This window comes from Stegodyphus dumicola, chromosome X1, assembly GCF_044657685.1.
Source record: "Stegodyphus dumicola isolate Sdum_Otavi_A_Nest chromosome X1, ASM4465768v1".
Classification (NCBI taxonomy): Eukaryota; Metazoa; Arthropoda; class Arachnida; order Araneae; family Eresidae; genus Stegodyphus; species Stegodyphus dumicola.
Genome location: NC_140780.1, coordinates 24,303,743 through 24,425,638, shown reverse-complemented (window position 1 = coordinate 24,425,638; position 121,896 = coordinate 24,303,743). Strand labels below are relative to the sequence as shown.

General features: G+C 33.4%; 1 protein-coding gene and 1 non-coding gene across 2 annotated transcripts; one reads left to right on the top strand and one right to left on the bottom strand.

Moving 5' to 3' along the window:
- Positions 1-1,703: 1,703 nt before the first annotated feature.
- Positions 1,704-108,198, bottom strand: LOC118185722 (glycine dehydrogenase (decarboxylating), mitochondrial). The gene is made up of 25 exons (XM_035355625.2): positions 107,877-108,198; positions 87,889-87,967; positions 69,783-69,918; positions 67,103-67,267; positions 63,824-63,901; positions 60,183-60,330; positions 59,835-60,031; positions 56,606-56,702; positions 53,294-53,399; positions 49,770-49,909; positions 47,803-47,883; positions 43,406-43,509; positions 40,575-40,659; positions 37,546-37,587; positions 37,143-37,285; positions 33,845-33,920; positions 30,760-30,885; positions 21,957-22,036; positions 16,026-16,208; positions 13,998-14,257; positions 12,414-12,509; positions 9,270-9,377; positions 6,597-6,661; positions 3,000-3,080; positions 1,704-1,940 (listed from the first exon to the last, which is right to left on the bottom strand). The coding sequence occupies exons 1-25, from the start codon at positions 108,108-108,110 to the stop codon at positions 1,824-1,826; spliced, it is 3,027 nt and encodes a 1,008-aa protein (XP_035211516.2). The 5' UTR covers positions 108,111-108,198; the 3' UTR covers positions 1,704-1,823.
- LOC118185724 (U6 spliceosomal RNA) lies at positions 84,981-85,087 on the top strand. Its single transcript, XR_004757634.1, has one exon. It is a non-coding gene; the product is annotated as a U6 spliceosomal RNA (small nuclear RNA).
- Positions 108,199-121,896: the final 13,698 nt, after the last annotated feature.

The window sequence follows — 121,896 nt, the reverse complement described above, 5'->3', positions numbered from 1 at the left end:
CTACTTCAGTGATTAAATAATTAATCAGGGAAGACTACTACAAGATATTTGGAGTTTTACTTGTTAATTTATATTATTATTAAAAAGATTTTTCTCAGCCAATGAAAGTAATATTTAAAACTTCATCCTTGAGATTTCTACACTACTTTTCCTATTTAAAGCGCTTGGCAATTTTTAAGTTTTCTAAAGTTTTACGATTTAAACAAAATTTAAGATTCTTAAATAAATTTAAGAAATTTTTCCTTCATTTAAAATTTTTTTTTAAATACTTGTCTGCTATGGTATTCAGCATTACTTATACTGCAGAAAGATAGTCCCAAACATTGCATTAATTGCAACAAGTCATTCGCAGGTCGCTACCTAAAGAATGGGAAAGTTAACTGAGAAATTTGAAAATTTATTGTAGTCTTAATTTGCGAAAATCTTTGTTAAACTAAAATTAAACTACATAAAGAAAAATGTTAATGACAGACATTTTATTTATTGAACAACGTTGATAGACCATGTACATAGTTTTCAGTTTCTGTACAGCTATCATGAAGCACAGTGAACGATGTTATTGATTGCATATTAGTCTTAAAAAAACTAACTTTTCGTCATGCTTTGCATTACCATGTCTTTAAAATCAGTTTTGCCGTTCTTTGAAAAGTTTTTTTTTTTTTCTGCAAAAATTTTGTTTTCTTTAAATCATACGGGAACTGAGAATAACTGTTACTTCCGCTATCACTAAAGTAGCGTCTCTTCTCTTACGATGTTTTTCGGTGTTCTTCGAAGAAAAAGACATTTCTTGAGCTACGTAATCTCATTAACTTCCTCTGGTTGACCTTCTTGCTTCCTGTCTTCTCTTTTGGACCAAGAAGTCTTACTGACGCTTATTAAAGATAATTAAAATACACAAATATTTAAAGAGAACAAATCATTTTTATGATAATTAATTCGCTTTAAATTTATTTTCTACTTTAAAGTTTGGTATTCTACGAACAGTTAGAAGTTTTGGCCAGTTTAGCTTTCAGATGATCGTGGGAAATTAAACTTATTAAAATACATCTTGGTTTTTTTTTATTATTGATTATGTTAGAATTTTAATGTTGTTTTTCTCATCTTTTATCATTTTAAAGCATCTGAATTTTTAAAATCGACTCCGCAAACCATCTTCGAGCGAAATTAAAAACTGATTCGTTAATTTGCTTAAGTGACTAATGTATTATTCAGTATTTCTAGTTAAAAAAAAAAAAAAAAAAAAAAAAAAAAAAAAAAAAAACGATATATACACAAAATTACAAAGAGAATACTGACTCCGTATGATGGTGCATATTAGCCATTTTATTAATAAAGTCGAGAAAGAAATGAGGATAATCTATAAGCTTTCATTAAGACGACAAAAATGTTATGGAATGCGAAGAAGAAAAAGAAATTAATCAGGAAAAGTGATTCTATTTTGTGAGCTAAATAATTTCTTTCAGAAATTTGTAAAAGGATCAAATAATATTAATTTTCGTTTGAACTCCCAGATTCGAAAAGTCGTATAAAAATTTTTCTTATTTGGACATTTTAAGTCCTATTTTGGGTTAATACGGGAAAACCTTTTTTTTTAAGATTTTTCTGTTCCTCTGAGATAAGTACAGTCGCTGCTTTTGTTCATTTACTTTCTAAATATTTTCTTGTTGTAATATATGTTTCTAGTACTGAAAATTAAAACAAAATACCATTTCTAATTTTTTACTGAGTATGGCAAACTTATTAAATAAAATTGTACTACAAAAAGTACAATAACACAGAAGATTATTTATGAATGTTTATTCGACAAGTTGAGCACTCCCTTTTTATTCAGTAGTATATGCTTCTACAGGTGGGCAAAAACACATGAGATTAGTATCCCCATAAACGTCATCAATGCGTCCTACCGTCGGCCAGAGTTTCAGTTCAGGAGAAACAAATTTCTGGAAAAAGAACATAGGTATCAGTCAAAAGTAGATTTTATACATTCAAATTTAGAAAACTGAAATATCGGAAAAAATCAAAACATGCAAAAAGAGAGCTGTAGAAATAAAAGCATCTTTCAGTGACAGTAAATGAATGATGCATAGTAAAATACGAACGGAAAAACTGTGTAATAATTTGATACCGAAATATTAATACACTTGCATAGCTCTTTCATAATGAAGTCCACCATTAAGAAAAACTAAATGCAATCAAATATGGCAAAGTTAATAAAAGAGTACTATATAGAGAAAGATCTTCATGTGCTTCACAAAAACGACATATTCCCGAGAAAAAATTTATGAATCTATGAAATGAGTAAATTTTCTGATTTCTATTAAGTTCAGTTTCATTAGGAGTTCGAAGACATCCTACTAAGGTCGATCAAGAACTGCCATATCAGATAATGGCATTTATTACCAACAAAAGAATTTCGAAACGGATGTAAACATCCTGCTCAAAAGTAGCTTTTGACGGCAATTAAAAGCAGAGTATCAACGGTTCTCAGACACCCTCACACACGTGATTATGCGCATATAGGCCACTTGAGTTTGTCTCACCGGAGGACTCGAAGAAATTGAAGAATAATTATGATTTAGGACTTGCTGAATGGAAAGAAGTTTTCTTTTGCGACAAGTCCATATTTAGTTTCAGATTGTAATAGGAAACAAATGAAACACTGAACGCTGGAGTAGATTTTTAAATTCTTTCAAATGTTTTACTGCATAAATTATAATAGGAAGAAAAATAACAAAAATGTGATTTTAGGTAAAATATTCATATAAGTATGAACTTATACACCTATGTGATCTGTAAACAGGAAAAGGAAGAAATGGAAGATTTCAATCTGTTTTGCTTCAAATAAAAAAAAAAATCTGTTAGGGGCTCAAATTTTTAGTGAGAGATTAACTGTATACTGCATTAAAAACTGCTGTTCGTGACACACACACACACATATATATATATATGTTACTCAAACTAAATAAATCAAACATTTTATTTTGAAGGAACATATTTACTGAAGGAAAAGCTGCTTTCTCTCTAGAATACGGTCTGTCCCAGTTTGAAGAGCAGACAATACGCTGAGTGTGAGGTGCCATCTATGGGGAGAAAATAATAAAAAAATGTGAGAAGTCACTAAATTTATATTATTTTGCATACAGTTTATCAGTAATAACATATATGGCAAAATGTATCGTTTACCTTTTCAAATCTATAATATTTCAGTGGCCCACATCAAATAGGCCTATTAAGGTACCTACGAAATTTACACTCATGTCCATAAATTAAGGATAAATCGGAGTCACGCGGAAATCGAACTCTAAAATAAATATATCACATGTAAAATCACTACACACATCTTCAAGAATCATATGCAAATTTCAGGAAGTAACCAGATGACACGGATGGTACGTCACAGTGACGAGAGTGTAAGAGAGTATAAGGAATACAGGTAAAGAAGTAAAATTGTTCGCAGGCGCTTTATAAGCATTTCAGTGCAATAACCGAATAGTTATGACACAAAGGACGCATTTGGATGATTTTTTACGTGGTAGAATTATCGGCCGTCTGGAATGTGGGCGTATCCAACTGGAAGTATCAGACGAACTTGGAATTGCCCAGAGTGTCATCTCCAGGCTTTGGCAACGATTCCAAGATGATGGTAATGTGAGTAAACGTTACAGCACAGGTCGCCCCAGAGTTACAACGCCAAATGAGGACCGGTATTTGGCAGTTACTGCCAAAAGAAACAGGCGGAGCACATTCTCAGACCTGTCTCGTCAGCTCTTTTCAGCCACTGGTACGACAACTTCAAGGCAGACCGTGTACAGACGCTTAGGGCAAATTGGTCTATATGCTCGTAGACCTGTCAGATGCGTTCCACTTACTGCAACTCACTGTCGCCTGCGGTTAGCCTGGAGTAGAGAGCATGCATTGTGGACACCGCAACAGTGGGCTTGTGTGATGTTTTCCGACGAGTCCAGGTTTTAGCTTGCAGTCTGATTCTCGCCGGACGTTCATATGGAGAGCTCCAGGGACCCGTTACCACCAAGAAAACATCCGTTACAAACAACATTGAATGACACCGTTACGGTGGTGCAGGAGTGCTCGTTTGGGGTGGAATTATTCTAGATTCCAGAACTGACCTGCATGTTCAAATTGGAACCATGACAAGCCAAATCTATCGGGACGTCATTCTGGAACAACATGTACGTTTGTTTTGGGGCGCCATGGGCGCACAATTTGTGTTTATGGATGACAACGCCCGTCCTCACCGTGTAAACATCGTAAGCGAATGCCTTCAATCGGAGGATATCACCCGTATGTACTCGCCAGCATTCTCACCGGACTTGAATCTAGTAGAGCACGTGTGGGACATGCTTGGCCGACGAGTTGCAGCCCGTCAACCTCCTCCTACATGTCTATCGGAACTTCGGAGAGCATTGCTTTTTGAGTGGTGAAATATCCCCCAAGATCAGGTTGATAATTTGATACTCAGCATGCCTAGGCGTTGTACGGACTGTATTGCATCGTCTGGGAGATATACAATGTATTAACAATCATATCAACCATGTAATATTGGTTTTTTGTAAATAGGTTTTTTTTTTGTAATTTGCTCCAGGGAGAAAAATTCGCTAATTTTTTTAATAATATCAAACATATAGCATCTTTTTTTGCTCTTTACCTTTTGTTTAATAAATAAGCTTTACAAATAAGTCAAATTTGTTTTGCTTCTAACTCTTCCTTTGCCTGATTTTGCATTATCCTTAATTTATAGACATGAGTGTAATATACCCATTATAGGAAAGTAAAGACTGTAATTTTTTACATAATTTTGAGCATTTTCTTTACGAGAATCAAAGGGAAGCTATGGGAGGAATTCGGTGGAATCATACAAATAGCTACATCGAGCTGCATATCTTTCAAGAAGGTTCTGTAACCGCTCGGAGATATGTGGACGAAATATTGGAATCCCAAGTTAGACTGTCTAGAGGTGCTGTTGGTCCACAGTTTTTGTTAATGTATGACAATACTCAGCCTCATCGAGCACATGTAGTGTCAGAATACTTGCAAATAGAAGATATTACTCGAATAGATTGGCCACCTTACTTACTTGAACGCGACTGAACATGTGTGAAATACTTTAGAGCGCCGAATTTCAGCCTGCCAAATTCCTCCCCTAACCTCCAGGAGCTGAAAAGTGCACTGCCACAAGATCTGATCAATGCTTTGGTAAAGCCTATGAATTCAAGATGTGAGGTATGCATATTTGTCCGAGGTAACCATGTACCATATTAAATCTTTTTTTTTCACATGAGGTGACTTAATATTTCCATCATTTTCCGATTTCCATAAACCTGGTTTTAATTTCAATATTTTGTAAATAATCAACTGCCAAACATTGTAATTTTATGTTAAATAATGCTTATGTACAAATTTCTATTAACAATTTTTCATTAAGTATCAATTAAGTTTTATTTCTGTCATTATCCTTTAATTTTGGTCACCAGTGTATTTTACATAGCGCCTTTTCTTTGCAGCTTTTGAAAATTTTGCAGGCTTAACAGACTGCATTTACTTGATATTTAAGGAATTCCTAATGAATGTAGATTGAAATATTATATGAAGTAAACCACTGAGCATTGAAATTAAAAATTATTAAGCACCTCCGTAAAAAAACAAGAGAAGGAAAAAAAAGCAAGGCTACTTATTTTCCGTTATTGAATAAAAACATAACTATCAGTTTTCGAATGCGGCAGTTTTCCTCACAAATTTCTTCTCATTCACAAGTATTTTTGCCATAGAAACTGTCCTGTATATGATTCAGCCATTTTTTCATTTTATAGGGAGGGAGGAAAGATAGATTTACGTGATATTAAGGAATTCCTAGGGAATGTAGATTTAAATACACTGGGTAAAACAGTGAGCATTAAAATTCAGAATTAATGAGTACATCTGATTTGTAAAACAGAAACAAGTAAACATTTACACAAAACGATAGATATGATTCTTTGATTAGGCTGAAACAACTTGTAAAGAAGCTTCGGTCAGCATGAAGGTTTTATTAACAATATGCGTTACTTTTGTGTAGTCTTTATTTATTCGTCTGTTATAATTAGTTGGTTATTTTTAGCACAACAAGATCTTATTATCAAACAGTGATAAAACTGGTTAACAATCGACATTATAAATTAAAATATTTTCTCCATTATTTCTGACTACACTCTAAACTTAGAACCCTTTCTTAAAACAATGTGCGAGTATTATATTCCAAAAAATACAAGCAGTGAATGAGTAGTAAAACAGTCATATGTTTTTGACACAAGTCAGAGCATGAGAAGTACGTAACTCCTTTAATACATCAAACTACCTGCAGCAACAGAAAAAATGTTTTTAATGAAAGACAGCTGCGTCCAAAAGCCATCGCATTATAGCGTGACTTTCTTTCACTTCTGAACTACTATATGTGACACTAGTCAGGTTGACAGACTTTTCATACTGATCAGTATCACATATATTTCAGAACAAATTGCTTATTTATCCATGCATGATAGTTCAGTGTTCATAACATGAAATCAGATCTCTCCTGCTAATAGCAAAAATAATTTTCTTACCTTAAGAACATTTATTTCCGCATGAGAAATGCCTTTTTCAATTTCTTCAATTTCTTTCCTGATACCTGTAAATTAGTATAATTTGAGTATTAAATTTATGAATACATAGCATATGACTATAAAATTTATGAATATCAACAGAAACATGATTTTATGAACGTATAGCATATGAATGCAAAAAATGTGAAATTATGACTGCATAATCTATGAATTAATAAATACCAAGAAATTTTTTACCTTTTTAAATCTATAATATTTCCGTGGCCCACATCAAATAGGCCTATTAAGGTACCTACGAAATTTAATATAGGAAAATAAAGACTGTAATTTTTTACATAGTTTTGAGCATTTTCTTTACGAGAAACATTCAGTGGAGTTTTTTTGTATTTTTCAAGTTTTACAAATAAATGAAATGGACCGTAGCTGTACAAAAATTTGCTAATTGTAAATAAACTAATGTCCGAAATTTTCTTTACAGGTAAAAAGAAAAAAAAAAAACAAAAAAACAAAAAAAACAAAAAAAACAAAAAAAAAAAAAAAAACTGATTTATCCAAACTAGTTAAAGGAATTTATTTGAAGTGATGCGTAGTACTGCAACACATTAATGTGCAGTGAAAACTCGAATATGAAGGCTTAAAGTGAAATAACATATGCCCACGAAATTTTAGAGAGACATTAAGAACTCGGGATACAAGTACAAATTTTTGATGTTAGTTGAATATGTTGTTGTTGTTTACAAATGGCCAATACTCATCGATCATTTAGACATCTCATCACTAAGAACATTGTCGAAAGTGCACCACTGGGGAGCGGTGCGACCGACTTTACACCCACCAGAACAGACATAAGTCTACTCCTAAAACTTACATAAGTCCCTATTACAGACACCTTTCAAATAATGTACAATCAAATATATTAAACATTTCCTCTTCTGTATATGCATAATACTTAATTTTTTATTTTTATTTATTTATTTATTTTATTTTTATTTTTATTTTTATTTCCTATGAGCCTGTATTTTAATCCTATTATTTTGTAACTGTATTTTTGTATCTGTATATTTAATTTGTATTTTTATTTGAATTTTATTGTGAATGTGCAAAATTACCATAGCAAATTGCAACAACAAATGTCAAAACGGTAAAACGAATGCAATCTGCCCTTGTATGGCCATGTAAATGCTCTTGTTAACATCCTAAAAAGCTCCCGAGGCGGCCTCTTGAGGCCCCAGGGAGTTGTTCCTGGTTAGTGGAGGGCACGGGACACATGCCTGTTTACCTCTGTTAGACATCAGGCGTCCCCGTCCTCCGTTACCAACCAACCAACCAGAATGTTCTGTCCCACTTTTGATGGAAAACATCCCGAGGGACGTATTCTAGGGTGTTTCACCCCTCCTCCCCTACCACCAACCCTCTAAAGAAAGCTTTCAGCTTAGCAATAATTTAAGTGCGCGCATGCCGCACAGACAGCATATCCTTACAGACATGCTTTCTCCGGGAATTCGAACTCTAATCCAACAATACGACAGCCAGCAACTTTTAACTCCTATAAACGATCAAGGCGACTATTAGTAGAAAATATATATCTACTAACTCGTTACTATACTTATTAAAGTAATTTCGCGCTGTTAAAAGAGGATTAGTTAAAGCTGGGGAAAGTAAATTCCATTCAAGCGCTGAGATTTGTAGGATGAAAGTTTCTCCGTAAAACTACTCTTCGGAGATTTCTCATAATTTTTCTATGGGCTTTAAATTGGAAGGTATGCTTTGCTAGTATATTCTTATTCGGTTTTAAAAAAATATCATCCTGGTTTAGCCATTGTAGTTACAGGTTATAATGCATAAAAAGAAAACCAGATCCACGTGCATCCCTATAAAGCTTTGATGTAGTTTCGAACGGCTGCATCTAGATGTCTCTTGATAGGCATAAATCTTTCTTCAAAAACGTGCAAGGGAATGCACCCATTGACTGACCATTCTACCCATACTATCACATTTACTCCACTTCTACTGTCATAGCCCCTAATATTGGAGGGAATTTTTACTAGCTTTATTTGCTCCTTTGATGCAAATACGCTTAGAACGAGAAGTTAAACTGAACCTCAGCTCGTTACTACAACACATTCCTTGTTGTAGACTTTAAGATATATGTTCTGTACACATGTAGGAAAGCTTCTTGATATGATGTTGTAAGGATTTTAAGTTTTACTAACGTTTATTTTATTTTGAAACTTTACTAACCTCTCTTATTTTCCATTTCCGTCCAGAATAAACGCGAACAGATTTAGTTATGCAAATTGAGCTTGCAAACTGTTAAGTATTTAAGTTGTAGCTTTTAGCCAAGAAGGAGTTAGAGAGAGAGACTTTTCGTTACCTTACCTCGCGCGCGCTTTTCAGTCATTCTTGTCTGAGGCCAGAACTTAGTTCTCTTTGATAACTTGCAGACGTATTGTAGTTTCCCGCATTTTACTTACTGTATACGTAAAGTTTAAAAGGCCAGTCTTCGCGTTACTAGCCTTTGTAAAGTATTTGAGTTTAGTTCTTAGTTAATTTAGTTAGTTTGTAGTTTTTATATTTTAATGTAATATCTTATTTCAGTATATATTATTTTGGAACCTTTAATAGTATACAATTTCATACAGATTGCATTTATAAAACTTAAATGCGAATTACTGATCATTGCTTCACAGAATCGATCAAGTTCTTCTTTATCTTCCGATTCAGTTGGTTCAATCATCAGGGATCCTGCTACAGGCCATGATACGGTAGGCGCGTGAAATCCTTTAGAGAAAAGAAAAAAAGCAAATTTTAATCAAGAAAGCAATGGGCAAAAGAAGTAAATGGTATAATAATATATAATGAGAAGAATTAAAATAAAGCTGAACTGACTGTAAATTTTTTCCAAGATACTTTTGTAACGCTACATCATGTCCATAAAAGCTCTTACGTGATCTTCGTTTTTGTGATCTTTCTTCGTAGGCACATACTCCCAGTTAAAAAAAATGTTTCAAAATATTAAAATATTCATGATTTCCCGTTTTCAAATTTAAAATAATTATTTTGTATAAATTACGAAATCTAACTTTTTATACTTTTCCCGGTTCCTACCTATAGGTGAATTTTATATTTATTATAAAAATATAAAATGCAAAAATTTTCCCTTCTCTGCAATAAAAATTGACAGAGTTATTTAATTTAAAATGTGGATTTTAATATCATTATAGATTTGCTTTGAGGGGTCATTTAATAAATTAGAAAAATGCGAAGTTGATTCTTTTTTACCTTAAATGTACTTCAGTGACATTATTTTATGATTTACTAGTGTGCAACATAATTTATAATTTTGTTAAAAATAACATGGCGAAAGAATTTTCGTACGATTTTAAGTAAATTATGCGTTTCTAAACGCTAAAAATACGTTCATATTCTTATGAAGTTTTATTACTTTAGAATCATTATAAAAAATACATATTAAACCAGAAAAAATTTTAATTTTAAGTTTCTGGAAACAATGTTATGAATTGACAATCTGCCAATTCTGAAGCCTGCTTGTTTTTACTATAATGCAAACTCTAAGATTCCGTAAATAAGATCTGCTCTTTGAAAAACTTTATATTGATCAATATTTTTCACGATAATCTGCACAGATATGCTCATCTCTTAATCTATCAACATCAAAAACTCTTTTCTAAACTGACGTTTTATTTTTAGTTACATAAAAATGCAACACTTCGCTCTTTAATTTGTGTACGTTCCCTGAATATAATCTCAAACTTTAAAATTAAACATTTCGATCAATTTGTGCAGTGCTAGAGTCACATGTTTTGTGTTTTTTCTTACAATGAGAATAAAAGTTTTGCTAAATTCAACTACAAAGACCGGAGATAACGTATAAAATTTTAAATTTTGTATTTTTAAACAAAATGGAATTTTTTAAAACTTGCTAAAATAGGAATATATGCATTGTTTAAAACACGTTATTGTCTGTAAGAATATGTCTTTGACAAACGATTGAGAAAATAAAGACCGAAAAAGAAGTTTTGGGGATACGATGTTCATAAATGTAAAGTATTGGTATGATAGAGTAATAACAAAGTATTCTACGTATGCAAATGTTAAAGTTCTTACTGAAGGTAATAAAAATATAAAAAATTATCATAATTCTTTAACTCTTTGACAAAAGTATTTGTTCTAAAATAGGATGCATTGTTTTCTTCAAAATCGAAGCTCCCCTTCAAATGGTATCATCAAAAACTGCAGATCCGCAAATTAAATTAACAGTTATGAATTTTGACTTGCTTTGGTAGCATAAACTAAGCACAACTCTTAACAGACTGCGAGCGAATTATCTCTGTATCTGAAGTTAACTATTTAAGATTTTTAAGATAAGAGATTTTAGAAGGTTTTTATTGATAACTATAACGCAAAGTCGAATAAAACAATCTTATCTAGCTAGTTAACTTAGTAACGTGGCCTCGAGAGGCAGAACGCGTTCTGAATTAAACTCCCGGAACCTTCTTTTAAATACTCTCTCATTCTACCTCATTTACCTTCCAGTAGAGAAAGGGAAATGAGAACTGACAGTAAAGATCCAAAACATAAAATAACTAGTCAGTAAAAAATAATAAATAGTAATAACCCTACAGACACTATATAATGGCGATAATTCTTCATCCTACCATTCTTATGGAGGCGATAATTCTTCCTCCTACCATTCTTATGGAGGCGATAATTCTTCATCCTACCATTCTTACGGAGGCGATAATTCTTCATCCTACCATTCTTACGGAGGCGATAATTCTCCCACTTGCTCCACGATACTTATTATGCAGGCCCATGAAATATCAAGAGGAGAGCAGGGAAGTGCATTTATCGCTGGTCATATATCTACGACACCAATATTCATAGATCCATTCCAGTTTCGGTTTCTAAATTGGTAGAATCTAAATGCCGTGCAATATTCTTCCAAACAACCTCTCTAAAGGACTTTCTTGCAAAGAGCTTTTTAGGGGCCCTTACTCCACATAGAAATTAAAAAAAAAAAAAAAAAAAGTATTTAAATTTGTGTTCGAAAAGTTCTTTCATGCCATATACGGGGGATTTTAAAGGCTTGAAACTGGCTGTCAGAGGGCGTTATAGTACACCTTGCAGAAGAAATATACAATGAAACATCAAACAGGGCTGCATAATTGCTGTTGTAGAGTAAGCGGAGTTAAAGCATCTGTTGGCCATTCAGCCAGATATCATAATTTGAACGAACGAAAATGAGCAAAGAAGTTTACATTTTCGCTTACGATTTGATGAAAGCCAAATTTTCAACATGACATACACTAATATTTTGAAACTAAAAAGAGCCCGAATCAACAAACTGAAAGTTTAAATCATGTCGATTGTTTTCTTTAATAACCAGAAAAACGTCCATTATTAATTTGTGCAACGGGGTCACTGTAGAGGCTGTGCATCTTTTACAAATATTTGTATGTTTTGAAAACAAAATCAGAAGAAAATAAAGTACAGAATTGGAGAACTAGATAGATTTTACAGCGTAACAAACTTTCATTCACACTGCCACGTTAATTAGATATTTCAAGGCGCAGAAATAAATCCCTGTAATCTAACAAGTACCTAAATCTGTCAGATGTAACACTTCTGACTTCTGGCTGTTATCTGTTATTAAGAAGAAAGGGGAAGAAAATTTTTTGACAAACTTTTTTTGTGTCTAAACAACACACATACGCAGTTTTTTGTCACATTCAGTTTTAGATGGGCAGCCCATATAGCGTTACAGGGATTAAGAAAAGCAGCGAAGTGACGTACCATAATCTTGAAGTCGTTTTGCAATGTCCATAGCTTCAATGTTAGAAGTTTTCTTCAAGTCTCGAACGTCCACTATGAATTCATGTGCGACAGTGCCTGTAGAAATAGTCAGAATGGTATGTCAAAGTAATGTGATCCCAATTTAAACATGTAAGTAAACATTAAAAGTTCAGGTATTTAAAATTCGTTCTCATTATTTAAAAATTTGCATGTTCGCATTATTTAAAAGTTCAGGTAGCTCAAAGTTATCTTAGAAACAACGCACACAATAAGTTAAACTTTAATTGCACGCTTAATACAATTTTAGCTCCATATTCAATATTTATTTGATCTGGCAACTCGATTTTTCTTGCCAGTAAATACATTGCCTTTTGATGAAAAATGATCTAAAAAGGAAGCAAAAACTATCTTGGGGCATTAAGTGAAACTTCAGTTAATTAGTGAAAAAAATGCTATGCAAATTTATGAAAGAAATGAAAAAAGAAGGTTGTCATTTGACAGTTCTTTTCTTTTAGTTTGACATTATTTCAAAGAAAGTTGTCATCTGATAGTTCTTTTCTTTTAGTTTAACATTATTTCAGTCACTTTTTACCTTATTTTGTGAGAGCGACTATAAAAATCTTTTTGACTGTCACACCAATTTGATTTACTTCTAATATTTTAGTCAACGAGAGCTGGAATTTTTTAATTTGCTCTAAATTTCGTCTTTATTTACTTTTCAACGTTCATAGATATACACTATTGACAGCATGCAAGTGAAATAATTTGTTTAAAATTTTATATACTGAAGTTTGACACTTAAACATCTCTATCATAAAAGTTTTAAAGCAGACAACATTTAACGAAATTTCGTATGCTATTCATAACAGACTCAAGCTAATTATCAAAACTAAAGCTTTCATAACGCATTATAAATAGCCATTTTTCTTCGCAATATAGTAAGCCAGAAAGATATATTCTAAAGCTATAATTTATTAAAGACGAACCTAGAAAACTTCTTTATAATAAAGGAAAAACAGCGATTTTTTTATAAAAAGATGAGTTCCAAATGCATTTGGGTTTATAGATAAATTACCACTTATATTGATTTCATTGATGAAGATTGTAAGAGCATTTTCATTCGAAAGTTACATCAGTATTTTCGTTCACTGATGAGTAATAGAGTCTCTTATTTACAGTTTATACGCTTACGTAGGCTAAATAAAATGCTTCTGGATCAATGAAATTTTAATATAATTCTTTTAACTGTTTTACTTTGTTACTCACAACCGGTTCAGCTTTTAATGTTCAGTAATTACTAAAAACCACAGTTCTGTTTTTCATTAAGACTCTCGGCCGTCGTATACGCCATTTGCACTCAGTCAGTTGAAACGTTTACAGTTGTGCTGTTTCACAATCATTCCTTATCAGCATTAAAATATTCAACAGGAATTTTAAAAATATTTAAATAGTCAGAAGTGTTGCGGTTTCTACTGCTAACAGATGATGATTTCTGTTTACACCTAAATGTAATTTGAATTGATATTATTTTTATGCAATCTGTAAAGATTAAAATAATATGCTCAGAATATTTTATAATATTACCATTTTTTCCGTAGTATAGAATTTTGTAATGATCTTTAAGCTTTTTCAGCATGTAGTTAGCGTTTAGGATTGCTACTTCGGTGGCTTGTTTTAATCCACTAGGTCCCATCATTTTAATATATGCCCAAGAAATAGGCAAAATTGCTGAAGAACCCCACGGTGCAGCACTTACGACTCCAAATGACTTTGCTGTTGATCCAAGAGCAGCCAATGGGTTGATTATAGGATGGGATGGTAAGAACGGAGCCAAATGAGATTTCCTGTAATTAAAAAATCACTTATAACAGTGCTTGTAATTTTGCCTTAAATTTATTTTTATAAGTTCTATTCTTTCAAAATTCATAAGACATATGAGAAAAATTACCGTAAGAACAATCTATGTACTTAAAAAACTTGGACTGTTATAATTTAATTTTTCAAAAGCTTTTGGAACCTGCAAATAAGACGTTATCATTAAAGGTCTGAATTAATACCTACTGAGTTCGTCTCTCATGAAGATAAAGGTTATTATTTGTACAGACTTTACGGAGTTATATTTTATTCTAATGACACACACACACACACACATATATATATATATATATATATATGAATATAGATGAATAAACAGCTTTCCCTTTCCATTTCAACTATTTGTTTTTTTAATCGGTTTAAAAGTTAAATGATAAAAATCGCTCGTGGGGAAGCTTTCAGAATGTCAAAGGTAAGCTTTCATCACTGGATTCCTTCCCACTGTAGAATTTCTGGTAACAAAGTCGCAGAAATTCTTGGTAAAAGAGACCAATTGGTTTAGCTTAATTGATTATGACAAAGTAGGCTAGGACTATTTGCCTAAAGGGAGGGATGCCATCATGGATGACGCACGGGGAAATAATTTCAAATAATATGACGATGCAGATAGTTCTGCCATAGTTACACATATGGAAAATAAGCACAAGTAAAGAAATTTGATCAATAACAGTGAACTGTTATAACAGCGAACTGTTATTAATCTAGTCACGAGCTACAGTGGTCATCACCGATTGAATAGATCAGACTAAATGAACCGATATAAAATGCTGTTTAGCAGTTAACAAAATAGCTCAGTCTTATGGTAAATTTATATGTAAATCGCGTTGTTCTAGACAGAGAATTCTAAAATATAAATATCGTAAAACTTCTTCATATTTAATTCCAGTGCTCGTTTTCTCGAATGTGTGCTGTTTTCCGTCGCTGTTTACTTAACAGAAACCATATTCTGCTGAGAGTGAGAATTTACATATTTTAAAATCTTATAAAACTTTAAATCTTCTCAGTAAAATTAATCAATTTATCATTTCGAATTTTACAAGTTAAAGCATTAATTTAGATTAAAAAAATACACAATTTTTAAAAAAATGTTAATTTTATGCGCATCTAAGAAATATCAGTGGCTTAATAAAATGCTTATAACTTCAATAAACATTCCTAAAGTGGAAAAAACAAAAACTAAATACGGTAAGCCACAGAATTGTTTATATAGATTATATATGAATGAAAATATTCTGAAAATAACTGCGATTTTATAGCAAAGTCAAAAATGTTTTAAAATTTAGATATCTCAACAATTCTGTTTGTAAGTTGTCAAGACATTAGGTATTTTTTTGGAAGCAGGAGACTTAAAAATCGAGCAACGCCTTTGCCGGAAATCGAACCGCGGACCTCTGGAATACGCGCCCAGCGTGCAGATCACTACACTACGAAGGCATGCTAAGAAGGTGGGAGAAATACCTTACATACTCTCCCTTTTAAAGGGCGACTGGGGTTTTAGGGGACCCAGTAGCCAAATCTTGGGTGTGGAGAATCATCATCCACCCCCCTTTTAGTTCGGGAGCCACTGTAGAAAGTAATTTTGAACTTTCCAAAAATATGAACTAATATACTAGTTATTAGTAAACTTATGATTCCATAACTATAACATAATTTTTGAAATGTAAATTTATTTTTGACTTACAGTTTAACGAAATACAAAAACAAGTAATAAATAATTAAAATATATTTGAGACTTACACACCAATAGGACCCATGCCTGGGCCGCCACCTCCATGTGGAATGCAAAATGTTTTATGCAAATTTATATGTGAGACGTCAGATCCATAATCTCCTGGCCGACAAAGGCCGACTTGGGCGTTCATATTAGCTCCATCTAAATACACTTGGCCTCCGTAGGAGTGGACTAGCTCGCAAATCTCTCTAAATATATAAAAAATGCATAATATTTATCAAACTCTCTATATTACAGCTTTGAAATAATTCTGCTCAGTTATAAAAATAATAAAATGTACTGTTATTATCTATTATCTTTAGCTTTTTCTATTATTACTATTATCTTGAGTTTATTTGCGCATTTTGTAATCTTTAATTTGCTGTCACTCGTATTCATGTGCATTTATTGCTTTGTTTTTTTATAAATTGCTTTACTGTTTACACATAAATTATTTTATTGCTATGTAATACTCATAAACTCAAATATAGATGTTGGAATTATAAAAGTAGCTTAAGGTAATTACTCAGGACATAGGCTGTTGTCGTTTAACGTGTCTTAGCGGTAGATTTTTGTCATTAAGCCGGCTACATTTGGTGGATTTTGACTCGGTGACTCGGTATGTCCTTTTGACTCGGTGTATCCTGTAACGCACATTTCATTCCATGCTGCGCAAGTCATTCGCACTTCTTAAGTTATATTTTACTGTATATCTACAGTACAATCGTCCCTCGCCACATCGCGCTTCGACTTTCGTGGCTTCCCTCTATCGTATTTTTTTTTTTTTTTTTTTTTTCAAATGCATTCATTAAAATGTTGATCCAGACAATGAAAATTGTACAGTGCGCGCTCTGTTGTATGAGTCCATTATACACTTCTGCATTAAAATGAAAATTAAAATTACTGTACCTAAGGATTGTAGGCCTATGTATTCGAGCATCCCCTCAAATCCTTCAACGCCAGGTGCAGTCGCTATTTTCAGAAAAAATCGGGTGTGGGTAAACCAAACCAATCAGAGCTTGTTATTCACTTATTGGCTACTTTATCATCTTCCTATCATTGGCTCACTCTCATGCAAGTTCGTTTCTCTCATACACGCTTCTACATCGCTACGCATTGGAAGCACTTTTGCTCCTGTGAAGTGTTTGCTATTTCTGAGAAATTTAACTTAAGCCCCCACCATGGCTCTTAAATGTGTTACTTCTTTTAAGCCTTCTGACGATGAAATTAAGCGCTGTAGGTATTCAGGAGAAGGTGAAACTCTTGGATGTGATTAAAAATGGCAAGAAAATTGTGAAGGTTGCCCAACATTACGATCTGAATGAGTCAAACTTTCAGTCCATCTATAAAGATGAAAAGAACATCCGGGAAATGGCTAACTCTTTTTCAAAAAGGAAGCAACGCGCATTGTGATAAGTCGTTATAAATTCATAGGGAAAATGGAGTCTGCCTTAGCCCTTCTGATAAGCGGCAGCCGCAAGAAAACATTTCGTTGGATTCTTTGGTCATCCAGGAGAATGCGAGGCAGCTGTATCAGCGCTTTACGGACGACGATCCTCAACCATTATACTCTTCCGAAACGTTCACGGATTGGTTTGAGAAGGTCCAAAATCATCTGAAGAGTGTCGTTTTCCACCCAGAAGCTGCCTCTGCTGATCAGCCTGCAGCAGAGGGCTTAGATGAACAACACGTCTTAGAAGATCCTTGAGGAAGCTGACAATCATCCAGAACAGGTGTTCACTGTGACTTGATTTTCTTTTTAAGAAGGATAATCCACGATCGCTATATGCCACAATTCTTCCTCTGCCAAACTAGAAAATTTGCTCGAATGACTACTTCCTACCGACGAGGTCTTCTAAAGCCTTCTGCGCAAAAGAAAAAACACAATTCCCAGTAGTTTAAATTAAAATAACTATTGGTATTGTACGTTTACTGGAATAATGTCTACTCTTCTCTCTTTTTATACCGCTTCTGGGTGGTGTTATTGGCGCATTATTTGCATATATGCTGCAATTCTTATCATTTGAATCTTCTGTCGCCTATAATTGATTCGAATTTCAAGCCTTTTGGGTGCTGTCTCTATGATGTTGAAACAATTTCAAGTATGAAAAGTTAATTTAAAACTAACCATAAAAAGATTAATATATAAGTTTAAAATAAAGTGAAGAACTTTTTTTTTCAATATATTTTCCAGCATTTAATGTTTGAATATGAAATCTGTTTAAATGTGGCTTCGCTCTTTCAGACGTTCTACTAAGCTGTATTGAAAGCTCTCCCTTACTTTTGTCAGGAATATTGGACAAAACTCTGATGCGGATTTTCAGTTCTAACATAGTAGCACAATGTGTTTGGAAAACTTCTTGTTTTCGGTAATCCCAGAAGAAACTAGAGAATGGCTATACATGAGCTAAGGAGTTATTATTCTTGAAATAATTTTCAAAAAAGAAATCACGATGCTCAGCATTCCACAGTTCCAAGCTGATCAAAAAAAAAAAAAAAAATGGCAGCTTATTTGCATGTCACCTGGTGCCAATTGATTCGTATCATGCTCTGCGCTACGGGAGTCAAAACTCCAAAACTGTCGCATTCTACACATATAACTTTCTTTCCAGGCCTATCTGCCCCCCCCCTTCTTGCATCTTATAGTATAGTTATTTTACCTATTAACGGGATATTTGGGTTGATGTGCGTGGCCAGTGGTACACCTGCATATCAGATGGTGAAAAAGAGAAAGTCCTACCTGTTAAACAACTATATGATAAAACACTAACAATCCTAAGAACAAGGTTCAAATTTTAAGACATCTGTAAGAATACAGAATGTTTCTTCAGCTCATCCATAACTCAACCTTTTTTGTAACTTCTCACCTGAAAAGTTATTTGAATCTTCTTACATTACTTGGCTCTTAATTGTTAATAAATTTGAATTTGGTTTAGATTCCTTCATACGTTCGTCATGAATAATTCTATCTAGATTATTCTTATTCTAACTTCTTACTGTTTTCATCACATTACTTAGCAGATCAACACAGGCATTTTATGTTACGTTTTATTGAAGACTATTTAAATTCATTTCCTTAAACAATTTAACTATTGTATAATATATTTTTTAATTAAATCTTTACAATTGCTGTGATACTATGAAACCTTCGGTCGCCAAGAAACTCTTTGTAAAAATATACAGAAATAGAATTCTGATTCGGGTTCCAAAGAAAAAAATATCAATGATAAAAGTATTCTCCATAGTCATATTAGACCCTCCCAAAGTATAAGGCCCTTACACGATAGAAGGCATCCAAAACAAATCCAAACTTATCATTACCAAACAATTATCACTAATTAAAATTTTAGGAAACTGCATACAAATAATGCTACGCAACTAAAGGTAATTGCACTCATAAAGTTTTAAATGTACATTTCCTTAAGATAACTTTTAAGCCAGGAGAACGTATATTGAGACTATAGAAATTGGAAAATGTTTTTCAACCGATAGTTTTAACATGCATAATATCACCAAAACTGTTGTAATCTGAAATTAGTTGATTTATTTGTAAACTGAACCAGATAATTAGACGTGCATTTTTTTGAAAACCTGCGTAAATAACTACTGACTATTAATTATTCAGTCATTATTACGACTGAGATGATACGATTTTTTAAACACATATAATACCCATACTATAATAACTATAAACTTCTTTCTCTCTTAAAGCCTCTTTCACATTCAGTTGCGTGCAAAGAAATAATTTGCCTGCAACAGAAAGCTAATGAATGTGCTAACATCAAACTTAAAATGCAATTCGATTATAGTAATGCTGAAAATGGAAGTTCGAAGTACGAAAAAGAATTGCTGTTGAATAAAACGTTTGTTTGAATTGCATTGAATACAGGGTGTACATTAAAATAAGTTTCTCTGCTCGAAGCATGTAGCATCTTTACCTAAGTTCCAAATCATAACCAAACTTTTGTTTTAATTAACGCAAAAGAAAAATTTCCGCCTGCGTAAAATAGAAATTAGTTCCAGAAGTCACTGAAGAGCAGAATAAGCCTGCGTTCAAAGGATCGAGAAAAATGCTTATCCGGCAGTTATGTTTGAAGTGTTAAAAATTATTTCATAGCGACCTTTTAAGTAATAATCATTGGAAAACTTTGACAGTTTGAACTGTCTGGAAATTTTAAGTAGAATCATGTTGATAACAGAGAATAATGAAATCATAGGATGAAAAATTTTGCAAGTAAAGATGTTTAGGCTTGATGAGGAGGTTTTTATCAAGCTAGTCCGCATTTCTTTCCTCAAAATGCGACATCGGTCCGAAAGGTCGAAATACGATTAACTCAGCTTGTATTACAGCATGCACTACTCTGTGCTAGAAGATGCACTTCATACATTTGTTTGCAGAAAGTAAGTTAACATTTTCGAAAAGCCAAGTTCAAATACTGCAAGTTCCAAGCATATGATATTTTACCTTAAACTTTTTTAAAACAGTAAAATGGCGTTGCGGAAAATGGAACAGCATTTCAGTTCACAAGAAAAAACAAATCAAAAAATGAACTGAAGTTAGTTTAAGTTACATAAGAGTAAAACAATTTAATATTTTGTATATGTGCAAAATTTTTGCAGCTCGAAAAAAACGGAGCCATCTATTTTGAAACTGAAACTGGGCACAAAATTGATTTTCAGAGGAAGAGTTAGCCTTTTTAGGATTGCTAGACGGTAACTGCTAACTGCTGCCTATTTCGCAGCAATTTAACAAATCATTGGGGTACATGGAAATGGATAAAATACTTTGAAAAAAATGAAACACATATAACTTACAGATAGTAGCACCTGGCGTGAATTATTAAGCACCAGACTCCCGAGAGATGTTCGAGCAGACAGAAGCTACTTTCAAAGTTGGTCAGACTACATGTTAAGTTTGCTTACAACTGGTTACGTACCAATAATGTACTACTAAATTTCGAAGTTGAAAAATAAGCTTAATTGTCATATGTTTAACATAATAGAGTAGCATTTGATTGCTTGACACTTTCACACATCTTAGAAAGTCGCATCGTTAGTAGCATGCTAGTTATGAGATGGAAAGGCATTTTTCAGAAGTGTTAAAACAAAGGGGTTTTTTGGGGGGGGAAGGGAATGTCTATTCTTATTACTTTGTTTAAGACGTTAATCTACATTCAGTACCCTTTTTTCTCAAATAATACATGACATATATTTATAATAATACATGCCTATTTAACTGCATACTTACCTTATGCTGCAAAGACACTATATCCAACACTTCTGCGGGATTTGAATCCTAGTCCAACGATACGGGAGCTAATAACGCTGAACACTATACAGATCAGGGTATGGAAATCAAAAGCGAAAGTGGCCCATATCTGTCACTGTTTCTACATTAATGATCTATTAGTAGGACAATAAAGATTTACCTTTGCTGATACTAATCATGAGATATGCATGAAAGAAAGAAAATTTATATACAGCACTTTTGCTTGTACAAAGAAATAAAACATTTTTAACTTCAAGGCTGTCTTCATTATTCATTTTTTTCCTTACGAATTATGTTATTTCTTTATGCGTCGTAGTGCCGTACGTTCCCCTACAGGTGATCTTTTGGAAATTTTTTCCAACAATGCTTTTTTTTTTTATTCTTTTATTAGTACACCTTCCAAGTTTGGTTCAATTATGGTAATTACAGAATGTCCGAGTAGGGAAGCTTATTTTATGATTACACCCGTGTCAGTATTAATGATTTTGTAAAATCTGTGCGGATGAATTTTGGATTAAGTTTGAACTCACAAGCCTCACAAGGAAAACATTATCTGGGATTATTTATGAACTCTTGTTTTTATCTAATAAATATTCTTATACACTTTGAGTCAGTTTTAAATATATTTATTACTATTTTACACCCTAGATTTGTTGATTTAAATTAAAACTAAGTATCCTTACACTACCTGACACTTTCTTCAAATATTCCGTTCGTTGATGGATAAGTTATCATCATACAGCCCACTGTGTCTTTGAAATCTTCAAGCTGGAAAATAATGAATCAATGCAAATTTTAAAAATAATCAGTGAAAAATATGATTAATTTTTTGAGTAATTATTCATGTAATTTATCTTTTTTATCAACTCACATTTATTCAAGGCAAGTGCTATTCCATTTCGATAAAATGCATGCTGTTTCCTCTAATTACCTTTTTATTTATTTCTTCATTACAGTTATAAGATCTATCTCTTCTTTTCCACATAAACTAATCCAGATCCTACAAATTAACCTGTCGAAATCTAGCACAAGTGTGAAGTAAATACCAGAGCAGAAGAAGAGTGAAAATAACCCTTTATTATTTCTAACTAATAACAGAAAGGCACGTACTTCATGCTTTACAGTAACTCCGACAACTTGCAGTGGAACTTAAACGTTATAGAACAGTGCTGGATTAGCACGTTAAATTACAGTTGAGGTTGACTCAACAAACCTAACAGGCGTAACAATTATTCGATATGGCGAAGGAACGTATTAGCGTAACAGCAGGATCAGCAACGAAACGTGAGCTGGCTAGCGAAAACACTCTTTGAATAAACTCCAAGATTCACCCGTTTAAATACTCATTTCACTTCACTTTAAATTTACATCCTGGAAAGAAAATGCGAGAGGAAGTTGAGGAGTTCAGGAAAGATAACAAAAATTTGAATAAAAGGTTATTTAGCTAAGAGAAACCCTACTAAACTCTTTTCACATAAAAAAAAATTAAACATCTAACAAGAAAGGTCCTTTGACAAGAAATGGCTTCTATGGGTAGCTTTTGAAGAGGATGTACCTCATGTATAGGACACTCATCGAAAAATCAGCAAAAATTTGATCACAACTAGTTTATTTGCCAAAGAACACAATTTGAAATAAAACTACCTGTTACCAATGATTAGTCCTCTTCAGAAATCGAGTGTATTTAAGCGAAAATGTCATATTAAATAATTTTCCTCTTGTTAATTAATAATAATTGTTAATTAATTAATTAATTAACAATTATCATTCTTACTGAAATAATGTTAAACGAAGGCTTGATTTTGAAATCTGTTGGCTTGTCAAACATTTGATATATAATTAAATGTTCCTTTAACTGAAGTCCAGATTGCATTCTGTTCTAATTACACATTTAAAAATTAGATTTAAGACTAATTTGTGTATTTCAACATAGTGAAGTAAAAGCTTCACTGAGAGAGACAACTAAAGTTTTAAATAGTGACTAATAAATTGAAATTTGCATTTAGTAATTACGCACTTTTAATTAATTAGTCACTTTTTAGTATGTAATTAAATAGGATACAGTATGCAGTATAATTGATAGAGCATTTAATTACAATCAGATGCATGCCAAAGCAATACATTTCAAGATTACCTTCTACGCTATTTCAACAATAATAATAAACGTAGTAGTTTGTGATAATGATATTAAAATACACCTTGATTCAAAAATAATGCATAGAATATATATATATATATATATATTGTTTAATTTATATATTGTTTAATTATTTTGATGAAGAGAGAATATGCTGTCTTTGTTTCTTGCTGAAAGTAGTGTTAAAGAAAGACTAAGTATTGCAATTTATGAAAACAAGCAATAATTTTAAATGAAACAAAATCTATGATTGTTTTTAATTCCTTTACTTAAATAGTAATATACTAGTGTTAATTATTATTCTAGGGATTAAAAAAGTTCCGTCAACTTGTAACAATTGCGTGGTGCTATTTCTGCTTGATAACTATTCCCAATCTAACACTCACACCTCAAGTGTTACTTAAAAGCTAATAGGGTATTTCTCCCACCTTCTTAGCTTGCCTTCATGGTGTAGTGGTCAGCATACACGGCGCGTATTCTAGAGGTCCGAGGTTCGAGTCCTGGCTAGGGCATTGCTCATTTTTCATGTCTCCTGCTTCGAAATAACCTAATGTCTCTACAAGCTACCAAGAATAACTCACACAGTAGGTTTTAAATAACATTTGAGAGGGAAAAGTTAGACTGGAAATAGTTAATACGCAGACCCACACAATTTTTCCAAACAGATTGCACAAGCTTTTAAAAGAAGGAATAAGATCTCAGAATTATTATAAGTGTTACCACTAACTTTCCATTTCATAAGTAATGACTGCGATCCATTCCCGCAGCCACGCCTTTGTAGTGTATACCCTTTTTTCCTTTAATTTTAATTTTATGGGAGTTAATTTTTGGCGTTCCTTTCATAGGATCAAGAATTCAAATTCATTTTCTATTGTGTGGGGCAGCTGTATAAAGTTCATTATCACCAGCACTTGAATTAACTCTTTTCGATTCAGAGAATGAATAATCAAATGAACAATACCTAATCATCTAAATATTCCTTAAATATTAAATAAAAAATATTTTGTATGAAATATGGATTTGTAGAGATAGGTGATTATACTGATTCTAAAAAAAAATACTCCAGCCTTTTATTTGCCACCCACCTGTTATACTGATACTTGCTCCTTCATTCAAAGAAGTAGTCATTAGCATATTTTGGCAAAATATTCAAAAGAGTACAACGAAAATATGAATAAAATGGGAGCCTGAATTGCATTTAAGCACAACCATAATGTCATCTTCTCTTTCATAAAACACCTGTAATCCCACCTGTTCTCGTTGTAGATTGGTAAGCAGTTTTCCATCCAGGGAAATTCTCTGAATAATACTTATAAAAGAACAGCTGATTAAATTAACGCTTTTGCAGTCGAACGTCAGTTATATATATGCATGGGTACTAACTCTCAAATGCATTCTAAACCTGTGCTATATTTACCTACCCTTGCATGTGTATAAATCCTCAATAAAATGCCTGATCTCCACACACAGGTTTCCATTAATATCTAAATTTATGTTATATTATCAAGATAATTTATTTATTTTCAATAATATTTTCAAATGTGGGTGAATTTGGGCATCAATACTACTTTTTTAAATATTTTTAAAATCATCAATTGAAGTAACTGTTCTAACAAGGAATGTATCCTAGACATTAAATTTTTCTAAAAAATATATATGAACATTTTCATCTGCTTATTTTAAAATTTAATTATTAATACAGAATTTATCATTTTCCAGGCAACTTTTCAAACCCTTTTTTGGATTTTTAGCACAAAATTTTCATTTAATAAATTTTCGAGCTCCCATTTATTGCTGAAGTTTATGCCAATAAGAAAATGCTGAGGAGATCAAATTAGGTTGTGACTGAAGAAAACAATGTTTGCGCTCTCAGACGGATGAATAAGAATTTCTCATTACTAAACTTTTGTTGAGTCTTACTTTCAAAATATGATTTAATGTTATTTTACTGAAGAATCACTTCAAGTTTTAAGTAATACAGGTCGCTTGGTAGTTAAAGTCTATTTCAGATTATCTGACTGATAACAACAAATATCTATACATTAAATGTTAACTTATTTTTGACAGTTCAAAATTATAAACTACGCTTTCCATATCCTACCACATGCATATCAAAACATTCTTTGGATACATCCCAAGATTTTTGGGAAGCTTGGCTTCTCTTCTGGACCTATCTTCTGTATTTTTTTATAATAGTTAACATGAAATATTCTTATTTCATCTCCAGTCATAACGCGAGGGTTTTATCCATTTCATGTGAACGGATAAATGCAAATCAATATTCGCTGCTAACAGCTCCCATTTATTTCCTTCCATTTCAGTGCAACTGTGATATGATGAAGAACCTAAACGCGAAGAGGAGAAACAATACAATTAATTTCATGTGACCTACATGGGTTCACTGTGCGCAGTGAAGCTTTAGAGGCATTAGATTATTTTGATGATGGAGACTTAAAAAATGAGCAATGCCTTCGACGGGACTCGAATCTGCACCTCTCGATACGCGTCGAGTGTGTTACCGTTACACCACTAAGACTTGCAGAAAGGAGGGAGAAAATGCCTTATAAGGCCTCTCCGCTATTTCTCTACGGTGATACTCGGACCTGATTTTATCATTAAATTTAATTCTTCTCTTCCATCTCCTGTCGTTGCGCACAAGATTAAAATTTCCACTACAGAAAGTCTTTAACCATGACTGGCGTTGACACTCAGTGACAGCACATACATATATTGGGGAAAACGTCTTCTGATAGGCTTCTGCAGCATTTCAGCGCAAGTGGAAGTCCATAACGGATGATATAGAGAACATGAAACTTATATGACAGCATTAATATACAAATAAAATTAATGGAATGTTAATTTAATGGCATCCTCCCTACCCGAAGAACAAGCATGATATCCGAATTTTAATAACCTGTAAAAATTTCGGTTGCAGCTTAGCCTTTATATACTTTTGTGCATTTGAGTTTTGGTAAACTAAAATCACATTTGGCATATAAACCTGATACTGATAATTTTCTACCATCTGATATATAAATAATATTTGGCATAAGATTTAGAAAACTGATTATGTTATAAACTGCATCAAAATTCAGTTGTGTGATTCTTTGAGTCGTTTCCATCATGCCTGAATTTTTGAAATATTCACTTCCTTTTCAACATCCATTTTTCGTGGTATCCCATTTTTACATACGTTGCACTGCATGAGTCCCCGTTAAGCCTTGCTATTATTTGTTTATTTACTGTAATTATGAACCCATTTTAATCAAAATGAACCAGAACTGTTTTGCATTTGCCTCCACCTGACTGACCGCACTCTCTTTTACATGTCCTTTATGTGTCGATACAACTTGTCTAGCGCCTTATTTGGATTGCGAATTCTTGATTGATTTGGATTCTTGATTTATTTGCATTGCGAATTCTTGATTTTCATTCTCCTATAATTGGAAGCATATTTATTCTCTGTAGTTACCAATCATAAATCTAAAAGGGGTGGTGTAAAAATATCATATTTCACTTTTTTTTGTTTGAAAGAAATAGAAATACTTTGTACCTTTTCCCTGCTCACCAAATTAATTTTTAAAATAATTTTACATTATTTATTCAGCACCTCAAGCGCTTAAGTTGAGTCAGAATTTTGCTTTTGAGTCAATGCTAGAAGATATCTCTAAAACATTGCACTGCAAAATTTTTGTTTATTTCATGCAATACAAGTTGAGAGCACTGCATTAGATATGAGTTTCTAATTCAGATGTTATAAGGTTCAGCTTTCTTAATATCTATCTTACGAATTACCTTTACCTTAATGAATGGAAAGTGATTAACTTCGCATATTGCTAGTAATTTGAAAAATCTAAATACGAACTGATTAAAATACTTTTTGAAATGTATAATACAAAATGCTCGCTTTAAGGCAAAGAAAATAAATAATCGAGAGCAGTCTGAGATGAACGCCTTCAGGCCATGCGTACCAACCTCCCCCCCCCCGTTTGCCTGTTGAAAGCGTCACTGCTTAATACATTCTGAAATCGCGAGCTCTTAATGAGGAAGTAATTATTTGTCCTCGAAGTAGCGTATTGTCCATTCACTGAGCCAGATACTTCGTGCTTCGGAAGTCTTTTGACTGCTTAGTAGACTCGGCAAGGAAAAGAAGCAAAAGAGAGTTTTGAAAACTGATCTTGCTCTAGAAACTGACTTTTTTTTTTTTTTAATTTTGATTTCAGAGAGCAGCTGTTATAAAACAATAAAAGTTCCTTTTGTATTCCACGACTCAAGGTTCTCCTCTCTATTTATTTCCTTCTCCCGTATGCGCTGCCCCGAAATCCCCATTTAATACTATTGAATGGCTTAAATTGTTTACTCAAATTATTCAGTGCCGCATTTAATTTATTTGTTCTGTATTCAAATGCATAATATTTAAAAAAAGGTAGATTCGCATTTTTAGAAATAAGTGTTAAAAACTCACTAGATTTCCTGCGATTACAGATTTGCAAAAGACATCAGCAGAGCTACGTAAGATCTTAGGCGAAAGCAAATTTGAAAAGCAGTTAAAATGAGGAAAAGTTTTGCGAACAGCTTTAATTTTGATTTCTGTGAAAAGAGTTGATAATGTTTAAAGTCTAAACTCTAACAGTTTCACGAAATACCTTATCGGCTGCTCAGTAAAGAAAACAATAGAAATTATACACGCATTTTGATTTCAAACTGCTCTTCATCTCTTATTTAGAGTTACTTAAAAATTCATTTTACTATAATTCGCGTGGCATTAAAAATAAATAATAATAATAAATAAAACTTGCGTTTGGAGCTGAATTGTCATTTAGCAGTTTTTTTTCGTTGCCAACTTAAATTTTGCATTCTTATTCATTTGTCAAAGAATCCAAAACAAATCGCAGCGATAAGTGTTAAATAATCATGATATTGTTTTGTTGATTTAATATATTTGCAATTAGAGAAGAAGATAATGAATGAATACAGTTCCATTTGCAAGCAAATATGTTTGACAAGGCTGGCCTCCGAACCTGTGTGACGTCATCAGACGCATTTTTAGTGATTTTCAATTAGGCTTTTTTTTCTTTTTTTTTTTTTTTTTTTTTTTTTTCGTGTGTTTTCCTGCACTCAGAGGTTTCATCAACTAACTGGTGCGTATCGCTCTCACAGACGAGAGAATATAAAAAAAAAAATTGATAAATAAAGGCTCAAAGTAGTAATCTGTTTTGCAGCTGCAAATTAGTGAAATAAACTGAATTACGAGTACAAGCTACAAAAATGCAACCCCTATAAGCTGTGAAACCACTGAATACACTGTTTTACAGCTGCAAATTAGTGAAATAAACTGAATTACAAGTTTCAAAAATGCAACCCCTACAAGCTGTGAAACCACTAAATACAGATAGTTCAATGCGATTTGAAATCCCGGCGAACTGGATGGCAGAGTATGAGTTTTTATGGTTTTCCTATGGATATCGTGAATACGAGTCCGACTGCAATTTCTCTCGGATTTCAGTACGATTTTATAGTCTCAGAAATCAACTTAATATCTTCATGCGTAAAGTATGTTCAGGGTGTATCTATTATTTTATTACTTCATGTTTTCATTTTACGAATCGATCATCTTGGGGACTCGAGGAAGAATAATTTAAAATTCTGAAGAATCGCAAAGTAACAGTGCATCGCCAATGTAGCTATATATATTTTATTTGCTTTCATCTATAGCGTTTTAGCAGCCATTTTCAGTTGTTATACGTTTTTTTTTTATGAGCAGCATCATGCTTACTTTTCCTCTAAACGTTAAATGTTCAAGGTGGACAAAGTTTCCTCGAAAGTATGATCAAATGTCAATACTGAATAAACAAGTGAAAATCTTTCTCATCGCTTTTTTTTGATAGATTTATCTGTTTTCAGGTTTTATTTCAAGTGCCATAAGAAATCAGCATGTGGGATAAAACCATACTAAATACCTAGAATATAGTTTTCCTGTGAAAAGTTAATACCACCCTTCTAAGCCCATCAATAACAGTGAACTGAAACTAAATGGCAGTCTCCTAATTGACTCGTTCTTGAACTCTCTGGTTCCACTAATAACGGTGTCCAAAATAAAACCTTGGTAAGAAACTAAATCTTTCAAGTTAGGTTACATTAGATTATTGGAATAAGACAAAGCACACGAAGGCTACCTATCTGCATAAGGGATGCCTTTATGGAGCACTTTCTAAATGAAACTAGCTTGTTTTCATCTTAAACATGGCAAAAACCACTCTGCAGCCAGCCCGTTCTCCTGTAATGGAAACCGGGTCGCACCAGCATTCAGAAGCATTACTCACTGGACTACTGAGTAAGGCTCCTTGGCTTTCAGAAACAACAAAAATATCTTTGAATGCATATAGGGAAACAAAACAGAATAGTTATTCCTAAAACACTCAAATTAAATGTTTCCAATTAGTCGAAACATTAACGTCGATTCCTCACTTTCTTTTTGTATGCCGCTTGCAGTTAAAATGAGCCGAAACTGAAAAGTAGAAAAACTTTTCGAATAATAAAAAATTCTGCGTATACAAAAAAAAAGTTAACATTAATTTCAAATATACTTCGATGGGCATTTAGACTTATAAAAATTCAACTAATCAATATTCTATTATACTTGATGCAACCTCTTTATTCGATATAATTCGTGGCTGAATTGCCGAACTAATTGCTTGATGTTACAAGGTATACAGCAGTAACATTAAGATTTTTCGAAATTATTCTTTCACTTTGAATGCGGTTACGTAACTGTAAAGAAATGGAACCTAAATATTTAAAAGATTAGAGAAGATTTAGAAAGTAACGTCATGTAATTTCTTTAGTTCACTTTTATTTTGTCATATAAACTATATTTATTCGGACGTTACTTACCACTATAAATTCAAACACGAATCTACACCTATCACTTATACATTGATTGTTTGTTGACGTAAAATAAAACTGCAGTTGTATCTGAAACGTCATCTTTTAGAGCATTATTAGAAATTGTTTACAGTAATTAATTTCCTATTGACTTTTGATCTATTAAGATGTTCAAATGCACCCTGGCTGTTTGCATTGGAGAATATTTCCTCACTTTTTCTGTAATTAGTAATGATGTTTATTTCTTGTGTATAAGCTTTTACTTCCCACTGAAGTAACTGTGTAATTAGAAAAGTATAAATATTGATAAAGACTGGCAAATCGTTTTGGAAATGCATCATCACCCTTTAAGAACTATTGAATTTTCTAAATAATTTAAGCATTTTATGACACCCAATTATAACGTCTTAACTGATATTTACTTATAATTTACTTTTAATTTTTAAGGGACATTATTCAAATAATTTACCTTTGATTTTAAATGATCCATGTCTATATCTCCAGATGACAGCACACTGATAGGCTGAACAGACATTCCAGCCATTTGAGCACTGGCTGGATTTGTACCGTGGGCAGACACAGGGATCAGGCATACCTAAAAATATCTTAGCTAATATATATATATATATATATAGTAGTTTATTACATATATATATATATTATATACTGTATATCATATTTATATATACATATATTTAATTATAATAAACAACAATGGAAATTGAATTATCCGACTATAGTACGGATAAAAATTAAGATTAGAATTGAAAACTTGTCATTTCATAACATTTTGTAGCAAGTTTGTTCTTTTACTCATCCGAAGTGTGATCGTAACAGCGCGAAGTTCTTGGCTTAGCCACATGAAAATCGCAGGATGTATACAGGTGTTAGAAATATACAAAGGATATAAAAACCACAGAAATATGTGCAATTCTTGTTTATTTGCCATTTACTATGGCCAGCTATGGGTAGGGATACATTATTGTCAATGAGGTGATTAATAGTCTCTTGAAGGCGTTGTTAACTGTTTACACGACGAGGAAGCTTTCCAAAATAATTCCTTTTTTATTGATTATCGCGACTCATACAATAGTATCCGCTAAAGGATGAGAAGCCTTTGGAGGACTTTTAAGAGAAACTGACTCTATGCATGCTACTCGTAGAAACACCACGAAAACGTACATGTAGCCTGTCCGTTCGTTGGGATTCGAACTCCAGACAGAGCTCCCAGTGTTCAGCGACTTCGCCGCTCGGCCGCTGAGGAGCTTTCCATTGGGTAACTGACTGTGAATCTTTGTGCACGTCATATCCAAAGTGACACTTCAGATTTACAAGGGGAAGACAGGTTGATACTTACTGCGACAATCCCATTTTAAAAGACTTACAAGTCTCCAGTATTGTCGGAGTTCTAGCCAGATCCCTAACTCAGCAACATTAATAGACAAGCGTTCAACCCATACTCTCCGATTAAAGGTGCCCTCTGGAAAACGCAAAATCTTACAACAAATATGCAAGAACTGGAGGACTTTGCCAGAAAACAGGACTTCAATATTTGCCTCATAACAAAAACTCACGCAGTTTCTCACTAACACCTCAAGACTGCAAATTATTGCTCACTCAAATGCGATACATGCCACACCGCGGAGCAGGATTTCTCAATTACGTAAAGAGTATTTACGAGTCGTATCTTGAGTCTACGGATAATTAAGGCTTACTATGCTCTATATACCATCCTCTGGACAACATCTTGAGCGAAGGGTTTCTATTGGTCAAAAGAAACTGTCCCATAATTGGACTGGATTGTTCTACGTGGAGACCCAACCTCTTCATACGTTTTTAACAGAGGAGTCAACTTTCCTAAGTGGCGGCCCAACATTCCTAAGTGGCGTCACAATATGTTAGACATCTTCCTCTCTTCCATCAGCACTCCCATGTCACTAGAGGGTATTACTGATTTATCAACCGATCACATTCCGGTTATAGCAAGAATTAGAGGATCGGTTTAGAAAGACCTCTTCCCCCAAAACAGGGTAGACTGAAAACTTTTCAACGATATCGTCTTCACCTCCTGATTTAATATGGGCTACTTAAAAACTGTAAATTATATTGATACAGTTATTCTTAACTTCACCTCTCGGCTCCAAGACTTCCAGTCTCAAGCCACGACTTTTCCCAGTCAAAAATGCGTTCAAGGACAATTACTTGAAAATATTAGGGAAGTAATAGCAGATTGAAATAAACTCCGGAAATATTATTGCAAAATATGGAATCCTGCCCTCAAATCTGATGTAAAGTTTCACAAGAAAGATTAATTCCCTCATCAGTGAGCATGAAAATGTGAAAATGGTGTACAAAAACTGATAGTCTTAACCATCAAGACGGCTCATTTTGGAATTTCGCTAGAAACTTGAAGCGCGAGTTCAGCGTCCCTCGTCTAATTAAAGCTCCCCAGGTCTTGCCAATTCAGGATGAAGCTGCTGCTTCTGCATTCATCTGACGGAACAATTCAAGCCGAATGATTCGCCGGGAACTATAGACACTGATCAGCACATCGAGAAATAAGTTAAAAATTGGGAAAATTTTCTTTCTTCTCAAAACCTGATAAAATTGACTACACCTAGGGAAGTTTTAAATGTAATTAATTACACCAGCTTAAAAAAGGCTCCTGGAAGCGACTGCATTACAAACAGACTTAACACTTCACACTTCATCGGGAATTCTAAACACATGCTACTGGTAAAATTTTTGTGATTTTTCTGTTGAATTGTATATGGTGTAAGTGCGAAGAAAATGATGCTTAATAATAAAGCTAAAAAGACAAAAAGAAATGGGTTAGCAGAAGTAAGTGCATCAGCAGATTGGTGTAGAGTGCGAACTCAGCGACAGCGTAGAAAAACTTCAGCAAACCTTTTCGGATGACCTTTAAAATCTGAGCCCTTTCAGATTTTCCTCTTCTTCTTTAATATATCTTTTCGAGGAATTCAATCTATGACCTGGACTTACTCAGTGGGTGTTAATTAATAGAAACTGATAGTTAAAAGAGGGGTGAATTGTTGAGTTTCCAACATATAAATATTTTTACGATTTTTTGAAAAGTTAGAATGCTTCAGGAAAATTTTAAATAATATCGTCCTAACTTTGTGTACAGAACATTACTTAATTTATGAATATTTACTCCATCCAAACTGACGTAAGCAAATTCTTTTAAACAGCAAGAAATCTTTATCTTCGACAAATAAGATTTTATTTATCGTGTGAATATCTGTTTAACAAGAACAGGTTTATTAATCAAGTGATAAGCTTGATTGATTAAAACAATCTTCTAAAAGAAGAAATAGTTTCACGGAGTAATTTCTAAAGAAAACTGGCTTATATTTACGTTAGACATGCAAATGATAAGGAGACAAGGAAAAGGGATCCATAATAGTTTAATACAATCATTGAGTTTCACAAGAGGGAATCTTTACCAGAATGCCAAAAATCAAATATTTCGCTACGGTAGTTTTTAACATAAAGTTCATCAAGGAACAAGAGAAAAAGAAGAAAATACTTACTCTTCTTTTTTCTTGTCCTATGGCTCTTAAATATGACATTATAGTTCTTAGACCAGCGTATTCCCCTTGTGCTCCACTTAAACAAAAAAGTAAAGAGTAAACAAAAAATGCTACTAAAACATTTTTCTTATATTATCGCTATTTGCTTAGAGTGATTAACAGATTAATTAAGACTTTCGCAAATAGAAAAATTTTAGTTTTATAGAGGTATTACTTTGCGTTTGTTCTATGCATTTCAAAAGAATACAACTCAAGTCTCTCTTCACATTCTTCTGAACAATGTGGCAAAATTTCGTCCGCTTAAATAAATAACGCGAAAATAAATAAAAAAATATAAATAAACAAGAAATGGGAAGAATCATCTAGTTAGCAAAACATGCGACGGAGGACGTGGGCACCACCCCTCTACCAATACGGTTAATCGGAATAGCGCCACATCCACCTTTATCTAGATAACCATATGTGTTCATTATGCTAATATACTAATACATAAACATACATACAAATTTGGTACTTAAAGTAAAACAGAAAGGAGAGGGGAAAATGTTTGGAATAAAGTCTCCAAATGCTTTTGGAATAATGGGAAGTCTATGATTTGATGCATGTAGGAGGCCCCCAAAAATATAATTTCCCTGCCAAAGAACTGGAGAATAAGTTTAAAAAGTTTTATCAGAAGAATGGTTAGAGATAGGTTATAAAGACAAAAACGATTGAAGATGGAAGATTTATTTAATTTTTTCCTCCTCTTAAGATTCAAGTCCTTCAAAACAAGATTTTAGAAGCGGGTTGATATGAATGTTGTGCATCAAGTCACACTGACAACATTAAAATTTCTCGAAAGCTAAAATCTTGCATATGTTCTTTAAGTACAGAACAGCAAATTGTATTACTAGAAGAGAATATAATTTGGAAGCTGAACTTATAGAGAAGCCCATCAATATTTTTAATTAATTGATGGCAAAATAGAATGAAAATAAAATTGCTGTGATTATTCCTAAAGGAAGAATGTTGTTATTGGTAAAAAGAAAACTTTATAAATGTATGGTAACAATTAAAGGAGCTAAAACTATCTCAGTTGAAAAACACGCAATTTCAGATATCCGAGTTCTTCAGAAATTGTATCATAAAAAAAAAAAAAAAAAAAAAAAAAAAATAGTGCTAGATAGATTTTTGGGGAGGGGGTTAACTAGAACGGTAAAATTTGGCATTGGAAAGAAGATATATAGTTTTGGAGGTATTAAAATTAAGAGGAAGTGCTGGTTAAGAATATTTAATTCAAATAATCAATGTGCTATAAAAGTGCGACAAAGAAAAATTTTTATAATTTAATCAATCATCATGGTATAGTCTACCTCCGTCGTGACCCTAAAGTGAACATTTGAAACATAAACAAAATTAACATTAAAAGAAGAATACTCGAATAAGAAACCAGAAGGACATACAAACTAAACATACAAACTAAACGTAATGCGCTAAAACAAATTTCTAACCAAAGAATAAGCAGAATTACTAAGCATTTTTTCTGAAACAAAACAAAAAAATAAAAAAAAAAAATTCAACTAGATATAATATTTCAAGTCAAAATTTTAAGGAAATTTATTAAAAATAAAAAATTTTTAAACAAAAATGTAGTATTTTCCAAATTGAGGGCATAGGAAAAACTGTATTAGAACGAGTGAATTCTTGTATTAGAATTCTTAAAAACTGCGAAAATTTATAATAAAACGGCGTCAATTAATTCAAATAAATTAATTTTAATGGAAAATTGAAAATAAATAAAAATTTGAATGAAGAGTAAAGTCCACATAGTAATTTTTGCAATTTCTGAGAATTCTGCTAAAAAAAAATCAAGTTGAGTGGGTTATGAGTGTAAATTTAGTGTAAAATTGAAAAGAAATAAATCTCGTTTTATTGAATTAAATCCAAAACATTAATAGAAATAAATTTTGTTAAAATTACTAAGATAACAGTTTAAAAATTACGAGAAAGAAATCAATTTTTTAAAAGTTTTTAATTATTTAAATTAATAAAAGTAAAAAGATTTTAAGAAATAAAGTCTATGTTCTGTTTATAATTTTTGGTACCATTGGCAATAAATGTGAATTTAATTGGCAATTTACAAAATTTTGGGAAGGCATAAAGTTTGGGAAATTTGCTAAAAAATGTCTTATTAAAAATCTTTAATTTTTTTGGAAGACGTTAAGTTGTTTTATAATGGATTTTTTATTTTAATTGGATGTTTTGTATGTAATATTATTATTAAGTTCTCTTTCAATTAGTTCACAATAGAAAGAATTTCAGCTGATGCCAAAATTATTATTTGCTTTATTTACCAGTGGCAATGATAAATTGATTTTTAAGTACCCAGATGTCACTAAAATGTTCTGGGTATTTACTTTGAAGTTTCGAAAATTTGATATTGAAAAATTTCTTTTTCATCGTTTTAATAATGCTGTTTCTTCGTTCTAAAAAGTTACTGGTAATAAGACCAAATTTATAACTTATTTTAAGAAAGTATTGATTGATATTGTAGATTAATGTGTTCCAAACAAGTTTTATTATTGATTTTGAATGTAAGACGAAATTTAGTACACTGTTGCATAAGATTTCAGAATTAAAAAAATTATCAGTAATTTCTAAGATTCCTGTAATAACATGACTATGATTTTAAGTTAATAAATTCAAAATAAATTATTTAACTCAATAAACTTAGAACCAACAAATTTTAATAAATTAAAAAATTTTGCTGTATCACACATTATTGTCATAAATTTAGTTATGGTATTTAATCATTGAAGCTAAGATTTTTGCATGATTGAAACAAATTCTAGTATGGGCATTTGAAATTAGAAGCAAGTAATTTTGTAGAAGAGTTTAGAAAAATTAATTTGGTAGTTTTATATATTAGTTTCAACTATATTTATATATATTAAGCGTTACTGTTTGAACAGAAACATTAAATTTTCACTCGTTAATTGGTTTCACTTAGTACTCGTACATCGGTAAGAATATAAATTATGAATACTTGATACAACTAGTAAACAGTAACATACATTTCAAAATTAGAAATGTTCTCAGATAATCCATTATTAACTTGAAACATCAAAATATTTTAATTTAAATAGAATTAAAAAATTTAATATGAATAATAATAGTTTTAATAAGTTTGAATTTTTAAAATTAGTATATAATTGGCTTTATGGAAATTTTTAAAGCAAAAAACATGAACTAATTTTTTATGAAAATGCAGCCGCCATATATTACAAAAAATGAGGGAAAAAAAAACCCTCATGGTTACCTGTTAGGCTGAAATGAGATCTTGTCATAGCCTGTTATTTCGCACAGATCTTTCTCTAATTCTTTAAACAAAATCTGATAACCTTCAGCTTGCTCTAAAGGAACAAATGGGTGAATATTTGCAAGTTGTGGCCAGGAACAGGGCTGAAATATTTAAATATCAGTGTATGCGTAAGTATTTAATTTTCTTATCAAATCATATTGACAAATGTAATTATAAAAAGAAAATCATTAATTTTTTCAAGTGACATGGTAATAAATAATATGAGAGCTAAACGTATTTTATTAAGCACGCTATATAAACAGAAATAAATTTCAATTTGAATTTCAACTATTTTATAATTGATATAGCAGATTTGATACATATCTACTAAATACTGTGAAAAGATAACTTCATATCTTACCATCATTTCTGTCGTGCTATTCAGTTTCATTGTGCAAGAACCCTGCATAATATTAAAATAAAGATTGTTTTTCAATATATTTTATAATGTTAATTGCATATTAACATGATGTTAATAATAGTTAGTCATACATGATTAGAAAATAGTTTTACAGTTAAGACACAATAACACGCCGAATAAATATTAATTCAGAAGTCAAACAACAAAATTCAGCGTTATATTTTTGTAAATATAACGCTGAATTTTGTTGTTTGACTTCTGAATTAATAAGTTTTACAGTTACTCAGAAGTACGAAATAGAGAAGAAAATACATATTCGAAATCATTTTTTACAGCCCATATATTATCTGCTTTTCAAAAGTACATCTTTCAAATTCAGCAAGATTTATAATTACATTTTCAGGTAGTGACTTGTGTGACTGAAGTTCCTTTGTTTTAAAATGTGTTCAAGACACTCAAACTCCGCTCACTGGTTTCTGGTTTAAAAAAAAGAAATTGAATACAGGGCTTAGAGAGCTTCAGGGATTTAAATGAGAAATGAACACACATATTTAATATATACCGAAACAGAAAAAAAATTTCAGTCATTTTTAGAATGCTCGTTAAATTCTATGTAAGTCTGTGAAGTAATAATGATCACTTATAATTCATAGATGTTAATATACAGAGAAATAGGTAAGGTAATACTGGAAGGAGCTTGAGATAGTATTTCCAACTTTCGAATACATCAAGCTGTCATGTAGCAAGAGAAGCAAAACGGCGAAAGAACGGGTATTTGAACGATGAAAGAGGAATTTCTTAGAACATTCCATTATGAAAAACTCGTAAAAGGGGGAAAACCGACAAAAGTGAACGACTAAAAACAAACAAGGACAACCCACTTGGATACAATGCAGGAAAATTAACTGACAAAACAGACTCATGTCATGAAGCAGAAGCACTGGATTAATTTATTTTGGCAAAGCAAGCCAAGGCTATCAGCCTAAAGGGAGGATGTCTTCGGAAAAGTTAGGCCAGGTTATTTTATTTAATTATGGCAAAGCACTTAAGGACTGTCTGCTTGAGAAGTATGCCTAAGTACTTTCTAAGGGTTGCCTAGTTATTTGAATATGGCAAAACACTTTTGAGCTACCTGCCAAAGAAGAGGCATGTCTTCATGAAGGATTTTCTGAGGAAAACTGTCTCGTATTCACCCTTCACCATGCAACCATCCCATTCGCCTGGGTTCGAACCCGGGTCGAACTAGCAATATTCAGCAACCTTAATTGCCACTGGTGAGGCCGCATTTGTGAAGAACTTTCTAAGAATGATACAAAGAAATTTGAATATATTTTGGACGCTATGCAATATAAACTTGACATTTCATCTGTATGATTACAGCTTACTCCATGTATAATTTCGATGACAGAAGAAATAAAAGTTTACGACATTTACCTCGGATTTTGGAGAATGGAAAATTTGAGAAGTTTTTGTTTTTCAGTACAGGATTTTTTAGCGAAACATTTTGTTTGTCCCTGGCCAGTGGAAGATAAGTGATAGGAACTGTGACAAGAAGTTTCCAAATTAATGATTGAAATCGCGCCTTTTAGAAGGGAGAAACGAATTTCATTAATAAAATCAAAAAGTGAACGTAAATCAAACTATTTCAGACAGGCACAGGGAAAACAAAATGGTACTAAAATTGAACCTTTTAGAAGAGAGAAATGGATTCCATTAATAAAATCAAAAACTGGATATAAATCGAAATATTTAAGACAGGCACAGCGAAAACAAAATGGTAGTCTAAGTTAGGTTTCTCTGCTGTACTTACAGGTTTCAAAAATTGCTTATAGATTCTTCTACTGTCCTTCCGTTTCTTCACTGAGTGCTAATCGTGTGGGTTTATTTCCTTTTTATACTGAAAACATCTCTTAATGTCTTCAAAACAGGTATCGTTTTCTCTGATTTCTTCTATCAAAAGTTTGTTCACTTTGTGGTACCTAAGTTCTCAAGTTATACAAAAATTAGCAGTCTTTCTTTTAAGTTGTTTATTCCAAAAAGACTAATTGATAATAATCTAATGAAAATAAAGATATAAAGTGCCTTAAAAACTGCATTTCTTACACAGGCATTTCCAGTTTTTCCCCCTGGTACATCCCAACAAATATCAATTTCACTGTAAATTAAGCTAGAAACTGAGGCACTCTAGCGAGAAAGAATGAATGTAGATTCAAATCGTTTTGTGATTGGAAATTGTTTTGACTTTACTTTAAATTCTTTTTTCCGTACATAGTAAACAGTATGCTAAATAACTATAATGTGACATATTTTTTATCCTAATTTTAATTTTTAATCATAACAACGCATTGTTATAAAAACGGATCTTTGTCATTGATTGTCCGTAGATGATCGCGGCTATAGAAGGAATTTCTGTTATCTCTCATAATGAAGATCTAGAGACAACCGGATAATCGAAAATCTATTTTGTTATAACATAATAATAAGTAAATATGACATTTTATATTTGCGTAAAACGTAAAACTGTAACGTAAAACTTAATTTATAAATGTAAAATTTAATTTTTACAATAATCAAAAATATCGTTCTACAGAGTGCTTCTGTAATGCTGAATTTCAGCGTTTACACCAGATCGTTCGATTGATTAATTAATTACGGTAAAGCGTTTTACAGCTATCTAAGGAAGAAATGCTTTCATGGAATTATCGCTAAACGGAATTTGCTCGTATTTGAATTACACTTATACACATAAGAAAAGCAATGAAATGCTATGTGAATTAACACTACTTTGCAGAACTCACACACTGATGAGCTCCTAAATTTCCGGTTAAAAATAATATGTGTCAATGGCATCGCATTAAAAGATACTATTCTGTAAATACAAACTATTGTATGCAAGTTTATTACAATTACAGTTTTATTACTATATACAGATTCGCTTTTAAAACATATGATTAATGTCATGTAGGCGTATAAAGTGCATTTTTTAAAAGCTTATTCAATTGGTTGAGTGATTAATAATACATACGTACCAAAGGTATCATTGAATGGACTAGAGAAATATCTTTGTTTTCCAGAGTCTTCATATAGCGGATCAACCTTGCTTCGGAGCGATGTCTATGATAAAATAAAAGTACTTCTTGAGGAGTTCACAATTTTCTGTTCAAAAGTTATTACACATTGAAAAAAGATCTGAATGTGTAGCTGAACTCTGCATATACTCAAAATATATGTATAAAATACTTTTATTTTATATTACACTGTTGGAATTAAATTTGCAACACGAAAAACGCATCCGATCGATCTGAAACTTAACTGATGCGTATATTACGGAAGAACATGTAAATACTTAGTAATATATCACACATGATAAAAATATTAGCAAATTACCCCTCTTTGAATTTGCATAAAAAAGGAGAATAGAAATCTATTTTTAAGTATTAGAAATGTATTTACCCACCGCTCTTGCTAGTGCCTCCGAAATACAAACAAGGAAAAGTATTATAAAGTACATTCCGAGCACAAATAAATGTCATACAAAAAAGGAGTAGATTACCCTATAATGCACAATACTCCCATCAAATACGATTCCCATTCTCTTCATATACACAGAGAGATTCTCCTCTTTCTATGAAACAGCAAATCACAAACTCGAAAATATAAAAAATTACCCAAGATATGCAAGAAAATTCGCACAACCATCCAAAAACCAAAATAAATATGCAGTGGATTAAAGCACACATGGGCACAGAAAAATTATTCTTGAAGAAGGTACAGTGCAAGACATGAATCCAATTATCATGCCATATGGAAGCGAATGTGTTAAGATGATTGGATTAATAGCTTGTCATGAAGAGACAGGGCAAAATATGAATCCAATTATCTTAACACATTCGCTGCCAAGGTATACGAAACTTCACCAGAAGCCACTCTAATTTAAGGAAAGAACTTCACTAATGCTGAGTCGTCTTCCCAAATTACGTTTCCAGACGTAAAGGATTCTTGTTGTGTTGAAATGTCTACGTTATTTTCTTCATGTATACGAATACGATTATTCAGACATTCAGACTCGTCAATCCAAGAGACAAATTCTTCACCAGAGGATCTGAATTCACTCGTACTCACATCTTGGTTGTTTAAGAAAAGAAGGCCCTCGTAAAGTGTCATTTACGTCACTCATGTTATGGAAACATTTTGAAAAAAAATTCTTGAAAATCGTAAAACCAAATACAAAAAAGGCGAATTTATTGCATATACTACAACGCCTATAAAGCTGCAAACACCTAAGGCGCAGCATCGACTAAAGTTAAAACAAAGTGTTAACATACACCTGATCATGCCCTGGGGCGAGATATCTTTTAGATGATACGACGATCTTCTGTGCCAACGCAGGATCGTGTTAAAAGCAAGGATCGGCAGGGAACGAGTTAAAATATCGATTACGTATTTTAGCACTCGATATCTAGCAAAAAGAACGGCCAGCAGACAATAGTGGTCGGACCACCTATATACCTTCCTCGAAAATCGATAATGAAGAACTTCATTTGTATTATTCAACAAAATCCTTTACCGAACAAAATTAACAAAAAGCATGACCAACAACAATAGTTTTAAGCTTGTGCCATACATGAACCATAATTCTCCAATTATTATCTCCAATCTCCTTTATTCTCCAATATGGACTTGCGTTAGACCCTAAACCAGGGGTTAACAAAAAGCATGACCAACAACAATAGTTTTAAGCTTGTGCCATACATGAACCATAATTCTCTAATTATTATCTCCAATCTCCTTTATTCTCCAATATGGACTTGCGTTAGACCCTAAACCAGGGGTTCTCAACCGGTGTTACGCAAGAGAAAAATAGGTGGTACGCAAAGAAGCAATATATTTTTAACTATTAAATTCAAAAATTAAAACCTAACATCCTGATTGAGGTTTTTTCTCTAACACTCGTAAATTTATGCGATCTGAAAAGCTTTGCTCAAAAGTGGTGGTGGTAGTAGTACTTGTAGTCGTGGTACTAAAGATTTTCAATTTTTGTTTAGATGGCACGCGTTAGTCAAAAGGTTGAGAACCGCTGCTCTAGACCTTTAGGCACAAACTCCCTTCGCGTTTCATAATCAATCCCAAATATTCGATTTAGTAGATAATCTCATTCTTACTAATGCAATTGGTATATAAATTTCTCCATACTTCGAGTGGGGGCCAATCTTGCCTTTCGTGGGAATTTACTGTCTTAAGTAGTTGTTATGCGGTAAATGTTATCGATAACTAGGGCAGAAACTTTATCGTTTTCCGAATTTCCTCAACTAATTCGTGAATTTCAGGGTATTTTTTATGATTTCGCAAAGTTCACGTTTTTTCGCGATCGTCAAGTACATAGACGAGCTTCAATTCTTCCTGCTGTTTTATAAATTCTTTTTAAATTGCCAGATTACTTTTGTATTTAAATAACTTTAAAACTAACTGTCATAATAACCTATGAGAAATGCTACCTGAAAAACATCGTATTACAAAATCAAAACCAAAACTTTGAACTTTAAGTTCCTATCCTCCAATTTTGGGTATACATAAATAAGATTTGAGTTAAATATGACAGATTTAAAAATATAAGTCGGAGTATACACACATACAGTTGGTATAAATAACACACTATATACACGTGGTCTTATAATGAAGTACGAAGGCTATATTGAAAGATCTACAGAAAAATTAAATAGTGAATTTGGAAATATAATTTAAACACAACTTTTAATTCAGCGATTTAAATTACAAGTTAAATCTATCAAACCAATGCAGACAGAAAATATGAAATCATGAACATAATACCGCATATTGATATCTGAATGTCATTCATTACCTATTAAAAACAGGATGTGTAAGAATTTTTTGTTTGCGCTCAAACTGTGATTCCTTCCAAAATGGCTTGTTATCAGCCCTTGCAATTTTTTCAGCCAACTCCTCCTGAAAAAAAAAAACAAATTTTTTATTGTGAAAATATATAGTATCTAGAAGTTTCTCAGATTAATAACCCCTATTTTCGCAACATATTTTTGGCTTACTAACCCCTTTTCAAAGTTTATACTCTTGCAACAATGACATGTTAGATATCTTTCGAATATAATCTGTAGGCGCTGATTAAAATGGTGGTAAAATGCATAAGAAATTTTTGGTGTTTATTGCACTTTCTCTGCATTAAATTGTTTATTTAAGCCTATCCCTCATTACAGAAACGAAATAGCAATGATTAACGATTTCTCAAACCACTTAGAATAATGAATCTGTAAAGTATGCTCAGTTTACTCTCCTCCGACAGGTGCAGTGGTATGTACTGAAATAATACACTGTTTGGAAGTACTGAATATCACTATAAGTACTTTTCTGGCCATATTTTTTAAATATGATATGAAGAATTTACAAGTTAAGATTCCTTAAAATAGAAAAATGAAACTACACGTAGCTCAGATGTAACCAAACATGTTTGAAAGGTCAAATAGCGTAATTTTGATTATTCTTTTAAAGGTGCGAGATTATAATATTTACACTATAAAGTGAAGGCTTTTAGCGAGTTTATTATTTTAACTGAAGTTTTAACCTTGTTTCTGAAGTTTTTAAGCAACCAAACTTTCTAAGTATATTCTTACTACCCACTTGCTTTTCAGTACTACCTCATTTATCTTCAGATGTCTCCCTAGATCTTCTCAGCACCCATCGGTGGGCTTTACCGAGTATCATTATTATACATGGCTTCATCTTCAAGGCAGATTCTATTTGCAATGTAATTTTTCTGTTAGTTGATTATTTAATTCACTTATTGCGTGCAGGGCTACGTTAGATTTAAAAAAAGTTCCAGTATGATGATGGCTTAGTGGTAAAATTGACGGTAGCATGGCTTAGCTTTTCTTTCTTATCGATCTCTTTCTTAGCCCATCGGCTCTCTTTCCTTTTAACCTAGCGTATGCTCTATCTGAACCGTTTCATTTCTAATAACGAAGATGTGGAGGTTATTGCATTAATTTGAAAAGGTACTTCGTAACATAACGCCGTGGTCTTTGATCCCATCGGTGGAGGCTACAGACGTTTTGAACATTTAGAAGTTTCGGATGGAATAGAAAAAGTAATTTTTCAAAAAGGGTACATTCTTGGAAATATTAGATTATTCTTTTGCCTTATCGGAATAAATGTGTTAAGCATCAAATTCAGGTAATATAATTTAATTATTTGTGATGAATTAAAATAGTTTCAAAGGCATTTAAAACTCAGATTGCTATATGAGACATATAAAGTTGCCTGAAAATTTACACGAAGCATTATGGTTATGGTGTGAGTCAAATAACATCTTTTTATTATATTGTATTTATTTAGTAAAACCCTTCGTTTTCTCACATGAATTGCCAAGATTGCATGTTAGAAGCAAACGAAAAGAAATATAATGTTAAGATAATGAAAGAATGTTATTTATCAATTAACATACAGTATAACGCTGTTCTAGTTTACACATGATTGCACTAATTATAAAAAAAGGCTTGAAAAGTATGGATTTATTCCTCCCTTATTACTATACGTTGAATGTATTGTACATGCGCTTTAGGTCCTGTTTTTCAATGTTTCCTTAACGTACTACTACTAAAACATAAAACATTAGACTACTATGTACTGTGCGAATTTATTGTGAAAAGCATACATGTTTTTTTTTCTTAAAAAGTTACAGGGAAAGGAACAATAATATTCACTACCATTTCTTGAAGAAAAAGGATTTTTTGTGATTTATTATGATACATTCATGTCTAAAATATTATTTTAGAACTCTGGTTAAGATTAATGTAATCGTGCAGCATAATTGGCAATTTTACATCATGAGCTGAAACATAGTGTCCTTAATTAAGACACAATAACACGCCGAACAAATACTAACTCAGAAGTCAAACAACAAAAACATGTCCTGTGAAAATTTTGAAAACATAACGCTGATTTTTGTTGCTTGACTTCTGAATTAGTATAGTGTCGTTAGTTTGGTCAGTCTCCGAATAGAACTCCAGAAGTTGATACCTGACTTCATGCCCTTGGTTTCAACAAAATGGTATATACCGAAGGGATAGAGTCTTCAAAAGGTGTTCTCCGACCATCTGATTATGCGGTTTGGCAATATGAAGTGGCCAACTCATTCTTCCATGTTAACAGCCATGGATTCTTTTTTGTCAATGATATCTCATGTCTGAAGTTATGATCCGATAGTGCTGCATCCAGATGTTGAAATGTTGCATTTTTTCGGAATTTCACCAACTTATGTCACTACGTTGCGCCACCTTAAGCGAAACTTTCGTTCTTGGCTGCAAGATCGCATTAATTTCAATGGTAACCACCTTTCCAATGTAACTTTTACGATGTGACTATGACTCAGTAAATTGTAATAAACTGTTTTAATGTTTCTAATAGTGCTTGAGTGTATTTTTCCTCTATCATTACCCATTCATGATATTGTCATGGAAAAGATCCTCATTCCCACTCCATAAAAAAAGTGTTGCTTTGCAGTATTTGAAGGTGCCTACTGATTCGCGATATTATGCAAATATTATTTGAATATTTTAAAATATTTATATGCATTTGTCTTAGTTATTGTAAATTTAATAGATAAATGTTTTGGTATCGTAAATTTAATAACCCAGAAGTTATGGTTATAAAGAGAATGTAATTTATTTGCGCCCCCTTTTTTATGTGAGGAGGAAGCATTTTTGGCTGAAGTGAGAATACTTTTCCTTTTGGCTAAGGCGAATAGCTGAACGGGTGGAAGCCGTCAGATGACCTAAACTCGATGATGATGCAGCAGTGAAATAATATTTAGTTCTCCGATGAGATTTGATTCATGAGTAGTTCAGGTTCCAGACGTCAATTTGTCTGGTGTAAAGTGATACCAGAAGGAAAGTAGGCAAAATCGCTGTTAATCGTTATGGGGATATCAAGAGCAGCATCGTGATTGTTGCACGTACTGAGCTGCATTTTCTGTGTAATAGCAACACTTTATTAAATTAGGCGACCTCTACTGCAAAGAGGTTACTAAACGCCATGTTCACTTGTCATATTGTATCTCTGGAGCAGCATTATGGATGTTAATAGAACATATCCTCGAATCACAAAAGCATAAAATCTTCCGAAGAGAGAGGATATCCGTCGAATTGAATAGCTTGGTATGTTCACGAGATCGTAACACCACTGGGCATATATGGGATATTATGGGAAGAAAAAGTGCAGTTAGCAGTCCTTTCCCGGAAACCAGACAGGATCTAATCTGTATTCTAGATAAGGAATGGGAAATTCTACTCCCAAAGCTCTGAAGTCACTTGATAATGAGCTTGCCACGATAATGATCGCAGCATCATAGTTCGAGATGGAAATATTTTCTATTACAATTGTTTGGTCAAATCATTTAGCAGTGGTAAGTAATATTAATCCCTCTTTCAACTCGTAAGTAATTTTAGTCCTTCCTTAATAATCATATTATTGCTGCAATTGCTTTCATTTCTTATTTCGAATAGTTTATTGGTTATTATCTTTTGTTAGGTGTAGGGAAACATGCATGCGGTCTGCCATATACGTCTCCATTCAAATGCAGCTTTAGGTATACTTACAAAACTTTTGCTCATTTTTTTAGTTTTGGAATATGTGTGTGAAATTTTATTTGTATTATAATAAAATAATTTAAATTTGCTTGTTATTGATAAATTTGTTGACAGTTAATTTAATTTACTTGCTATTGAGAAGAAAAGTCCTAGATTTTTGCCTTTTGTTTCTAAGACTTTATTTTTTCTTCTATATTTCCAATGATACCAAAATTAGGAGTATCATTTTAGTCCCAAAAACTACTTACAAAACCATGTGGGTTTGCCACTGAAATCACCATGGATTCATTGTAATTAAATATACTAAGAGCAAGTCTACTGATTATGTGACTGTGAAGCATCATACTAGCACAAAACAATTATTTTACTTTGATTCTTGTCTAAAAACTTTTTATTCTTAGCTAAAAGTACTTTTCTATGGTTTTCAAATATCTGCTACAGTTTACTATAAAAAAAGTGAATTAAAATAAAATAAAGCGCAAATAAAATTATTTTCCAGCGAGAGAAAAAAAATATGTTTTCTTTATTTTAGAACTATGAACTAAAATTAGATTGTAAAAGGAAACTTGTAAACAAGAACCTTTTTTTTTGTTTTGTTAACTAAATATTGCTAGACGTAAAGAAATTATAATAAACTTACAACTGTTTGTTTGCATTCGAAAATCCAAAGTAAGTCCTCAAGATCACGTTGTTCTATGGTTTCATCCAACGAAATACCTACCTAGAAAAGGTATCATAATATGAAATCATACAGAAATCGAAACATTCAGTAGGATGCAGAAAATATTAAGAAAAACTGAGCAAAGCGAAATACTTAAAATATTTGTAAATAAATTTAGCGTGATAAACAAAATGTAAAATTGTGAAGCGGAAAATAAACAGAAAGAGACATGGCTTTATACTGTAATGAAAATATTTTGAAGTAACTGACTTTATACAAAGTAAATATATAAATTCAATTTCTCTTAATTTCTTTAAATATTTTTTCCTAATTGATAAGATCACGTTACAATACACGAACCTTTTCATTGACACGAATTAGGATTTTTGCTGAATCGTACACAGGGTCTTTTGTTCTCAACACAAATGCTGTAATTATTAAGTTATCGATCAAAATCTTCACAATAGCGTCTAACTGAAGTGCAGCTCTTGGAGAGTGAATTTCTCATTAACGTTGTACGTGGTCCGATCGATATGTGCTCTTCAAAAGGTGAGAAAGATTTAAAAGGAAGAATAGTCAATGGTTTGAAAACTATTGTAATAAAACAGTTGTGTTCCAATCAGAGAGAATTCAATATTCATCTGAATCATCGAAATGTATCGAATTCACCAGTTATAAGACTGTAAATTTAATACGAAATGTGTTTACTTGAAGTACGTTTTAATACAAATAAGAGAAAGATAAAACGTTTAGAAAATCATGTCATAGTCTAAAAAGCATCCTGTCTTGAGTTACACTTTTCTTAAAAATAATAATAATGTATTTTAGAAGCAATGTAACGCAGTTAAATGCTGCTTTTACCTGTCAACTGCATTTTCGTTGAAAGCAGTTATGGCTTTGATTGTGATAATGATTGAAGGAAACTGCCCGACTCGAGAAATAATGAAGCGTTATATCAGGGTTTTATCGCGGGTTACCCATTAATTTTTATACTGTCTCTTAATTTCCTAATTTATTTCTTAAATAAATAATATTAAAATACTTGCAGTCTGAAAACTTCGGAGGATAATCTCATACTTAAAATAAAATTTACCATTAAAATCTTAAGAAATAAAAAAGAAATTTAAATAAGAAAAATATTTCGCTTTTTTACTCAACTATAAATATCTACTGCTGCCAAATTACAAAATCAACTTCACGATTGAATAAATTTAAAATCTTCTCAAGACGAATCTCGGTTTTAAAAGTCCCATTGCTTTTTGCATTGCTTTTTAACGTAAAATGGTATAAACAGAAAAAATAGTAAAATATTTAAAACATTGTACTACCATTTAAACAAAATTTTAGAAAATAAATGTAAAGAGAAGTTTGAATTATATATATTATTAAACTTTCATCATAAACATTAGATTTTATTTTGGACGTAGAAGATAATGAACCCAAAGTAAAAACAAAAATAATAAAATAAAAAAATTTAAAAATTTAAGATATTTTGCAGCTGACCTATTACAAGGTACTAGAAACATATTTAAGCATATTTCATTGATGGAGTTCATTATCCAAAATAATATTTATTGCAAAATGTTGTAAAAATTTCCAAATTAAACGACGTTTTAAATTATTAACATTGCTTCATTGTTGAGAATGTTTTGTTGTATTATCAGATAAATGAAAGGTTCCATGCATCATAGACATTCAGTAAAGTCCATTTATAATGTCAGGAATTTATTGCTAACTACAAACAATGACATTTTTTGAAAGTGTTCATAATCTGAGTATGAATTTAGATTGACTAATAAAACCTACGCAGAGAACTTTAAAGACACATATTACCAAAGAAAAGAGGGGTAGAAGAGGATTATAAGAAAGTATTGAAACTTTAAGGCATTAAACTTCGATTAAAGAATTAAGATTTAATTACGAGAATACAAAAATTTTATGCTTACCGATTGATCGTCAAAATAACGGAGATTTATTTTTTTCTCTTCAGCTCTTCTCTTTACGTTGCTTACATTTGATTTGGGAATGACTTTTATCGTGTCGAAAAATCGTATATGCTCTAATTTATGTCCTGCCGCTTTGATACCTAAAAGGAATATGACAGACAACTCATCAAGCTGGAATAGCTCCTTTCTAGTTTATACATTCAACATTCAGTGGTTTATCATATATTCAGATCTTCATATTCATCCGTAAAATATGACCAACATAATATTTGCTTCTCAGTTTTTGAAATTTAATGTGATTCTAACTCATGTTCAATGGATTAAATTTTATTACTTCAATCAATTTTTAATTTCTTAAAATATTCGTTGATTTAAAATCGTATAAAAATTAATGGGTAACTATGACACTGTAATTTTGCACTAATATGTTTTAGACAAAATTGATCACAGAGATAGTTAAGGCTTAGTGAAAAATACGTAATTTCAAAACAAGACGAAAGAAACTTTAAATCACAAAGGCAAAGGATGGTTTACTTAAATTAAATTACAACCATAATAGTTTACTAAAGGAAATGATCCTTTATCACCAAAGCTTTGACGGTTGAATGCTGGTAGTTTGCAGCGAGGCATGGTTCGTTTACCGACGAAAGTGCTGCCTGTACGGGATTTTCATTGTCGTCCTCCTGTGCAGCGTGAGTATAAAATAATATCCCTTAAAAAGACCTCTGCGGAAACATTCCCTCCTTCGGCAGATAGCCTTTATGTGCTGTGCTATAATCGAATAAACAAGCGAATGAACATCCATCCGGATTATTCACTTCTTTCCAATGGAATTTTGGTCGAAATCTCGGTCATTTAGCACCAAGAAGGTTACCGAGGGTGCATCACATGGGGCGACCAAACTACACAAGTGAGAAAGGGAAGGTCTTTCACAATTTTGATGAAGAAAACCCCCGAGCAATGAATCAGCCCTCAAACCTCCTGCCCCTTTTCTTCTACCATAAACCTCTCCAGAGGATTTTCGGCTCGAGGTATTTTGAATGCCCATGCTACAAAAACATATCACACTTACAAACGTCTATATCTTCTCCAGGATTCGATCCCAGACCCAAGGTTTGTGGCAGTAGACTCCTCTACCCCCAAACCGACAGGACTGCCTAATATGAGATAGTAATACTATTAAATGCTTTAAAGAAAGTGAAACAAAAGCAAACACAGATTTAGTAGGTTTTATGTATATATATAAACATAGCAATTTGTTTGCCTAAGCTGTACGGATATTTTTGTTGGATGATCATGCTGATCCTCGCTCCCCATGAAAGCAACTTCTGTTTTGATTCAAAAAGGCGTGGCATTATCATCCGCCATGAGTAATGCTTTTTCAGTGGCACAAAGGAAGTGAACGTGGCGTTCAATAACATCCTTACAATAGATGTGGTGCTATTTTTAAGCACCTCAGTAGCTCAAAGCGTCTATCAATCATAATACTGATCCACACTATCAGTGCAACACCATAACGATACCTTTCTTGTACACATTGCTGGTGTCCCGTTTTATTCCTTTAATGCCAACTGAACAGACGTCTGGAATCTAACTACCCACTGAATTGAATCTCATCGGAGAACAAGCTATTAGCCCATTTCTACATCCGTCCAATTTGAGTTTTATGTTTACTAGCGTAAACGTTACGCACCTGTTACCATTAAAAACGTCCGCTTACAAAAGCAAATATCGCTGTATAATTCAAGCACCAAACTACAGTTTGATGGGCTATCTTGCTCAGGTACTCACAGAGCAAAGATGATCTCCTGCAGAGCTTCTGCAACACACTCCAGTTACTTGAAAAATTAACCTATAACTTGAAGAAAACATTTCGTTTTTAGATTCCGACCCTATCGCAACTGTGATTTCTCTTCCTTATAATCTTTCCGCCTGTAAAATCACAGATATGGTGTTCTTGACACAACTGGTCCTGTATAGTGGATGGGGATCTTGGTTGGTCTGCCGTTGGGCTCGGGGTCAAATCATGGAAAAGGCATGGATGGCTGTAAGTGTATGTTGTCTGTGTGGCAAGGTGTCACTCAAAATACACGGTGAACTGAAAATTTTCTCGAATGGTTGGTGATAAGGAAAGAGGTGGGGAAGAATATCGGACTGTATCGGAGCTGTAATAAAGGTGATAGGGTAAGAGCTGTAATCGCTTAGAACTATAGCAGAGCATAATAGTTAGTGAGACGGGATTACACCTGTACTTCCAACCATGAATAATTGGTGTTTCGTCCAACCTGTTCTTGAGACATTTAGAAAATTTCATGCCTGTAGATTAAATCTTACGTACTCAGAATTTTTAACGAAAGTAATTCGTCAGTAATGCTGATTTCCTTTTCATCTGCTTTCGAGAGTTACCAAGTAATCACTAGACGTAAGAACTGGAAATGTGTATATTCAGCGACTCTCTACTGCGCATATTTTATAAGTTGATTCGCTAGAATTCTACGACAACTACTTTGCATAATAATGATGTTCCACCTAAGTTTTGGACGCATGTGTATTTTATATCAATAAATTATATGTCAGAAGGTAAAAATAAGATAAAAATTGTTAAACAGCTCTGTGATAATTATCATCTATTAGAAGTAATAAAGGTTTAATGTAATCATATCTAATGATGTTGAATGCTTTCTCCCCTTCTGTGATCAGATTATTATGTTTATATTTATTAGAAAGAATGATATTCTCTTGGTTTAACATCATCTAGTTTTGATTTTATTAATATATAAATGATTAAAATATGACATGCAAGCACCGATGTTAATAAGCTTTTCCTTCTACACTAGGCAGTCTGTCCGCACAAAGACTAACAAAATGGTGTTCTGTATAATCTTTTTCCATATAAAGGGAACTCAATGATTACTTCATGCATTATTGTAGAATATATTTTCTTAAAGACTCTTCAAATACTTTGAAGTCAATCTGTAGAGACATTAATTATTTTTGGGGGAACAGGAGAAATGAAAAATGAGCAACTCCGTCGTCGGAATTCGAACCACGGACCTCTGGAATACGCGCCCAGCATGCAGACCGCTACACCACGAAGGCCCTCTAAGAAGGTGGGAGAAATACTTTATATACTCCCCCTTTTAAAGGGCGACTGGGGGCGCCACTGTAGTGACATTAGGTATTTTTTGAAAGCAGGAGTGATAAAAAATGAGCAACGCCTTCGCCGGGAATCGAACTACGGATCTCTGGAATACGCGCCCAGCGTGCAGACCACCACACCACGAATGCACGCTAAGAAGGCGAGAGAAATAACTTATAAGTCTTCCAAAACTTTCTCGGAATAATAGCTTTTTTTTAATTCGTTTGCAAGGAGTGAGTGATAAAATCATGCTTGCATATAAGAGAATAATTTCTAAAGATTACTTTCGAACTCCAATTCTAAACTTAAATGCAAAAAAATAAATATTTATAAACAAAGGTATTTTTAATTCGTAATTTAGGTGTTTTATTTATTTAAATTTTACCTTCAGCCAGCAGGAGAGTTGCATTGTTTACTTTAGTTGCAATGTTTATTAAACCTTCAGCTCCATGATAGACAGCATACATAGCCGAAATGTTTGCCAGAAGTGCCTGGAAATAATAATAAATACAAATACAAAATATTTCTCTTAGGTGTTGTTTAAAATAACATTTCTTTTCCCCCCTCCCCTCTCCTCTCAAAACACAATTCTATCGCTCTTGATTGTTAAAACTTTAAACTTTCACTTCGATGTATTTTATTTAACTTTTAAGCACAGAAAATAAATTTTGTTATTTTTGTATCAATAGGAAAAATAGGAATGATTCAAGCTTTCATTCAACATTGTGTTTCTAAAGGAATGCTCTTTTTTATCACATGATGAAGAGAAGCTTATTTAAAACAAATGTTTCGTTACGGTAAGAGTTGCATTTATATCTAGAAGCGAGTTCATTTTCGAAATCTAGTATAAAAATACTATTTTTGAAAATGAATGATAAAGAACTTTAATAAATTAATTTTTTATTCGGATTTGGATGAGAGTCGAATGAACAGGTTAATTGTAAAAGAGTTAATTATAGCAGTACTTGCAGAGATAACAATATAACCTTCATCAAAAATGCTTTAACTATAAAGGAGACCCTGAGGCTAAGGACTTGAGAGAAGGGAGGTGATAATTGGATTTTATGGCATTTAATTTGAAACAAGATACACTCGAATGTAAAAAAGGTTCTTTAATTGCACATAAAAATCTTCAAAATACTAAATAAAAAAGTGAAAGAACATTTCAAAGAAATTCCTCTAACAACTAGAATATTTCATCTAAAAGTATTACGAGCCTAACAGAGTGTTTTTCCCCCCTTTCCTTCTTTCCTGCTTTTTTTTGTTTTATTTGTTTGTTTGCTTGTTTCTTTTGTTGTTTATTTGATAGGGCAAAGCACACAGGCTGCTACAGAAAGAAAGCACAAAATCTACAATTATGTGCATAAAATGCTGTAAAACCATTATATTATATAACTGTTGAGAAACATTATTGAGTCCGCGAAATAGGTATTTAATATGCAACAGCAAAATGGGCTCTTTCTTCACCCCTTTCTTAAGTAGCCAAGCTAACAGCAATATTTTGTAAGTTTGGCACAAAGTAAGAAAGTGCAAACGTTTCTTGGGGTAAAACGTAAATTCAAAAGGGATCGAAATTTATGATCACTACGGTTGAAAAGCACGCTGAAAACCTTTGTATACTTTTTGCACTAAACCTTGTGGTACGCAACTTTTGCAGGGGGCATAATGAACTACGAAGATTCTTAATCTTCACAAACACGGCAATTCGTTATTAAAACCGCACGTGCTTTGAGTCTGTACTCCGATAGGCCATTCGGAATTGATTGATGTTCCAATTTGAGTTTTGTTTTTCGGCGGGGGGGGGCTGTTACAGCTTGTATTATGAGCATTCTGAAAGATTATGTTATGGTTCGTTTTCCGATTAAGTGCTAAATTTCGAGGAAATACTATACCATACAACCATTACTTATTTTGGAAATAAAATCTTTTCAAAGATTTTACTCTTCGCGATGGCACTATGGAGGTATTTATGCTGGTGTAGTAAAACCGTTGAACATGCATATCAGACCATCTGTTCAAGTTAATATGTATGGAGGAAGTCAATTCATTTTACTAACTTCTGTACAAGTTTGCTATTTATATTTTTTCGCTATCTTTTATAGTTTTCGCGACGGGAGTTCGAACTTCCTAAATTTGCCTCTAGGGGCGCTATTATCAGTCTCATACAAGGAGGTTAGAATAGAAGGAGGGAAGGTTCAACACAAACGCTGAAGCTTGGCGGCCATGTTACTGTTATCACTGTGACTTGTGCAAGGAAGTCTGTAATTGTAACATTTTTTTCCACTTTTTTTTTTTTTTTTTTTTTTGAAGCATGTCAGCTTATATTGCATATGGATGCACAAATAGATTTTCAAAAAATATTCCTGGGATTACTGTTCACTCGTAAGTATTGATTTTCTTTGTGTGTGTGTGTGTGTGTAATTTCATAAATATATTGAAAAATATCACAATGTCATGTTGTTTTCTTTCCAGATGTGAAAAATAAGACTTAATAATAATAATCGAAACATGTTAAATACATTTTAATGTTTTTGCTTACAGCTGGTATCTTCGTTCCTTAACATACAATGATATGTGCTAGTAATTAAACTGTATGATTTGAACGCTTAGGTAAATAGTTTTATAATTTTCATGAAAAGTAAGAAATCAATTGTTACTATTTTTATGAATTGTAAAAGTGTTAAATAAAGCAACGCTTTCTTTATGCATTAATTATTATTCATTTTTAAGTTTTGTGAACTGTTACGAATATAATTTGTGCATTTGATCGAGATAAACTGTTCAGTTGTTAAAATGTTTTTGCATAAGCTTACAAATTTCTGGTCAATATTGCGATAAACGTAAGTAAAATATTTACACAATTGAACATGTGAAAAGATATATCCAAAAATTTATATAGGTACATTTCTGTAATTCAGCTTAATTCAAGGTAATTTCTTTGAGATTTATAAATATGAAACGCGCACAAACTGAAATCATTGAATTCACATAAATCTGGTTTATTTTTTTAATATTTATTTGCTTGTTGATATAAGGTTGTTGGTTATGAAAAAAATCTATTTAAAACATTCATTTAAAAAAAGCAACGTGTTACCATTTTTTTAGATAATTATCTGCTATTAATTTCAGGTAAAAATTATTCTAAGTGATTCTTTAATAAATTGTAATAATATTGCGAATAAATCAGAAATATCACTTCTTAAAGAAACAATTGGAAAGTATACCCAACAAGTTGATAATAAAACCTATACAAATTCTTGAAGTTATGCAGAAACATCATTTAGATTTCGAACTATTTCTTAATGATTTTCTGTACTTAGTAAATTACGGATATCATCTTTATAACTTTAAAACAAAAAACTAACAATAGCGAAGCATTTCATTATAAATTTAAGCTATTTTTACTGGAAAATCCCTGCATTTAACAGATGAGAAACACGTACGTTTCACTACCGTATGGCAAATGTTTTGAAGTTACAAACATGGACGCCGCTTGTTCCATGGAGCTTCATTCCCCGATAGTGGAGGAAACTGTGAACCCTCCCTCCTTCTATTCTAACCTCCTTGGTCTCATATGATACAGCCTAGTCACTTAACTGTGGAAAGAAACGATTCCCACAACTCTAGCTTTATAAGTTCAAACATTATTTAAGTGTTTAAGTACTTTTTGTACACATGAAAAGAAACCTTCTCTTACCTGAGCCGTGCAAATATTGCTTGTAGCTTTATCTCTTCGAATATGCTGTTCTCGAGTTTGTAGAGCTAGTCGATAAGCCAAATTACCCGCTGAATCTCTGTAAAAAGTAAGATTAATTTTCAGAAGCTTCTTTAGCAAACTAAAATGTTAATCATGTCTAAATGTGTATGACTTATATATGTATATGGGTATGTGTGTGTAATAATCCCGCAGATGACTTTAAGATTACAAGATAGCTGGGAACGATGAGATATTATCTGTAATTATTTGGAAAGGCTTTGATGCGTAGATTCACAAAATGACATAAAGGAAACAGACTTGACTAAAACACATTTATTTATTCATGGGCATTCATGTTGAGCATAAACATGTTCACATATCACTGCATATCATTTTCATGGAGACACTTTTATATAATGGATTACATTTTTAGAACAATGCACAAAGCGGAGCGATTAGAATACTCATGTTGTCAGCAGCAAACAAGGCGAAGCAGGGGCGAAAACTGGCACAGAGTAACTCAGCTATTTATTAGCTTCGGATCTATTGCTTACATTTGAATTTTGATTGGCTACGAGATAGCCGCACTGCAGAAAAATTTTTATGCGTTACCTAAGAGGAGAATATATCGATATAAAAACCTAAAAAGTAAATTCAAAGGTATATTTTCCAATTGTTAGTAATTTTCTCAATGATTTAGTTTCATATTTTATATTTTACATATGCGTTCATAATATATATTTCTAAGAAATCATTCTTCAGAAAATAAATTTATGCCTCAGAAAAATTTATCTTCTGATTCTTTAAAAGTGTAGTCATCTACAATGGAGCATAATTGTCATCCATCACCACCCTACTACAGCTACTAGCAATCATCCATCACCACCCTGTTAACTGCAAGATAGCTGATACCCTTTCTTTCTCCAGAGAAAATGTTGTTTCATTTCCACAGCCTAAATATATTCCCAAGTCTAAATTCATTACACATATATATAATATAACCTAAAGAGATGCCTAAAACCTTTCAGTTTATAAAACTGAAGGAAGAGTAAATAACAGAAAATACAAAAACACTTAAATAAAGAAAATTAGGAAATCTTTTCTGAATGGAACACAAGTCTGGTGAAGGTGAAAGAAGTTTCCGGCATATTGCAAGAAATATACAGGAAATATTTTCTGACTCATCACCGCTTATTAGAAAGGGAACATTTACAGCCTATAGAGACTCAACTGTGAAGGTACATTTACAGCTCAGTACCTAAATTTTCACTATATTAGATAATCAGATAATATAGATTCCTAAGACTTTGATATTAATTTTAATGCATGATCAGTATGCATATTGATTATAGAGCAGAAGAAAAGGTAAATATTTTTATTGTGTTTTATTACAGTTGTTGATCAAATTTGTCTTATTTAATCAGAACAAGGCTACGATTTGATCGTGGCAAGGAAACCAAGATTGCGTCTTGTCAATGGCATAAGCCTTGATCACCACACAGGTGACAGTCCGACTCTGCCCTGTTCTGCTCAGAAAGTTCCTCCCGAATTTTGAAGGAGAGCATCTCGGGTTACAGGTCCGAGAGTCTCCCATTCCTCTTACCCTACCTCGAGAGGTCTTTCATCTCGCCCTGTATTATGAGTGCCCTCATGCCGCACAGGCACTGTACATTTATAAACATCCATTCCTTCTTCGGGATTCAAAAACCGGGCTTTCGTCACTAATCTCTATCTCTTCTGGGTGACTACATGCCTTTAAAACATGGATACGTTGTTACTATAAAAAATAATATAAAGCATTCGAGAGTATAGAAAAGGGCTCTCAATCAATATTGAAGTAGAACTTAAGCAAAATTATCTTTGCCATAATTAATTAAAGCCAGTAATATGGGAAACAATAAAATTCCCCATTTTCCAAGGATGCTCATTTTATGGTGACCACTGTTGCACCGAATTTCTCCTTCCTTATAGCTGGATTTTCCACGGCACTGTGAATTTTAGGTTCTCATGGTGAACGACGAAAGCTACTTTTCATCTTACAATGTCTGACACTGAGCTATTTGAGAAAGAAGATACTCGCCACATTGTTTGGCTCGAACAGTCCTTGGACCTAACTCCATTTGAACATGCGCAAGGCCTTCTCGAGACATATCTGACAGCAGGACGCCAGCTGCTAGATATGATTCTGCATTTGCTATCGGAGATACAAACGAGTGGGCCGTGATATCTCAAGAACTCATCGACAACCTCTAACTCAGCATGAGCAGATAGTACCAAATGGACTGCAAACAGGAGTGGTCGTATTATCTGCTGATTGCATTTTTCGTGCCTGCAGGCTGTCACATGGGAGTTTTTGTTTTGTATCCTAGTGTACTCTAACACATTTTTGAATGAAGATATTTTGCATCTATCAGATTCCTTTCTTGGTAGTCGTTCTTCATTTGTTTCAGTTTTATATTTCAATGAAGTTATGTTAACTTTGTACAGATTTAAAATACTGCTGCGCAACGTTATATGTGAAAACTTGCCCCCTTCTTAATGTTTTCAAATTAGTGTGTCAACGCAAAATTTAGTAATATAACGAATTGTTTTATGAGGTGCTTTTTATCATTGTTCTATCCAAATAAGAAGTTCCCTAGAATGGTATGCAATTTCTTTCTTTCCGCACTCCCAGCCATTTCCAATTCATCTGCACTACACATACCAGCTTTCTTCGCATTCAGACATTTTTCTCTTTTCCACAAATTGCGTCTTTCTTGGAAAGAATATAAATAGAATGTAAAATTCTTATTTTGATTATAGTAGGTTTTCTAGAGCATTATTTTTAATTAAATACTCATAGAAAGCTTTACAAAAGCTATACCACGAGGAAAATTTTATTTCAATTTTGAATTTTTATATAACAAAACCTGTAAGAAAACTCAATGTGTTTCTGTTAGAATGTTTCCTCTGTTACACACATACGCGCGCGAGAGCTCATGCACAAACGCATATACACGTACACACATACATATATATATATATATATATATATATATATATATATTACTGCGGAAATTTATAAGTTCTTAATAGAAAAAAGAGTTATTCATATAGATAAGAACAAATTACAAATTTTATCAACCAGCATTTAAAATTTTATTATATATCCGAATTCGAAACTCCAAAACCACAAGATAATACAACCTTCAATAAAAATTTTAATTTAATTACAAGTAAATTATTTTACTTTGTTACGCCAACCATTCTTCCTGGTACAAGACGTGTGAATTTGCTCTTGACTGCGAAAAAACCGGCATGTGGCCCACCGTAGTTCAGATGAACACCAAACCTTTGACTCGTACCAACTGCTACATCGACTCCAAATTCTCCTGGAGGTCTCAAAACCGTAAGGGCAAGAAGATCTGTTGCGCACACTGTAATGCCCTAAGAATGAATGATACAAATTAAATCTGAGTATCAGTTAATTATATCAACTTCAAGAATATGTATTACTTGCTCGAATTATGAATTTTATAAAATACGAAACACAGTTTTTGTCTGGAAGTAAATGCACAACATAAATATGGATACTTACACCACCTTTGTGACATTGAGTAGTTAAGTCAGTAAAATCTAAGACATTCCCCTCAGTATCTGGATATTGAAAAAGCACACCAGAGTGATCCTTCTTCGTCAGATCAACATTTTTAAAGTCAGTAACGATTATTCTCACACCCATCGCACTGAAAAATAATCATGAATAAAGCTTTTTTTTATTTATTATTGATACTTCAATATTTTATTTATGATAAATTTATACATTCATTTATGATAGGCAACTAATCGGTTTCATGCAATATAAGCTAAAATTCTTCAATACATAATTACATGCCTTTGATTCTTTTATGGCGTATAACCTAACTAGATTATAATGCGCCATATGCAAGTTTACTTTTGTTTCGAAATACAGCCTCCTCCCCACTTAAGGGAATTTGTCAAACAAACCAAGATAAAAATTATTACACGTAAAGAATTGTAATTTGCATTAAATATTATAGTTAACTGTATGAACTTGACCGGTACTGACTCAAATTAAAAAGCTTTTAGAACGAATATAACTAATACAAAGAGAAAAACTACAAAAAGTGCTTTACGAGCTTAGACCTATTTTGAACTTTTCTGACACTTGGATTACACACTAAGTCGCCACTTTATTATGACCACACTGCCGATATTTCCCTTGGTCAGCTTTTGCCCTTAATACACTTTTAATTCTTCTTTGCAGGGAGTCTGGAAGATGTTAACAGGGGGTGTGTAAAATTGAGACCATGCTTGACGAATGAATCTAGACATCTCATGGCTTTTTCAACCTCATCCGATAAATGCTCAATTGAAATGAGATATGGGAACTGTGGGGGGCACATAAGCAAAGTAAACTTTCGTTCATAATCCTCAAATCAATCCTGTATGAAAACAGCACTATGACAGGACGCATTTTCTTGCTGAAAGCAGCAATCACCAGTGATATAAACCATCAAAATAACAGGATGTACTTGGTCACCAAAGACGTTTATAAATGATAGCTTATTCAGACGTTAGAAGGTACAAAGCATGGCAGAAAACCATTTCCGAAACTATCATATTGCCTCCATCAGCCATATGGCTGCAGCAATTCGCTTAGAAAGAGACCATGCTTTCGTGATGTTTATGTCAAATTCTCACTCGTCCATCTATTTTTATAGTGTAACTTAACGGAATTCATTGGAACATATGCTTCAACTATCCAATGTGCAATCTCTGTTTTCCTGAATGACTTTGAAGCATTTTATCTTTCAGTCGTACACCTTAACGGTGTTGGAACTGATCTTCGGCCTGCATATACCATGTATGACAAATAGTGCATTAGGAGTAATTATGATCATCCTTAATTAATATCTGCTGCAATTTGCTTCACTATTACCCTTTTGTTGTCTTTTATAAGTCTGGAGACTATCCTTTCCGCCCGATCATTTGCCAGTCGGTAATCACCTCAGGTTGCAGGTTGAGACCCAGTTTTTTGCCTGATAGACCAGTCTTTAACTACAGCTGCTCTTGAACATATAAAAAGTGCTGCAGTTTAGCTGATACTTGATCCTTCAATTCATCTGAGCTCCTTCAATCATCCCATGTTTAAAGTCCGTCAAATCATGTTTTTCCCATATGTTCGCAAACAATTCATATATACTTCTGCCTCAGGAGCTAAACTTTACGTTTAATTACTTGCGTAGCTCTCTAGAGACAGCTTTATGACGCAGTAGCTAATTTGCTTAAAACTGTCATGTGGTCATAACAAAGCGGCTACTCATTGTAATTGAATTATAAGGAAGATAAGCAATTTTGCCCGACTTCTATTAAATAGATTAATATTGTTACATTTCAGTTAGAGAGATTAATATTTCTAAACCTGATAAAAGGGAATTTTACTTTCTTATTATTCAGGGGAAAGCAAGGCTCGAATATATTGCTAAGACTTCAATTTTAACGCTTTTTTTAAGATAACGTGTTTTAATATACATTTAGGAAACACAAAATCGTAATTCGTAGAATGTGCCCAGCAGTTGTCGAGCGAATAGGACTGCTGAACACTGGTAATTCGATACGAATTCGAGTCCCGGGGAAAAAGTTGACTGGTTTCTTACATATATAACGTGAATACTACCCAGTTTTCCTCAGAAATCTCTTCATGAAATCCTCCCTCCCGTTAGGCAAATAGCCATAGTGGGCTTTGCCATAATCTAATAAATCCAAATCCAATTAATAAAATGAACATGCATCATGAGCATTATTTTAATATTAAACAGAATGATTCAAAGTTCTTGTGTAAAATTTTATTTGGCGATCTAACACATCTGAAAAAAAATTTTTTTCAGTATAAAATACATAGGCATAACTCAAGCAGCGAACTTTTGTGACCTGATTTTTGCACTCGTCATTTTTACTCTGGACTCCAGGAAGAATGCTGCATTTTAATTTTGAATCAGCAGTAAGCGAACCTGCATTTTATGAGCGGAGCTGCGGATGGTAATGCAAAGAAAGCCAAGAGAGTGCGCTAGAATGCTTTGTTACAAAAAAAAAGGTGCCAGATCGTAAAGCCCTAGAGCATTTTCGAATATCTGGGCGAAAGGAGCTTCTTTGTCAGCTATTTGCATCCAAGGAATGTGAGAAAATGACGTGTGACAAAAGAAATTCGCCGTAGGGTTAGAGATATTCCAAAATTTAGCACTATAAATTTCCCAAACCGTAAGTGTACCTTACAGTAAGTTCACAGTCTGGTGATCTTCAAGTCTTCAAGATGAATGATTACTCATTTACCATGGACAGAGAGTGCAAGCTTTGACACATGCTGATTATGAATCTCGCATTTATTTTGCCATAATTTGCTGTATAAATATCATTCAATGACGAAAGTATATGAAAGAATTTTTAATTACCATAATTCTCACGGCTGGACAACCTGTAATCTTCACGCTGTACATTCACATTTGGACTAGAAGTGTTTGTCAATACTCCCATGCCCATTTGACAGATCCATATCTTTTGCCAGGGCAATCGGACGGGAGATCATACCTACTATTTTTTAACTATAAATATTTACTAGATTACTGAACTCCATTCCAGCACACATTAAAGCACTTTTCTGGTTCCAAAATTACGGAGCGCCAACACGTTTTAATGCGGATGAGCTGAATGCCTAGGATGCAACTTTCCTGTGATAATAGACTAATTGACTTGAGCCTTGGCCGGAATGATCACCCAATGTCTCAAGCCTGGGCTTATTATTATGGGTGCGTTTGAAAACCTCATGTATGAAAACCTCATGTATGCTGCTGTTCCAAGTGCTTTTGCTTTCACCAATGTATGCCAATAACTATGAAACTAAGAAATTTTTATTTGCGTTAGCATTTGCTTTTCTGAACAGCTTATGTAATTTATTCAATAAAAGTTTTACTGTAATCTGCTAAATCTTTCCTTTGTCATTCTTATGTCTGCTAACCCCTATAGTTTCACCCCATGTGTTATGCTTATGCACTGTATGATGGAGTGCTTGTTAGGTGTGTTTTATCACTCCTGAAAAGTTTTGCCAAAGAGGTTTGAATCAGCCTGTATTGTATTTCATAATTTCTTCAGTTGATGTTTTTGTAAAACAACTTTGGGAAAAAATATGCTAATAGTTTAGCTACAGTGAATGTTTCTTACCTAGCACGAGTTTCCACGACAGCAATAGTCTGAGGATGCACTTTATCAGAACAATAAAATTTCTTTCTTTTCGCGTATCTATAAAAGAAAAAATATGCCTCATTATTACAATAATGAATTCTTTACAATCTTAAGCTCTCAGGATTGTTATATCTTATTTCATGTATTTCAAAGGAAGATTCTTAAATGTCTGAAATGAGACAGCATTTACAGACTAGATCTGTCATGCAGAAATTTACTAATGTTGCCTTTTCCGAAGTCAATATATTTTAAGAGTGCATTGATTTCCGTACTTGGGCGGCGGAAGTGACGGCACAGAAAAGGGGCATAACCTACGACATGTTGAGATCACGCGACAACCGGAAGTGACGTAGCTATGTTTGAATGGCTTCATATTTAATAATTTTATTTTTTATGGTAAAGACAATATTTTTTAAAAGTTTTTATTTTTTGGCAACGATGATATTTTCGCTTTCTGGCAACGACTTATTGTGCTTCGAACCGTGTGCTTCGAATGACATCAGCTTTAATTTTTTCTTTTATTATTTTTAATTATTTAATCTACCATTATTTTTATTTATCTGAGCTTTTTTAATTATCAGTCATTATTTTAAATGATTCCATTATTTAATTTAATACAGTAGTTTTTAATGAATAAATTTTATATAATTGCACGCATTTTAAAAAGCTGGGGTCGAACCAGCCACCTCTGGTATGGGATACGCGGATGTTACCGTGACGCCAAGTTTTTATTCTTTGAATCCTGTTATTGGACCTTTCACCTAATTGTATTTTTTCCTGCCTTTAATTAGAAGACGAATGGAATAAATGCAAGCTATGCAGATATAAATTAAAAACTTGGAAGTAAAAGCTCTTCAGACCTAAAAAAGTTAGATTATTCAGAATATTATTCAAGTTAATATTATTCAGATTCTTGAGTGTGCATTTGATCATAGCTGTTAGGTAGAATTTACAATTCTTCTAACATTTTTGTAATAATTTAACATTTTTGTAAGAAAGAAGATCAGGTACCACTTAGTTTCAGGAGAATGCCTGCATGTTTTCTTTTTTTTTAATTATCTTTTATTGAGAACTGCAATATAATTAATTTTGGATAATTACAGTCCACATTTTGTAGAAACTTTGTTCTTCATTATTTTTCTACCTGTAAATTTGCATCTCATATGCTACGTAATTCCAAAATAAGCTTAATTTGAAGAATATTTACACATCATACTCAATAATCTATCATTCCTAGATCTGAATAGCTTCATTTTTTACCTGAAGATTTTTAATTTTCATGTCTGCATATCCTGCATTTATTACTGATAGGAAAAATTGAAAGATATGAAATACTGAAATTCATATGTATGCCGAAAAATGAGAATAAATCTGGCATTCTGTCATAATTTACTAATACTCAGAATAATAAAATTTTAAGAAAATATCAGTTTCATTCGCGCAATAAAATAAATACTTTTTTCAAAAACACTCAAGAAATTTATCACAAATATCAACATAAACGATCTACAAATATATTAAGCATTTAAATAACTCATAAGCTGAAAATAAACAGAACATTTATCGAGAATTTATTGACGTATACCAATAGCAAAGATAAAATAGTTTCGAAGTGTCTAAAGACGTACCGAGAAGCACTCTCAAAAAATTTGCGAATAGACAATGACATCACAAATACGTAAACTTCGTGCAGCATGAAATTATTTAAGAAATTACGTTCGAAATTTTATTTGTGATATAGGAAAATACACGCTAAAGAATTAAATGTGGGTTTTCATGTACATGTCTGTAAAGAAACAAATGCAGTTAAAAGTGAATCAATTTCCCTGTGGCTCGTTAAGAAAGTCGGGGCTCTGATAAGTTTAAATATAGTAATGTTTAGAGCCCACCAGCGGCCGAGCGGTAAAGTCGCTGAACGCTGGTAGTTCGGTGCGAGGTTCGAATCCCGCGAACGGGCTGGCTACATAGGCGTTTTCGTGGTTTTCCCCATGTGTAACGTGCATACGAGCCAGTTTCCCCTAGAAAGTCCTCCACGAAGGCATCCCTCCTATTAGGCATATAGCCCTCGAGGCTTTGCCATAATCACACACTCACTCACCAGTAATGTTTAGAGGCTCTGTTAAGAGTGTTGGCATTATGTTGGGAATCCGTGTGATGTTTTCATAAAATGAAAATCAAGTTTTCTCGCATGTTTAATGGTTGGAAGTGTATGTACAAGAAAATCCAAGAACTTTTTTTGTAAACTATTTGAAAGATTGCAGAATCTGTGTTAGTAAATAAATAAATCCTTCTGATGAATAAAAAAGTGTATTCTCACTAATGTCTGTAACATAATAAGAAATGAAATATTTTTTCGTATGTATTTAAACTGAACTGGGCGAAAATGGAAATGTATTGGTTTAAGAAGCCTTTGTGATATGAAAATTTGTTATTCCTGAATTTGATTCAGTTGAAATCTTACAAAAAAAGAAACTTGTGTAAGTCTGTTTTTGCTTTTTGGAAAAGAGAAATTAGAAATGTAACATGAATATGCTTTAAAAGTAGGACATAAAATTAAATATAAGAGAAAATGTTTAAATGGAAAGTAGAAAATGTAAAATTTATATTTGCTGGACATAGTTTGGTGGAATGCTTGGAATAAACGTGTAAGGATTATGTTAATTTTATTAAGAGTTAAATTTTAAATTAAAGTTCCTTTCCTGTCAAATTCTTAACTTCAACTTACTACTTCCGGCAAGAACGTAGTTTTGGAATTTGCTGAATATTTAATGAGAAGGAGCGGTATTTAAACCACGAAGTTACTTACCGAGACAGAGAGAGAAACAGAGTTTCTGAACTACGCGCGTCTGCCTTTTTGGCCGCTCTCTCAAAGCTGTTATCCGCTCGGCCGTACTCAGGCCCTTGCTAAGCTTCATAGTAAAATAGGTTAAGGGGCCAACTCTCATTGTACCTTGATAGCTTTGGCTATATTTCTTTAGTTAATCTTAGTTTTAGTTTAATTCTTAGTCTTTTAAGTTCAAGTCCAAGTGCGGGCTTTGTGTGTACACTCCCAGGCGGAGTTTTGTTAAATCTTATTGGAATAATAAAGGGTTAGTTAGCTTTCTGTCTTGTTGTTTCTTGTCACCGAACTCTAGCGATTATTCGCTTATCAGTTCCTAGGTTCCTCACTTCCAACATTAACTTAGAATTTCAAGTTTATTATTAAAACATATTAACAAACTTGATTGAATATAAACTCTTACTTAAAAATTAACAAACCTAATGCTCAAAGCCATTGCTTCTGCTGCAGCTGTTCCCTCATCAAGTAAGGATGCATTTGCAATATCCAATCCTGTAAGGTCTGCTACCATTGTCTGATAATTCAGAAGGCTTTCTAAACGCCCTTGAGCAATTTCGGCTTGGTATGGTGTGTATTGTGTTGTCCTGAACACAAAATAAAAGCAGAATTCTTTTTAAGATATTACCTCTGAATACATATGTGAGATAATTTTCTATACATTTTAGATACTGAATCCAAAATTGTGTTTACTCTAAATTATATTTTCTGAAAAATATGAAATTGAGTAAATGTTCTTAGCAGGCAATAAGATAAACTAAAAACGATAAATATTATCCACAGACATTTGAAAATTAAACTTAGAAATGAATAAGCTTGATAAGCAGCAAAATTCAATATTAAACTGGCGATAATTTCAGCTTTAACTGGCTACTTGCGTTTCAAGGAAAAGCGCTGGCTTCCTGTTCAGTTGTAGAAATTATTATCATTCTCGAACATAATAAGCTAATTTAACGCACTACAATATTATTTTATTCGTCAAGCAAAACAAAATCAGTTTCTCTTCATATCTAGCAAAATAACGTTAATGTTTTAGTAAACTAAACTAAACTAATTTCAGTGGCGCAAACAGCCCTAATGGGCGAAGGCAATGCAGTGCCCGAAATCTGCTTTCTTGACCGTGGACCCCGGGGTGCGTAAGCATATGGGCTGAACAAGTGGTCAGCTTGGTCGCAAGTTTAGTCGCCAAGCAAACTTGGTACTCATTTTATCGACCCAAGGGATGAAAGGTTGAGTCGATCTTGCCCAGCCCGGGGTTCGAACCCCGGACCTGTGGTGCTGCTGCGCGATGCGCTAGCTACTGCGCCGCCTAGCCTCTAATGTTTTAGTATTCAGACGAAAAAACAATTCGATTACTTATATCTAAAGTTTAAATACACACAAATATACTTATATCTAAAGTTTAAATAAAGATGTTGAAAAAGCGGATTAAAAGACGTTTATTTGAGGTCATTAAAACTTTCACGGATAATAAGGTTAAAAAAAGACACTAGCGTCAAAAAAAAAAAAAACATACGATTTTGAACAGCAAAACGTTTCACTGGTCGAATTCTGTCAATACACAGTGAGATCGCCTGCGCTGAATCTATACTTTTGATAGCTTCGATTTAGGCCACTCCGAGAATAAGATTATCAATAGTAGTGTGGTACATTTCTGCTCGTTCACGAATCATACGTATTCTTATCTCGTAAAGATCCCCAGGGCGAGATCTGGGAGAGAAATTAAAAGTCCTTGAAATATATCTCATGCATGCGGATGGGAATCAAGTCAGGTACCGCAAATTCCATTCCATACGAAGCAGTGTTTCCTATTTTGTGTATTGGATAAAAATACGAGTCCTGCGAAATCGTGCGTTATCGCTTACAGCAAAGGCATAGTTGAAAGAAATATGACAACATATTCAACAAGGATCTGGCCTCTAACCCTTATTGCAGCCACAGTATCGTAAGAATAAGTGCTAAAATCAATCAGTCTGCCTACAGCAATCTCGCCAAAGTATCCAGTTACCGTTTCTTAATGCCTGCATTTCGAGGATATTACTGGTATAAAAACGTGTGTCAGGCATTCTCCAGAGCAATAACTGATACAGTCTGTAGACAGAGCCGTGACTCGACCGTAGAGAGCACAACATTCAACTGCTGTGGATTACAGTTGAGATGATCTCGAATTCAGTTTAAACCAAAAGAAAGCTGTGTAGAATTGTCCAGTGGTTAACCGACTGTTTGACTTGTGGTTTTACATGATAAATTCCCTCTTCCTTTGGATTTAGACTGACAGTGTGTCAAAGCCGAAGAAAAAATAAGACATTTAGAATCAAATCCAGATGGATGGCTGGCTGGATAGATGGATAGACGCGGGCGTGCGAACAAATTTAACTTTTTATAAAAAAAGGGTTAGGTATAGTTCACATTAAGAAAGTATGTGTAATTTATACAAATCTAAATATACCATTCAGATTACACTCCCATGGACGAAAGCTATATTAAACTAATAACTAATCCTTCGTTCGTTTAACTGGAAGAAAAGAAAGTGTACGAAATCCATTCCAAGGAATTTAATTTTGAATACAATGTTAAGATCCATTTCTCAAATCTGAAAGCGATTTAATAGCAACGGAACCAAAGTAACAGCAGTTTTTTTGTTCTCCATTAAACTGCTGGCGTATTTTTACCAACTTTTACAATATATGATACACACTTTTATTACAGCTTTAAGGGAAAATTTTTAACACTTTTATACAGAAAATCCGAATTATGCATTAAAATTTTCATGTATTCCAAGCTCAAATTTATTACTGTATATAACTATGATTACTCTTACATAAAGGAAGTTAAAGTTTTCGGATTTGCTTTCTAAAGCTAAACTAATGCCTAAATTTTAGCCATCATCATTTTATATTGCTTTGCTACATGTTACAGAAACAGTTAAATATTTTTATTCATTTTTTATTTTTTTTTTATTATTTTTATTTATTCAAAAATATCAACTTGTGTATTAATATTAAAAAACGAAAAATGTAGGAATATTAGTGATTAATATATTTCAGAGTTAATGCATTTCAACAGTTAATAAAAAAAAAAAATAAAAAAAAAGAATCTTACCATCCTGGATTTTCAAATATATTTCTCAAAATGCAATGTGGTACAAGACAGTTATAATATCCCAGTCCAATATAGGATCTCCAAAGGTGGTTTTTGTCCGCAATCTCCTTTAAGTACTGAAGCAATTCATGTTCACCTGAAAAATAGTTTCATTTAAATACTTTAATTCAGTATCTTGAAACTCTCATTTCTCAATACTTTTATGATTGATTTCTCAATTTTTTGCTTGTAACAACGACTAGATTTTAAAGCCCTTGTTTGATATATTCTAATTTAAAGATATTTTTTATATTCATTAAAATGTATTATATTCATCAAAATTATAGGCTCCGAACACTTGAGTTTGTTTCATATAAAACCTCATGTGCGTTGCCTCTTTCTTGCAGCATATAGTGCATTCAAGTCACTTTTACAAGTTCAGATCAAAAGCTCATTTATCCAAATTAAGGAAAGGAACGAGGTTGGCTACACAAATCTTATTTAGATCATTTGAAATAGATTTCTGCATTTATTTAATCAACACATTTAAAATATAAAAACAGAATTCTTCATAATTAAATTACTGTTTCACTACTTATTAGCTACTAATAAATAGATGAAAACACTATTTAATTGGCTCTTATAAACAATTTAAAGGTTAATTTCTGATTATTCGCCACGGGCAGTGGCGACTTCGTGAATTAGTGAAAAATGTTCATTTGTCTATCTTTATGCATCACAGGAATTGTTTCATTGGTAAATAATAATAAAAAAACAAGAAATTTATAGACAAGAAAAAAAAATACGCCGGAACAAAAATTTATAGGGCCGATATTTACATATAACGGCCAAATATAAAACGTGTAAATCAACAGATATTCACCTACACTACGCATACGTGAGTTGCTTATTGGCGCCTGCGTACTGGAAAATTAACCAAAAATGGAAGTTCGACTGAATGTTAAATTCAAAGCTGCGAATAGTTCGCAAATATAGAAATTTATTATTTTTCATATAAAAATGCAAAGAAGCCCGAAGCGCTGTCTACGTGTCTATAGAGTTTAGTCCCTAAGTTTCAAGACTAAGTCCAGGTCAAATTTTGTTCCTAGAGCTATCTCTTGTACTGAAAGGATCAGCGACCGAATGGAGCCAGGTCTTCAGATACTCAGAATTAACGGTAGCATCTTAAAATATATAAAAAGAACAATGGCAACAAAATTGCCCTCAACATATGTAATAAATAAGTCCGCAGCTATCCTAAAATGAGAGGACATGGAGATAAAGAACATTCTCTTTTACATCATCTAAAAAAAAAAAAAAGGAAAGATAAGTAAATATACCTCGAATGAAGATCAATTTCAATTTTGATAAAATTGCCTCCCACATAAATAGGTCGAGTTACTGACAATGGGTGAAGTGTTGCATTTATTTTCGGCATTATAAAAGTGCGTTCCTGAACACAATGTTGAGCTAATAATTTGACATATAATTTTATCTAAGCTGCTTAACAACATTTTGCTTCAACAGTTATGTTACATTATAAATATTGTAAATTGGTTTTTAGCATTAGGCAGCCTGCAAAATGTTTAACTTGCTTACTATAAGGATTTATGTAGTTCTACTAACTAGTTATTTTATGTTAATTTGCTTTCCTGTCTTTCTCGCTTTCCATTTCCCTGCCAGAATGCAAATTTCTAGTTCGCGCGTATTCAAAGAGGTAGAAAGGAGATAGTATTTAAAGAAAGGTCTTAGAGGGTAGAATCAGAGAATGTTCCGCCTGCTGAAGGCCACGTTTGCTAATTGATTCTCTTGAAAACAGTATTCTGTGGCGTTGCGTTATTCTTGCCACCAGGGTTGTCACGCCTTTAGGTCAGAACCAGCTTACGCATTTGTGTCTGTGTGGCCTTCCGGACAACTTAAGTTAATTTAGTCATAACTGAAAACCCATTACTCTTTTTATTTAAGCCTTAAATCCTGGATAATTGTGTAAGCACGAGCAGTACCTTCAGTAAACTTTTATCCGAGTTAAATAAAAGAGTCGTTTACAAACTTCATACATTTCTGCCATAACTACAAGACTTAATGGTAAGCCACTTTGGTTAGAGTTCCCGTCTATGCTACCAAAGAAGACGAGAATTTATAATACATTAAAAATAAAATAAAATGACTATGGCACTGTTGTGAAGTGGTATAGTTAAACATAGATTGAAACCTTTCTTTCCTGCCCTCATATAATTTCGTTCAAATGATAATACATTTTGTTTGCTATCTAGGTATTTTTACACCAGTGGTCAAACTGGAGGCCCGCAAGCCACATCCTGGCCCCAATCAATTTTATAGGGCCGCAAATACATTTCAATGATGTATTTGTTTTGAACACTGTGCATATATGGTATTAGAGACATACAGCTATGGACTGAGTATATGTGCGCGAATACTACTGAAGGAAAGAGCGCGAAAACGTTACGGCTTTGTCACTCTGTGTTTATATGCGAGGGCAGGTTGTAAGGATCTTAAGTTTTACTAACGTTTATTTTATTTTAAATCTTTACTATCACTTCTTATTTTCTACTTCCGGCCAGAATTATAAGCGGGAAGGTTTTTATGCAAAGTTTGTCTGGCGAACGCCAAGTATTTAAGTTGTGGCCTTTTGCCAAGCGAGAGAGAGGAAGCAGTGAGTCAAAGCAGGCCGCTTACCTTAGAAGTTACGCAGTTGCTGTTTGCCTTCCAGGCCAGAGGTTTTAATCCTCTTGATAAATTCAAACGTATTGTAGTGTTCACAGTCTCTGTGCTACATACGCTTCCTGTTATTATAAGGCCAATCTTCCACGTGTATTATTCCAAAGTTAAATTAGAGTTTAGTTTTATTTTTATACTTTTACGTTAGACCCCGAGTAGCGGGTCGGTGTATTCCGAAGTACGGAAGTTATTGTATATAGAGAAAAATAAAGGGTTTTGTATACCCTTCGTCTGTATCCTGTCTACTTACCACAATTAGTGAACATAGCTTTAGTAAGCTCTCTGTTCCGAGTCAGGTCCTTGTATGTTTCCGAAGAAGGTAAGAAGGAACATTGAACCTGATAGTGGCGCCCAACGAAGAAGAATAACCATGGCCAAATTTCAAGAAGAACCTGTGCTGCCTGCAGAAACGGCTCAGAATCCAGAAATGCCAGCTGCCGCCCTGGAAGGATTCGGTTACATCGTCCAGACCATGCGCGCTTCGATGAAACCAGAAGCAACGTTTAATGGAAACTCACCGGTAACCAGTTTTTTGGAAAAACTGGACGACCACTTCATGCTCTACCCCGTGCACGAGTTTCAAAAAGTTACCTTAGCTACCAGCGCTTTGAGGGGCCAAGCACTTAACTGGTTCAAATGTATAGGCAGAAGTCTCTTGGGTCAAGCAGGAAGTCCCACCTATACTTACGAAAATTTCAAGACTGCCCTACTAAAAGCCTTCCCTGTTGTAAGGGATCGTGCGAAATTAGAAACGGAACTTTTCAGTACATATCAACAAAGAATCGAAAACCTCTCGAGCTTTATTTTAAGAAAAATTCACGTTTTCAAACTCTTGTATGGAAACCGTCCGGATCCTGAAATAATTCAAGTGATTTTGCCGAGGTTACTACCCCAAGTGCAAGACTTTATTGAATTAAGAAACCTGACTACACTGGAAAAGTTATTTGAGCTAGCAATTCAGTTTGAAAGTAGAAGAACGGCGGACGTCGAAAGAAGACGCCAGTATCAACAGCGAAACCAATTTGGTACGCCAAGACTACAGCAAACTCAAGCACATGGCTACAGAGAAAAAGCGAATCAGTGGGCAAGGAAACCCGAGCATTCAAAAACAGCCGGCGAACGTCGACAGTTCAATAGCAACCCAGGAAAAAAGTCTCAAGGCCAGGGAAAAAAGAAGGAAAGCACGGAAAGGAAAAATAATTTAAACTAAAACGGATTTCTGCTGACGAGAGGGTGCGGAAATCCGAAGGCCACGAAAACCCCTCTTCCTACAAGTTAAATACAGTAATGGTGAAAAATTTGACTCTTCCGAAGATTGAAGTCTTGGTGAATAATATCCCAGCCACCGCACTCCTGGATACCGGCGCGCAGTGTTCCTGTGTGGCAGAAGAGTTTTTTAGGAAGTATTTTCGCAAATACCGCATATATAATGCGGATAATACGACAGTGTTAGCGGAGCAGACTGTCGTAAAAATGTAAGACTGTCGTTAGAAAAATGTAAGTGCGTAGGTAAAGTACCTTTGTATATCCGTATCAAGGACGAACAAATAAAGGTGATGTTTTTTATAGTAAAGAATATGCAAGCACATTTCATTTTAGGAATAGATTTTCTTTCAGAAGCCCAAGCTACGCTGGATTTTAATGAAGCGTCCCTTAAGCTGACAATGAAACCAGTTCGTACTGAAAACGCTGAACCGCCGATGTTAAAACTTGACCACCTGCCTAATGACGAGCAAGATAGAATCCGACAAGTGGTAAGTGAATTTGCTTCGTTATTTAGTGATATTCCAGGATTTACTGAGGTTACTAACCATAGTATTGACACCGGAGATGCAATGCCAGTTCGCCAAAAACCATACCGGTATGATAAGAATAAGGAAAAAATTATAGAATGGCATATTACCGATATGCTACGTAAAAAGATCATAACGCCCATCTCAAGTAGTTATGCTAGCCCGGTGGTTTTATGTAAGAAAAATAATGACTATCCTTTGGAGCATCCAAAAAGGTGGATATTCGCTATTGATTACCGTAAATTAAATTCCATAACGAAATATCCGGTATATCCGTTACCGATCATAGAAGAAATTTTAAGGAACATAAAATCAACCAAATTTATGACGACTTTAGACTTAACGGCTGGTTATTTTCAAATAGGGGTGAGGCCTGAGGACGTGCCTAAGACTGCTTTTATAACCAAGTCTGGCACTTATGCATTTTTGCGTATGCCGTTTGGCCTTTCAGGGGCCCCGGCAACATTTCAGCGATGCATGGACATTCTGTTAAGACCTGTTCTTGGAAAGTCCACATTTATCTATTTAGACGATATCATTATTACTAGTGATAATCTCGACCAACATGTACAGGATTTAAGACAGGTGTTTTCTTTATTAAATGAGGCCGGTCTAAAAGTTAATGTCGAAAAGTGCAAATTTGCAGCCCCTGAATTAAAATATTTAGGTTACAAAATATCTCAAAAAGGGATCGAGACAGATGAATCAAAAATAATCGCTGTACAAAAGTATCCGACTCCAAACACGGCAAAGAAGCTCTCTTCTTTTCTAGGACTTTGTTCATATTATAGGTCCTTTATAAAAAAAATTTGCAGCTATTGCTGAACCATTGTTAAAATTAAAAAGGAAAAAGGCAAGATTCTCGTGGACGGCCGAAGCCAATAGTGCTTTCGAAAAATTAAAACAAGCATTAACGCAAGCCCCTGTGTTGAAATTTCCTGAAAAGAATGAGAATTTAGAAATTTCAGCGGATGCTTCGGTTTATGCGGTAGGAGCGGTACTTTCGCAAAATCAGCAGCCCGTGGCATTTTTTAGCCGAACTGGTGAAAAAAGGAAGCTTCCAGAGGAAAGCACTGAAGGGCGAGCCCGTACAAGAAGGAGGATAAATCAAACTACTATCTGCAGTACCTTTAAAGACTGGGCCCAGAAAAGATGTCCGAATATTACAAAGATAAGTAAAATTTTATGTTACTTTGCAAACTTAAGTTAATCTTTCATTCTTACTGCAAGTGGCAGATTTCAAGAAGTTTTACCTCATGCGAGGTCTACCTTTATCGCCAAAAGGGCGAGAAATGAGTTGTGACCGATTTTCGTATTATGTTTTTCAATTACTCGCGCGTAAAACTAAAGTTGATGTATAATAGCGTTGTGTAAAGACTTAAATATTGTAAAAAGTTATTGTATAAATTTTATTTAAAACATTCTAGCAAGAGAGAAGTTTTAGTCTGAAAGACTTTTTGAAATGTAGTATTTCAATGTAGAAAGAATTGGCACTTGCTTTGAAAAGAATAGAAGTTAACAATGTACTACTAATGTATGTTTTCAAATGTGTAAAATTAACGGTATGTTGATATGTTCTTATATACATGTGAACTGTTATTTTAAATGTTAAGAAATACCGTGATATGGTAAAAGTGAAAGTAATGTTAAAAATTTTGTTATTCGTGTGACTGTAAAGACTAAATCATGGCGAATATGTGTTAAAGGTTGAATGATGTAGTTAGGCTCTCTGACGCTACACTTTAGAGTTAGCCACTTTTAGAATAGTACCTCAGGGTTTAGAGTTGAAATTAGGGTGTGTTAAGAGGTCTCGTTATGTTGAATTTTAACACGTTAGTGTTTTGATTGTAGGAGGAAGTGTGGCACACGTAGACAGAAACACATTCGTGTTTGGTGTTCTTTTACAACACATGTCAGAGAGCACGGGGAGAGATATTTAAAATAGTCATGAATGAAATAAGAATGTTAAGAGAAGTATAATTGTATATGTTACTTCCCATTTCATTGTGTAACATTTCATTAAACTAGTTTTCCTTCCAGATCTCTGGAAGGAACCAGAATTGAATAAAAGCTCCTGTTTAGATGCAGTACAGATGAAAAAAAATTGTTGTATATCCTGGGAGCTGCTATTGTAACAAATTTCTTTCTTTTAAATTTCTAGTTTCTAGCGAAGTATGTTTGTAAAAGTTTGGCCTCGCGTTAGATTCTAGAGCTAAAAGTTTTCAACAAGGTCGTTTTAGACCTCAGTTTCAAACTAATTAACTCTGGCGGGAAGTATGTAAGGATCTTAAGTTTTACTAACGTTTATTTTATTTTAAATCTTTACTATCACTTCTTATTTTCTACTTCCGGCCAGAATTATAAGCGCGAAGGTTTTTATGCAAAGTTTGTCTGGCGAACGCCAAGTATTTAAGTTGTGGCCTTTTGCCAAGCGAGAGAGAGGAAGCAGTGAGTCAAAGCAGGCCGCTTACCTTAGAAGTTACGCAGTTGCTGTTTGCCTTCTAGGCCAGAGGTTTTAATCCTCTTGATAAATTCAAACGTATTGTAGTGTTCACAGTCTCTGTGCTACATACGCTTCCTGTTATTATAAGGCCAATCTTCCACGTGTATTATTCCAAAGTTAAATTAGAGTTTAGTTTTATTTTTATACTTTTACGTTAGACCCCGAGTAGCGGGTCGGTGTATTCCGAAGTACGGAAGTTATTGTATATAGAAAAAAATAAAGGGTTTTGTATACCCTTCGTCTGTATCCTGTCTACTTACTACAATTAGTGAACATAGCTTTAGTAAGCTACTCTGTTCCGAGTCAGGTCCTTGTATGTTTCCGAAGAAGGTAAGAAGGAACATTGAACCTGATAAGGTGACTGGGAAAAGGTGGACTTCCCACATTAGTACAATCAGTAAAATTAGTTCCCTAGCCGAGAGTTGGTGGTGCTTCAATATTCTAATATTTCTAGTTTTTTTCCCTTCTTTTGAGTTGATGCTTCTGATATATCTTTTCCTTGAGTCAGTCAGTGGTTGGTTAAGTGTATGTACACCTGAAGAATTCATATTGCTATACAGCTGGCGACAAACTAACATACTTATAAATCCAGTTTATTCGTACTTGTTGTTAGATTTATATTATATCAATACTTATCATTTAGAATTGTGCATAAATTTTTAAGTCTTGCTATCATACGAAAATGGATCTTGTTGAATTCAAGCTGTTAAATAAAATTAGCATAGTGATTTTAAATAAGAAATTAAACCGCAAGTCATATCTTTAACAAAGAATAAAAGAAAAGTGGATGAAAAATGATTTATTTTTCAAAATAAATGGAAAATTATCTACTTCTGTGGTGCTGCGAGCATAACCATTATATGTTTTATTTTTAACAACAGAGTATCAGTTCCCACCGAATACAGTTTACGTTGCCATTGGGAAATGAACCTTAAAAACACAATTGGAAATGTTGGATGGCAAAGTGAGAGAAGTGAAGTTGCAGATTTTGAAATCTAACTTGCAGTGAAATTTTATTTTAACTGAAGCAAATGAGGCAACAGTTAACGCAAGTTTTGCTTTGGCGCATATCACTGCAAAACGTTCAAAACCATTTGCTTATGGCATTTGCTTATGGCAAAACCATTTCCTTTAAGGATTATTGGACCTACAAAGACCAATTATTCAAAAGTATTAGTGTGTCAGCTAACAGGCTATCAGAAAGTGCATTAACGAAATCGCTGGCAATTTACAGTATCAATTAAAAGAGAAAAATGTAGATTTTGCAGCATTTTCAGTAATGCTGCAAAATATAGATTCTGAAGCATTAGTTGGTGAGAGTACTAACTTCGCAGATGCAGAGCAGCTTGCCATTTTGTAGTGTTATTGACGAATTCGAAATAACTGAGGAAGAATTCCTAGGAAGGGATAAATTGGTGAGCAGAATATTTTTTCCTAAGATAAGAACTGTAAATAGATAAATATAAATTGAGATAAAATTTCTGGATTTCAGTTGGTTCTGTAACTACTATGGTTGGCAAAAAAAAAAAGAATGTCGGTAAAATTAAGAAATATAGTAAAACAAGAAAAATCTATATAAATAAAGTAGAAAGTTCGTGCGTTTGTATTTCATACAGCTCTACAGTTTTATTTCAATTTTGGTGAAACTTGGCTCACTTGATCTTCAAAACAAGAGTAAGATCACTATCTACATAAGATCTCACAAAAATCACCACCACTCTTTATTTACATATATTTTACGTTAATTTAACGAACTTTTGATTGAAAACTCGGCGATTTAAAAACTTTTCGTTGCCACTTTGCAAAGAGGAATATGTTTATATTTCAAATTTGGTCAGAAAACTAATCTATATAAAGGAAGTGTCTTGCCACTCGAGAAAGCGCAATATATTTTTTTGTCTTTCGAATTTAATAAACAAACTCAGGGATTTAAGAGCAATGTGTTGTCACTGCCTAACTTAAAATATTTCTAAGTGTGTTATCGTTCATCAAAGCGTAAGATTTTTCCCAAATGTATTGTTATTAATTTAAAAAAAGATACGATTTAAAAAAAATAAACGCAAATTTATCTTAGTTGCTATTAATTACTAGCTAAAACTGTGAAATTACACTAGCAGGATTCATTGAAATCGTGTATATATGTTGCAGTTTTATTCCGATCTTCATGAAAATGTTCCCATTTGACCACCAAAACAAGAGAAATTTCACTATATGTATAAAATTACCGCTCCACGGGGTCCACACTTGAAGAGTTTATGTTAGAACGGTGCACCCACGACACCCGTCTCGCATGAACATTACCCATCTGAGGTTCCCATCGCCATTGTTGCGTTTCCGCTATCGGTAGAAATGATAATAAGCAAGGAATTCATAATTGGTTTTCTAAAAATATAAATATTAATATTCCTACATAGTTTTAATTTTGAAATCATGTCATCCATCTTAGGTGCACGTCACCTTTGTTGCGGTCCCGCTATCAGGTCTTATTAAAATCGCTAGATGGCGCCATGTTCGTTTATTCTTCAGAAAGGTGTAGAACTTTCCAGAAGAGTTAGCAGAATAAGTCGCTCTCTATCAGTTTTACGCGAATGTATCGAAAACGGTGAAGAAATCGGCCAAAGCATTAAATGGCACCATGATAGTTATCTCTTTAGAACATTGTAGAACTTACCAGAAAAGTGTAGAACCTTTAGAGCAAGATTTAAACGCGCTCTCTATCAGCTTCGGAAGTATTTCGAAAACGGGATTTAAAAGAAACTGCCTCCATCCCCCTAAGTGAAGTCCCTTCACTTTACGTAAAGCCTGGACAAGCTGGGTACTTCAGCTAGTTTCAGGATTATTTTTCCTACATTGCATCATTCCTCAAGAAGCACTCTGTGCCAAAAACTTGCAGATGGGTAATATTATGGAAATAGTAATTGAAACAATAATTTTATCCACAGACGAGCTCAAAATTGGCAAGAATTTGTTGTTGTTGAAGAAATTGATAGTGAATACGGAGAAATGATTTGTTATAAACACGTAACGTGTCAAAAGTCGAGAATTCGCATCAAAATGATTTTCATATTTAATAAATCAAAATTTCCATAATGAAAAAAAGTGGGAGGCGGTCTATATAATGATACATGGATAATAAATTTAGCTTTTTTTATATTTATTTATTTAACAAGCTAGCTATCCTTAATAAAGAATTATATAAGGAAAGGTTTGGTTTATTAGATTACAGCAAAGCACTCGATGGCTAGCTGCCTCAAGGGAGGGATACCTTCGTGGAGGACTTTTTAAGGGAAACTGGCTCGTATACACGTTACACGAAAACGCCCATGTAGCCAGCCCGTTCACGGAATTCGAACCTCGGACCAAACTACCAGTGTTCAGCTCGGCCGCTGGTGGGCCGAATTATAAGGAAAGGATACACGTGTAACTGGCATGTATGCTTGTATTGAAACTTACTTTTGAAGTTAATCTGCACCTACGGGAAATACAATTGGAATAAAAAAAATTCTTATATTTCCTACATCTTAAATCCTGCTGCATCATTTCATATAGAAATATCGAGAATATGGAAAAAAAATTAACGTTATTACGACAATTATTTCAAGATTTAACGATTTTGAGTTCGATTTGATATTATTTTCATTTCAATTAAAACCAACGTGAACAACGGACCAAAATACCCACAAATGGAGCTAATTAATTTACAGTGTAATACAAAACTTATTCAAATATTTTGAAGATACAGATTTTCTTAAGATTACTCGCACATGTCAAAGGATAAATACGCTTAGTTATGAACTTTTGAAGTAAGAATAATCGTTTTTTAGGAATACATTTATATGCAAACAGCTTTCGCGGTTGAAATTTAATAAATCAAAGAAAGGGTCGATTGACCGAAGAGCATCTGTGAAGCAGGTAGTTTACAGTAATCTTTCTCGAAGGCTAAAAAGTTTATCAGAATCGAAATGACATCATACGTCGAGTTGTAGTAAAAAATAAACAAGTTTATAATTATTCACATGTAGACATACTTGTATACACACTGGTGTGCAAAAATTAAGGACGAGACGTTTTTTTTTCAATATAACTTTGTACAAAAGCTTTCCAAATCAACACATTTAATACCGTAAGATCTCCAATACGTAGGGACATGAGTAATGTAAGCAACACTTTCTAAAAGAGAAATCAGAGGGATAAAAAGAAGCTTTATTGAAAAAGTAGCATGAAGCGCAATGCGACTGAAGGCCGAAACATCCCTGTGATGGGTGTCCAGCAAGAAACATCCGGTCTTTAATAGGGGATATGATCTCCCCTGACTGCTAGGCAGGTTTCACAGCGTCTGCCCATGCTGAGAATGAGGTTGTCAATGAGTTGTTGAGGCATTGCTGCCCATTTGTCTTGCAGCGCCAATCGAAGCTCCGGAATCGTTACTGGTGGTAAGGTACGAGCTGCCAAGCGTCTGTCTAGAAAATCCCATACATGCTCGATGGGATTGAGATCCGGAGATCGTGCCGGCCAATCCATACGTTCAATATCCTCACTCTCTAAGAGCTGTTCGGCAGCTACTGTGCGATGACATGGTGCATTGTCGTCCATGAAAAGGAACTGCGGACCCATAGCGCCGCTAAAAAGACGCACATATGGAAGAAGAATCTCGTTACAATAACGGGTCCCGTTGACTGAACCTGCATCGAAGATGTGAAGGTCTGTACGACTACCAAGCATGACGCCTCCCCAAACGAGAACACCGCTACCTCCATACCTGTCCCTTTCAATGATGTTCGAGGGATGATTGCGGCTTCCCCGCTCTATCCAGATGAGTATGCGATGAGAATCGCTACTCAGACTGAATCTGCTCTCATCTGTAAAGAGTACTCGTCCCCATTCATTGTCTCTCCAATTCCGGTGTTCCCGGCACCACAGAGAACGCCTTCTCCGATGGGCAGGCGTTAGAGGTACACACCGTACAGGGCGTCGTGCAAACAGACCACCATCGTGCAGTCTTCTGGCCACGGTAAAACGCGATATCGGTCGTCCAGTCGCCTGTGTCGTGTGTCTAGAGATTTCTCCCGCTGTCTGCCGCCTGTTTCTTCTGGCCTGTAAGGCAATATACCGGTCATCTTGCGGGTGGGTTCCTCGTGGACGACCACTACTAAACCCCCGGATAGCTGTTCCTGTAGTTTGAAATTGTCTCCAAAGTCGTGAAACGATGCTGTGAGCAATTCCGAACTCTGCAGCCACACTTGTCACACTGCGGCCTTCCTCCAACTTCCCAATGATTCGACCTCGGGTAAAAGCATCCAGATGTCGTCTAACAGATTGATTATTCGCCATTTCTCGCTGAGGCAGCAACTCAGTGTGATTTTAACTGCTATACGGCGTGCAATCTCTTTGCCAGAAATACTGATCTTACACCGACAACATGCTTTATACTACTCAGACACTCCCCGATTACGTCTACCTGCATATCTGCGCATGTGCTACCGCACATCACCTTACTTAATCTCCTGATTGGTCTTTCTGTCCGCTCTGCCTCTTCGTTCAGCTGATATACTAATTTTTCGACTTCGTCCTTAATTTTTGCACACCAGTGTATTTCTTCTGCATGTGTCGAAGAAAAATTGAATAAAACGAAAGAGGGAAGATTATCATTGTTTATTCTCAAGTTTTTTTCCCACTTCGGACGTTTTTTCTGAAAACTTGGAAAGTTTTCCTAATTCATTTATTTTTAGTGCAAGATAAATGTAAGTTATTTCGTGGTTAATTCTATATACTAGAATTATTCGAAATAAATATCAGTCTGAAAATTCAATATTTAGCTATCAATAGGTTTGAATTACAAAATGTATCCAGCAGAAAATTCCTTGGATGTACAAATATTTAGATTTCAGATATAAAAGAAACTAGATTTTCTTCCTTGTTGTTTTATCCATATTATATGGAAGAACGGTTTCCAGAGCCTAGCCGCCTCCAAAGAGAGTCTATTTTCCACCCCAATTTTGAAAGCTCCCCTCTCGCCTTTCATCAAGCCGCACAGGAGAACTTACGACTCGCCGCATATTTGGGGTGTCGCCATACTGCATTACATTTAGAAACATCCATGTCTTCTCAGAGATTCGGACCCAGGCCCTTCGGTACCGCAGTAGGCTTTCCTAACCACTATACCGTCTGAGCAACTTTCCTTGTTATCATTGTTTAGGTATATTTAAATTAATAAATAATTCAGATATGCATAAACAATGATAACAAGGAAAGTCGTAAGTAACAGTAAGTGAAATTTAAAATTTAGTGGAAAGACTTTTTTTTTTTACTTTGCTTAAAACCTTTTCATTACAAAAATATAAAAAATTCCGGCTATAAGCTGCTTTCAGATCGTAAATTTGGTCCGCAAATATTTTTAATTTGGGACCACTCTGTATAAAATTTTCTATTCAGAGGGGAAAAAAAAAAAAAAAAGGCCAAAAAATTTTAAATATATGAAACTATTTTTAGTAGTACTGTTTTTAGTTTAGTAGATACTGTTTTTATTTATGAAGCGAAACGGACGTAAAATTTTATATATTTTAATTTTTTTAAGTAAATTCTTGTTTAGGTTGATATTCTGTAATCAGATGTTTCCAGGCTGCGTTTTTAGTGTTCGGCTGACTCCTTTGTCAAATCTAGCGTTGGATTTAAGGCTCGCTATATGAACAGGCGCCAGAGAGCACAGGGAGGCAGCAAATTTGTTACGCAGAAGAATGGATTTAAATACACGTTAAGTAGACATTTTTCTTGATATAATTATACCAAAGGGGACCTCCGAAGCTTTTCGTACATAAATATCTTAGTCCGTTGCTGGCAAATCGTGATCATTTTGGCACAGAAGGGCCAGCGCATCTAAGTGTAGCTGCTCCAGGTGGCAGAACTTAGGAGTAGCAAAGAAATAAAAAAAAAAAAATAAATAAAATAAAATAATAAAAAAAAAAAAAAAAGCTAATTCAGCTCATTCAAATGTATAACACATCACAGAGTTTCTTAAACTGTGGGTCCCGAGGTCCCCTTTTGAGGTCATGGGACCTGCAGTAGGGGATAGCCCAAAATTTTAGCAATTTTGATACTTCTTTGACAACTTAATCAGGGCTTAATTCTAAAAGTAGAAGTGCCGGGGCCCTATGGAAGATCGTCAGGAAAGAACAACAAGAGTAAATAAATAAATAAATAAAATGACTATTAAAATCATTAATAATTTAAAAATTAAATAGTTAATGGGTATCAAATTAATGAATAATCATTTAATTGATATTAAAAATTAATATTTATTCATTATTATCTAGTTTATAATTATTATTTAATTTACATTAAAAATCAATATTTATTAATTATTATTCAATTTATAATTATTATTTAATTGATTCGTAATTACTTTATTATTATTTAATAAAGTGATTAAATATTAAAGCAATTGAATCATTAAAATTAAATAAAATATAAAGAGATAAATTAAAATTTAGTAAGCGATTTTTTATATAATATTATTGTTAAAAATAAAATTTTCTAGATAAAATTTTAATGAAATAATTGTTTAGTTACATATAAAAAGTGCCGAGGGCTCCGGTGGGCTCCGGCGCAATTTAAGTTCTGACTATAACAATTTTACAATAACCCAGTATTTTTACATAATTATATGAAAATCGATAAAGATTACAGACAAGGAAATACGAATAATACAGACAGAGAAAAAAGGAAAACGTTTCAAAGCGCTTTGTTTTAATAGAAACGTTCATTTTACCTTAAAAAAATTAAAGTTAATGACCCAAAACTGCAATAGTGAAAAATAACCGCAATAGTAATTTCACATTACAAGTGAAAAAAACTGACAGTTTCACGCATGCGTGTGTCGCATTTGCGCAATTCGCGCTTATGGAGTTCGTAAATATTATGGGGTCCCCACAAGAAAAAGTTTAAGAAACCCTTAATATATCCGAATAAAATTTCCTTCAAAACACTGTACCGTTTCCATAAATATTTCCTTATAACAATCCTGAACTGTATTTAATTAATTCTTATGTGTTATATATAATAAAAATATGCTGAGCTGTAAAAGAATTATTTTACTAATATGTACAGCAGATGGCGCCACATTATACGCGTTAAAAGACAAGATGAGCTTAAGGGAGATAAAAGAAGTAAACCAATTTCTTTGGTTTAGTACTCGCTTCGGCAGTACATATACTAAAATTGGAACGATACAGAGAAGATTAGCGTGGCCCCTGCGCAAGGATGACACGCAAAATCGTGAAGCGTTTCACATTTTTTTCTTAACTGAAGATTGTACTACTGCGAAGTGCCTTCATGGCAATTTATGGAGCCGGACAAGCGAGCATGTGCTGCATTCTGGCAATATACAAACAGTCAGTCAGTCTTTGGTTTAATCTTCAGCCTCAACACTAGAAGCGCCAAGCTTTCTCCCTAACTAGAAGCGCCAACGCAGTCAAATTGACTGCTCAACGAATTAATGTATATATTCAAATGTAAATGCTTTATAATGCTTTTAAGAATATTAATTACAGTTGTTGAAGAACTTTAAAGAATAACAGATTATTTTAATAAAAAATAGAGGATATTTTATTATAAATATCAGCCTACCCTTAATAAAACACATTTTAAAGCTTTTCGCAATTTTTACAAAACACAACCTTTTTCAATATTGGAAGTGCATTTTCCACACACATAATATGAACATTTTTTACATGCATCACTTGTTTTGTTGTTGTTACAAAGTCCAATCGGGCATTGATGTCTTTTCTTCGAGAGTCTATTGCTAGATTTGGAAATTTCCTGGGGCAATTTTGCGGTTTTTCTTCTGTTTAAATAAAGCTGTCTTAATTCCTCTGCTAATTGAAATAGGAAGTCGTGCCTTGTAATATTTTTATCACTCAATTTATGGTAGATAGTGTAGGCATTCGTCCCTGCTAAATCCAGCATATTATAGAAAACATGCACAGGCCATCTACGTGAAGCAGCGCGAACAGAATATTTATGTGTCATCTTGTCAACAATATCAACTCCACATTTGGTTTTGTTGTAGAACTCTACTGTTTCTGGAAGCTTTTTCTTATTTTGTGAGCCTATAGTTACACTTTTTGGATGTAAGTTACTTAGTAGTAGGACATTTTTATTCCTTTTTCCTTGATAGACGGTGAGCGTAGTTTCACCATTTTTTAGCAAAACTGTTTCAAATAGCCGGGTTTTTGATTTCCTTACTTCATGCGGAATTTCTTGTCGATGTCTTCTTAGTGTGCCGACAAAACTTGTGTTTTTCATTTTAAGTCTTCTAGCTAATGATAGTGAGGAAAAATAATTGTCCGTTGTCAAATTTCGACCTGAATTCAGATAATGGCTTAGAAGACGCATTACTACATTTTCAGGAAGACTTTCAGTTTCACTTCTCGATGTATTTTTTCCAAAATATGGAAAAGTATTGACATATACTTCGAGTCTACATCGTCTAATATCCAAAATTTGATACCGAATTTATCCGGTTTATTCGGCATACACTGTATAAATGCTCATCCAACAACTAGATTTTCTCCTGGTTTATAGGAAATCGCACAGTTCCGTATAAATTTATTCCAAATATCGGAAAAAAAGTGCAAACTTATCACTTTCTAAACGCTGAGTCCTAGTTGACTTCAAGTCAAATCTTAGATATTTCATAAAGTCTCGAAAACGATTGCGAGACATTGTTTCTCGGAAAATAATGTAATTCTTCTGTAAAATAATGTAATTCCTTCTGTAAATAATCAGTGAATGAAAGGAATGTATATGTACGCCAGATGGTTTTCCAAGAAAAATATTTTCTGAGCGAGAATACCATATAAATCTACCCAGTATTAATAGCAGTCATTATGACTGTTCGTGGCGCTTTTAGGTATAACTAATAATATCTCCGTTAATTTTAATTTCATTCGATTTATATTCGATACCAATAATTTTCGACATATTTTAGGAAAATACCAAAATTTGTGACTTCTTAAGATAAAGGGTTTTTAAGGAAACCGAGGTCAAATGACGAAAGCAGTCAAAATGACTGCTCTGGCGCTTCTAGTGTTTTAAGAGGTCAAATGCATTTCAAATAACAAAATATTCCAAAAATGCAATACATTTTAAAGCTCATTATCTTTATAACTATTTGATTCCTGATCCTGAAATTTTCTACACGTATTTCTATATTCTTGATACTGCACTTGCTAATTTTACTTTATTTTCATGATGTTAAAATATTTAAAGTAAAATAAAAGTAACATACTCTTTTCGTCAACGACAAAAAATCAGCAGTATTTACTGAGCACAGTATTATGACAAACAAATAACTGTTTTTTTATTAGAAAAATAATGTGCAATTAAAATTATCTACTTTTAACAGAAGTATATTTTCTTATAACACGTAACTTTCGAGACTCCAAAACAAACTGTTTTTTTTTTTTTAACACAAACTTAAAAATAACTTCTGAAATTTTCATGTGAGAAATGTAATAGTTGGCCGTTGGCCATCTTATATAAGGTTTACACAATTGGTCAAAACTTTCTTTTTTTTTTCTCGAAGCAACAACTCTGCAGCTCAATATATAGTATAAACAGTAGTTTAATATCACTTCCCGCAATAGAACCACGCACCAAAGTTATACAGTTATAACACAAATCCACAGCATTTATGCAGTCAGCCTTTATTTGTTCAATACCGGATTCTGTGGCGCAAGTTCTTTGTAATACGACTCAAATTTAGCATTTAAATTAAGAATTCTAAAACTCATTTAGTTATCACAAGCATTAAATTTACGTTTTAATTCGACAGTCTGTCAGCATATATCTAATTAAGTAGCTGAAAAAACTTCCAAATTTCCCCCCTTTTGCCTTTTGTACAATCATGCAAAAAGAAACTCAGTCAACCTATTTCCACTTGACGCACACTGTGTGATAAAAAGTCACGTGTGGTTCCATGGCTATGTGACATGGCCAGATTTGGTAAAAGTGGAAGATTAAGTTAGAGGTAAACAAGCATTTGAGAAGTGATTCATTCTGGAAGTCAAATTTAATAGAAATCGTATATGCTTACCTTTTGGAGGGTCGAGATCAAGAAGTCTGTTAAATCTTATGTTTGATGGCACAGTGCAATTTATGAGATCATCGATTTTCTGAAAAGATGTTATAATATTACAAATTAGTGGAATGTATTGCATATTTTAAACAACATTGAAGTATACTATATATTATATATTGCAATAAAATCTGTAGTTTATATGAATCTAGCTAAATAACCACCATAGCATAAATTAACCACCACAATGTAGTAGCCGATAGCTTATGAAATTGCCAGCTTCTTCCTGTTTACAATAAATTTGTAGATCCTTTTCACCAATATATTATCACAGGAGATCTTAATATCACTGAAGATGTGCAACTGCGAGAACTCATGCAACTAGGTACCAAATTTTGACCAACTTTCAGTCTTAATAAACACTATTGCTTAAAACAGTTCAGCAATGATGTTGATAGATTCATTATTTTGGCTACTAATAACATCAACTTGCCCACGACAAGATTTCTTGAATGGAAAGCAACTCTTATTAAAGATTTTAAACTTAAGCTTTTTAGGCTACCTAGTTTCAGTCACATCCACAATCAAAGGCATCTAGAATCTCATATTAATAAACTGCAAGAAAGCTTTATCATCACCAAAATCGACAAAGCTAGTAACAATTTCAAAGTCATTTGAAAAAAAAAAAAAAAAAAATTACAACATTCTGCATAAAGAATTATATAGCACTTGCACCTATCAAAAAGTCTCTACCAGCACTAAAATACTTTTCAATAAATTTAATGCACTTCATAAAAGACTTAAAATCCGTCCCAACAAATTTAGTAACAGGTTTTCAAATCTCTATGCACTTCCAAAATTTCATAAGACTCCTGTTAAATTCAGATACATAGCCAACAGTACCACAAGTTATTTAAAGGAAATAGATTATCTCTTTGCGTAAAAACTTCATCTCATTCGAGATGTTATCAATAATTTTGATTTTAAAGATCAACATTGCAACTGGATGATTTTCAAGCAAGGAACAAATTCTTAAGACCTTAAATTTACTTAAAATAGAACATATCTAATGCTACGATTTTGAGAACTTTTATACTACTTTACCAGTTGAAGAAATTCATAGTAGCTTGCTCTCCCTAATTTATTTCTTAAGATAACTACAATATTATCTACTGAAGATTGGCAACTTTTTCTTTCAAGCGTTCTTTTTAGCAATTATATTCAATTTAATAACAACATCTTTAAACAAATACAGTTAATACCTATTGGCGGCAACTTTTTCAACCGCAATCTGTGAACTATTCCTTTTCACACAAGAATTTACTTTTATACGTTCACTAAAAATTGAAGATAAAAAATATTACCAACACATCTTTCGTTATATGGATGATGTAATTGCCTTCAACAACTTCAACAAAATTGAAAAAGCTAATATCTACCCTTCTTGCCTCAAACTTAATACTACTAATACTGTTCAAAATGATACAGTTTACCTTGATTTGCATATTCTAGATTACAATCTTTTAGATCGCAGAGATTTCAACTTTCCAACACTTAAATTAACTAACTGGAATTCTAATATTTCTAAAAGGGTCATTGTCAATACAATTAATGCACAACTTAGAATTAAAAGAATCTGTAATAATACAAAACACCTCCAAGAAGAAGTACTCTACTTTGTTACTGTCTTAAAGAACAACCTTATTCCAACAACAGTCATTAATAAAAACCTGGCATTTACCTGTTCTTTTAGATTTTTTGAGTTAGATAATGAAATTTTTTACTTAAATCCCTTTGGGAAGGTGTTAAGTGGATGGCTGATTCAAATGATCTAACGCAAAAATGTACAATTTATTCCTCTCACAGCTTCTGTTTTACTCTACAAATTTGGAATAAGAATGCATTGGATTGGAATAACTAAAAACGCTAAATACAATGAAAACAAGAATAGAAACTATTAGTCCATTTGGGGATCATCTTCAGAACAGCAGCAGCAAGAGTAAATCAATTACCATTTTATAAACTTGCAAAGTCATGTTTCTGGTCATGTTTCACATCACTTTGCAAGGAATAAAACAGTAAAATATGGTATCAAAAATTGGCCAGTTAAGAATTATTTCTAACAAATAGTTATTCATTGCGAGTCTACCTTTTCTTTAAAATTTCAAAGGAAGAGCACAGCTTGTTAACATTTATAAAGATCTGCCATCTTTCACCAGTCTTGATGCAAACTTCGCATACTTCAACGGTTGTTTGAAAATAAGAAAAGCACTCTGTGTATAATGTAATCTTGGCTGTATATTCAGGTGAGAAAATTTCACTGTTTTATGCAATCATAGAATTAATGTTCTGTCATTTTTACTTTTGTATGGGAATGTGAACAAGACTAGCATACCAGAAGAATGGAAATCGCAGTACGCCATTTTTATCCACTAAGCCCTGGTAAATAAGTTTCATTTATCCCTTCATTCGTTAGAAAATGATTTTATGACTAAATTTCCTTTAGAAAACAAAATAAAATAACGTAATAGCTGAGATTTTAAGCGAAAGTTCTGCTTCTGAAATGCCTGCAAGTTATTACTAAGCTAGAGTAAGTGAGTTAGGTTCGATTAGGTTCGATTTTCTTGCTTATTTTGGAAAAGTGGGAGATAAGCTTTTATAAATATATTGGATATGAGTCTCATCTGTAGTTCAATTTCTATAAGCCGAAATGCAGAAACTTTTGAGTTTTTCGGTAGACTGCGCCTATAAATATATAGGTTCCTGCTCATATCTGCGTAGGATACTAGGTATTTTACTACATATCCCAGCACAGAAAGATATAAATTAGTGCTTGCACTAATGATAAAAATGAATTCCTTACATAAAAAATGTTTAAATATAATTAAAGCAAATAATTTTTTTAGTCTCACATGCATCAAAAATAAACCTATGTAAAGTTATATTGGCATGAAATCACATAATAATCTGATGAAAATTTGACAGCATTTTCCTCACCTGAAAAAAGATCATGGCAGTTAATAAAAGGAGGTTTTCTTTGCCACAGGCAATGATTTTTTCTTTCAAGAGCAGAATTAAGTGGAAATACTAACGTAAACAGTGTAAAATGTTCTGAAATATAGACTAGAATAAGTAAGATGTCTAAGAAATCAAACAAGTTCCAAATTAACAAATAATGATTAGATATTCCCTTAGCTGATTCGCTAATGCACAATAAATTCGGCTTGGAAAACGTTGTATTCATGGTGAATTATAAAGAGTTTCTTTTCCAGTTCAGAGCCTCAATGAAAAATGGTATAAATTAGTCCAATTCAATTAGTAAATTTTAGTGCCACCTCCGTAACACACAACTGAAAACTTATCTTCAACAGAATTATTGAAATTATACTATTTTGAATTGGAAAATGATCAGCAGGTTGAGGGACACCTTGGTATCGAATATAAGTCTGTTGATATTATCTTCGACTTTTGTGTCGTGTAAAACAAGAAGATCAAATAAGATCATGCGGGAGAAACCCCGTATTTACGAGACAGGCTTCATAGCTATTAATTCTGTAACCACGCTCAGCTCTTGGTAAAATTCTTTTTGAATTCCGTGACGAATATATGAATTAATCTTTTTTCTTAAAGCTGTTCTCCACACTCTAGAATCACAGCAAACAAAAGTAACTACACACTGTTACTAAATTTAGAACTTGAACAAAATCGTCTAAGAATATTCTTCTACTCTTTGAGAGGAACTTTTCCTTACGGAAAGACAAAGTCATCGTAAAATTTTCAGTTTTGACTGAGTAATAAAGAATTGGTCCATCTTGACAGTTCTGTTGTACATAAGGCAGTCACTGAATACATTCCATTTATAATGCTACCTAAAAATATTAGTATGCGTTATTATTTACATACACCTGTCTTTTACATCTGGCGTAATATCGTTTGCGTACTTGAAGGAAACTTAAAAAAATGAAAGGCAGTTTTATAGATTCTTTGGAAACTAATCATGGATTTTCTTTATTAATTCTTAACTTTAGCCTTTCTACTACAATTTTGCAATTTTGAATCATTTGAAAGAAATATTCTTTATCTGAGCTTATTTTCTAAGTTAGTTTTAGTTTCTAATGCTTTAATTCTTCAGATAATTTGACTTAACTGCTATGTATGATATTAGATCGGTTGTACTCAGTGAGCAATTTCGCCAGTTTCTGTACCAGTAAAATGTTGATTAATTTCAAGAACAAATGCATCCAAATCAATGGAATGATAATAATTGATAGCAGACATAGAGTCCATGGTTATCATCCATAACGTTTATAACGTCGTCTTGTAGCAGTCTGAGTACGAAAATATAGGCACATATAAAAAGAGAGCTGGCACTTTTTAATTAAAAATATTAAAATAAAAGCAGAGAAATAAGCAAAATAATGTGTTCCTTGGAAGTCTATACAATGTTAAATACCTGTCAAGTCCAGCCTCGTGTTTCATACGGAGACCTAGCATACGTTTTAAAGAATATTTTCTGAATGAACCCTTAAAAGATAAGTATGATTCGACTGCAGTCAAAATCTAGTTATCATAATAGCAGAAACTCTTTAAAAAAGACTTAAAATAACATTTAAAATTAGAAACCATAACCAACATTTAGTAATAGTTGTCCAAGCATTAACTTAATTCAAATATTTTGTCATTTTGTAAACAAATGCAGAACTGGTGTCAATCTATAAGAGCTTGTATGTGATATTCTAAACATTCTTTAATCCTTTTCACTCGTACTATGTCCCTATCCTACTTTTTACCAGACTCTCGCATGAAGTATTTTTGTTTCCGCCTGCTGATGGTGTGTATTTTGAAGTGGTAGGGAAGGGATAGCAGCTACAGTAAACAACAGAAGCTTCAGGATCAGGATCATTACTTTGCAAAACTCGCCTTAGCTACTCAGAACCCTTTGCCAACACATTTAAGGTGATGCCCTAGAGCCAACTGCGTATGTAATAAATAAGGGTGATACACCTCGTGAATAACAATAGGTGATAAAGTCAAGGCGAATAATAGAGGCGAAATAATAGGTAACAAAGTCAAGTGAGAAAATTGAGGTAATGAAAGTGAGACAGTTTTGGTAATGAAGAAAATTTTGTTAAAGGCCTAGCTGCAATATATTTTTTGTAAAATAATAATAACTAAGACATAATCTTTCAGTGAATTCCAAGAACTTACAAATACATTTGTTTTGACAATCCTTTATGGAGGAAGTTTAAGTAATAGCTACAGAAGCCTGATCGCAGTGTCCCAGGTGTCTTTCGCCACTTGCCCCGCCGGCTGAATTTTGAAACATCTACAGACGTGAACTAGACTGCCCAAGGGTAGAAATAATTTTTTTTTAAAATATTACTACACTTGTAAGTTGAGCTGTAATGTGTTTCCATCTTGATAGAATATGAAAAAAAATTCCGAGTGTATTGAAAGTGTTCATAAATAAAAATATGAGTGCAAAAGATTAAAAAGTGTGCCTGAATCTGAATGAAGAAAATTGCCTATACTTGTAATGAGAACGAAACTATAAATAACCAGTCTATTGAATGTGGAGCTGCAGCAGGTTAAATATTAATTAATGTTATGGTCTACGCATCTTTTGTCCTTTACCATAGCTTTATTTTGATTTCAATTATTGTACTTTACTTTTGAACACCAGTATATTGCATCTGTTGTGGTATTAACTATTTTAGAGGAGAAGACTAAAATATGCTCATATACTGTTCAGGAATTCATCAAATATTCCGCAACTTAGGAAAGCAAATGGAATAAAATTTGGGGTTCAACAAATCAGCTGACACGAAGTAATTGATGTTTACATAACCGTATTCACCAATTCATAAAATATTAAAAACGTTGTTTTCCTGTCCTGTCATCGGTAGAACGTCTCATTTATTGCTTTATGCTTACTTCCTTTCGTCGAAATTATTTTATTATTATATATATGTTATTAATTAAATTAGTAATTATTTATTAATCACATAATTTGTTAATATATTAATTTATTCTGTTACAGGTTCTGTAAGCAGCTTCGAAACTGGAGGACCTAAATTCAAAGACCGGATAAAGGAGATGGTGTTTAAAGTATGCGTTCCTACTTTCGGTACTGCAACATTGGTTTAATTCTCTGGTACATATTAAGCAACCTTTCTCGTCTTGAGAAAATAAAATGATTGAAGGATTCGATCATCTGCTGGAGGATACTTAAGGCAATATGCCTCTGGTTTTCCGGGAAAACATTTATTTATTTATTTATTTTGTTCTATTTTTTTCTTTTTCCAATGGTAGATTGTGAATAGTTACAAATGTAACCCAGTCCATTAATCTATACAAGGTCAGATGTGGTGGTCTCCTTATTATGGGGGCATCTAATAGGTGGGCTACCATTGCCTTTCCTATGAATGGACGAGCAGTTGCAACCATGCCTTCTCCGGGATTCGAACCCAGGCCCTTCGGCATCGCAGTCAGCTTCCCTGACCACTATACCAACTGGGAGGCTTTTGTGTTCTATTTGTTTCTCTTGTTTTCTTTCATTAAGCCTCTTTCACTTTCCCTTTCAGTCATTAAAACTTTTTAGAAATTTCAGGAGTTTACTGCAATATTAATTTTTTAAACAATTTTAAGAATCTAGTGCCCTAAAATAAAGTAACTGAAGCGTTATTCATATAAAAAGAGAAGAGAAATACGCCAAAGTAAAACATAAAATCAGCAGAGCAACAACCTTATGTTTGGCGTAGATTTTACTCAAGACTCAATCAATTTCGTGGGCAAACAGGTACAGATCCCTTTTCATCAAGAAGTAAATGAAGGGAATTCCTGATGAAGAAGGACCTGTACCTGTTTACCCTTGAAATCGATAGAGTCTTGACTAAAATCTACGCCACGCATGAGGTTATTGCTTTGTTAATCTCTATTCATTATTTTCCAAAATGCGAAGAACAAAAACAGATTTCAGATCTTCATTAATCTGAATTCTAAATGAAGGAAAAAGTAAAATTTCTCTTGGGGAAGTAAAAAGGAATACGAAATATATTTATCTTAATGCTAAAAACTTAAAAATATCTGCAGTGCATACTAATGAAGAATGAATATTATTTAAATTGACGAAACACGGGTAAATCATCACGTTACTTTGTCCGAATTTTAATTATCCAGACACTGCAATTCGCGAAATGCATTCAAAAGTAGCCATAGATTTTATAATGGCTCACCATGGTGATTTAAGATGCAGTGAAACTGAAGTGTTTCAAAGTACTTTTTTTTTAATTCAGTGTGTATAGAAGTTTCTGTTTTCAATAGTATTTTTATTTACTTCCCGTGCAGATACTCGTTTTGCAAGTGTTGGTACAAAAATTTTCTACTCTGGAATCATTTCAAAAGTATATTAGCTAGTAAAGTAAACAAAAAGGAATATTTTCCCCCGCTGTGTTTTGTGTGTATTGAATTAAATTACATTTCCCCTTCAAGTTATATCGCTTATAATTGATAAGTTCCTTGCTTTAGATATGAGGAATTAAAGATAAGCTTGTCTTCATAAGTTATGCATATTTGATAGTCTAATTGCTAAAAATAATTTAGATTTATGTAGACTTTTTTACAAATTTTCATTCAAAGAATAAAGAAATCTGTAATTTTGGTTTGGTTTAATTATGACAAAGCACGCGTGGGTTATCTGCGAAAGGGGGGAGATGCCTTCGTAAGACTTTCTAAAGGAACTTGGCTCCTATCTAAGTTACACATGGTAAAAACCACAAAACACCTATGCAATCAACACGTTCGCAAGGAATCACATCCAGCTCGAACTACAAGCCTTTAGCGACTTCAGCCTTCAGCGTTTTGTTTTGCCTAATATCCATATACTGCCAGCCCATATTTTCAGCCACTTGGCCATTGGTGGGCTTCAAATTTGGCCATTGGTGGGCCATTGGTGAGCCATTGGTGGGCCATTAGTGGCCATTGGGCCATTGGTGGCCATTGGCACTTGGCCATTGGTGGGCTTCAAATTTGTAACTTTATTAAAACTATAAAATCTGAATGGGTAATAGTGAATAGGTCATCCCCTATGTTTCAATGTTTTAAAAGAAACTGCAAGGCCGTATTGGTCATTCAGTTACGTTTTTCCTAGTATTTTATAGTACAAAATTTATATTTAATAATATTTAACTTTCGTTTTTTTCTTTGTTTTATACAATGAAGCTCACATCTTTTAATTTCTTTTTTCTACTTTAGTGCCAGTATCATATGGAGTTTTATAAATTAACAATATTTAATATTTTATAATTTTATAAAACATCTTTTAAGATTAATTAAGACACAATAACACGCCGAATAAATACTAATTCAGAAGTCAAACAACAAAAATCAGCGTTATATTTAAAAAATTTTCACAGGACTAGTTTCGATGGTTTTACCGAACCATCATCTTCAGCTGCAAAACCGCAAATGAACAAGATAGGAAATAATGTTTAGATAAGATAAGAAAGCCTGGACAAGAATAAGCAAGTGGCGCCATCTGTTGGCGAAACCAGAACTAAAACATAATTTCTCTAAAAGCCGAAGGCAAATTTGGATTGGAATTAGGATCGTTAACTAGAACAGAAAGATTTTTATGAATGTGAAATGCCTCTAGAAAATCCAGTTCTCCAATGGAAGATGTTTTTTGAATAATTTTGGCAGCAGAAAAATTGAAAGTGTGATTTTCGGACCAACAATGCTGAGCAACAGAAGACTTCTGTGTTTCCTTTTTTCTAACATATGCCTCATGTTCTTTGACGCGAAATTTTAAGGCTCTCTTAGTTTGACCAATGTAAATTAAACCACACTGGCAAGGAATCCTATAAATACCCCAGGAATTCATATCCGGAATGGGGTCCTTGAGTATAGAAGTTGGAATTTTATTGATGGGAGAGTAAACAACCCGAAAGTTAAATTTCTGCAAAATATGTGCAACTTTATAGCTAATTGATGGAAAGAAGGGAATGAAAACAGAATTTTTATAATCTCCTAAAATAAGAGTGTGGCTTTTAGTGTGTTGAGATGAGAATTTTTTAACTGCTTGATTAATAATGTTGGGTGAAAAGCACCTGTCAATAGCTATTGCTTTTAAATAATTTAGTTCTTCATCAAGGGCTAGTTTGGAGGAGCAAACTTGAAGAGCACGGAAAACATAGGAATAAAATGAAGCTAACTTTTGTTTAGTCGGATGACATGATTTAAAGTGTGGTGGAAGGCAAACCGATGAAGGTTTACGGTAAACTGTAGTACTGAAGTTGGATATGTTACGTGTGACCAGAATGTCGAGAAACGGAAGAGAATTGCAAGTCTCAAGTTCAAAAGTGAACTGAATAGCAGGATCAATAGAATTCATTGTTGAAAGAACTTTATTCAAATCATCTTTCTTACCTTCAAAACTTATTCTTGTCCAGGCTTTCTTATCTTATCTAAACATTATTTCCTATCTTGTTCATTTGCGGTTTTGCAGCTGAAGATGATGGTTCGGTAAAACCATCGAAACTAGTCCTGTGAAAATTTTTTAAATATAACGCTGATTTTTGTTGTTTGACTTCTGAATTAGTATTTATTCGGCGTGTTATTGTGTCTTAATTATAGAAGCCCCAAACAGGCTTACATTTTGCTTTCTTTTTTGCACGTGGTGTGGCCGCCATTTTGTGATTGTAGGAGTTTCGGTGAGTACATTTTTTGCAATTTTCAAGTTATGTTTATGTTTTGTACATTTGGATATTGTGCTTTGCATGTCTGATTTCTTGCATTTTGCTTACAAACATTTTGTTTTCTATTCATTTCAGTGAGGGATTTTTCTGCTATTTTGTGTGTACTTTATTATTGCTCAGTTAATTTAGTTTGATTTTCTGCATTGTTTATCATGCCTTCATCCGTTAATCGTTTCACTAAATTACGCCTGAAACGGCAAAAATTCCTGAATCATCTTGACTTTTTACTTAAATGTAAATGTAAAAAATTGATCCCCAATTTTATTCAAATCAAATCTAATCAAAAACCTTCGAGTCGCGTTTCAAGAATTCTGTTAAATTGCAAACTTGCCTTACTTCGGTCCGTGATAAGGGATACACGTCAACAATTGTCCAAAATTGAACATGAACTCTATAAGCTTCATCTGGAACTCGCTAAAACATATCCAAAATTCACTGCCCTTGAACAAAAGTCTTGGTCTAGAACGGAGAATGCAGTTAACCGTCATAAAAACACCCTTGCAGTTAAATTCGAAAAACTTCTTTTACAGTCTTCCAGTTCAAGTAGTTCAAAAAATCTTCCCATTGTAAACATCAAGCCAATAGTTAATATTTCTAATGTTAGTCTTTCAGAAGAACAAGAGAGAATTCTAAAATATAATTTTAACTTCTCACAAACCTGTAAACCCTCGATTCCAAAGATTTTGGCTCCTATCGAAAAAGCTTTCAAGTTCAGTAAAGTTTCAGATTCACAGAAAGAAATGATTAGGCATCTTATCGCTCATAATGTGAATTTCAATAATAAACCTTTGAAACCAAATCTAACTGCGAGAGAAAGAGCTACAATGCGCGAGATTCATTCTAACCCGGATATTGTCATTTCAAAGGCCGACAAAGGTAGCCAGATAGTCGTCATGGATAAGAACACTTACATCGATGGTGTCACTAAACTCTTAAACGAAGGACCATATAATCCTATCCCTAAAGATCCTGCACCTTCGGACTTATCCAAAATAAAAACTGCGATCAAATCTTCGCAAATCATTTCAAGCAACTTAAAACATTCACTTATCCCATCTGTTGCGAATTGTGCCAGATTATATGCTCTTCCCAAAATTCATAAAAGTGGTATTCCTTTCCGCCCTATTGTATCAAATTTAGGTACCGCCTCGTATCCATTAGCTAAATATTTAGTTTCTAGATTTTCCACTCTATTAGACAATAACATTTACACCATAAAAAATTCAATAGAGTTTGTAAAAAAGGTTAAAAACATTTCTCCTCGTAATTTACTCATGGTTTCTTTCGATGTAAAATCATTATTCACCAATGTCCCAGTGGAGGGTGCATTAAGATGTCTAGAAACCAGACTTCGCGAATTTCATTTCTCTTGCATCGAAATTGATGAGCTAATTTCTCTCACTCAACTCTGTTTGAAACAAACACATTTTGTTTTCCAAAATAAATATTACAAGCAAACTGAGGGATTAGCCATGGGAAGCCCCCTCAGTCCCATCCTGGCTGATATCTACATGCATTATTATGAATCAAAATTGTTTGAAACTTTAAAATTCCCGGCATGGTTCCGCTACGTAGACGATACTTTTACCCTGTTTGAAGGTAATAAAGATGATTTGAATAAAGTTCTTTCAACAATGAATTCTATTGATCCTGCTATTCAGTTCACTTTTGAACTTGAGACTTGCAATTCTCTTCCGTTTCTCGACATTCTGGTCACACGTAACATATCCAACTTCAGTACTACAGTTTACCGTAAACCTTCATCGGTTTGCCTTCCACCACACTTTAAATCATGTCATCCGACTAAACAAAAGTTAGCTTCATTTTATTCCTATGTTTTCCGTGCTCTTCAAGTTTGCTCCTCCAAACTAGCCCTTGATGAAGAACTAAATTATTTAAAAGCAATAGCTATTGACAGGTGCTTTTCACCCAACATTATTAATCAAGCAGTTAAAAAATTCTCATCTCAACACACTAAAAGCCACACTCTTATTTTAGGAGATTATAAAAATTCTGTTTTCATTCCCTTCTTTCCATCAATTAGCTATAAAGTTGCACATATTTTGCAGAAATTTAACTTTCGGGTTGTTTACTCTCCCATCAATAAAATTCCAACTTCTATACTCAAGGACCCCATTCCGGATATGAATTCCTGGGGTATTTATAGGATTCCTTGCCAGTGTGGTTTAATTTACATTAGCCAAACTAAGAGAGCCTTAAAATTTCGCGTCAAAGAACATGAGGCATATGTTAGAAAAAAGGAAACACAGAAGTCTTCTGTTGCTCAGCATTGTTGGTCCGAAAATCACACTTTCAATTTTTCTGCTGCCAAAATTATTCAAAAAACATCTTCCATTGGAGAACTGGATTTTCTAGAGGCATTTCACATTCATAAAAATCTTTCTGTTCTAGTTAACGATCCTAATTCCAATCCAAATTTGCCTTCGGCTTTTAGAGAAATTATGTTTTAGTTCTGGTTTCGCCAACAGATGGCGCCACTTGCTTATTCTTGTCCAGGCTTTCTTATCTTATCTAAACATTATTTCCTATCTTCTTCATTTGCGGTTTTGCAGCTGAAGATGATGGTTCGGTAAAACCATCGAAACTAGTCCTGTGAAAATTTTTTAAATATAACGCTGATTTTTGTTGTTTGACTTCTGAATTAATCTTTTAAGATTCTCCAAAAATTCTTATTACTTAAGTCTAACGAAAAACATGGTAATATTTATTAACAAAGTATTATTCTATTTTTTATTTTCCTTCTTTCTGCACCAATATAAAACATTATGGAATATAAGAATCTACACTGATTCCCATTTTTACCTTTTTTTTTATTTTACGTACTATCAGACACCCCCCCCCCAAAAAAAAAGAAAAAAAGAAAAAGGAAAAATCGTCGTTTTGGCTTTGAAAAATTACTTAGAATGCTTATGAAAATGAAATGTCCGGTCCATGTTAACCCCTACGAAAATGTAAACCTCAGCCATAGTGCTTTCATTTTAAATATATTAGTAGGTAGTCTAGGAAGGCAAAAAAATGTTTGAATATAACAGTTTCATATCATTCATTGCAGACTTTCCATATGCACCAATATTCCTCGATTATAGACAATTAAATACGTTTTGAGGTAGTAATCAATAAAGCACGATGCATAAAACTGGTCTGGTTTAATTAATAAATTAATCAGGCATTATCATTGTCAATATATTACACGCTGTACTATTAATTAAAAAATGCAAAGCATACTGAGTACAGGAGTATACTGTTTCTCTCTTACGTAATTATGAAGGTAACAGATTTTATCTTTTAGTCTTATCAACAGAAACTAACCAATGAAAACATGCAGTTCCTGCCTGAATATGATACTATTCTATAAGTTATAATGTTCTGTTTTAAACATGATAGAAGTAAAAGTCATTCTTTTACCAGAACTTATTGGTGTGGATACAGATGAATCAAGCAATATGTGGTTATTGAAAACCGCGCCAGGAACCCTTGCCATTATAATTTTCTAGTAAGGGTATGAACTAATAAAACAAGCGTCTGGGGAGTATTTTCAGAGATAGGTATTCAGTTTTTCTTAGGAAGTCTGGTAATCTGAGAAAACAGACGAAATTATGGGTCGACTAGTTCTGTGCTCCCTTTCTTCCTCGTATTTGATTTTATGGGTTCCGAAAACACAAATTTGAACTCATTATCGCGAATGCTGTGGGAATACATTACTAAGTGAGCTCTGAGTTGCTGTAGCGCATTACATTACAGCCCGTTCTCATCTAAGCTTTAACCAAAAAACTAATTTCCTCCCTCTTCTCCTGTTTGGAATACCATGGATTACTGAAACCAAGGATACCAAATCAACGGATACGAACGCATGCGCGTAATTAAAAATTTTAACATTAACTTTACTTTCCTAAAGTGTAAATTATTCGAAAACTTCAAAGAAGTTTTCCAGTTACATTTTTGACAACTGTTATGAGTAAATTTAATATTTGCGGACTGTATATGCAACCTTTTCATCCTTCGTCTTCTGTATAAGCAACCTCCTCACAATCTATTCAGCTATACACCTTCTATCTGCCAAATTATTTGGTTTAAATCTCTGTTAGAGAGTCCTCTGAAAAATAATCTATTTGTGTTTACTGCACATGTCAACCAAGATATCTGCAACATTCATACCACGCAAGGACACAAGGTTTAATTTCAGTTTCATATCGAGCTAGGAACCTTATGCATATTCTAGAAAGCAGAAACTTTTGACATTAATATTAATTATAACTTTAACTATCATGCTGATATTGTATGTGAGTTCTGCAGAGCTAAAATTCAAAATAAACCATTTTGATGTGTATATGCAAATGCAGATTCAGATTACTTGAAAAGTGAAAAGGATTGCAAGGATTAAATGCTGTCAAACGCACCAACTACATTCAGCAAATCTCGCACGTATTCAGTGCCCGACCCCATATCTAATCTTAATCCTCTAACGTAATCTTCTTATTGAACATTATCTTCGAAAGTCTTTTCTTATCGAAAAAGATTTCGGTAACTACCGACGCAGAGTGCTTTTGAAAGGATTGTTCAACTAAATATCTCTTGAATGGTTAGTGTAAAATCTGTGGTTCTATTTTGATTAACGAATGAAATAAATTTGGCTTTCAGACTATGACAATTTAGGTCATGTGACAAATTTATTAAAAGTATACAAAATTTAAATTTTTACATTAGTTATTAATATAACCAATTATATTTTTTCAAAAAAAAAAAAAAAAAGGTTACGAAATGTAAATAACTAACCTTGAAGGAAATGTCTAAAATTTATGATTTAGTCACTTCTACCCAACAAACAGAACAGCAAAAATTTTGGTTTCAGGGGGACGCGTGGAAAATGCATTACACTAAAGAAAAATTTCAAATTTTAATATTTCTGCAAAGAAGAATATAAAATCTATATTTCTACATATAGACTTTTAATATGTTCGAAAATATATACTTGCATGTATATATCTGCCTTTAGCAGTATTTATATAGCCACCCTAAAATTTTATTAATGATGCAGGGTAATTTTTCGCCGTTCAATGGTTTTTCCCTCTTTACACCTTGAAGAAAATGTTGCTTTTAGTACGCGAATTTTGTGTCTGGCAAAGTAAAAATTTTTGCCATTTCACTGACAGAAAAATACTTGTTGTAAACCTCGTGCGCAAGCGATCCCGGGATAAAAGTGCAAATCTGAACATTCTGCAACAGAATTTTTCTTTATAAAATAAATGCAAGAACCTTCGTTGGGGACGTTAATTTTCGATTGCAAGTTATTACAACAAGTCCCCTTCTCATTATCTAACACTTCTATTTCTATTTTGAACACCTCATTTTAAAATGTACAATTTTATATCGCGTTTCTTGAATTTTAGGGAATCGCTTCTTTAATTATGGTAATAATTAAGCTTTAAATTATATCAGATTTTAAACTGGAATCTGTTTACGATCGCATTTCTCTTTTCATTATTATTTTATTTTATGATATGCCTTTTTTGTTTTTTTAATACCTAGTAATTTTGAACGGCGAACTTTCTTTCGAGGTGTCAGATGTTTTTCCGAGACGGCCATTTTTGCAAGAAGAAAATTGCATACATTTTTCTAAAATGTATCATGTGACAAAAACTGCCACAATCTGTAAGTTCACTTTATTAATTTTATTTCTTAACTTGGAACCGTAGGTTTACCACTCGCAGTTTTTAAGAGATTGTTAGCAGTTATCTAAATTGTGCTTACCCCTAAACACCAAATATTTTTAACGGTATTCAAGTTATTTAACATAATTAGTACTATACAAAGATGAAAGAACATTTTAGTCAAAAGTCAGCCAAAAGTAGTCAAAAGTCAGCCAAAAGTAGTCAAAAGTCATTCTACTATTGTGCCATACTGGACTATTTTGGACCTTTCTATTAGGACCTAGACTATAATCTGAAATTAGAATGATGCAGGAATAACTGTAACCAAGGTCCATATATGTGGTGTTAGAAAATATTTTATTCAATAAAACAGTACTAATGCCAACGAAACTAACTACACGGAAATATTACTTATGCAATTTTCTTCTTTAAAAATAACAATGAAATGTATTTAATTCATTTAGTTCAGTTATTAAGAATGTACAGGTTTCGTGATTTTGTCCCTTTCTGCCACTATTGCTAGAAACTTTGTAGAATTATTTGACAGCGTACTGATATTTGTAAACGCTTCTCTCTAGACATTTATAAAATTGAGAACGACGATGTATGGAATAAATCTTCAGAGAAAAAGGTCATCATCGTATAATAGAAAGCGGTTAGGCTTGCTTATTTGAATACAGCAAAGCCCCCGACGGCTAACTTGCCTGAAGAGAGGATTGCCTTCGTGGAGAACTTTCTAAAATTAATTGGCCTATATTCGCATTACAGATGGAGAAAACCGCGAAAACGAACCATACAGCCATCCTAATAGCCTAGGATCGGTTTGGTTTATTTGATTACAGCAAAGCAGCACGTTGGGGTTTTGCACAAGGAAAAGATGCCTTCGTGGCTTTCTAAGGGAAACTGGCTCGTATCTACGTTACACATGGCGAAAACTAGAAAAACGCCCACTCAGCCAAACTGCTTGCCTGGAATGAAACCCACGTCGAACTACTAGTGTTCAGCAGCTTTACCATTCGACCGCTAATGAACGATCGGCTGGGATCGAATCCAAGTCAAACTCTCAGCATTCATCAGTCTCAACTACTGGGCAATTGAGAATGTACAATTACTGAGCAGAACCCGGAGTTATCTCTGTAAAGATGCTTCCAGTAATGCGAACCTTATAGGCAGTTTACTTTTATTTACTGCAAGAAAATTTTGTTAATAAGTTTGTTATAAGATACTGGGTTTCATAAAATCGCTTTGACGCTATGCTTTCTTGGGGGATTTTCTGAGTGTTTTGATCTGGTATTTAATTAAGGAAATTAAGAATTGGTGTATTTAATTAAGGAAAAGCACGCAAGAACTGTCTGCCTAAAAGTAGAGATGCCTTAAAGGAGGACTAATGGATAATGGCTCCAGGGACGTATATTGTGTTTTCATATAGAGCATACTACTGAATACCAAATTTTTAAAAAAATGTATTTATTAATGTAAGTTACATTAATAAATATATTTTACATGTATTTATTAATGTATACATTACATATATTCGAAAGTTGCCTATAGTATTTGCCTATTAATTATAATTAAATATTGCACAGTATGTAAAATAAGGTGTGTGTGTGTGTATTGAGAATACGGCAAAGCACACGAGGGCTATCTGCCTAAGGGGAGGGATGCCTTCGTGGAGGACTTTCTAAGGGAAACTGGCTCGTATACACGTTACACATGGGGAAAACCACGAAAACGCCCATGCAGCCGGCCCGTTCGCGGGATTCGAACCTCGGACCGAACTACCAGTGTTCAGCGACTTACCGCTCGGCCGCTGGTGGGCCTGTAAAATAAGGAAATGGACACAATAAAAATTACAAATTCATCGGATGTAATGGTCTGAAATGGTGATATGGAAACTATTTTGTAAACAATTTATATTCTACAGTCATAATTCTATTTTGCTTGATTGATGCATATTGCATAATAATTTATTTGTAAGGGTAATTAGTAAATAAATTGCGCTAATCAATTATCAATTATTCTAGCGGCAGATAAAATTTGAACACTGGTATAGTTAATACTAATGTAAACAAAATCAGCGACCGAGTCTTTTAAATTAATTTATCATGTTAGGTGTACTGATGTTATTTACACATGGTATAATTTCCCTGCAAGTTTATTTTTAATCTCAAGAGGAAAACAGAGAACATTCAACTCAAACAATTCGTAAGACTAGTGTTAGATACATTTAATAAAATTTCGCATAAATTGAAATTAGAAGAAAGAAATTTCCCTGAATTCACGAAATTTCACAGATTTGCTTATTATTAGAATCAAGCTTTCGCCCATTTTCTGGGACATATCACAGTTTCGCGATTTCAGATTTTTCGATACACATTATGTTTGGAGGGAAAAAAAAAAATGTTCCTTTTGTGTACTGGCTTTTTGTGACCTCAAAAGAAATCGCTATTTTCCGTATATGGTGTTGTGGTCAACAATTTTACCAATAAATATTTACAATTATTTACCCTTTCCGAGGACTTTAACATACTTCAAATCCATCCATCAACTTACATTCTTATAAACAATGTTGTCCTTATTCTTTAGGAAAATTATCACCATAGCAACCGCTTGAAATTAAAATTACGATAATGATATTTTCGTTTAGTTAAATTTTTAAAACGATTTTTTAAATAAGCGTAAATTTTAATTTAATGTTTTTAATATTACTATTAGATAAAGTTTTTGATATTTAAATATTTTTAGAATTCTTAATATGTTTGTACTCCTCCAGTGTCATATAATTTTTTAATTGCAATTCATGAAATCCTTCAGCTCAAGCAATAAGAAATGTTCATGCTAAACTTCAGCTACATTTTTCTACTTAATTTATCAGTTTTGTGTAATTTTTATCTGTTTATGTTATCGACAGACTGATTAGGGTAGCTCTGTTTTCTGAAAGCATGTATGTAATTTATGAATCAGTTTAATATTTTATTGCTTTTGTTATCCTATCTTTATTCTCATTTGCTTAATTTACGAAAAATCCGTTTTTTATCGCTCGTATATGAAAAAGCTGTAAACTTGTTCTAATCCTACAGTCACGACTTAATTTCTAACATTAGAAATGCTGGAATTTTACATACTGACGAAAGAAACGGGAACGAAAAATAAATAAATAAATTAATAGATAAAGTAATAAATAATGAAAAATCAAATATAAAGGGATAAAAACATTAATTAATTAATTTAATAATAATTAAGTAAATAATGGTTTAAATATCATAAAAATGAAATAAAATGTAGTAAATTAATAATAAATTAGCATAAATTCGAAAACATTAAGTGAAATAAAACAAATGGCAATAATTAATTAATTAATTAATTAAAAGCAGTAACTTAATAATAAATTAACGTAAATTCGAAAAGCAATAAGTGAAATAAAAGAAATGATAATATTTCATAATAATAAGACATGATACAGAGAATAAAAGGTAAGATTTATTTTCATCTCTTTTTTTTTTTTTTTTTTTTTCCAAACAGCCACACACATACTTCTCCGCATTTGTTTAGAATAGCCGAACCGATCAGATATACAGCCGTCTCATCATTGAGAACGTTATACAGGGTATACCACTAAGAATGGACTGATATTACGCTCACGAGAAGGCGTAAAAAGAACATAAGAATAATCCTTACATGGGATTCAAACCCTGCACTTTGGTTACTATTATGATTTCACAGAAAAATTCAGATAGACAGGAACAGGACAACAGCTGAATTAGAGCCTTGATCTGAGAAAATTATTTCAAGTCTTAATACAGATACTAATAACATACTGAATTTTTTGAACTGATAACTTCGAAAATGATAATAACAAATAAAAACCTTTCTTTAATATCATAAATATTAAATTAATTATCATAAATATTAATCTCCGTTAATATTGCAATTCAGGTGTATAACGGAGTTTGTCTCATTTGAAGCCCGGGTGCACTTTGGTTTCAATTTTGATTTCACTGAAAAATTGAGATAGACCGGAATAGGGCAACAGCTGAATTAGAGACTTGATCTGAGAAAATTATTTCAAGTCTTAATACAGATACTAATAACATACTGAACTTTTTGAACTCATGACCTTAGAAAATGATAATGACAAAGGAAAACCTTTCTTTGATATCATAAATATTAATTAGCCATTTTTATTGTTATTGTTTTATTTTATTGTCTATGTTACTTGAGTATGTCTGTTATTTTCACCTTATTTGCTGCACATGTCCGTTTAATTTTATCATTTTAAAATAATTTTTATTTTACAGAGTATGTTTAGAATCGAAATATTGGTTAAGTCCTTTAAAAGCTCCTCTGTTTCATTTCCTATGCTTCAAATTTCTGGTAACCTTAGTCATACTTTTAAAATTAAGATCTTCTAACATAAGTATGAAATCTAGTTTTTATTCACAAGCATTTTGTTTAAAGTTATAATGTACTGATAAACATAGTTATAATAAATATTGCGTTAGGTAATAGAATTACAATGAGGCAAAGTAGTAGGATAACTTATATGTTTAAAACAATAAGAAATATACTTGATAAGTATTACCTCATATCCCAATTCCTTCAGCATAATTTTCTGATCCGCCGCTCGTGGACCAATATGCCGGACGCTAAATTCATCATGAGTAGGTAAAAGTGCTTTTACAGCTTCTGAAATTTTAGGTTTAGAACAGAAGTAATTAACACGATACTTCAAGATAAAATGTATTCCAGTAGTATGCCGAAACATTTTTTTGCCTGCTAATCGAAGCAGTGGGTTTTCGACAAGTATACGCTGCATTTTACTGAAAAATCTACTGGTTTTGGAATCTATTTGGCATAGATACTGAAAAACCTGTCGAATGTGAGTATGACAAATATTATTTGGCCTCCTTGGCTGCGAAGATAACGTTTAAAGATAAGAAAATCTTGACATTGTAAAAGCTAGGGAAGAATTTTTATCGTTCTGTTGAATCAAGTTTAAACAGTAGCATGTTCACGCACATTATTTCGCAACGCCAAAGCAGTCGAGTTCAAAATTATCACTTTGATGGCATTTGGAAAGGATAAAATTTTACAACTACTAAAAATCGGTTTCTTATTTTGATAAAACCTGTTTTCGATAAATAAATGGAAAAATAACGGAAAGTCATGATTAAAAATTGTGAAATTATATAAGGAAAAGCGTTTAGTAAACCTTTCGGCTTTCCCACCAATCACTGGAATTATAGGAAATTCTGAACTAGAAAATGGTCGATATTGTGTAATCTGCATATAAGCAATTAAATGTTTAAAGAATATTATCTCTACATACAGACGTTAAAACAACGAAATATTTTCCGAAAGTAGCTTTGTTTTTTAGCAAATTATGACGGCAAGTTTGAATAAGGAAACGTTTTCAAACAAGGGATTCTTTTTGAGTCAAATTACTTCATTCCAAAATGAAACCTTATAAGGTTTTAAGTTAAACTAACCAAATTTCTTTTTATTTTAAGTTACCCTTTCCTGTAAACTCTTATTTCAACTTCCCTTCAGAATGAGCGCACGGTTCAGCTTTATGCTAATTTGTGTTGGAGCCAAGTTTTGTATTTAAAGGTTAGTGAGAAACTTCTCAAGTGTGAGAGAGCTTTCCGTCTCAGACCACGTCGGCTCGGTAGACGTTCACCAGAATAGTTAGTATTTTAAATTCTTACGCCTTAGCGCTGTTACTCTAATACTGATTGAAGTGATTTAAATGCGTTAGTACTTAGCAAAGGCTTGCTACGTACCATACTTAGGCCAATCTCGCGTTTAAGCTCTGTGACAGTGACTATTTAAATGTCTACTGAAGTTTTACTTTAAATTGCTTGATTGTTCAGTTTAGACCCAAGCGCCTTCATTATTTTTTTTGTTATCACTCCCGAGCTGGGAGTTGCTGTAAATAGTGAGTTAAATAAGAGGGTCTTTTACACCCTTCTTACGTTGTAATTCTTCTAGCACTCACAAGAACATAGCTGCATTCAGCTCACTGTTCGAGTTCAGGACATTGATACTGTCACCATTATGTTTGCCAAAAGTATGCACAGAACACTAAGTCCTGACAACCTTACATCAGAATGAAATATGCTAACAGAATGCGCCTTTCTATGTCTTCCAACTGGCCTCATTCGTTAGCAGTTGAACACAATTAGATTCATAGTTATTAAAAAATTACCATATTTCTTAAGTTATGTAGGAAAAATACACAGATATTTGGCATGTTAGTAAAATCTTAAAGTAGTTAACTCATCAGAGGATGAATGGACAATTCATAGGTAAGATTAGTTAATAGAATGAACAAAACTGATAGACGGATCTGTGTCAGATATACGCTGATATAAAATATGAACCAGTTTTCCTTAAATGTCTCTCCACAAAGGCATTCATTCCCTTAGCTAGATATTCCTCATATACTTTCCCGTACTTAAACATATGAAGAAAATCATTACATATAATTAGCTTTCTCACGAAAAGCATAACCACTTTTGCTTTAATATCTTAAACATAATTGTCGAATAACATTCCACAAATACACAGTTGTTTTCATTTACAACCAGTTAAACCTTTTTTATTTAAATTTTGAAGAATAAAGAGGTTATTATTGTGAAACTGCAAAACAGTTTTGTAAAAAAAGGCGTTAAGGAAGTAAACTGCGTAATTCTATTTTCCCCAACAGCAATGAAATTCAACTTTAAACAAATCGAGCTCTAAAAATGGAAAAACTTTCAATGGCACTTCTGAGAGTGAAGCCCAAACAATAGTTGTTATTCTGGCATGCGTGTGATATTTAGGGTTAAGATTATACCATTTCTTCCGGATCTGTCGAGGAATTCTTAGACCTGTTTCTTCACCTTCTTTATGATCTCTTAATGCATTTTCCGTATTTCCTTTTCTTGGATTTTCTAGCGAAGGGGGGGGGGGTCGCCTATTTCCGTGTCGCTAACTGCACTACAATTCTTTGACATATTGATGCTATGTGTCCTCGTATATTCTGATAGTTTGATTTTATAATTACGAGGTGGCTGCATGAGTGTTTTTGTGATTTGTTTTCCATATGTAACATGAATACTAAGTTATACATAAAGGAATTCTTTGAAATCCTCCACCGTTTAAAATCCTTTGAAAATTCTCCTCCAAGGCATTCTTTTCCTTAGGTAGAAAGCCTCGGTTTTTATCATACTAATTAGTTAAACAGACAGGCTAGACTTCCCATTATACAATTTTGTTCTACCGTCCAGATGGGAATCTGACTACTCTACCGAAGGGCCCGGGCTTGAATTCCGGAGAAGTCATGGCTGTTAATTGTCTTTCCCTTCATAGAAGGTAACGGTGGCCCATCTGTTAGGTGCCTTCATAATAAAGTGACCACTGCTTCTGTTTTTAGTAGTGGTAAATGTCTATAATAGCTAGTGTACGTCAATGTAATTGAAAAATAATAGTCTACATTTTTCTTGTAATTATTAGTTCCATTAGCTATAAATCTAAATTTTAATGGTGTTTTATGGAATTTGGGAATCGCATAAAGATTAGTAAATCTGTTGTAGTTTGCATTGAACGTAATATTGAGTTTCTTATGAAAAGTTTTAATCCTGTTTATAGATGTTTCTGTAAGGTTGGCTAATTGATAAGTAGTTGCGTTGAGAAGTTCTTTATGAATAATTTCAGCGTAGAATTGTTTTCATATAATGCTAAAGTTATTAGTTGCTTTATCTATTTTTGTAATAGTAAAAAGCTGTTTTAATTTATTAATATCTGATGTAAGTTGCGACCAATTCAGTGTACTTTTAAATTTGAGGTGACTGATTTCGGTGGATATGCGTTGAAGAATTTTAGCTCTGCGAAAGTTTATTTTGTTTCTTTTCTGTGTATAAATTTGACAAAGATTTACATTCCTATACGTTCTGAATTAGGATTATTTAATTATGGCAAAGCAAAATAGCACTATCTGCCCAAAGCAAGTATATGCCTTCTTGGAGAACATTTTACAGGGAAATGGACCTTATTCCCGTTGCACATGGCAAAAATCAAGAAAACATCTGTTCAGTCAACCCTTAGTTAGAACCCAGGTCAAAATATTAGACTTCATCCGCCTTATCTCCTCGGCCGATGGAAGGCCATCTAGTATATGTTTTTAGACATATTTTTGCATATGCATTTCCTAATATGTTTAAAAAAATTGAGGGCGAAACGTGAGTGTGAAAAAAATGAGATCAAAGAGTACTTTACTTAATTAAGTACTCGATTATCATGGCTCCGCTTAGCTCCCAACATAAATGCAGATACGAAAAAATTTAACTAGGTATGACATCTCTAAGGATATACGCAGCTTCATAAAAAGAGTAGCCATTTTATTGAATTTAAAATAAATAAATAATAATAATAATCAAGTGTGTAATTATTCCAACCAACAGTTTCACAAAGATGCATTCCTACTAGGAAGGCAGCTCTATGCGGGAAGGGGGGGGCAGATTGCGTCTCGTAGAAGGATACCTGATCAGAAGGGGCGCCCTTTTAAAGAAATGTATAATTATACTCGTAAATATTTATTTCAGGCTGTTCATTAAGTATAAAAATTTTATACAGACTGTGAGACCAGCGTCCAATTAAAAGGCGTGTTTAATTAGTTTTCATTGAATTTCAAACGCATCAAAACATTAATTGGCCTTTGGTGTCTTCCTGGTGTCAGTATCATGTTAAAGGTCGCTAAACGTTTCTTTTGCCCTGGGCTCGGTAATACTTTAATTTAGCATTGCGCGAGTCATTTGATTGAATCATTAAACAAAATTGCTCATGAATATTTTTAGCCTGTTTATTTCTATAATTGGCAACATGTTAAAGAGTTGAAGTGTTTATATTACAGCTACAAATATATATAAAATAAATAGAAATCATTGCTTATAGTAGATTATGGCACAGCACATGAGCATTATCTGCGCCTGTAAAAGAAATATTCCGTCATGGGGGGAATGTTTAAAGGAGGCTTGCTGATATTTACGTTGCACAGAGAGAACTTCTTAGACCTTATTGAGTGGGAACGTAACTAATCTTCTTCATTTTCGTTTTCGCCGAATTCATTTCGGTGAAATACAATACTATCAATTGCTTATAATATACTAGGCGTGATAAAAAAAAACTCTTAAAATAGTGCTAATCTCAGTTAAAATGCTTTAATTTATAACAATTTCACAATTATTAAAATAATCTACATGTTATGCATTTACATAACTGGTCAGACTTGACGATTCTTTCTTTAAAAACGGAGGACTTCACCAAAAAAGAACTCCTTTGATTTCATACTTCTTAAAATATGTTTATAGTAAGCAAGATTTAAAATTCTTCCGCTAGTAATAAACCTGCCATGGACAAAGACCCTTTGCATTTTGCCATACTTAATTAATCGCCCTAATTATATATGGAAGGGTAATTAATTCAATAACATTACCAGAGGTTCTTTTAATAAAAACCCAGGATGAATCTTCAGAAGGTGCTCTCATCTGCTGTTTAACCAGTGTCTCCCGAAATGCGTTAATTAATTGTTTAAGGCAAAGTAATTCGAGGGTTATCTGCCTATGGAATTTTGGTTTATTCAGTTATGGGAAAGCACGTAACGGCTATCAGCCTAAGGGAAAGGATGCCTTCATAGAGGACATTTTAAAGTAAATTGGCTCGTATCCACGTTACTCATGAGTAAAACCACGAAAACGTCCATGCAGATAGTCGAACTACCAGTTACCAACACTCGTTCACTGGTGGGTCAACCTACGGAAAGGATGCCTCGGCGAAGGATGTTTTAAATGACGAAAACTGTCATGCAACTAAGCCCATTTAATGGGATTCGAACCTGTCGAACGGACAACTTTCCAACGACTTCACCGTTCGATCGCTGGTGAAGCTGACAAACGTTGTGTCGAAAAACAATTTCTTTGAAAGATTTGAAAGTACTTCTTTTCTTTTATATGTTATTAGACAGTTTATGAATATTATTATGCAATTAATAATATATAGTTATCAATAATTAAGAATTAAATTTTATTTATCAAATTATTTTTATTAATTATATATATTTGTACATTTCATAATTAATATTCATTATTACTAAATTATTTTCATCTAGGAATTTCTTCCCCACTCTCATTCAGAGCACCTATTATGCATCTGTAAGCATGTAAGCCAAGAGGCTAAAAAGCTCCGAAAATTTTTAGCAGCATTGATTAACGCTGGAATTATTTACGAAAAGTAGATGCATATATTTGTGTCTGGATATCTCTAACATAAGCGAGAAAGAATGGGTTGAATCCCGTTGCATCTTGTTTTGCTGAATAATAGGCAACAGCTGACTTGCTGAATAAATCATTGAAATAATTACTGAATAAGTCACAAATGGTAGGTTGGTATCCTAGTTTCTCTGTTCACAGTCTACGTATATGGACATCATGTCTGCCAGTGTTTTGTCGAATTTTTCACTTAACCCATTGGTCTGTGGATGGTAGGCAATCGTCAGAAGATGACGTGTCTGGCATAATTAATTGACTTCTTTTACAACATTGGATAAGAAGTTGCGTCCTTGCTCACTTATCATTTCTTTGGGAGCATCATTCTTCAGTAGAATTTCTTCAACTATATTTTTTTTAGTTTCGGTTCCCTCAGCAGAAACCTTTGTGACTGTAAATCTGGTAAGATAATCTGTCTAAACAATAATCCACCGATTCCTATTTCGGGTAACAGAAAAGTGTCCTAGTAAATTTATTCCAATTTGGGTTAATGGTATGTCATGCTTTTTTTTTATCAGATGAAGCTGCCCTGGTTGAAGTAGCGAGGATGATTCCCGTCTTTGATGTTCTCGACAGTGTAATGCATATCGCCGTGTACTCCCAAATAGCCTTGGCCAATAGTACTCCCTCCTAATTCTGTCGTACAATCCGAGACGACCGGTAGTTGGAGCATCATGAAGACTTCTTAAAACATCGCTACGAAGTTTCGTTCGTACTAATGCCAATGCGGTCCCATAGGATCATAGCTTCTTTTGTGAAGTATACCATTTTTTATCTGATATGTTTGGTATACGTCACCTCTTCTGAGGGTTCTAATGATGGACTTCAATTGTTTATCCTTTTGCTGCTAATTTCCGTATTCAGCGATTGCTGCAAGGACAGGGATGTCTTCATTGCTCTCAGTTATTGGTTCGACAAGGTGCTTCCTTGATAGTGAATCCGCATCGGAGTGTTTGCCACCGCTCTTGTAGACGATACTGATGTTGTATTCCTGCAACCCTACAGCCCATTGTGCAAGTCTTCTAGATGAATCCTTAACATTGGCTAGGCAACATAAAGGGGGTGAACCATGACTACCGTGAAGGGGTTTCCATAGTGCTACGGTCTGAATTTACTGATTGCCCAGATGACGGTAAGGCATTTCTTTTCAGTTGTAGAATATTTCCATTCGGCTGTATTAAGGGACCTGTATGCATAGGCTATTGGTCTTTTTTTGCCATCATGTATTTGAACCAGTACTGCACCGATGCCATTATCATTATAAGGGCACAGCCCCGAAGCATCGATGCCTAGGCCTCTAGCGACCGAATGTATTCTCCTTTTTTCTGCGTCTGGAATAAAATGTCCTAAAAAAAAGGCCACTGGTCAGAAACTTTTTGAGCGTTGGAAAAGACTTCCTCTGCAACGTGTTCCAAGAAAATTCTGCAATCTTCTTCAACAAGTCATGCAAAGTTTCTGATAAATCGTCGATAGTAGGAGCACAAGCTCAAAAACTTCTGACATCGGAGATATTTTTCTGAAACTGGGAACTCTAACACAGCCTTCACCTTTTGTGGGTCAGGACAGGCACCATGCTGATTAACTAGGTGTCTCGTATTGTAAGCTTCTTTTTGCCAAATGAACATTTCTTGGAATTTAGAGTCCGTCCAGCTCTTTGGATACATTTCAGAACTTCCCACAAGCATTTTTGGTGTTACTCGATTGAAGTTAGGTGGGTACTCGATTATGTCATCGAGATAGCAAAGACAAATATTCCACTTCAGGTCTCTTAGTACCGGTCCATTATCCGTTCAAAAGTTGCTGGATCTTTTCTTATGAAACTGGCATGACTTGGAATTAATACAGTCCATATGGCTTTACGAAGGCTGTCTATTCTCTGTCTTCATCAACAACCTCTATTTGCCGTTAGCTTTACTTTATCCACCATAGAGTAAACTTCTGCACCAGCCAGGCAGTCCAAAGCATCATCGATGCGTGGTAACGGATAGACGTCCTTTTTGGTTACCTTGTTCAATTTTCTATAAACACAAAAACGTCATTGAAGTTTTTCTTCTTCACAAGCACTACTAAAGATGACCACGGACTTGGTTGTATTACGCCTTCCTTTAGCATTCGTTGCACTTCCTGCCACATATGCCACATATTTCCGAAGACATGTGGATCTAGGAAACGAATTGAAAAAACTGCTATACATGAAGCATGAATTTTATTTAACATCGGTAAAAAGAGTAAGCTATCTGTCATGAGGCAATCTGACATCTATCCCCATTTCAGACTTCAGGATAATGAAGAAGACAAAATTTGGTACCAAAGCTGTATCAGGAGGAAAAAAAAAAGCACTCATCGGAAAATCAAGATCTGTGTGATGTGTTACTTAATTTATCCTCTTGCGAAGTTGCACAGTACGCTGTTACAATATGCAGTTTTTCTTTTACATTACATCCACTATTACCCCTATGCATTTCTAGTCGAACCACAGTCTGAAGCGGATTCCAGCCCATCGGAAAGCGGGGGGGGGGGAGGCTACACTTGTCTAGCTATCAATGATGACTGCAAAGTACTTGCATTCCAGTCTTCCGTTCCCTGTTTCCTATCAGGAGGCAATTAGGCATTTATTCGAGTATATAAATGCAATAAAATCCCAACTTCGCACTGATATGAAACGAGTAAATGCAGCTAAGAAGAGCGCAATGCGGAATGCTGTAGGAGCACGAAAAGAACAAAACTAAGTTTAGAACATCGGGAAAAAGATTAATGTAGCGTATATGAATATTAAGAACGGTGGCATAGTGTTTTAAGTCCACATTCAAAAACTGTGCATCGACAAAAGGTTAAACATTTCGTTTAAGAAACAACATACTGTTTATAAATATATATTCTTTATCAATACTTTCATTCAGAGCATATCAAAAAACCTTAAACTATAAGATTGGTGCCAAGTAATTACAATTGTACAGTTACAATTGTAAAACCAAATTGATGATGATTTTTATACTGAGGAAAACTTTAAATGTATTTATTTCAATTTTTTTCTGCGTATGATATTTCAAAAACGTTTCGAGTTACCTTCATAATATTTATCTTAATGTATCCTTATGTGGATCCAAATCAGCTGCACCAAATTTGTGGTATTTTATATTTTTATGAGGTAAGTATATACCAAAATACACTGACATTTAATAATATATATATAATTATCAAAATAGTTAAACATACGTAAATTGTCTATTGTTAGTTAAATTATATTTTGAAACATTTCTTTTTACCCCTCCTTCAAAAACAACAACAAAAAAAAAATTCTTGGCGCGAAACAATTTTTGTAAGTGTGCACGCCGTCAAATATAGCTTAACGCTTAACAACGCTTACGATTTAACATTTATTTTTAATGTTGTTTATTAGATAAAAATTTAAGAACATTTAATTAAAATATAAACATTAAATTAATGAACAAAAAATATTGGTTATTTTTAATAAGAATTTAAAAGGCTGTGCAAGATCGAAAAGGTAAAAAAATGGATCCTCCGACTTATTCAAGGGTCATATGAATCCTTAGATTGAAACTCATTCGTTTATTCCTCTCAAATGCAACGAGTATCAGATAAAAATTACCCAGTAGTCGAATTTGAAATTAAAAAATGCGAAGTTTGGGAAGAAAATACAAACTTTTTTTTATTCCAAACATAATCTGGCGCCAGAATTTCTTCCCTCAGAAAGTGCGTGAATTTATGGAGACTGACTCAGTAAGATAATTATTTGAATGTGTAAATTCTAATAAGATCCGAGTTGTTTGAAACTTGATCTTAGATGAAAGAATCGCTATCAATAAAAATTTGGGTGCAGTAAATCTGCCTTTGAATGGGTAATTACAGTTTCAGAAATAAAAAAATAAAAAAGAAATCTTGTTCGCAAAATAGTGCCATTATGTAAAAGGCGGTGATGAATGTCCTGACAGCGTTTAGTGAATAAAACTGTATTATTTAATAATGGCAGATACAAAACTAAATTACTCTAGAATTCTTACCTTGATAAATTAAATATTTCCATACTGCAAACAAGCATATTGAGATTTTGGGGGATAAATTAGATAAGGATACAGAACTTCGTCAGGAATACATACAAATAACTAATTTGGATGTTTTTGTTTATTTAACTATGGCAAAGCACTCTAGGGGTATCTGCCTAAGCGGATGGATGCATTCGTGGAGGACTTTCTAAGGGAAACTAAGTCGTATATTCATTAGACAGAGAAAAGCACGAAAACGCCCATGCAGCCAGCCTATTCGTTGGAATCTGAGCTCCGAACCGAATTACCAGTGTTCAGCCACTTTACCATTTGGCCGCTGGTAGGCCTCACAAAGAACTGAAGAAAAACCACAAGACGGAATCGCTGAAGTTCATCAAAATGAAGATATCGAATTGGATTTTTATACATCCCATACGGCAGTGACCGGAAAAAGAAACTTCTCACGTTAAAATTGTCTTCGATGCTTCATGTACAGTGAAAAATGTTAAGCCATTAAATGATTTGTTAGAAGCGAGACCCAATTTAAATCCTAACCTATAAGATATTCTTTTATTTCGAAAACACAATATCCACTCATATAAGAAAAGACATTTTTCTGCTGATATATGATACCATTTTGGTTACTTATAATCTATTCATCTTAGCTGCTACCATAAAGTGCCATATAAAAAATGAGTAAAAATCCAGAAAATTATGAAATTTTGAAATAATTTTTATACGTTAAAGATTTATAGTTTAATACAGGTACAGCAGAAAGTGCATGCCAATCTCAGGTGATGTAGTTATGTACGAGAGTAGAAATCTACGTTAATTTAAGGGATTAAAAAAAATCTTAATTAAAAAAACTGTTTATCAGTGAATGATTCCATTGAACACGCATGTAGACTTTAATTGGAATACAAAAAATGACGATATTTTGGTTGAGCTGTAAGTGGCTAACTTTTATTATTCATATCTGAAAGACTTCACTTACAGATGAAGGTCAGAAATGGCAAATGGTCAATAAATTCAATGCGATTCAAACAAACCTCCAGATACCTGAATACTCTCCAAGGTGTAATTTCGATAATCTGGAAGTACTTTTTAAGCATGAGAACAGTTAATCTACTTGTTGATCAAGGTCAATCGGCAGTAACTACATCTAACAGTATCTGAAGATTATTATTTGTTGCTTCTGAAACTCAGAATTTCATTTATTCGTCTCTGCGTGATTACAGAACCTCTGTTGTAGTTATGGGGCTCTGTGTGGCCGCTTTCCCAAACGAGTAAACCGTCACCGTAGAAACCGTGTCTTTCATAGATATGCTATGAAAGCTTGCGTGTTTTATGCTCTTTCCTCATTAAATTAATGCTAGAATCATTATTTATTCTAAACATGTACTCATTTGTGAAAAGTATTTAAGTTCAATCACCTTAATTCGATTGACAATAAAAATGACAGACACTTTCCTCTGGAAGCCGCAAAGATGTAGGAGACAATGAAGTGATCTTTATGCAGAAAATCCCATGCGCAATAAACCGTAAATACTCTCTAGACAAACAGCAGATCTGTTTGTTCTATTACCAGTGGTTGCTTAGAGGTGTTAGGCCATCTACAAGTATCTAATTCTTGTGGCCGCCCTGATCCGGTACAGTGATTAGCATTGTTGGCTGCAGTATCGTTGGGCTCGGTTTCGAATCCTAGAGAAGGCTTTAATATTTATAAGTGAATAGAGTCTATGCTACATGGGGGCACTTAAAATACTGGCGAGCCAAGAGCCCTCCTGAGAGGCTTCGTGAAAGGGGGAAGAGACCGTTGGATCTGTCCTCTGGGGTGTTTTCCATCAAAATTTGGGCGGAACTTTCTCGTTTTCGCGGATATAAAATCGGATGCCCCTGTGGTGCACCTTGGACAAGGTTTTCGGTGATGGGATGTGTAAATGACCGTTAAGTGTTGACCATTTCCTACGAATGCATTTAGTTGCAAGTGTCCGGTCATTTTAAACAGCGTCTAATAGGTGCGTAGCGCTTTGTTCATGCCCCGAAGGGACAAATATCTATCTTCAGATATTGCAGCTAATCTCGTATAACTCCATGCTTAAATGCTACTCCAGACTTTAGAAATCCACGCTTTAAGGAATATGCAGCTATCTGGGTGCATTCAACTGTGTTGAACCTACCACGATTCTACCGTCCATTCTTGATTTTGAGTCTTCATGTAAATGATTAAAAACATCTGACCACTTCTAAGCTTACAATTTTACGTTTAACTAGGTCATGTGTTCTACATCGAATAATTCTCTGTTATCGATATGTTCGCGATCACCGTATTTTCATATTCTTTGTGCAGCAGAAGATTTTTATGTTTAGTAACATCTATTTACTCTAAATAATTACAATCAAGGGAATTTCAATCAGACTTTGTACAAGGTAGCATCACTTTTATTATTATCCAATCGAGCAGCACTAAATCACAAATCCTGTGATTACAAAATCCGAATACCACGAATTATTTATTGGCCAAATCAAGCAACTTCTGTTTCATAGCTGCTTCCTAAATTTGGTCAAAATTTCAACTGTCTCCAGAGGTGCTATCAGTTTAAGAGGTTTACGGAATTTTCGGATTCCATTTCCATGTGAGCCTTTTTTTCAAAATCAGGCCCTCATGGGTTTTGCGCTTGCTTAAACTAAATAATTCAATCCAGTTAGATTTGAAATAAACACTTAAAAGTGAATTAAATTTGTAAATTCTTCCTCTAACATATGCGTGAACTCTGAATGTACAGGTGTAGAACTTTCTGCATTTTGTTGACATTGACTAAATAAAGTTAGCTGATATGAACTGAAACATATTGACTATTTTACTACTAAAACTTTTCTCTTTACGAAATAATTTTACAGTAAATATGCACTTTATTTACGAAACATTTCATTTACAGTGCTTAGAAAAAACTCTCTACCTTGGTTTGAGAAAGTTGTAGAGTCCTGTCCTTTGTGAATCTGACTTAAAAGTTCTTTGGACCTACTAGACTGACAAGCGAGGTATCGCTTCCTTTATGAAAGTACCAAAAGTCCTAAGAAGATCGTAAATAACCTTTCTATATAAATCATAAACTTAACAATGGCACAGCTTGGGCGTACAATTCAAATTCCACCATTCGCGAGTATAAATTAACAGAAAATTGAATTTACAAATTAAAATGGATTCAAAGCCTGAACATGAAAATTTTCCTAATTAAGCGTTAGCTCAAACGCTGTTTAACTTCGGCTAGCAAAATGGCTAATGACGGAATATTAACCTGCAAAGCCGGGCGAGGGAAAATACAAGCTGCAAGCGTTGATGCTATAAATTTGTAGAGTTTTGCATGATCTGAAACTGGTAATTAATCCACTACCCCAACAGGCGTAAAACCTGTTTGACGTAAAGCCAGCAGGCGTAAAGCCCATCGCTAGGTTTGATGTAACCACAAAGTCGTCAGAAGATTTAAATAACTTTTTCATTTAAACAGAGTTTAGAATTTAGTTAGTTTATATGCATTCTCTTGCGTTAACAATATCCACCACAGCTCGTGGTAATGCAACTAAACAGAATAGTCAAATTTAAGTTAAACGTAGAACAGAGTCAGAGATTGCGCAATTTAAATTTTAGTTGAAGCTTGCTGAGTAATTCTACCAGAGCGTCAAGATTCAAGTGTCAGCAGCGATATAAGGCAAAGCGAAATGATTACAACCATCAGAACTGGCAGGAACTGACACGTAGTGTGCACACGAACCAGAACACACGCTTTATCTCAAGCTCCCAAAACCTCAGTCTACCTGATTTGCATTCTGATGAGGAAAACAGAAAGGACAAGTTACAGTAAAGACATAAATTAACCTTATAAGCTCTGCGTCTAAAACATTCTAAAATCTTGCCTTAAATAATCGTACTTCCTCTGCATCCTGCTGAGGGTGAACGAAAGGAGAAGTGGCAGTACAGATCTAAATCATAAGAACGTGGATTAATTTACATAAACCTTATAAAGTTTTTAATTGACTTTACGTGTCTAGGATCAATACTTAAAGTAAAACCCGTAAGTTTTTCACATTACTCTTATTCAATATTGTTATTATTATCCTCTTTCGTAACTCGTTCATATTTTATGTTAGTAATGTTTTTAATATTCCTTACAGTGAGATTCAAATCGACAGCATCATATATTTTCCGTATAATTACTCAAAATCTTAATTTTTACACCATACTAAATTCAAAAGTATTTCGTTATTATTTACATTCAATATTTAAATGTCTCAA

Excerpts from the sequence above, each read along its gene's own strand:
- LOC118185722 (XM_035355625.2), bottom strand. The coding sequence starts at position 108,110 with ATGCAGCGTATACTTGTCGAAAACCCACTGCTTCGATTAGCAGGCAAA. Across the intron at positions 33,921-37,142 it reads ATCTCATTTCAGCCTAACAG|TGGAGCACAAGGGGAATACG; the intron begins GTAACCATGAGG and ends TTTTTGTTTAAG. Across the intron at positions 9,378-12,413 it reads AAAACGACTTCAAGATTATG|GATTTCACGCGCCTACCGTA; the intron begins GTACGTCACTTC and ends TTTTCTCTAAAG.